Genomic DNA, 130,692 nt, shown 5'->3' on the forward strand with positions numbered 1-130,692 from the left:
AAGTAAAGAGAAGTACAATTATCTGTGACCTCCCGGTTGCATTACCCCAAGGGTTTTCCTTACAAAAAGTTATCTTCAGTCACAACAGTGCTAGACAAAAATTTCCATGCTTGTTGAGGAAACACAGGGAACCTGTAATTAGAAGATGTAAACCTTACTCAGAACTCAGAATTGCAAACCTCACACAAAATCCATGATAGATAACAGCATGAGTCAGCCATTAGGTAGTAGCCAGACACACACTGTGAGAAGACCACTGTCTAGAAAGGGCCAGGTCAGAAATTACCACTTCCCAGGATGCCAGAGGATAGTTATGGCCCATCCCCTAATCTCTAGCATTTATTTCAGGAGACACTACTAGACAGGATAACATCATGGTACAACATTGCTGCCAAGGGCATGACCCACACACATACCTACAGAGAACACTTCCCAAAACAGCTCGTGGCCAGGCCAGAGTTTACAGTCAACCCTCAGCTAGGTGCATTGAACCAGCTGCCCTCAGATACTTGCTAATGCCTCCAGGAAGAAGGCAGACTTTGCTGAGATAGGACACCAACAGCTCCCTACTCAGTAAAATCCAGCATTGATTTAACGCAGTCATGAGCATATACCTACCCCAACTCAGTCCACAGAGCATAAGCCATGCCAAGATTAGGTACTCCTCAAGACACACTACCGCTCAGGGTCACAAAGCATGGCCTCAGCTGAGTCTCTGGCCCTTATGAGTACACAGTCAAGTAGTGTCCACAAAAAGGAGCTGAGATCAAAGTGCCTTGGGCCAAGCCCTCCAGAAGAGGGCCCACTCCAATGTCACCTCTAGGAAGACCCCACCTGGACTGGGAGCAGGCTCATCCTCCCACTGCCCACATCTCAATGGGCTGCCTCTCACCTCAAGGCCTCCTGAACTTTCTCTGCTCTACAGCACAAGGGAAGGCACAGAGCCCTGCTTGGCACTCCTAAGCCCTCTGATGCCACCTCAAGTGTCCAACTGCCCTGCTGTGCCCAGGACCCTCCTGGTTTTTAAAATGGAAAGTTTGGCTTCTGGGGAAATTCTCCAGTCCCAGGAAAGCTGAGACCCCCCTGAAGTCACCCCACTTCCCTGAGATGGAATAGGCTTCAGCAAACACCATGGAGATGGCTCCAGTTCTGCCTCCAGAGAGAAGCCTGGCTCCCCTTGGTGTCCAGAAGCCATCACTTGACCCAAAACTGTAGGACCATCACTGCCAGCTCCACTGCAGCTGAGTGCTTCTCCCTGCCAGCTGCCCATGCAACATCTCTCTCTCCTGCCTGCTAAATTAGCCTTCCTAGCAGCAGGAATTCAAGGGCTCTTCATGCCTCTCATGATGGCTAAGCTGATTCAACACACATTTACTGAGCCCTTACGGGATTATTAGGGGTGGCCCTTGCTGCCACTTGCTTGCTCGGAGCAGGCCTGACTTGACAGCCCCTTCTGCCTTCTGCAACAGCTTCTCTGCAGCACTGTGCAGGCCTGGTCTCTTCTCCTGCCTGTCCACGGAGCTCAGAGATCCCACGTGAGGCTCCCTGGCTGCTCCCTGTGCTTCCCAAGATGCAGGCCTCCTGCTGGAGAGGAGCCCAGTTGTATGGAGCCCTGGCTCAGAGCCGTGTTGTGTCTTGGGATTCTGGGGTGAGCAACAGGGATTTTGCCTGCGAAAACCTAAGATCTAGAGCAGGAGAGATGGGCACTCTGGGAAACCTGGCCACACTAACTGAGAGGCAAGTCCAGTTGCCATGAGAGGGATCAACCCGGGCTTCCTGGGGGAAAAGACAGTTTAACTGGAATTCATAGGCCACCTGCAAGTTTCGTGAAGCATGGGGCTTTAGGTGCAGTTGGTCTTCTGAAGACCAAAGCATAGCATCCAGTGGGAACAGTACAGCCCAAGGGGTGTCTAGAAAGGGGGAGAAACAGGAGCCAAATTTGGGAACCTGAGAAAGGAAGGAGGGACTAATGTGTCCCATCCCCAACAAGTCAGTAATGAGGGCTTGAAAAACCACCTTTGGATCTGGCAACTGGTAATCTCATGAAAGGGATTTCATAGCTGAGATATGATGACAGAGGCCAGGGAAAAGGGGTGCATGGGTAGTGAATAGGTAGAGACAAAGATTTAAAACTACTCTTCCAAAAAATGGGCTGTGACATAAATAGAGGTAGAAATAGAAAGGGCTCACTTGGGGGTTTAAGGTGGAAGAAATGTAGTAGGTGACAGGCAGAAAGTTAGGGAAGAATGCAGTGGAAAAGGAATGAAGAATGGAGAGACAGAAAAGATGTGCTGGCCTGGGAATTTGGTTCAAGCATGCTGCATGGTGGTATGAGTAGAGGTCATGCATTGACCCAAATCCTCCTTCATCATTCCTGGGCAGCTAAGAACATGAGTGCCATGTTCTGAGGGAAAAAAAGCTGCCTATCTCAGAGGCTACTTCAGAGATGGCATATTTACAGATCCTGGTCTAAGTAAGTATTGTCCTGTCCCTTGTTGGATAGGGGCGTAGGGAAGGTGCTCTCCTGTAGAGAGATGTTTTAAATGATCCTGGGACCACTAACATGTTATGGTCTGCTGAGCAAGTAGTGCCATGGGTTATGGCTGAGGGCTGTCTCATGGTTTGCTGAGCCATGATCAATGTCAAGTCCGAGTAGGAAGGCCCTTCTCATGGTGTTCTGAGCAATGACACAGGTATGGCTCCTGTTCTGCTGCTTCCTGCCATGCTTCACAGCATTGTGCGGAATGAGCCCTGTATTCTCTGAGGTAACGTAGTCTACACCAAGTGATCCCTTGTCTAGGCTCTGTTATCTGCAACGTGATGAACCATCTCCTGCTAGAACAGAACCTAGACTTTTCCTCAGGGGGCAAATCTATGATCTAATCACTACAGCTATCAAGTGGTTTGCTGAGCAGAAATATGTTCATGAGCTCTGCTTCTGGTGAGGACCATCTGTGGGCTGCTTGAGTGATGCCAGTGCTAGTTTTATGCAGGACACTGGTAGAGAAGGAAAGAATGACCTTTCTCTGGCAGACACTGCCTATCAGAGTGCACAGTGACAGTATGAATATATATTTTTTTAAACACGGTCTTGCTCTGTGGCCCAGGCAGGCCTCAGACTCACAGTGATCAGCTCCTGCCTGAACCCTCTGAGTGATGGGTTTACAGGTGTGGACCACCACACCTGGCCTGAATACTGGCTTTTGTATGAGCAGGTGTGGACACCTTTTGAGAGAAGATGGAGGGATGTGCCCTAGATTCTGTGGTAGCTAAGATCTGGGGCTCTCCGTGTGGGCTGAATGGTGGTATAGTTTAGGTGTTCAGCTATGGGGGCTTTGTCCTGATGTGCCAGGTCTTTGTGTAACCACAGGATAATCTGAGTAGCAAATGCTTTGTGGTCTTCTAGTATATTCATGACTGTTATGAGTATAGGCTGTGATATGGGTTGGCGCTGTCTCACAGAGGGCCATGTGGTGCTATATGCTCCCACCTAAGGTGGGGTTCTTTGGTAATGTAGTGAGAATACATCTCTGTCTTAAGGCTCAGTTCTTCACAGAGGCTCACTGTTTTGTGAATACACATATGGACTCTTTGGTGGTCTATGAATCCCATCTAGTATTCTAAGTAATAAATTAGAAAGTTTCATAATCTAGGATCTATCTATATATCTAGCATATGTTCTTATCCGAGTTAGAGCTTGTTTCTGATGGACTAAGTGTGAGTATAATTACCAGTCTTGATCAATAAGGACTTTCTTTCCAATTATGGTATATACAATTTCTTTTGCATATTAGACTTTTCCCTCTTGGTTTGCTAAGATGTCACTGCTAATGTAGACCTGAGTCTGCTTAGGGAAGGTCTCCTACTGTGGTGAGAGCTGAAAGGATTCTGGATTATTGCTCTGGATGCTGGACTCCTTGTGGCTTATGGAGTGATGGCATAAATGTGTTTCTTGACCCCTGTTTTGTCCACTCTACAATTTTGAGATCTGGAAGGAGTACAGATAGGTTTTTGGCATTGTATTAACGTTCCCATGAGTTGCTGAAACAACCTCGTACACAGACTTGTTAAAGGGTGGCATGGTTCCTGTTCTTTTTTGAGTTCATATCTGCTCCCTGGAACACTAACATTTGTGTGAATATGGATTTTGGGCTGGTTACGGGCTCTTTCACAGAAAAATTAAAGATATATGGGTGGAGGCCTAAGGTAAGAGCTGTATCATGATTCACTGAAGAATCTCAGCAAAATGAAAGGATGAATATGGAGCTGCGATCTGAGCAAGGCTGTGTCAGGCTGTGTTGAAGGTTGGAATGGGTTTAGGCTCTCACAAAACACAGTTGTCTCCACGTGTGTTGAGAGCAAGATGTACACATACTGTGGTAGTGTGCATGGGCTCTCACTTAGATTTGCTGAGTGGCGGTAGGGAGACTACATGAGCTATACTGACTGCAGATGAGACATAGAGCTATGCGGGTTCCAAAAAAGTTGAATGGGGTTTTCTACGTAGGCCTTGATCTGACTGGGTGAAGGTTATCCTTGTGCTGTACTTTTGTTTTGTTTTGTTGTTTTGATATGCTAGGTATCAAACCCAAAGCTTTGGGTGTAGTGGCACACTCCTGTAATCCCGGCACTCAGGAGGCTGAGGCTGGAGGATCGTTGCAAACTTGAGACCAGCCTGGGCTACAAAGTGAGCGCATGGCCAGCCTGAACTGCATAATGAGACCCTGTCTCAAAAAAACAAAAAAACCAGCAACATTAAACCCAAGGCTTTAAACATGCTAAGCAAGCACTTACCACTGAGCTATACCCTGGTCCCAGTCTTGTGGTTTTGTTTGTTTGTTTGTTTGTTGCCAAAGGACAATTTATTGAGACCCTCAGCCCTAGTTCTCTTTCTCTGGCAATCCTGGTTGCACTGGAGCCACCAAAAGCTTCAGGCAGGAATGAGAACCATTTTGTACTGGGCAAGGGCATCTCCACAGATGGTGAAGGGTGTGTGGCTGTGCTGCTGGTTACCATCTCCAAAGAGATGCTCCATGGAGCCACACCCTCTACCTGTGGCTGGCAGTTCCTCTTTGCTTTATGCTTATAGTGGGTACAGCCAGGTTTCAAGGCAAGTTTGCCAATTCTACCATTTATAGCTACCACACTGACAACTGCTTTGTTGGTTGAGGAGATGACCTTCTTGGACCCTGAGGACAGCTTCACACAGTCTTCTTGGTTTGAGGAACTAGGAAAATGACCATTGAGGGACTAGGAGTCCCAGGCCAGCTCACCCCCGTTCCCAGGTTTCTTCTCCAGGTAGCATACGGTTGTTCACTGAGTCATGGTGCCCACAGGGAGAACATTGCCACTATCGACCCAGGCCTTTCTGCTGCAGTCCTTTTTGAATGAATAGGGATTCCAGAAGACCACTGCAGTGAGGAGCTCACAGTAGCTGCATTGTGAATGATGCCCTTCATGATGCCCTCGACGTAGCCATGTTGCTCAGCGAACTCCACTGCATGCAGGTGAGCAGTGTCCTTACGGTGCCTCATGTGTGACCACAGCACCCAGCCAGAGCCCTTCTCTGCCCACAGATTTTGCAGCCCACAGTGGTGGATCTGCTCCTGAGCATGGCAAAAAGAGAGGCTGGTGTTTTTTTCAGCAGTAAAGTAGCTGTAGATCAAGCTCCAGTAAAGTGCCCCATGCTATTCTACTAAATGATGGCAGGATTCACATCCCTTTCCATTTAGGTGCTATATTTCCCACCAGAGGTACAACTGAGCTGTTCTCTTCAGCACCTTCATTTTCCACTGGGGCAGCATAACCCACTCCTCCATGGAGCGGGTCCATCCTGAAGCAACTATGGTTTCCACATATTGTACGATACTCTGCGCACATCAGTCACATCAGTAGCTTCAACTCACAGACCACAGTCCTCCCAAACATTAATCCTACCGGAGGCTAAGAAATCTGGATAGCAAACAAGTAGAGGACATTCCCTTTCCTGGTTCCTCTCTTCTAGTTTCCTTACCAGCCACTCCCTGCTGCCTGCAGACGTAGTCTCAGAAGCTTTGAGTTCACTTACTGTTCTCAAAACGGTGCATCTCCGCTGGGCACTGTGTTGGACAGAGCCCCCTAAAATTCACGGCTAACTGAGTTTATGAATGTGATTTTATCTGGAAGTAGGATCTTTGCAGGTAATTAAGGCAAGATTGTGTGGTGTTAGAGTAAGCCCTCAATCCCGTATGATTAGTGTCTCTATGAGAAGAGGGAAATTTGGACACACGAAAAGAAGAATTCCCTGTGAAGGCAGACAGCTATTAGAGGGATGCATATATAAGCCAGTAACTAGAGATGTGAGAGAAATGTGGATGGTTTCAAGCCACCTTGTTATGACTAATTTGTTATGGCAACTCTAGGAAACTAATACACTTTGTTTCTATTTTTTTTCTTTCTGGTTAGAGCTTGCCTGGATACCAAGGAGTTATTTTCATTTCTCTAATGTGTTCCTCTTTGCACAAGTGAGTATAGTTTAGCCAAAGGGATTTCACCAAACATCTACCTCTGCTGAGCAACTGTGGCTTTTGGAACAGCACTAGCACCTGTTAGTAAAGTGATACCTATTTAAAATAGGACTGACATTTTTTTTTTTTACTGGTTTGTATTGTTTGTGGGTTTTTGTTTTTGTTTTTGGTACTAGGGCCAGGGCCTTGGTGCACAGCTACATCCCCAGCCCTTTTTATTTTTCATTTCTTTGAGTCATAGTTTTCCTAAATGGTCAGTCTGAGCTCGAACTTGGGACCTACCTGTCTCAGTCCTCTACAGTACTGGAACTGATAGTTTGGTAGCATAGTAAGGAAAGGTTTAAATTTCCCACTGATTTAAAGTAACTTTTGGGCTGGGGATTTAGCTCAGCAGCATAAGCGCCTGTCTTGCATGTGTGTGGTTGTGAGTTTGATCCCTGGTACTGATATAAATCAATAAATAAAGTAACTTTTATTTTTCAATGCTGGGTATCAAACCAAGGGCCTCACTCCTATTAGGCAACTAATCTAATGAGCTGTACCCCCAGTCCCACGAATGTCTTTTATTCTGAAAAAGAACTTGTAAAATTCCTGAGAGCCAGGGATATAGCTCAGTGGCAGAGCACCTACCTACCATGTGTCAGGCCCTGGGTTTCAACCCCAGCACCCCCATTAATGAATTAATTAGTTTAGTCAGTTAAATTAATTAATCCATCTTGCTTTCTCTGGTTTGTTTTTCATCTTATTGAGTCTGATAGGATAGTTTGAATCTACTTGTAATAAATAAATCCAGTTCATATGTTACAGATGTATAGTGCTTTTATTCAGAACTAAATTGATAAGAAATACATATTTGAGTTCCAGATACTATATTTGATGGAGAGGGACCAAACATAGTGCCTTATTTTGTCTCTCCTTTTCTTCTTTTTTTTTTTTTTTGTTTGTTTGTTTGTCTTTTTTGAGACAGCGTCTCGACATGCAGTTCAGGCTGCCTTGAGCTCACTTTGTAGCCCAGGCTGGTCTCGAACTCACAACGATCCTCCTGCCTCAGCCTCCCGAGTGCTGGGATTACAGGCATGAGCCACCACGCCACAAGCATGAGCCATTACAGCCACACCACCAAGGCTCTCTCCTTTCCACAAAACCACTTTTCCTCATTTTGCTTTATCCCAAAAACTCTAAAACTATGCCTACTACTACCCTAAATTCCTTTCCTCACTTTTCCGCCAGCCCTTACCTTCTATTTTTCCCTTCCCTCTTCCTACCTACTCAGTGTTATTAAAGAAAACTAAATCATGCTGTCTGGATTCAGTACAAAATCAGGCTTCCCACACTTCTAACAGAGCATAATGCATGACCCTCACATCCACCTCAGGAAAGGACTAACCTGTGGGACGAGGCACCTCCTAGCTAGCGAACAGTTTGCCTCACTTAAAACCCAGTACTTAAAACTATACACATGATGGAATCCAAATGCATTCTTTGAGCTTTTGCAGCTTAATTGGCCACTCCTTCCTCATATCCCACGTCCTCTCTGTTCACTCACACCTTGCTGAGTGCCGCCCCATCCCACAGCACCTACTCCACCCTACACCACTTTTCTAGATGTTGGCTTTGCTACTCCTTGTCAGTTGCCCTGACTACAGCCACACCTCGCCAGGCCTTTGGCTTCAGTGGGTGCATTTTGAAACTCCGCCTTGCTTAGCCACACACTCTGCTAACTGCTTCACATCCACTGTCTCATCTAAGGTTCACAGCAAGCCATGAGAGATCAGTTGGCCCACTCGCCTCACCCAATGACCGTGCCTTTCATTATACAGGCAAAAAATGAGGCCATCCAACACAAGCTGCCCTAAGTTTCCTCTTATTCACCTCAAATCTCTCTGGACTTTCAACAGCTTCATTTCCTTTACTGCAACTATGTCAATGGGCAGAGGAAAGTGAAGGGGCAGCTGAGAGACAGGCTTTGTTAGTTCACGGTCTTGAGGAGCACAGAGCTTAATGGAACCCATGAAGATTAAAAGCGATGTCTAAAGGGCCGGGGGAGTAGCTGTTGCCTAGCTCATGCAAGGCCCTAGGTTTCCTCTCCATCATCCACACAGACAAAAGAAAGATACTTACAGGAAACATCAAGAACCTTCCAAGAAAGTCAGGAAGCTGTCATCCAAAGAGACACTGAAACCAGAGCCAAGGGGCCTGCAAAGGTTTTGTTCTTGCTTCTTTGTTTGTTTAGCACATGTTTAGAGCATAATGATTACATGTATTGTGGGGAGTGGCTACATGGATATAAATATCTTAATTCTTTTTGATCACCTTTCCTTCCCATCCCTCCCTATTCCCACAAACTCTTGATCCCCTTCTCATTTGTGAAAGCTATATTTCCATTTTTATTCAATTATATTGCTTTGTGTTCCTTTAGCTTCTCCTCCCTCCCCACAACCATCTCCTATTCTCGTCATTTAACAAAGACCACCTGACTCCCTATGATCTGTCTCTTGTTTTGTCTTTCATTTATATTTGGGGATCTCTTATTAAAGGAAGCATTCAACATTTAAACTTATGTGTCTGATTTATTTCACTTAACATTATGGTCTCAAGGTGCATCTATTTACCTACAAATGCCTCAAATTTATCCTTCTTTATAACACAGTACTACTCCTTTAGGTATAAACACAATTTCTTGGGGTCGGGGTTTACCTCAGCAGAGTAAGTGCCTGCTTGGCAAACATGAGGTCATGAGTTTGATCCCTAGAACATAAAAACAATACAATTACTTTATCCATGCATTTGTAGATGTGCATATATCTGCTTTCAATATTTAGCTATTTTATAAATCGTACTATTATAAACATGATTATGCATGGAGCACTGTAATATGATGACTTTAACTCTTTCAGAAAGATACCTAAAAGGAGAATAGCTGGGTCAAATTGATTTTCTATTTTCAGTTTTTGAGGACTCTCCATAGTGATCTCCATAGTGGTTGTACTAGTTTACATTCCCGCCAACAATGTGGAAGACCTCACCAGCCCCACCAATATTTATTGTTTGATTTCTTTATGATGGCTGTTCTTCTGGAGTAAGATGGAAACTCAGAGTTGATTAATTTACATTTCTCTAATGGCTAGTGATGTTGAACATTGTTTTCCTATATTTTTATTGGCCATATATACTTCTGAAAAGTGTATATTCATTTTGGTTGCCCATTTTTTAATTGGGTCTTTTATTCTGGGGGAGTCTAATTTTTGATTCCTTTATATATTCTAGATTTTGGGGTTAAAAGCTTAGCTTTTCATAAGAAAGCTTACTGATTTCTGGAAACACTCTTTTTTCTCACATAGCATCCACCAATGTGTAAAATACTTCTACTCTTCAGCAGTTTAAAGGTACTCTCTCTCTCTCTCTTTATCTCTGTTTTTTCTACCTGCTTAGGTTAATTATTTAAGGTAGTTTGGAGTTTTTCTCCGCTACCAACACTTTTGTTACCCTGATGATGCCAGACCCCACGCAATGTGTCAAAACAATGACTCCAAATGGCCCATCCTCCACCATAGCCAGGGGCCTCAAGCACACTTTTGGCCCCCTTGCAAGATGACACCTCTCTGGTCTACTATCTGCTCTCACCCTTTTATCCCCACACTGCTCTTTGCTTCCTCCCCACCCAAACTTCCACTGGATCTTGCCCTCCCAAATCTTTTTCCTGGGCCCTAGGGAATTCTTGCAAATATAAACTCCTTTCCCTGTCCCCCCAAACACTACTTCCTTTGTCTCTCTCTCAATAACTGTGTTGCCATCCGAGTCACACTCTCATTCCCCTCCACCATTCGTCTCTACTACGTTGGCCCTCACCTGGGGACTTTCTTTCTTTTTCTTTTTGATATAGGTTTTTCACTATGAAGCTCAGTCTGGCCTTGAACTCACTTTGTAGCCCAGGCTGGCCTTGAACTCACAGCGATCCTCCTGGCTCAGCCTCCTGCACACTGGGATTACAGGCGTGCAGCGCTGTGCCTGGCTCAGGTGAGACTTTCTAAAATGGCTGCATCTGAACAGCCTTAGCTCGCCTAATCTTCTGGTTTCCCATTATAGAATAACTTCATTTTATATTGAAAGGCAGAAACTGCATTTTATATTGAAAGGCAGCCATTTGTAGTTAGAGAATCTGCGACCATCATAGACAAGTTGAGTTTTCATATATTTGAATTTTCTCAGCAGAAGAGTTGGTCTCCAAGTTTCCTTGATAGAGAGGTGTTTAAACAAGAATTGCAGCAGACTGTCTAGGCTTCTTTGGTTGGCAACAATGCGCTCGAATCAACTCTATTACAAAGGGATGACAGGCAATTATCCTTTGAATTAAACTTCTATAATGTTGATAAGTAAAAAAGTATTTCAACAAATATTTCCTGAGAACCAACTATGTACTAAAACAAAAAACAAAAAACAACAACAACAAAAAAAGAAAATCCTTTACCACATGACCTAAATTATTCAATTACTATTTAACATAAATCATTTCAAGGTCAAGTTGAATTAATGATACCCACGTTATGGGGCTGTTGCGAGTTTTAAACGAGATAAAGCTTGTAGAGTAAGTAGCTCAATAAACTGTCAGTACATGGTAAAGGCGTGGAGCCACTGTGAACTCTTCTGCACCTCCGCATTCTGACCACCAGGTGTCAGGCTCCCCTCAGCTAAACCCTACTAGGCCAAAGGTGTCCGGTCAGGTCGTCTATCCTCTTCAACACCAGAGAAGGGGCAGAAATGACTTCCAGTAATTCTCTAACTCTCACCCTCTCCTGATCGGAATTACTATGTGCAGAAATTTAGCAGGGCCGATTTTAGGTGAGAACTTGCTTGCCACAGCATAAGCCCAAATTGAAGCGTTCTTCCCTGGGCATCACAGTTGGGAAACAACCTAGATGAGGTCAAGAAGCAGAAAAGTGACATTCAAGGCAAAGAGGGGAAAGCCAAGCAGATTTAGGAAAAGACTGTGGAGAGTATAAAATAGGAAGAGAAAGCAAGAGGCCGAGAGAGGGGGAAAGATACAACTTTTTACTGTCACCTCTCACACCCAAAGCTTTACCAAAGCCCCCTTACCTGAAAACCCCAGCTCCCAGGCTCCTGCCACATGCCAAATCCCTTTTTAATCCTTGTAATCCCACTCATTCTCTAGCTGGCTTTCTCTCAGATATATTTCAGAGAGGAGCTTTAGAGTCCCTGGCAAAGAATTCTTCATTCTTTTTCAGCCCATATAATTTCTCTTTTGTATCTGAGTTGCCATATTTTCCAGACTTCCTTGTTAGAACTATATTTCCATTTTTTGAAAGACACTTTTTTCTTCCTTACAATAGCTTCTTTGACTTTGCCAATTAACCAGGCTGCATCATGTATTTCCCAGGTCTCTAGTATTTTTGATCATTGGCATATATATTTTCAGGTTTCCAATAAGATATTTTTAAAATAGTTTACAGGCTTCCTGTGTGTCATTGACTCTTTGGATATTGGTCTTATTTTTTCCTAGTATTTTGTAGTATGCAGCATACACAAACAGGATAGGCCTTATTCTGACACTATCCTAAAGCAGAACTGTTGATTTATTTTGCTCTCTGGGCAGAAACCTGGCTCCAGCTATTACAGTAGTTAGGCCCAACCACCAGTTAAGAGCTCTTTTCCTTAACACAGAAAAGATCTTTACTCAACGATTTTTTATGTGCTAGGGATGTAACCCACAATTTAGGCATGCCAATCATGCATTCCACTGCCGGGACATGCCCCTAATCTCAAAATTTCTAAAGAAGCCAGGCGTGATGGTGCACACCTGTAATCTCAGCACTAGGAAGGCTGAGACAGGAGGATCACTGCAAGTTTGAGACCAGCCTAGGCTACACAATGAGTTCAAGGCTGGCCTGAACTGCACAGTGAGACCCTGTCTCAACTCACCCAAAAAGAATTTCTAAAGAAAAACCAAAGAATTAATTGAGAAAGGTGAAAACTCTAGAAAGGTGTAAACTCTAGAAAGTATAATACAACAAAAATTAAAGCATATTGTGATTCATATAAAGGGAAAACTGGTAAAGTACAACTCATTTCTCCTCTTTTGGCAAGATGTAACTAAAGGAAGTGAATCATTTTTTAGGACAACATAAGGATTCTAAGAACTAACAGCTAGTTATCTGAAAATTCAGATCTTGTATTTCCTTCAAATCATGCTCAATTCAGGTCATTGTTATATCAATCAAGATAGGCCTGGGTCCCTCCACCCCCTGAAGGTTGCTGCTGTTGCTGTTACTATTGTTATCCACAGTCCATAAAGAAATAGGCTTATAAGGAATTGGTTCCACCATGGCGCCCTCACCAACTTGCACACAGCTACATAGGCAAAGCTGTGAAGCATAGACTCTCTGAGTCTTGGCAGAGTGCCTTCTCCCCCTCCTGGAACACAGGGGACAGAAAGCCTGTAGGGAGCTGCCAAGAGGCCCTCTCCCACTTGCCACCACATATCCTGTCACGAGATAGTGTCTCATCTGATTCTCTTTGCCTCCCACGTTCTGATGAGAAGTGGAGCTCTCTGCCCTGCTCCTAGAGTACCAAACTGCTGTTGTGTATAGCATATAAATATAAAATTATTAACTTTTATATAAATATGAAATGTAACTTAGAAAAGTAATTTTATGGAAATATATATTCTTCAGAAACTAAAATTACAAGCCGGGTGTGGTGGTGCACACCTATAATCCCAGCATTCTGCAGACTGAGGCAGGAGAATTTCCGTAAATTCAAGGCCAGCCTACACTACATAGTGAGAACCTGTCTCAAAACAACAATAACAAAGAAAAGAAAGCTGCAGAACTTAAAGCCCCTTAGAGACAGTCTAGAACAAGCTCCTTTGAAAGAGGGTGTCCTACAACTCACACTGCAATCATCCAGGGTAGTCCTTCCTTCCGTGCAGTCCTTTCCAGTATGGGGGACAAGGATCACAGGGAGATGCACTTCAGGTTTATTCTTCTTTTTTTCTACCCATATTATAAAATTTCTAGCTCTAAAAGTGAATCATTGTATCTTTATCAACTGTTACGGCTTATATCGAGATGTTCCACAAAGCCTTATGCACTCATAGTGGGGGCTTTCAGAAGATGCCTGGATCATGAATGCCTGATACCGACCTACAGTGTGAGGACTACATTAGTCCACTGCTTTGTTTAGCACAATTCCAAGTGCATGGGAAGGACACCCTGAGAATGGGTGGCACCAACATTAGGTTTCTAGTCTAGATGGAATAAAAAGAAAAATGGAGGGTCACTGCTTGCTGCTTTCTGGCTGCCCTGTCATGAGCCGTGTCTCCTCCACCATGCTGCCCTACCTTGGGGCCAGCCGACTATGAACTAAAACCTCTACAGACTTTAAATCTCCTGCTTTAACTTGTGGGTAATCAGGTGTTTGTCCCAGCAATAAGAACAGTAACTAAGTAACTAAGACTTGACCAATATAATAAAAGTCTTGTCCCTGCATTATCTTATGAGTTTCGCAAGTCTTAACCCAGTCCACACAACCAAGCTGTGACTGCATTCAAAGCATGATTAACGGAGGCCACAGCTGATTCCACTTACAAGGTCTCAGTCCTCTGACTGCTGGAGGAAGTTGCTGTTTGTAACGCTCTTTGTGGTGAATATTCTGTGGGTTTGCAAAAATGTCTAGCAACCAGTATCATAAAATAATTTCACTGCCCTAAAAATACCCTGCGATCTGCCAGTTCATCCATCTCTCCCTCCCCCTGACTTCTAGCAAGTACTGATTATTTTACTGTCGTCACACTGTGGCCCTTTCCAGAATGTCATATGGTTGGAATCACATAGCATATAGCCTCTTCAGACTGGCTTCTTTCACCTAGCAATGCTCATTTAAAGTTCCTCCATGGTTTGATACTCCATGGTTTGATAGTTCATTTTGTATTAGCCCTGAATAATATTCCATTGTCTAGATGTACTGAAAGGGTTTTGGCCCAGACAGCACACTAGCTGGTGAAGCCTTAGAGGCGGACCCAAGGAGCTCCTATCTTCCCCACCCCTAGGAATTTATCTGTGACTCCATCTTCCTCGCCCCTGGGAATTTACCCCCTGATGCCCATTTAGGTTCCACCCAAACCGAGGCTACTTACATACCCCCCACGCACGTGTCCTCCAGAGAGAAAGCCGGACTCCAGCTCCAGCGGTGGGAGGTTTTGGCTTTCTCTCTCCGTGTTCTCAGAATAAAGGCCTCTTTTGTTTTATACTTCTCATCTTTTGGATATAATCTTATCATGTACCATACTTTTTTATTCATTTACCTACCAAAGAACATTTTGGTGGCTTTGTGTTTTGTCAATTAAAACGATGGCTATAAATATACATGTAAAGATTTTTGTGTGGACATAAATTTTTAGTTCATTTAGGTAAATACAAAGGAATGTGATTGATCAGTAGTTGCTAGAGGTCAGAGGCAGCATATCATGGTGGGTAGCACATAGTAGGGAAAAGCTTCTCACAAAGGGCAGCTGGGAAACAAAGACAGAGAAAGAAAGAAGAGGGATTAGAGCCTTAATATCCCTTTCAAGGCCACACGCCTATGACCTAATTTCCTCCCATGAGGCCTCACCTCCTAAAGGTTTCACAGCCTCCCAATAAGGCCACAGGATTTGGGGGACATTTAAGAGTGTGAGAATCATTTTTATACATAACAATAGTTACATAAACGATAATGTAGCATACACTTCATGCTTTTTTATAATTCTTTTTTTTTGGTAATGGGGATAGAACTCATGTCCACGCACTTGCAAGGCAGGTGCTTATGCCACTGAGCTAAATCCCCAGCCCCTGCTTCATGCTTTTTTATAAATGATGACGGGGCTTGGGGTTTAGCTTAGCAGCACCAGCACCTGCCTGGAAAGTGTGAGGATGAGAGTTCGCTCCCCAAGACCAAATAAATAAATAAATGATGTCTATATTATGCAACTTGCTTTTTTGTCCCAATATGTTCTTGAGATTTATTTCCAATGATACATGGAACTCTATAATCCATTCTTTTTAAAAATCATGCAAATATTCTGCTGTATAAATGTACTACCATGATTTTTAGTCTTATATTGTCAGATACTTACATAATTTTTAATATTCCACTATTAAAAACAATATTGCACCAAAAAATATTGCACCAATAGGGTATGTAAATTAAAACAACAACAATGAGCCTGGCATGGTGGCACATGCCTGAAATCCCATCTACTCAGGTAGCTGGGGCAGGTGGGTCACAAGTTTGGTTTTTTTTTTTGGACCAGGGATCGAACTCACAACCTCACACTTGCCAGGCAGGTGCTTATGCCACTGAGCTAAATCCCCGGCCTGGGTCACAAGTTTGAAGCCATGCTCAAAATAAAGAAGTCTGGGGGTGTGATTCAGTGGTACAGTGCTTGTCTAGCATGCATGAAGCCCTGAGTTATATTAGATAGATAAATAAATAGATAAAACTACCTATATAATGGAATAGTTAAAATCTACTATACTGGCAATACCAATTACTTGTAAGAATATATAAGTGCTCTCATTCTTTGTTGTTGAGAATGCAGAATGGTACATACATTTTGGGACAGAGTTTGACAGTTTCTTATTAATATAAACATATCTCTTTTTCTGGATTTTGGCCATATTAATAGGCTCATGATTACATTTTATTGTTGTTTTCATTTGCATTTCCCTAATGATACATGATGTGGAATAATGTTTGAATCCCCCTAGGGCGGAGGACTGAACCCAAGGCTTTACACATTTCACAGAGTTAAGCAAGCACTCTGCCACTGAGCTACAGCACCAGTCTTAAACACGTTCTTATAAAACTCAGGAATCATGCTTCTAGATATTTATCCAACTGATTTGAAAATTTATACTCAAACAAAAACCTTCAAATGAACTTCTATAGCAGCTTTTTTCATGATTTCCAACAACTGGAAGCAATCAAAATATCCTTCAATATGTGAACGGGGAAAACAAACTGTGTTACACCCCAGCAAGATAATACTGTTTTGAAATAAAAAAGAAATGTGCTTAAATTGCATGCAATAATATGGGTGAAATTTAAATGCATATTCCTAAATGAAAGAAACTCATATAAGAAGGCTGTTTCCTATGTAAATCCATTTATGTATTTTTCTTGAAAACCAAGAGACAGAAAAATTATCAGTGATCTCAGGACGGAGAACCGGTGAAGCAAAAGAGTTTTAGGATAGTGAGAATATTCTGTATGATAGTATAATGGTGGGTACATGACACTTAGAGTGTTTTGAAACTCTTAGAATCATGTGCGTGTGTGTGTGTGTGTGTGCACACGCGTGCGTGTGCATATGTAGTGCTGGAAGTGAAACCCAGGGTTTTACAGATGCTAAGCAAATGTGTCTATCGATCTACATTCCTCAGCTCAAAACATATAGGATCTTACAGCACAAAGAATGAACCTTAATATATGCAGACTAAGAAAAATATTTGGGAGATCCAGGAAATCCCAGGATGGAATGAAGTCTGCAACAAAAGTATCTAAGTGTAACACAAATGTATGCTATAACCTCAAAGGAGAGGAAGGAAGAAAAATGCTAACTTAAATAGCTTTGGAAGTGGGCGGGCGGTGTTGTAAGATTAAAGGCAAAATAAACTGTACATAAGCAGTGTATTCCACCTAACAAAGTTGTTTCCCATAATGATAAAGCTTGATGACTCTGAAAATAGGATTAAACTGTAAATGGACAATGTATGGTTGGTATGTTGGTCAGTTTTCCATTTCTATGGCAAAATATCTGAGAAAATCAACTTGAAAGGAGGAATGATTTACGCTGGCTCATAGTTTCAGAGGTTTCAGTCCATGGTCACTGGGCTTCATTGTTTCTGAGCCTGTGGTGAGGTGGAGCATAGGGTGGAGCAAAACTTCTCACTTAAGGACAGCCAGGAATCAAGGACAAAGTGAGAGGAAGAAAGGAGTAACAAAATATATCCTTAAAGGACATACACCCAATGACTCACTTATTCCAAATAAGCCCCATTTCCCAGTGTTGCCACTGCTTCCCAAGATCCCTCTAAATTATGAATCCAACAATGGATTAAAACCATGGATGAGCCAGGTATAGTAGTCCACTTCTATAATTCCAGCACTCAGAAGGCTGAGGCAGAAGGGTCAGAGTTTGAGACCATTTTGCTTACATAGTGAGTTCAAGGCCAGCCTAAACTACATAGCAAGACACTGTCTCCAAAAATCAAACAAATAAGAATAAAATATAAAACCATGGATGAGGTCAGAGCTTTCATGATCCAATCAGCTTCCAAAGGCCAACCTCCAAATGTTGTTGCACTGGGGCTCAAGCTTTTAATACCTGACCTTTTGAGACATCCAGTATCCAAACTATAATAGTGTGAGTCATGTTTCTCACTTGGCTTGGGAGACCACAGACAAACAAGAGGACTCTAGAATGCTTCATGTGACTGACAATGGACTGAAGTGAAGACATCAGTATGAAATCACACTTAATATAAATATAATATAAATGCTAATGCTATAATATAAATGCTAATGTTACAAATAAAATATTTATGAATATGTGTATGTATATTGGTTAGTATACACATATATGTGTCTCCTAGCCCTGTCAGCTGAAAGAATTTGGAAGCAATTATACCCCAGTAGTAACAAGCACACCTAGCATCCAGAACTTTCTAGTCCCATTCTCCAATAAATGCAACCATGGCTCCTTGGAAAAAACAAATAATTCTAGAAACAGGGCAGGATACAAGATGAGTCTCACCAATTGTGTAATGCCAGAAAATAAGGAGGCTAAAAAAGAAAGCACATGATGATGGCACATTAGTGATGTTACTCGGATAGCATGTGCCCTCCATTAGTGTGGTGAGAATGGCACCTTCATCTCTGCCATCTTCCTCATCAGAATTTATAATCCAATAGCTACTGCCTTTGCAGTTTCTCTCTAAATCTAAAACTATTCTAGAACAAAGTGTTATTTTTTTAAAATGCTGCAAGTCCCAAAAATGAAGTTTTCTACAAATACGACTTGCCTATAGTCTTCAAATTTTAATGTCATGAAAAGGTTTATGGAACTTTACGTTCAATACTAAATGAAATGAGAACTAAATGCAATGAGTAGATTCTGGGTGGGGTTTTTAAAATTTTTGTGTTTGTTTTCCTGTGGTTCTGAGGATGGTACCTAGAGTCTGTTATACTAAGATGCTGAAAAATTAAAATAATTGATTGAAAGATAATTAGCAAAAATAGTTAAAAGGATAGTTATTAACAGTATTGTCATTCTGGGGCTGGGGATTTAGCTCAGCGGCATAAGCACCTGCCTTGCAAGCAGGCAGTCCTGAGTTCGATCCCCGGTACCGATAAAAATGAAAAAGACAAACAAACAAACAAACAAACAAAAACAGTATTGTCATTCTGCACTGAGCTCATTACCCTAGTAGCCAAGCACCAACCACATAGTTATAGATTAACTGACCACATCGTTATGCTGTTCTGTACTGTGTCACCCTCCCAAGTAACCTGTGTGCTGTCAACTTTTGTTCCCCTTGTAAGAGACAAATGATGCTGTGTCAACCATTGTTCCCTTTATGAGAGACAAATGTTCCTGGAATTGGCAGACCAAGGGCTATGAATTGGCTAACCACCCACTGTGAAATGCCTCTGACCTCAAGCAAAGGGGAACAAAGGCCCACCTTGTTTCTGTTTCTCATCGCTATGTACTTAATGATCAATGAGCTAATCATAAATGAACTATAAAAATCAGTCAAAATTCTAACTCAGTTACACAGCTTTGCAAATTCCATCTGCATTGTGTCGCTGGGCCAGCTAAAATACAAACGCTTCTTTTAAAACGACGTCTTGCCCCGTTTATCATCTCGGGGGGGCTTGCCCCGTTTTTCATCATGGGGCCTTTGTTTTGGGTGGGTTACAACAGAGTCTCCTGCACATCAGGCCAGTACTGTACCACTGAACTACACACTCAGTTGAATGCAGTTTAAAACAGCTCTACAGATATTATTTCTACTATAGTTGGAGAAATTTAAACTGGACTGTAGTCAGGTGATAATAATACAATAAACCATGTTAAAATATCTTGAATTTGATCATTGTATCGTGATTATGTAGATCACTTTAGCTTTGGGAAATACATGCTGACATAAAGGTTGAATACAATTTACTCCCGAAGTGATTCAGGAAAAAATAATTTGCACTTACACATAGATAAATCAAGCATAGCAACCTGTAACAATTAGTAAATGGTGCTGTCTGTGAGTATTTATTGTGTTGTTCTTAGAACATAACATTTGACGTTAAAAAAATAAACAAAAACCTCTCAGTGCAAGGAAAACCATGTTACGATGAACATTCCTGTGCATATCTTTGAGCACACGAAACTCTAGGTTACATATTTACACTTATGGCCTGAACCATCAATATGAGTATGTTTAGCTGTATTAGAGTTTGCTAAGCTACTCTGCACAGCACTTTGCTGCTTTGCATTTCTACTACATTTCCCAGAGCTTCAGCACTTGGTACTATTGGTTCTCATTTCTGCCACTCTGATGCAAGGTGGTACCCATTATTGCTATCTCCTAATGTTTTAGTCTAATAATACTTAAACATGCACAAAGTTTGAACTCAAGTGGTGGCTATATGAGCATTTTGTCATACTTGCATTAGCTATCTATCTCACTACTCATAATTCAATCTATCACAATTGTTTTGTATTCTTTTTTTGAGATAGGGTCTCAGTGTGTAGTTTAGGCTGGCCTTGAACTCATGGAATCCTGCCTCCGCCTCCTGCGTGCTGACATTACAGGTTTGCTCCCTCACACCCAACATTTGTTTTGTATTTCAAAGTAAATATTCAAGTGAAAAGCCAGCTGTGGTGGGGCATGCTTGCAATCCCAGCACTCAAGAGGCTGAGGTAAGAGGAATGCTGTGAGTTTGAGGCCAACCTGAGTTACACCCTAAGCTTAAGGCCAGCCTGAACTATATAGTGAAACCCTGACTCAAAAAGACAAAAAAAGTAAATTGTAAACATCAGTATAATTATCATTAACTAGAGTTAGCCATTTTCTTGTGAATTTGTAAGGTAAAAATTTTTTTATTTAAGGAGAAAAAGAAAAAAACAGAAAAAGGGTACAAGTAATACAAAATTTAAAAAATAAACAGTAAGAAATCACTAGTTCATAGATTACATACTCTCATCTTAGAAATAGTTGTTCAAGTTCCAAAATTGAAGCATATAAAGCAGACTTTCAAACAGTGAGAGTGCAAACAGTTTTGTTCAATGATTCAAAAAAACTCAGTAATATGGTTATCTATCTTATACACTTAAACATATATGCAGTTATAACCTTTAGAGCACTTTCCTTTGTACAATGACAATTACACATTTTGGGTTTTATTACTCCCATAGTTCTTACTACTTTTTTTGAAGAGAGTAAAACCAAATGCAACATATCAGAACAGAGTCAGTCAAATCAAAAGGATGGACATAATAGATAACGTAAAAACAAAATACAAGGTGACCAACAATGATTACCATACTGCCTCTTGCTATTTTAAGAAGAATTGCCAGTTATAATAAAATTGAACAAAACAGTAAAGAATAAAACCAAAGCATTGGAGACATTACAGGACTTTAAAAGAAGATAATAGTCAACCGGAATGGGCGTCATAATGATTCTTATTGTCTTCACAGTTTTGCCTATACTTTCGAACTTGGTACTATCAAGCAAAGCAGAATAGGGGAAAATCAGTCAAAGCAAGATGGTGAGGGCTATACAGGATTTCAAATCAAGTTAATAGAAAATCAAAGTAGGTTACTATAATGTATCCTGCTATTTTTATTTATTTTTCCCTTAATTAAAAAGATAAAAAGAAAAAAGTAAATAATTTTTAAAAAGGGGATTGAGATAAAAGAGGGCATAACAACAGAACAGCACAGGTCAAAATATAACCATTTAAGCAAAATAGTGTTTTACCACAAGATATCCTGACAAAAAAATAGTTACCATAGTGTCTTTCCTTGAAATCTTTGAGCATAACTTCGTATACTGCAGCACCAAACATACCAAACACTATAAAACCATTCAAGAGAATGACATTATTACAGGGTATTTATAATTAATTAACAGAAAATGAACAATGGTTTCTGTATAATCTCCTTGTCTATAAAAGTTTTTACTTATATTATCATATATAATAAAATCCAATAAGATACAACCTTTTAAGACCGATGGAGACAGAAGCATACAGGTTTGATGGGACTTCAAAACAAGATGATACTAAATCAGCACTAGCTATTATGATGTCTTGTTTTCTCCAAAATAGCGGTTCCTACCATCCAACCTTCTCTGCCTCATTTCTGTTGAACTCTTTTTCTGTCGTTTGTTGTCAAGTTTGTCTTCTTCATTTTGATTTCTGCTCCATTCATTGTGGCCTCTCTGCCACTATTTCTGGAATCTTGGTATTTTCCTTTTTTTAGAATATCCTGAAGTATTCTCTGTAGAGTTAAATTGGTGGTTGCAAATTCCCCTAGTTCCTCTTTATCCTGGAAGCACCTTGTTTTTCCATCAATTTCTAGGGACAGTTGTGCAGGATATATCAATCTTGGATGGAGGTTATTATCTTTCAAAGCTTGAATTATTTCCCCCCATGCTCTTCGTGATTTGATGGTTTGTGGAGAGAAGTCTGCTGTAATTCTGATGGGTGTTCCCTTGTAAGTGATCTGTTTCTTTTCTCTGACAACTTTTAATATTCTGTTCTTACACTGGATTTCTGGAATTTTGATTATTATATGCCTGGGTGTAGCTCTGTTTGGGTTGTAGGTGGCTGGGGTCCTGTATGCCTTATACATCTGAGTACCTTTACCATTTGCTAAATTAGGGAAATTCTCTTGGATTATTTCTGTGAATAGCTTTTTTAGTCCATTTGTTTGTGCCCCTACTTTTTATGTTCTTAATTCTTAAGTTATAGATACTCTTATTATCTTCTAGCCTTTGTATTGTTGCTGTTTGTTTTTTTGTTATTTTTAAGAAGTTTTTCATTTCATGCTCCCATATTACAAATCTGCCCTCCAGTTCAAATGATCTATCCTTAGTTTCTTTCAAGCTGTTATGTCAATTTTCAATAGAGTTTTTAGTTTCCTGGTAATCTCTTTAAAGCTGCTTCACATATTCTATGTTTTCTATATTTTCTCCATCAAACAATTCTCCCCTTTTTTTTTGTTCTTCCATTCTACCATCTGTTTTTTCTTGGGCAGTGCTTAGCATTTCTCCAACTATTCTACTTATATCTTGCTTCAGGTCATTAATAACTTCATTCCTGAACTTGTCTATGAGGCTCTGGAGATAGTGCTTTATGTCTATTGGTGCCGTGTCTGATATTGCATGTTTCTCAGGATTGGGGGCTGAGGACCCTTTCTTATTGCTCCCTCTTCCCATATTTTTGTTGCTTTTATACAAGCATATATAGGAGGCCCAGTTTCTTTCTTTGTTGTTACAGTTTGTTTGAATTGGGCTGGCTAGGTGTTCCTGCCCACTGCAGTGTACCAGGGAGACACAGACCTGGGCAGCCTATGCTGGGCCTGCCCCTCGGTCAACGTACTGAAGGCTTCACCACTAGGGTGCACCTCCAGGTGCTGGGACCTGGTTTGGGCTAGCCTACTGGGTCTTAGTCAGTGGTGTCACGTAGACCAGGCACTCCCCACCAATCCCACTTGAGAGGGGAATATGTGACTGAAGTCACTGCAGTATCCTGTTCTGGGTAGTCTGCCTGTTCCCAGTATGTCCTTTGCTGAAGCCTCCTACTCTATGGAAGGGTCCCCATTCCACTCATCACCGCAGGTCAATGCAGGGCTCCTGGCCAGTCCCACTCTCAACTACATTCACCACTTCGCACTCTCAGAGCTTTTGCGCCCTCTCTCCTTGCTGTGCCGATTGGGACACAGCCGCGGCTGCAGGCAATTCAAATCACAGCTTCCATGGCTCAGGGTCGGGCTCCCACGCTGAGACCTTATCTGTTCCTCTTATATTACTGGGATTGCGTTTCCAGTTGGTTTCTCTTAGTTTAGTTCATTCCTGTGTCGGCAAAGTGTATCTTCCCCTTGCTTAGGATTTCTCACCCGGCAGCATTCTTGGATTTTAAGTGCTGTTTCTCAGAGAGCCTCTGAAGCTGCTGCTATCTATCCGCTATGTTCTCCCGGAAGTTGTAAGGTAAAATTTATATACAATGGAATTTTCAAGTCACAAACATATATTCTCTGAGTTGTAACAAATGTATATCTCTATAACCCAACTCTTCATCAAAATATAGAATATTATTATTGTTTCCAGAATTTTCTCTAATTTTTGTACCCTAAGCCAACCTCTGTGCAAGCAGTTTTTTGGGGGAGGGGGACATATAGCGGATGTTTGTTTGTTTTTGCATGCTGGGAATTAAGCTCAGGGTCTTTGCACTAAGTTATAGTATCCTTAGCCCCCTTCCCATCTGTTTTTTTTTTTTTTTTTTTTGTCTTTTTCTTTTTTATGGGTACCAGGGATCGAACTCATGACCACATACTTGCAAGGTAGGTGCTTATGCGGCTGAGCTAAATCCCCAGGCCCAGAGTCTCACTAAGTCACTGAATGGGACAGCCTGTACTCAAACTTGTGACCTGCTTACCTCAGGTTCTCAGAGTACTGAGATTATAGGTGTGCATCACAATGCTTAGTTTTGAGTTTTTTAAATTTTTGTTTTTTCATGATATACTAGTTTTGTCTGTTCTGGATATAATATGTACTCTTGTGAATTATTTCTTTCACTCACAGTAGAACGTTTTTGAGAGATTTGTCTAGATTGGATCTATCAGTAGCTTGTTCCTTTTTAGTGTTCATAGAATTGCATCCTATAAACCAGCTTAGCTATTTTCCCAGTGATGGACAATTGCTCTGTTTTCAGTTTGGAGCTAATGTGAATGAAGCCACTATGAATATTCTTCTGGGCTGACTATGGTAGCAACTGCCTGTAATCCCAGCACTCAGGAGGCTGAGGCAGGAGGCTTACCATGAGTTCAAGGCCAGCATGGACTACAAAGTGAGTTCAAGGCCACAATGAACTCCACAGTGAGACCCTTTCTCAAAAACAACAACAAAAAATTCTTTTGAAGTCTTTCATGTAGATATATGCTTTTTATTTCCTTTGGTTTATTGTTTTAATATGCATTTCTGGACTCATTATTAAAATTGAACATATTTACAATGTTAGTTGTATTTCATTTTGTTATTTTCTATTTACATACTTTGTCTTTTATTGCATTGTTTGTCTTTAATTCTTTGTTTGTTTTTTGTACCAGGGATTGAACTCAAGCCCTTGCCTTTGCCAAGCAGGTGCTTACACCACTGAGCTAACTCCCTGGCCCTCTTTGTTTGTTTTTAATGTCCTTATTTTGGATGCTAATCATATATCTCTTACACATCGCTAATATCTTGGTGTTTTCACTTAGTTTATGCTGTTTGTTCTTCTGTAGAAGTTAATTTTAGAAGCTTTATACATTAATGTAATCAAATTTATTAAGTTTCTTCCCATAGTTTATACTTTTTACATCTTATTTAAGACACTAATCTTTAGTCTCAGCTACATATTCCCTAGAGGTATATGAAGGCTTTCTAAGGTGCTCAAGAGTATGGGTGACTTTGGGGAACTTAATTTTTATATCCTCAATTTTCATATCTACTCATTTGTAAAAGTAAAATTCCTCAGAATTCCTGTGTGGTGGGTTCACTATTGATCTCCTTTTCCACTTTTCCTTTCAAAGCACCTGTATTGCTTTTCTCCAACTTGAATGTCAGTATCGCCCATTGCCCCAAGTACAAAACCTCTGGTGAGCCAAACACAGAGACAAATGAAAATACTGCTTTTAAAAAGTGTATACAGTAAGCCAAGCATGGTGGCACACATCTGTAATCTTGGCACTCTGGTAGCCTGAGGCACAAAGATCACAAATTTGAGCCCACCCTGGGCAACTTAGTGACTTAGTGAGATCCTGTTTCAAAATAAAAAATAAGGCTCTGGTACAGTACAACAGATGATAAATAAGATTAGATAGATTACATATGAAATTATGGATCAGAAAAAAACTAATTTTAGTAAAAAAACTAATTTTAGTGAAAAATCAGTTGTTACATGGCATAGGAATGATAGTTAACTACTTCAAAAAAGGTGGGGAAGAACAAAGTAAATAGTACAAATCTTAAAGTATTCAGATGGGTGCTAACATCTGAAATTTATACTGCACCACATAAAAATTTAAAATGAGCTGTTTAGCTGCCGCGCCTGGCCACAGGTCTGCAGAGGAGGAGCTGGGCAGATCTGGGGTGCCCTCACTGGCCTCTCTGCGTGTCTGGAGGACTCTGGATTTCTGCGCCCAGACTGCTGGAGTTCCCTCAGGCTTCCAGGTGCAGTGAAGGAGAGAGGTGGGTTTAAGGCTTCCACATCAGCCTCCCCATTCCAGGCTTCATTTGGAGACCTGCTGAGCTCCCAATAGGTGGGCTGGCCCACACTACCAGCCTAGCCCAGCCTGTTTAGCTGCCGCGCCTGGCCACAGGTCTGCAGAGGAGGAGCTGGGCAGATCTGGGGTGCCCTCACTGGCCTCTCTGCGTGTCTGGAGGACTGTGGATATCTCTGCAACCAGGGAGGGTCCACAGGTTCCTGAAGCACTGCGGCCTGTGGTGAGTACCCTAACCCGGCTGCGATTGAAGAACTGTGGAGCTTCCAAGGGGCAGGTGGGCGCACAGTGTCCCTGAGGCCCAGCTTGTCTGGAACTGCGGAGTTCTGAGCAGGCAGAGGAGGGCCATTGGTTCTGTAGGCCTAATGGCTTGGAGTAGCGCGGCGCCAGAGTCCCAGTAGCTCCAAACATAGAAGGGGATTTTCAACAGATCCTGAGGAAGCTTTCAAGTAACACTTGAAACACAGAAATATAGGAAAATGACAAAACGAAAGACCAAATTACAACCTCAAACCTCCAGCCCATCTCAAGAAACCCTAGGAGCGATGTATATAGAAGAAAATATATCCCATCCACCTCATATATCGGACACAATAGCCACTGAAATTGACAAGCAACTCCAGGAAGCTTTAAAGAAATTCAAACTCGAAATAATCTCCCAGATAAAAGAAGAAATGATAAAAGAAATGAAAGAGATTCTAAATATATCTAAAGAAAACACAGATAAAAAATTGGAGGAACTAAACAAAAAGATAGAATCCCTAGACGAGCAATATAAGAAACAAACAGAATACATAATGCAGATGCACAGAGATATACAGGAAATAAAAAACTCCACTGAAAGTTGTAAAAACCGCCTTAATGAAAGTGAAGATAGAATTTCAGACCTTGAAGACAGGATTGCAGCTAGTGAACAGGAAAGGAAAGATCTTTTGAAAATAACAAGGAACCAGGAAACAACAATTCAACAACTGCAAGACGATGCAAAGAAGAATAACATAAGAATGATAGGGATTAATGAAAGAGAGGGAGACAACATGAAGGATGTCAGGAGGATATTTAGAGAAGTAATAGCTGAAAATTTCCCAAGCATGAGATCAGAAACTGACATCAGGATCAGTGAAGCATATAGAACTCCAAACAGTCATAACCAAAATAAAACTACACCCAGACATATAATAGTCACCATCCCAGAAATCCAACACAAGAATAGATTATTAAAAGCTGTCAGAGAGAAAAGACAAATCACTTATAAAGGAAAACCTATCAGAATCACAGCAGACTTCTCAGCACAAACGATAAAGTCAAGAAGAGCATGGAGTGAAGTATTCCAGATCCTAAAGCAAAATGATTTCCAACCAAGACTGATATATCCTGCAAAACTATCATTCAAAATAGATGGTGCAATACGATACTTCCATGGACAAAGAACAGCTGAAGAACTTCATGAACACCAAACCAACCCTGCAAAAAATATTGAAAGACAGTTTAGATACACAAAGGAAAAAACCACTAAGCAAAGCAAATAATTAAACAGAACAGAAAGATAAAGATGCAACAGCAGAGAGATAACATTCCTACAATTAACCAGCATTTAACAGTAATAACCATTAATGTAAATGGTCTCAATGCACCAATCAAAAGAAACAGACTAGCAGAATGGATCAAGAAACAAAATCCAACCATATGCTGTTTACAGGAAACCCATCTAACCCAGAAAGATACTCACAGACTGAAAGTCAAAGGATGGAAAACAATTCTTCATGCAGCAGGAATCCAAAAAAAGGCAGGAGTAGCCATTCTGTTTGCAGACAACGTGAACTTTAAACCAACAATGACCATAAAGGACAAAGAAGGTCACTACATACTCGTAAGAGGAAAACTCCAAGAGGAAGAGATAACTATCTTAAATATATACGCACCAAACTCCAGAGCACCCAGTTATATAAAACAATTATTAACAGAAATGAAAACTCAAATTATCAGTAACACAATTGTAACAGGAGACCTTAATACACCACTGACACCAAGGGACAGATCAACCAGACAGAAAATGAGCAAAGAAATAACAGAACTGAATCAAACCTGTGAACAAATGGGTTTGATAGACATATACAGAATGTTCCACCCAACAACATCAGAATACACATTCTTCTCAGCAGTACATGGATCATTTTCTAAAATAGACCATATATTAGCTCACAGAACATATTTAAGCAAATGCAAAAGAGTTGAAATCATCCCTTGCATATTATCGGATCATAGCGCTCTGAAATTAGAAATTAATGACAAAGGATACTGCAAAAATTCCGCAAACACATGGAAACTAAATAACACACTCTTGAGTAATCAGTGGGTCACAGAAGAAATTAAAGAAGAAATTAAACAATACCTAAAAGAAAATGAAAATGCAGATACAACTTACCGGAATCTGTGGGATGCAATGAAAGCCGTTCTGAGAGGAAAATTTATTGCACTGAGTTCCCACATCAGGAAAACAGAACGAATACAAGTAAATAACTTGATGCTACACCTCAAACAGCTAGAAAAAGAAGAGCAAGTCAAGCCCAAAGCCAAAAGAAGAGAGGAAATTATAAGAATCAGAGCAGAAATCAATGCAATAGAGACTAAGAAAACAATCCAAAGAATCAACGAATCAAAGAGTTGGTTCTTTGAAAGAATAAATAAAATCGATAAGCCCCTAGCCAACCTTATTTAAAAAAGGAAAGAAAAAGCTCAAATTCATGCAATAAGAAATGAAAAAGGAGAAATCACTACAGACCCAATAGAAATACAGAGGATCATCAACACCTATTTCGAAAACCTCTACTCTCAAAAGTTTGATAACACAGAAGAAATAGACAGATTCTTAGAAGCATATGAAGTACCAAAGCTAGATCAAGAGGATATAAAACTGTTGAATAACCCAATCTCTGCTAATGAAATTGAGAATGTAATTGGGTCCTTGCCCACCAAGAAGAGCCCAGGCCCAGATGGATTCACTGCAGAATTCTACAAGAAATATAAAGAAGACCTAATGCCGACACTCCTCAAACTATTCAATGAAATTGAAAGGGAAGCAATCCTTCCTAAGTCATTCCTGGAAGCAAATATTACTCTAGTACCAAAACCTGAGAAAGACCCAACTATAAAAGAGAACTATAGACCGATCTCCCTAATGAACACAGATGCAAAAATCCTCAATAAAATATTGGCAAATAGGATCCAGCAAATCATCAAGAAGATTATATACCATGACCAGGTGGGATTCATCCCAGGAATGCAAGGATGGTTCAACATACACAAATCAATAAATGTAATCCACCATATCAATAAAGCCAAAAATAAGAATCACATGATCATCTCTATAGATGCAGAAAAAGCCTTCGATAAGGTCCAACACTTATTCATGATAAGAACTTTACAGAAAATTGGAATAAATGGTCTCTACCTCAATATAATAAAGGCCATTTATGACAAACCAACAGCCAGCATCATACTAAATGGCCAAAAATTGAAAGCCTTTACTTTAAAATCGGGTACAAGACAAGGATGTCCTTTATCACCACTCCTATTTAATATAGTACTGGAAGTACTAGCCAGAGCAATTAGGCAAGAAAGAGAAATAAAAGGGGTAAAGATAGGAAAAGAAGAAGTTAAATTATCATTGTTTGCAGATGACATGATACTCTACATAGAAGACCCCCTAAACTCCATTGAAATACTCTTAGATACAATAAATAAATTCAGTAATGTGGCTGGATACAAAATCAATACTCAGAAATCAATAGCATTCCTATACACGAACAACAAAATTACAGAGAGGGAAATAAGAGAAACTGGACTATTCACATTAGCAAGCAAAAAAATGAAATATTTAGGAATTACTCTTACGAAAGAAGTGAAAGACTTATACAGTGAAAATTATAATACACTGAAAAAGGAAATTGAAGATGATCTCAGAAAATGGAAAGACATCCCTTGCTCATGGATAGGAAGAACAAACATTGTGAAAATGGCCATTCTCCCAAAACTGTTATACAGATTCAATGCAATCCCAATAGAAATACCATCAACATACCTTATAGATCTAGAGAAATCACTCCTAAATTTCATCTGGAACCAGAAGAGACCTAGAATCGCAAAGGCAATTCTAAGCAGCAAAGACAAAGCAGGAGGCATCACAATCCCTGACTTGAAGTTATACTACAAAGCAACAGTAGTAAAATCAACATGGTATTGGAATCAAAACAGAGCTGAAGATCAGTGGAATAGATTAGAAGATACAACCACAACTACGAACACACTCAACCACCTTATTTTTGATAAAGGAGCCAAGCAGGTTCACTGGAAGAACGACAGTCTCTTTAATAAATGGTGCTGGAAAAACTGGCTCTCCATTTGCCGAAAACTAAAGCTAGACCCATGTCTATCACCATGTACTAAATTAAAATGTAAATGGGTCAAAGATCTGAATATTAAAACAGAAACACTAAATCTATTGGAAGACAAAATAGGTAGAAACCTTGGAGACATAGGAGTAGGTAAAGAATTCATGAACAGGACTCAAACCGCACGGGAAATACTTCCCAGAATCAATAACTGGGACCACTTCTTATTAAAAAGTTTCTGCATGTCAAAAGAAATCTCCAGCATAGTGAAAAGAAAACCCACAAACTGGGAAAAGATTTTAGTGAACTCTCTCTCAGACAAGGGCCTCTTGTCTAAAACATACAAAGAATTAAAGAAACTCAGACCTCCGAAATTCAAAGATCCAATCCAAAAATGGGCATCTGAGATGAATATGCAATTCTCAGATGAAGAAATGCAAATGGCAAATAAATACATGAAAAAATGCTCATCATCATTGGTCATTAGAGAAATGCAAATTAAAACCACACTGAGATACCATCTCACTCCTGAAAGAATGGCCAGGATCAAGAAAACCGACAACAAATGCTGGAGAGGCTGTGGGGAAAAAGGAACTCTCCTGCACTGCTGGTGGGAGTGTAGACTGGTACAGCCTTTGTGGAGATCTGTCTGGAGATTTCTCAAAAAGTTGGGACTGGAAATCCCATTTATTCCAGCTATTCCACTTCTAGGCATATTCCCAGAAGAACTGAAAGCATCATACCACAGTGATATATGTGCACCTATGTTTATAGCAGCACAATTTGTAATCGCCAGATCTTGGAAACAACCCAAGTGCCCATCAACTGAGGAATGGATAAAAAAGTTGTGGTATTTCTATACAATGGAGTATTATTCAGCTATAAAGAAGGATCACATTGAGATATTTATCAATAAATGGGCACAGCTTGAGACCATACTCATAAGTGAAATAAATCAATCTCGCATGTGTGAATACCGAATAGTTTCCCTAATGTAAGTAATGATTCAAATATATAAAAATATGTGGTAATCATGATTCCCCATTAGGTGGCCTTGAAGCCTTATAAAGTTTTCACTCATTAATTAGAAAGGCTTTATTCTGGGCTTCTTGATATGAAAATATTTGAAGCTAGAGTATATGAAGTTTTACCCAAATATTTCAAGGAAAAAGACACTATGGTAACTACTATTAAGTCAGGTTATAAGGTGGTGAAGTACTAGGTTATTGAAACAGTCATGCTGTGACCTCTATTGTTATGTTGTTATGTCCTGTTTTATCTCAATCTCCCCCTTATTGTTTCAAAAAAATTATTTAGTCATTTCTTATGTTTGTCTTAATTAAAGAAAAAATTCAAAAAAAATTAGGATATATAAATAGTAACTCTTTTCGATTTCCTATTAACTTGTTTTGAAGTCCTGTAGTACTCCCACGATCTTGTTTTGACTGATTAGACTCTGTTCCATTCTATATGATAGTATCAAGTTTGAAGACATAGGCAACTACTTTGAAGACAATAAGATTCACTAAGATACCCATTCTGGTTTGACTATTGTCTTCTTTGGAAGTCCTGTAATGTTTACAATGCCTAAGTTTTATTGGTCTTGTTCTCTACTGTTTTGTCCAACTTTATAATATCTAATAAGATAGACAATTCTTTTTAAGGAAACAAGGGACAACGTTGATAACCATTGTTGATAAACTTGTACTCTGTTCTACACCATGTGCTACGTCTATCCTTGGTATTGACTGACAGCTTTGTTTTGCCATATTTGACTGTATTCTTCCCCCCCCCCCAAAGAAAGTAATAAGTACTAAGGAGTAATAAAATACAAGATGTGTAAATTTTGTTGTAAAAAAGAGAGGGAAAAAAAAAAAAGAAAAGGAGCTCTAACGGATATAACAGCAAGTGTGTTTGGGGGTGTTAAATAGCTGACTTTATCAATGTTTTTGGAACATTGAACACAGCTGTTTGCAGTCTCCCTGTTTGAATGTCCACCTTGTGTTCTTTGATACTGTGATTTGAGGAACTATTTTCAAGAAAATAGTGTGTAATCTACTAGCAGGTAATTTCTTACTGTTATGGTTTTTTGTTTAGTTTAGTTTTGTTTTGTTTTGTAGTTCTGTATTGCGTGTACCCTTACGCCGCTTTGGTTTGTTTTGTGTTTTTCTCTTTTTCCTCTTAAATTAAAAAAAAAATTTAAAATGATTTAATAGAAGGATGAATAGATGAAAATTTGTTTTTGTCTTTTTGAAACAAGGTTTTGCTATGCAGTCCAGGCTGGCTTGAACTCCCTTTGTAGCTTCGGCTAGTCTCGAACTCACAGTGATCCTCCTGCCTCAGCCTCCCGAGTGCTGGGATTACAGGCATATGCCAGCACTCCCTGAAAGATGGAAATATTGGTAATAAAGCAAACAGAAAAATGTTAATTAAAGAATCTAGTTAGGGAATATTGACATTTGTGTACAATTATGTCAACTTCTCTGTTTAAATTTATTCATAATAACATATTAGGGGGCGAATATACTGGTGTTGAGGAAGCTTCCTCTAATAAACTCTTATATTTTTCTGTGCCTGAGAGACAGGTTCATGGGGGGAAAGCAGAGAACTTCAATAAAAATACTGAAGATGGCAGTGTTTTATTTCATCCAGGCAATAAATTCATGGTAAGACTGTATACCTCAAATATGTTAGAATTCCAAAATGAGATAGTTGTTACTCAGAATGCATTAACATGTGTTATTTGAATTGAAAAAGTCAGACTTTTAAAAAAAACAATTTAAGTCTCACTTGCAGGCTTTTTTCCAAGAGTGGTGCTGACTTTGCCAAAAAGATTATATGATGAATATGCCCCATAAATTAAATGAACTTAAGTCAGCATCTCCAAGGTTTTGATAAAAATGTATATAAAACACAAAATACAAGTATTTAATGTTAAAATATTATATTGATAAAAATTCATTCAGATTAACAATTATTTTTCTAGCAATTTATGGGTGTATCATGTTAAATAACCACTAAATGAAAAGCAAGCAAATATAAATATTGGCCATTTAATATGCTAATTACTACAGTTCATAGAAAGTGAGAAAGTGAAATACTCTAATGAAGGAGTAACAGATGTTTTGCAAGTAGGGTGGTTTCCAATAATTTGCTTGTTTTTGTTAGTTAGTTTGTTTGGTTTTGTTTGGTTTTTGTCTTTTTGAGACAAGGTCTTGCTATGCAGTTCAACCTGGCCTTTAACTCACTTTGTGGCTCAGGATGGTGTCAAAGTCACAGTCATCTTACTGCCTCAGCCTCCTAAGTCCTCAATAATTTGTCTTCAACAAATATAAAGTTAAACCTAACCAAGTAGTCAGATAATAGATCTTAAAAAATACAGTTCACTATATAGTAAAAAAGAGATCACTATGTAGTTTTTGGCAAGCAACTTAGAAAGAGTTCAAATAATTAAATATTGCTTTCACAATACATTTTCTATTATCATCTTATGTAATTGAACAAGTTTCTTGATGCTTATATCTATAAAAATAAAAATGGAAATAGGATTGATGCTGAGTTGTCTTATTCTAGCACGAAGTACTAGTGCTTCATCCATATGTGAAAGAAAGAAAATCCAGCTCATTCAAGGATGTATTTTCAATAACAGTTGCTTTATAACATTTTTTAGTTACTTACCTGTTACAATTTAGATCTGAGGTATCCCAAATGCCTCATGCACTCATAGGTGGGGCTTGTGAATCACGGGAGCCATATAGCTCACTTGCTGTTAGGAGGTGGGATCCAACCAGAAGAGGCAGGCCACCACGATCATGGCTACATCTCCCTTCCCTACTTGTTTCTCTGTGCTTCCCAACCACCATGATGTGCACAGTTTTCCCTTCCCAGGGCCTTCTGCCATACTGCTTGGCCCTGGAGCCAGCCAACTACAGATTATAACCATGATCCAAGGCCAGTATAGACTCTGCTCCAAAACTCTATCTCAAAAAATAAAACAACAGATGCATATGGTGACACATGCCTATATTCCCCAAACACTGGTAAGCTTAGGCAGGAGGACTGACAACTCAAAATCAACTTGGGCAATTTAGCAATTTAGTGAGACTATGCCTCAAAACAAAATAAAATAAAATAAGAGCTAAGGATACAGCTCAGTGTGAAAGCCCTAGGTTTAATCCCCAGCACTAAGAAAAGTACATTACATTAAGATGAAATTCAGTGGAGGAGACCGAGTATGGAGAATCTTCAAAAAGCTAAAAGTAGAAATACAATATTATCCAGCAAATCCACTGCTTAGTATATATCCTAAAGAGATGAAATCTTTATACCAAAAAGATATTTACACAATTATGTTTATTGCAGCACTTGTCACAGTAGCCAAAATATGAGATCAACCCCAATACCTTCAGTGGATGAATGAATGAATAAAGAAAATGTGGTGTGTTTATATAGTGGAATACTACTTAGCCATATAAAGAATGAATCCTGTCACTTATAGCAACATGGATGGAACTGAAGAACGTTAAATTTAGTAAAACAATCCACAAACAGTATAAATAACATATGTACTGATTCATTCATTGAATCCAATATGTCAATCATGCAGAATGGAATAGTGGGTCACTAAAGATGCCAAAAGACAAGGGAGGGAAAGACAGAAATTAGAAAAGAACTTTAGGACTGAGCAAGGTATGGGGTAGAAGAAGGGTTAAGAGTAGAAAAGCAAAAAAGCAGGCATAGTGGCACACATGTGTAAACCCAGCACTTGGGAGGCTGAGGCAGGATGATTGCTGCAAGTTCAAAGCCAGCCTAGGCTACATAGTGAGTTCAAGGCCAGCCTGGGCTACCTAGTAAGTTCAAAACCAGGCTGAACTACATAGTGAAACCCTGTCTCAAAGAAACAAAGCAAAACAAAAAAGTAGAATGGTGAAATGGATTTCATTTCCCAAAGTATAATGCATGCATGTAGTTAAAAATCACAGTGATTTCCATTAATTTGTACAACTAATATGTTAGTAATTACAATAATAATAAATTAAAGACAAAAATTTAGATACTAATCCTTTGAGGATAGCTATCTAAAATTTTTCCCACTCTATGGGTTGTTTTTTCACTCTATTAATAATTTCTTTTGTTGTGCAAAAGTTTGTTAATAAGATGAGATCCCAGTTGTTGATTCTTTGTAGTATTTCCCATGCCTTCGACATTTTGTTCATGAAGATTTTGCATACATTGATGTCTTTAAGAGTTCTATATATTCTGTCTTCCAGCAGATTTAGTGTTTCTGTTTTAATATTTAGATCGCTGATCCATTTTGATTTTAGTTTAGTGCATGGTGATAGACATGGGTCTAGTTTTAGTTTTCAGCATGTGGAAAACCAGTTTCTCCAGAACCATTTATTAAAGTGGATATGTTCCTTCCACTCAAGGGGTTTGGCTACTTTGTCAAAGATAAGGTGGCTGAGTGCATTTGGATTTGCTTCTGCATCTTTAAATCTGCTCCACTGATCGTCAGGTTTGGTTTTTTTTTTTTTTCTCTGCCAGTACCATGCTGTTTTTATCACAGCTCTGCAGTATAATTTCAAGCTAGGGATTGTAATGCTCCCTGCTTTGCCTTTGTACCAGAATTGCTTTTGTTATTCTAGGTCTCTTCTGGTTCCAAATGAATTTTAGGATTATTTCCTCTAATTCTCTGAGGTATGCTATTGGTATTTTGATTAAGATTGCATTAAATCTGCATAACAATTTTGGGAGTATGCATATTTTCACCAGTTTGATTCTTTCTAACCAAGAGGAGGGGATATATTCCAGTTTCTAGTATCCAGTTTGGTATCATTTTCCAGAGTATTGTAATTTTCAATATATAGAAATTTATATCCTTTATTAGATTCACTCCTAAGTATTTCTCTCTTTTTTTTTGGATGCTATTTTGAAAGGTTGTTTCCTTCATTTCTCTCTCAGTGAATTTGTTATTTGTGAAGAGGAATGCTATTGATTTTTGAGTGCTAACTTTCTATTCAGTTAAAGAATGAATCTGGTCATTAAATTTATAAGTATTTTGCAGGAGATTTGGGGATCTTCTATGTAGAGTTATCTTATCCTCCACAAAGAATGATAATTCACTTCCTTTCTTATCTTTATTCCTTTTATTTCTTTCTCTTGTCTAATTGCTCTGGCGAATGTTTCCAAAACTATATTGAATAAGAGTAGTCACAGTGGGCATCATTGTCTTGCTCATGATTTTACACTGAACACTTTCAGTTTTTGACCATTTAGTATTTGGCTGTTGGTTTTTCATAGATGGTTTTTATCAGATTGAGATAAAGACCATTTATTCCAACTTTAAATCATGTTTTCTCATAAATGGTATTGGATTTTGTCAAATGCCTTTTCTGCATCCATTGACATGATCATGTGATTTTTGTCTTGGATCTGTTGATATGGTGTATTACATTTATTGATTTGTCTATGTTGAACTATTCCCGAATTCCTGCAATGAATCCCACTTGGTCATGGTGTATAATCATCTTATATAATCTTTTACATTCTGTTTGCCAGTATCCTTTTGTGGAATTTTGTGTGTATGTTCATTAGGGAGATTGGCATGTAGTTTTCTTTTTTGGTTGACTACTTCTTTGGTTTTGGTATCAAGGTAATAGTTGCTTTCAGGAAAGCATTCAAAGGTATTGCTTCCTTTTCAATTTCATTAAAGATTTGAGGACTAACTGTCTTAGATCTTCTCTAAACTTGTTGTGGAATTTAGCAGTGAATGCATCAAGACCTGGGGTTTTCTTTGTTGCCTAGTCTTTATACTTTCAATTTCATTGGCTAATAACTAGAACATATAAAGAACAGAAAAAAACTCAGATCATCCCAAACTTAAAGACCCAATCCAAAAATGGAGATCTGAGATGAATGCACACTTCTCAGACAAAAAAATACAAATGGCAAATAATCTATGAAAAAAATGTTCAACATTACTTATCTTTCAACAGATGCAAATTAGAACACTAAGATTACACCTTACTCCAGAAAGAATGGCTGTTACCAAGAAATCAAGCAATAGCATGTTTGGGGGCTCTGGATAAAAAGAAACTCTTTTCCACTATTAGTGGGAGTGTAGACTGGTACAACCACTGTGAAAATCAGAATGGAGACTCCTCAAAAAGCTAGAACTAGAGCTCCCATTTGACCCACCTGTTACACTTGTTGGTATCTTCTCAAAAGAATTGAAAGCATCATACTACAGTGTTATTTGCACACTCATGTTTATAGTAGCAGTTTGTAATAGTCAAATTTTGAAAGCAATTCAAATGCCGATCATGCGATGAATGGATAAAAAAGGTACAGTTTTTACAAAATCTATTGGAAGAAAAAGTTACAATTTTTTTTTATTTTTTTAAAATTTTATTTAAAGAAAGACTAAACAAAACAGAAAATGGGTAGAAATAATACATACATTCAGAGAAAAAATAAACAGTAAGAAATCACTAGTTGATGTTCACATCCTGTCCTTTTACAAATAGTTGTTCAAGATATAAAAGTGGAACATATAAAGTGGGAATTTAAACAGCAAGACTGTAACCAGTTCTGTTCAACTATCCAACAAAAACTTATAACATGGTTGTCAATCCTATACACTTAAACATGCATGCATTTATCCATATCTTCATTTATGTTGAGATTAAACAAACTAAAGCAGGCTAAAATCATTCTGAACAAAGAATAATAGTATTGCTGGATTTCGCATCATGAACTCCAGGATCAGCACTGGTTACTGTAGTGTCTTTTTTTAAAACTTTATTTAAAGAAAGACTAAACAAAACAGAAAACAGATAGAAATTTTTCCTTTAAAACAGTTTCTGCCCATTTCACAATATCTGTCGTACATCTTAGACATTATTTACTATTTCAATTTCTCACACCAGGGAAACAATATGATGTTTACACATGTGAGTCTGATTTATTTCACTTATCAGTATGGTCTAAAATTGCATCTATTTACATATAAAACTTTCTAGTTTATTCTTATTTATGGCAGAGTAGTATTCCATTGTATGAAGATACCACATTTTTTTTAATCCATTCTTCAGCTGATGGGCATTTGGGTGGTTTCCAAGATTTAGCTATTATAGATTGTGTTGCTGTAAACATGAGTACACATATATCACTATGATATGTTTTAAATTCTTCCAAGAAGATACCCAGAAGAGCAATAACTGGGTTGAATGGAATCTCTAATACTAGCTTTTTAAGGAGTCTGTATACTGATTTCTATAGTGGTCATACCAGTTTACACTCCCACCAATAGTGGAGAATGATTCCTTTTCCCCCACATCCCCTCCAGTATTTGTTATTGGTTAATTTCTTGATGATGACCATTCTTTCTGGAGTGAGATGCTATCTCAGGGTTTTTTAAATTTGCGTCTCTTGAATGACCAATGATATTGAACATTTTTTCATATATCTATTTGCCATTTGTATTTCTTCATCTGAGAAGTGTGTGTGCATCTCAGATGCCTATTTTTGATTAGATTTTTCAATTTGGGGGGCTGAATTTTTTCTAATTCTTTATCGTTTTTTTTAAAACTTTATTTTAAAGGTATTAAAACAAAAAAGTTAAAAACAAACATTAAAAAGTATATAAGATTTCAACTTTATTATACCAGAATCAAACTCAGGTTTTCTGGGCAGGTGCTGGGCTGCTGACCTGTATCCCCAGCCTTTCTTTATAAGTTTTAGATAGAAGTCCTTTTTCTGAGAGAGAGTTGGGTAAACTTTTTCCTCTCTGTGGGTTGACCTTTCACTCTGTTGGTGATTTCATGTGCAAAAGCTCTTTAATAAGATGAGATTCCAATTGTTGAGCCAGGGCAGAGCAAAGATGGCGAATAGATAACAGCTGGCTACAGAGGCTCCCTGAGGCAGTCAACTTAGAATTCAACATAATACAACAAGGGGAGCCCTGAACAGAGGAAGGTGAATTCTCTTGTCTCAAGAAGAAACTAAGGTGAGAAGAACCAATCAAATACACAGTTCCAGTGCTACTGGAACAGCTAAAGGTTCAGTGTTCCCGCTGCAGCAGGTGACGTGCCAAGCCATCTGACGTCCCGCCACTTTGACTCACTGGAGGCCCAGGCACACTGAGGTCGGGAGTCGGCCAGCTGAATGGAGAACTGAGCTGGTGGGGAGCCTGCATCGACCCGTAGTGAGTGATGGGAGTGGAGCCATTCCACAGAAAGGGGGGCTCCAGTGGATGACATTCTGGGACCAGGCAGGACTGTGATCATTTCCTAACAGCAAGAAGTTATGCAGTAGATCTCATTTGCAGAAGAAGAGAAAAAAGTCAAGGAATCCCTCATTTCAAATGAAATTAGGGAGAAACATAAAATATGGGAAAAAGAGCGAAATTTTGTAGAAAATACCACCCAATAAGGAGGTGCTACCTGCAAGTGTTGAATCTTTTTACCAATAATGCAATGACACATTTCCATGAAATCCTCAAAATGAAGCAAAAGTATCATTAGATAGGTTCCTTGTTAAAGTTGCATGAAAAAAAAAAAAGATTTCAGGACTTCTGGGAAGATGGTGGAATATTGAGCAGCAAAGAAACAGTCTCTCTGATATTTGGAATCCAGATACTGAAATATAGAAAGATGAGGAAAAAAAGGAAGAAGACTCAGCAAAAGTCCTAAGGGAAGCCTATTAGGAGAGGAAAGAGAGGGGCCACAACACAGAAGGGAGAGGGATAAGTAGCACTTTGTCCCTGAGCCCCATCTCACAGAGTGGGGAGGGTGGCTCCAACTTGCAAAGGCACAGTTAACTACTGGTGACCTCAGAGGCCGCTACAGAAAATTGCACAGTGAACCAGGGCAGTGGGTGCTGCAGACTGCAGTGGGTGGTAAGTTATTTGGGTTCAGATGCCTCCCAGGAGAGGGTGAGTGGCCAGTAGCAATTTTAAGAAGGAGACAGTGGAAGTCACAACACAGAGAAGCTGCAGGTTGGTTCCATCAGGCAGCTCCAAGTGTCAGTGTGAGGCACAAGTTAATTCAAGCTGGCAGGAGGTCAGGGAGCCAGGTTCAGGCTAGCACAAGCTACTTGGAGTGTTATGGGCTGAAAAACTCAGGTCCTCGCTTCACAGCCAGAAACCAGAAGCCAGAACTTATGTGGAACTAAAGGCCCAGGTTTACTGAAATCATCCACCACCACAGTTCTACTGCTGGCTTGTTGGGGGGTCAGTCAACATAGATCTGATATCTGTCTGATGAATCTTTCAACCAGGGATATCAGAGACACATCCCAAAGAGTACATTCTTTTTTCTGATTTAATTCCTTTCATTTTTAAAATGTTTCTATTTTTTTAATTTGATTTTTCTTTTTATATGATTTAGAACATTGCTTATAGTATTTTTATCTGTTTTGTTCTGTTCAGTTCTATTTATTCCTTGTTTCTTTCCCTCCTGTTATTTTCACCAGTTCCTAAATTTAGTAATCTTTACCAGTTCCATAATCTTCCTTTGTACTATAGCCTTGCTTCTAATCTGTTTCACTATTTTTTCCTTTAATCACTTTTAAATTTTGTTCTGTGAAGGTAAAATTGCCATATAGAGGAGATATTTACTTTACACATTTTTCTTGTTTGTTTTAGATTTGGTTATATAACGTAAGATCAGGTAGGACCTTGCAACAGACCCAAAACCCAATGTCAGCTACACATGGAAGACACGTCCGAGAAGTAGTCATTTCCTAAGCATTCTCAATACTAACAATAAAGATACATACCATAAACAATTTAAAAGTATCAACACAGGAATTTAACTTAATAAAAAGAATATGAGAAGAGATAGAAGCAAGATGTAATCCAGACTTCCAGCTCGCCAAAGGCAAACCCATACAGTAATGAGGTGGAACAATTTGAAAGACATCTACCTGGACTCTCTAAAGTGGTAACAATAAAAAAGCAAATGAATGAGGCTCTGGACAAAATCAGATCAGAAGTAATTCCTCAGATAATTTCAGAGATGACCATAATTAAGGGCATAATTAGTGAATTTAGAAAAGATACAGATAAAATAGAGGAGTTTAGGAAAATGATGGAAATCATGAATGTCTAACATAAGAAAGAAATGGAACCCATGAAAGAAAGTAATCACATCCAGGAGATTAAGAATTTCATCAAAAATATACTCAGCAGAATGAACCAATTTAAGGACGGAATATCATATCTAAAAGACAGGATTGCAGTTAGCAACCATGAAAAGAAAGATTTCTTAAAAAGAGCAAGAGTCCACAAAACATCAATCCAGCAACTGCTAGATGATCCAAAGAAGAATAGCATAAGATTATTTGGAGTCAATGAAAAAGCAGGAGATAGCACAAACAACATTTTTTAAAAACCTATTTACAGAAATAATGACAGAAATCTTGCCAATCATGGAAAAAATTTGACATCTAAATAAGTGAGGCATACTCCAACTGGTCACAATAAAAAAAAAAAAAACACTACACCAAGCAATACAATAATCAGAATTCCAGAAATTCAACACAAGAACAGAAAATTAAAAGCTGTTAGAGAAAAGAAGTCACATATAAATGAAATCCCCTCAGAATCACAGCACCACTACTGAACACAAACCCTCAGGTCAAGGAGAGCTCAACGTATTTCAAGCCCTAAAAGAAAACAACCTCCAACCTAGATTGATGTACCCTGAAGATCTATCTTTCAAAACTGATGAATAAATAAGATAATTTTGTGACAAACAACTCCTGAGAAACTAAATGGCCAACGAAGCAGAACTCCAAAACGTTTTGAAGGACATTCTATAAAGAGAAAACAAGGACTACAACTCCATCAACCCTAACAGAATAAATCCACTAGGCAAGGCAAGCAATTCAACAGAGGGGAAAAAAAAAAGTAACCAACAATAGGAAAATAACATACAAAGGGTAAGTCAATACACATCAGTTATAACCATAAATATTAATGGCCTCAATTTACCAATTGAAAGAAATAGGCTGGCAGAATGGATCAAGAAGTACAATCCAGTCAGGCATGATGGTACATGCCTGTAATCTCAGCACTTGGGAGGCTCAGGTGGGAGGATTGTGCATGCTTGAGAGCAGCCTGGAATACATATTGAGCTCAAGGCCATTCTGAACTGCATAGTGAGACTGTATCTAAAAAAGATAAGAAAAAAAGGATGGAAAACAGTACTCCATGAAGTAGGTACCTGGGAAAAAGTAGGGTAGCTATTCTATTTGTAGACAAAGTGGATTTCAAGCCAACACTGATCAAGAGAGAGAAAGTCACTTCCTATTTGTAAAGGGAACAATTCAAGAGGAGTAGATAACAATCATAAATGTGCATGCACCAAATACCAGCACACCCAGCTATATAAAATAAATGTTAATGAACATGAAAAATCAAATAAGCACTAATATAATCATAATGGAGTTCCTCAATACTCCACTGTCACAAATAGAAAGATCAACAAGATCAACATATCAACAAAAATATATCACAACTGAACCATATTTTTAAACAAATAAACTTAGTAGATATCTACAGTATTAAACTCCACATCAGAATATATATTCTTCTCAGCTGCACAATGAATGTTCTCCAAGTAAACCACATACTAGCTCATAGAACATGCTTAAGTGAATGAAAACAAATTGAAATTATCCCATGCATATTAACAGACCACAGCACAAAGAAATTCCAAATCAATCTCAATAAAAACCCACAAAAACTTCCTAAACCCATATAAGTTAAATGCAGCCTCCTGAACAACCAATGGGTCACATATGATATTTATGAAGAAATTAGACAGTTTCTCCAATTAAACAATAATGCCAGTATAACATACTAGAATTTATTAAATGCTTTGAAAGAAGAAATTAATAGTGGTAAATTCCCACATCAGAAAAACAGAGCAAGCTGAAATAAATAAACTAATATTGACCCATAAGCTTCTGGAAAAACAAGAGGAAGTCAAGCCCAAAACTCATACAAGAGAAGACATTGATCAGAGAAGAAATTAATGCAATAGATATTTAAAAATCAATACAAAGAATCAATGAATCAAAGAGTTAGTTCTTTGAAAGATTAAATAAAATGGGAAAACTGAAGGTGATCTTATTTTAAAAAAGGTAAGAAAAGACTAAAATATATGTCATTAGGAAGATAATGTGTGAAATCACAACAGATCCTGTAGAAACCCAAAAGGTCATTAATACCTGCTTTAAGAACATATACTCAAATAAGATGGAAAACACAGAATAAACAGGCAGATTCCTAACTATGAATTTCCAAAGCTGAATCAAGGAGCTATGAGATACAAAAACTAAATAATTTGAGCTGGTATTTAGCTCAGCAGCATAAGTGCCTGCCTGGCAAGCGTGAGGTTGTGAGTTCAATTACTGGTACAAAAAAAACCCCTAAATAATCCAATATCAGTCAACAAAATTGAAGAAGTAATAAAAAATACTACCTGAAAAGCAAAGCCTAGGTCCTGATGTATTCACTGCCGAATTCTACAAGAACTTTAGAGAAGACCTAATGCTGCTACTCCTCAAACTCTTTAATGAAATTGAAAGTGAAGCAATACTCTCAAATGCATTCCTGGAAGCAAGTACTACTCTGATACTAAAATCAAACAAGAATACCACTAAAAAAGAGAGATGCAGGCCAGTCTCCCCAGTAACATAAAAATCCTCAATAAGATACTGGCAAACAGAAAACAGCAAATCATCAAGATTATATAACATGAGCAAGTAGGATTCATCCCAGGAATGCAAGGATGATTCAACATTTGCAAATCAATAAATGTAATACACTTTATCACTGAGTCAAAGATGAATATCACAGGATCATCTGAACGGACACAGATGAAACATTTGACAAAGTTCAACATCCATTCATGATAAAAAAAAAAAAACTACAGAAAATTGGAATAGATGGTCCTTATCTCAACTTGACAAAGTTCTCTACGACAAATCAAGAGCCAACCTCATACTAAATGGCCAAAAACTGAAAGTGTTCACTCAAAACTCAGGAACAAAAAAAGGTGGCCACTGTCACCATTCTTATTCAATATAGTTCTGGAAACATTAGCCTAGGGCAATTAGATAAGAGAAAGAAATAAAAAGGGGCTGGGCATGGTAGCACATGCCTGTAATTCCAGCACTTGGGAGGCTGAAGCAGAAGGATCACTTGAGTTAGAGATCAGCCTGGGCTGTGTAGGTCAAGGCAAACCTAAACTAGTAGTGAGATCCTGCCTCAAAGTCAAACAAAAAAGAAATAAAAGGAGTAAAATAGGAAAGGAAGAAGTTAAATTATAATTACTTGTGGATGAAATGATACTCTGTAGAAGACTCCCAAATCTCCAGAACACTTGTAAATTTAATAACCAGATTTAGTCTTATTGCTAGATACAAAGGCAACACTCAAACATTAATAGCATTCCTTTAAATAAATAAACTCATGGAGAGAGAAATTAGGGAAACCAAACCTTATAGAATAGCATCCAAAAAATGAAATATTTAGAATCAATGTCACAAAGAAAGCAAAAAAATCACTACCCTGAAAATTATAGTACTCTGAAAAAAAGAAATTGAATAGGATATCAGAAAATGGAAAAGTATCCCTTGCCCTTGGGTAGGAAGAACTAGCATTATGAAAATGGCCATACTCCCAAAATTATCATATAGATTTAATGCAATCTCAATCAAAATAACAATAGCATACCTCACATAATTAGGGAAAACAACTCTAAATTTCATTTGGAACTAGAAGAGACTTAGGATAGCAAAAGTAATCTTGCGCAACAAAGGCAAAGCAGGGACATCACAATCCCTGATTAAAATTATACTATAAAGTCACTGTGACAAAATCAGCATGGCACTGGCAAAATAACAGACTCAAGAGTCAATAGACCACACTAAAGAGGCAGAAACAGCTCCAAACACACTCAGCCACCTTATTTTTGCCAAAGGAGCCAAATACCTTCATTGAAAGAAGATAGCTTCTTTAATAAATCGTTCTGGAAGAACTGGCTTTACACATGCTAAAGACTAAAACTAGACTCATGTCTATCAACAAGTACCACACCAAAACCAAGATGGATCAAAGATCCAAATATTAAAATGGAAACATTAAATCTGACTGAAGATAGAATATGTTACAAACACTGGCGTAGGAAAAGACTTTATGAAAAGAATCCAAATTGCACAGGAATTATCTGAAGGAATCAACAAGTGAAATCTCATCTTATTAATGAGCTGTTGCAGAGCAAGAGAAACCATTAACAGAGTGAATAGACATCCCAGAGAGTGGGAAAAAAATATGGGGTGGGGAGGATTTTTCACCAGCTGTTCCTCAGACAAAGAACTAATATGCAGAATATACAAATAATATTAAAAAAATCAGACCCTCCCAAATTTAAAGACCAAATCCCAAAATGGATATCTGAAATGAATAGATACTTCTAAAGTGAAGAAGTAGAAACAGGGCTGGGGATTTAGCTTAGTGGCATAAGCACTTTCCTGGCAAGCATCAGGTCATGAGTTTGACCCCCAGTACTAAAAAAAAAGTAGAAACAGTAAATAAATATAAGAAAAAATGTGTGTGAAAAACTGAAAGTATAAATAAGGACCAAAATGAATATTATATAATATGAAATAGGAAGAACATGTTCAAATGGGAAGGGGTGGAAAGGAGGTGGGAGATGGGAAAAGGAAGAAGACAAAAAAAGGAAAAAGAGAATAGAAGGAAATAAGGAACTAAAGTGTATAGAACGATTCTACATAATTTTGAAATTATTTGGAGGAAAAGCCATTTCAAAATTAAATTGTAATTAGGGCTCCTCTCAGGCCTAGCATATTGCCATAGGGAATACAGAAATTCTACTGCCTCTGCTCAAGGTTGAGAACTCCACAGTCTCCTGATGCTGTGACACTCCAGGGCAAGATTACATCAACTGAAGATATCCTGGTTCTCAGAGAACTCATTAGTAATAAAAAAAAGGGTTTCACCTGGGGGAAAGGACAAACTCCTTATTTATTATCTTGCTATCTCTTCCTACTTGTTATTGTAAGAATATTCTGATAGGGGCTGGGGATTTAGCTCAGCGGCATGAGCACCTGCCTTGCAAGCAGGCAGTCGTGAGTTCAATCCCCGGTACCGATAAAAAAGAAAAAGACAAAAAAAAAAAATATTCTGACATCCCACCATCCTCATCTGAAATAATCCTCATCAGTTTAAAATCCTCATTACCACGCTCTGAGTCATCCCATACTCTCTCTGATTATTGTGTGCACCCAATAAACAGTGACTAGCTTTGAATATCTTTGTCTTTCTTTGCCCATCCTGAGGTACTGACCTCCCAGCCCCTTTTGTCATGCATTAATAAATCACTCTCTGGTCCTTATTTTATCTTTTTACTGCACCCTTTATGCAGGCAGTTAGGGATCTTGGCCAGGTCCCAGATCACAAACCTTTTGTAAATAAGGATAGGGAGAGGGGTTGAAAGGAGGGTACATCAAGGGGACAAAAAGAATTAAGATATATCATATACAGACATAAATTCTCTGGTATGAATGTGATCATTATGTCTATTTAAAATGTACCAATAAGATTTAAAAAAATAGATTCCATCAAGCCAACAGGTACCAGTGATTTCATCAGTGATAGTGAAAGTCATTCATACAATAATCCTCTTTTGTCTTCCTCTAAGCAGTCATGAAGGTTTTCAAAGATAACTAGAAATTAACTCCTTTATTTGTCTTTATATTTAGTACTATCTTTATTATTTAGTACTTTATATTTAGTACTATCTTTATTATTTTGTTTTATAAGACAGTATTGTAGTCATTTTATATTAATATTTTTGAGTTGTGGAACAAATCATCTGAGTTGCTATTATTTCTTATGGAGAAATTCACTTCGATATATATGTGATTTGGATTACAAACATGCTTCTGGAATGAACTGTGCTCACAAAGCAAGGTTACACTGTATATTGAAATATTTTTAAAACAAGAATGTAATTTAAGTAATTGTAATTTTTGTCTATTTTGATCTTTATATGTACATATATGTAGTGTTTCTCATATAAGAGAAAGTTTGAGTGGTTTGTCTTATATAAGAAACTCAATATATTATATACTACAAAATAAAATAGAATAGGAAAACAGAGAAAATGTTATTTTAATGTAGCATGGACAAAGTATCTAAAATGTACCTTAATTTAGTAATTATTTTAGGTGTTTTATATATTTTTGGCCTGTTACACTATTAAACTATATGTATGACAATTAACTTTATAATAACTTATAAGATAAATGAATGAATCTGATTCTGGAAAAGCAAGCAGAGTGGAAGGGGGGAAAAAAAGAATTTAGAAGTGTTACATTATGTACATGTACCAAGTTCCAACAATAAATGTAATCATTATGTATAAACATGAATAAAAATTTTACAAAAAATGTGTATTTTTAGTGCTAATGTGTAAAACGTGTATCTGATGCTAATGAGTTTATTCCTTCAATTTTGAAATGAATGATGGTTATCAGATCATTATAGTATTTAGATGTCATTTACAATAACAATGGATTCAGGTTTCACACTGTGTTAGTGAGCTTCTTGTTGATAATACCAAATACCTGAGAAAAACAACTTAAATGGGGAACCATTTATTTGGCTCATGGTTTCAGAGGTTTTAGTTCCTGTGAAGCTGGCTCCATTGCTGTGGCCCCAAGGTACAGAAAACTTTGAGGAAGGTTGTGGTACAGCAGAGCTGCTCACTTCCTGGCAAGCTGGGAAGCAAACAGTGGGGAAAGAACCAGAGAGGAAGGGACTGGGGTCCAGATATAATTCATAAGGTCACATCCCCATGACCCACACTCCCTTCAGCTATGGCCTACCTCCTAAATTTCCATGACTTCTTACTGAATTATGATCTCATCAATGGATTAATTCCCTGATTCAGTTAGAGCCCCCATGATCCAATCAAATTCCAAAAGCTCCACCTCTAAACATACAATAATTTTGAAGGATATTTTGGATCTAAACCATAATACATGCCAACATTTGTAATAGATTGCAAATTATATGCTTTGTTCTTGCTTTTTCCTCTTGTACTGGGGATTGAAACCAAGGCACCGTGCATGCTTGCTAAAAGCTATACTTTGTAATTACTTTAATTTATAATGAAAACACTTATTTCAAATTAAATACGTGCAAGAAGATTCATGATTTTTCAAAATTCTTTGAGATACAAGAGCAAAAAGCACGAAAGCATTAGTCTAAAAGATCTTTTTTATACTATAATAAAATATATTCTTTCATATTTTCTTTAAGAATTTAAGGCAATGTATATAGCTCAGTGGTAGAACACTTGGCTCACTCAGCATGTGTGTGGCCTTAGGTTTAGCTTGGATCCCCAACACTGCCAAAGAAATATAGGAAAGTTTTGTTCTATATATTTACATGTGTAACAAAACTGCAATTGATTTTGGAATACAGTATCAACAAAAAAGTCGTTTTCTGCATAAACATTTGATAGCATTTCTTTTTTTTTTAATTTTTTTTTTATTTAAGGAGAAAAGAAAAAAAAACAGTGAAGGGGTACAAGTTATACAGATTTACAGAAGAAAAAAATGCGCAGTAGGAAATCACTAGTTAATGGATTACATATTGCCATCTTAGAAATAATTGTTCAAGTCACAAAATTAAAGCTTGTAGAGTGGACATTCCAACACTGATACTGCAAACAGTTCTGTTCAATGATCCAATAAAACTCTGTGATATCATTTTCTATCTTATACACTTAAATATACATGCAGTTATATAGTTTAGAGCACTTTCTTTTCCTCTCTTTTGTACAATGACTATTACACATTTTGGGTTTCATTGCACCCACAGTTCTTATTGCTTTTTTGGAAGAGAGTAAAACCAAATGTGACATAACAGAACAGAATCGGTCAAGTCAAAAGGGTGGACATAATAGATAATATAAAAACATAATACAAGGTGATCAACAATGGTTACCATAATGCCTCCCGCTATCTCTAATAGAATTGCCTATATCATTAGTTGTAATACAATTGAACAAAACAGTAAAGAACAAAACCGACAAAACCAAAACATTGGAGACATTGTAGGTCTTCAAAAGTAGATAAAAGTCAATGAGAATGGGCGTTATAATGAATCTCATTATCTTCTCAGCTGATGCCTAAACTTTCGAACCTGATACTATCCAGCAAAACAGAATAGAGGAACCTCAGTCAAAAACAAGATGGTGAGAGTAATACAGGGCTTCAAATCGAGATAATAGAAAGTCAAAATGGGTTACTATATTTTATCCTGCTATTTTTTTCCCTTTAATTAAACGGATAAAAATAAAAAAGTAAATAATGGAGTAGAGATTGAGAAAAAAGAGGGCATAACAGTGAAACAGGGCAGATCAAAACATAACCATTTAAGCAGAATAGTGTTTCACCACCAGATAATTCCGACCCAAAAGTAGTTACCATATAGACTCTTTCCTTGAAGTCCTTGAGTACAACTTTGTATACTGTAGCATTAAGTATATCAAAACAATGTAAAACCATTTAAGAGAATGACAGCATTATAGAGTATTTAGAATCGACTAACAGAAAATGAACAATGGTTTCTGTATAATCTCCTTGTCTTTAAAAGGTTTTTGCTTATACTATCGTACATACTAAAATCCAATAAGATACAACCTGTTTAGACCATTGGAGACAGAAGAACAAAAGTTAGATGAGACTTCAAAACAAGATGGTACTAAATCAGTATTACCTATTAAGATATCATTTTCTCCAAAATAGCTGTTCCTATCATCCAATCTTCTCTGTCTCATTTCTGTTGAGCTCTTTTTCTGTCAGTAGCTGTCAGTTTGTCTTCTTCATTTTGTTCTCTGCTCCATTAGTTGTGGCCTCCCCGAGAACAAAATGAAGAAGACAAACTGACAGCTACTGACAGAAAAAGAGCTCAACAGAAATGAGACAGAGAAGATTGGATGATAGGAACAGCTATTTTGGAGAAATGGCCTCCCCGCCACTATTTCTGGGTTCTTTGTATTTTTCTTTTTTTAGAACATCCTGCAATACTTTCTGTAGGGTTGAATTGGTGGTTGCAAATTCCCCCAGTTCCTCTTTATCCTGGAAGCACCTCGTTTTTCCATCAATTTCCAGGGACAGTTGTGCAGGATATCTCAATCTTGGCTGGAGATTATTATCTTTCAAAGCTTGAATTATTTCCCCCCATGCTCTTCGTGATTTGATGGTTTGTGCAGAGAAATCTGCTGTAATTCTGATGGGTGTTCCCTTGTAGGTGGTCTGTTTCTTGTCTCTGACAGCTTTTAATATTCTGTTCTTGTACTGAATTTCTGGAATTTTTATTATTATATGCCTGGGTGTCGCTCTGTTTGGGTTGTAGGTAGCTGGGGTCCTGTATGCCTCATACATCTGAGTATCTTTACCTTTTGCTAAATTAGGAAAATTCTCCTGGATTATTTCTGTGAGTAGCTTTTGTAGTTCACTTGTTTGTGTCCCTACTTCTTCTTTTATGTTCTTAATCCTTAAGTTGTGGCTCCTCTTATCATCTTCTTGTCTTTGTATTATTGCTATTTGTTTCTTTGTTATTTTTAAGAAGTTTTTCATTTCATTCTCCCATATTACAAGTCTGCCCTCCAGTTCAGATAGTCTGTCCTTAGTTTCTTTCAAGCTGTTATGCCAGTCTTGGATAGACTTCTTAGTATCTTGGTAGTCCCTTTGAACCTGCTTCACGTACTCTATGCTTTCTCTGTTTTCTCCATCAAACAATTCTCCCCTCTTTTTCTGTTCTTCCATTCCACCATCTGTTTTTTCCTGGGTGGTGCTTAGCATTTCTCTAACTATTCTGCATACTTCTAGCTTCAGGTCGTTGATAACTTCATTCCTGAATTGGTCTATGAGGCTCTCTATATGGTGCTTTATGTCTATTGGTGCGGTGTCCGCTATTGCCTGTTTCTCAGAATTGGGGGCCGAGGTGCCTTTCTTGTTGCTGCTTTTTCCCATATTCTCTGTTCCTTATATATGCAAGCTTACAAAGGAGGCCCAGCTTCCCTCCCTGTCAGCCAGAGCCTGATCGAATTGCGCTGGCTAGGTGTTCCCGCCCACCGGCAGCACACCAGGGAGTTGCAGAGGAGGCAGCCTACGCGGGAGTCAGTCGCTCCTCCGGGCCACCGTCAAGCTCTGGGATCTGGGTTGGGCCAGCCTACCGAGTCCGCCAGCAGCGTCACGCAGGCCAGGCACGTTTCACCAATCCCGTCCGAGAGGGGAATGTGTGGCTGGAGTCGCCACCACGCCCTGCTCTTACAGGACTGCCCAAGCCCAGAAAGTCCTCCACTGGAGTCAAACTGTGGTAGGGGGTCCGTTTCTCTCACTCACCTCGCCACCAGTCAGTTTTCGTGTACGCCTCCTTGTCCGTCCTGTTTTCGACTCCGCAGACTCCCGTTCCCAGAGCTTCTGCGCATCTCTCCTTGCCGAGCCGCTGTGGAGGCAGCCAGCCGCCAGGCGGTGGGAAACCCAAACCGCGGTTTCCAATGGCGCGGGGTCGAGCCTCCACACCGAGTCTTTTCTGTTCCTATTTTAGTGCCAGGACTGTATTCTAAGTTGGTTTCTCTCAGCCCAGTTCGTTCCTGAGTCAGCAGAGCATATCTCTACCGGTTCATGTCTCCTTAATCCGCATCATTCCTGGCCTCTGAGCCGAGCCTTTCAGAGAGCCTCCGGTAGTTACTGTTGTCTGTCCGCCATGTTCTCCCCGCTTTTCCTGATAGCATTTCTTTTAAAATTAAATGTATTTTATTAAATGACAAAAATACATTACTCAAAACTCTTCTTTCTTCTTGCTTGCATGCTTTTTTTAAGACAAGATCTTGCTCTGTAGTTCAGGCTGGCCTTGAATTCACTAGGGAGCCAGCGCTGGCCTCACACTTGCAGTGAACCTTGTGCCTCAGTATCCTGAAAGCTGGGATTAGAGGCATGCGCAAACCAAGCCGGGTTCCTTTTATTTTTCACTGATCTGCATATTTACAATGTTTTTAATTTTTATTTTGAAACAAGGTCTCACAATGTTGCCAAGGCTGAGCTGGAACCTGAACCTGAGATCTTTCTCTCTCACGTTCTCAGAGTGCTGAAATTACAGGCACAAACCACCATGCCAAGTTCTAAGTGGTTTTAATTTTTTAAATGCACATTTGTTTATCTATCTATTTATAATTATTAATTTATTTATTTTTATAATGCCCTTGCTATATACTCCAGGCTGGCCTTGAATTTATGTGTAGCCTGGCACTTGAGACCTACCTGTCTCAGTCCCCCGAGGGCACCACTATGGTCTGCTATTTTTGTATTTTTAAAGATGAGATCTCACTGTGTTGCCTGAGTTGAACTTGACTTCCTGGGCATAAGTGATCCTCCTGCTTTCATTCTCCAAGAGCCAAAATGATAAGTACATGCTACCATGCCCAGCTAAATTTATTTTTATGTGTAACTATAACCATTTATTTATCTGTACATATGATTACGTATATTTGTAAACAATTTTTAAGATAGAAAAGAACACAGTGAGAGTGAAAAAGATATATAGTATCACAACATAAATTTGTTGCAGCATAAATTTAACGCATGGTTTCCCTATAATAGCTTGGATTTATGGCATGTATTAAATAGTCCAGTCAATAATCTTTTTTGTCTTTTTCTTTTTTTATCAGTACCAGGAATCGAACTTACGACCACACACTTGCAAGGCAGGCACTTATGCCACTGAGCTAAATCCCCAGCCCTCCATCTTAAACACCTTAAACATCTTAAACACCTTAAACATCTTAAACACCTATATTTTAACACCTTAAATACCTATATAACATCTTAGACACCTTAAACACCTATATTTTTCTAGTTACATGTGGGGATTTTTGTTTAATTGTTTTTAAGATAGGGTCTCACCATAGAGGCCAGGCTAGTTTAAAATTTGTGGCATCCTGCCTCAATGTATTTAGTGCTGGAATTACAGGTGTCTTCCACCATGCCCAGCTTGTTATATTTGATTGTCTTTACTTATATTTTCTGTAGATTGTCTCTTTATTGTGTTAATTGTTTCTTTTGCTGTGCAGAAACTTCTTAGTTTATTATAATCTAATTTGCCCATTTTTGCTTTTTATTTACTGTACATTTCTTGTAAAAAAAAATCCTTGCCACTTTCAATATCCTAAGCAATTCCCCTATGCTTTGTTCTACTACTTTCATAGTCTTAGATTTTACATTGAATCTATTCAGGATTTTCACTGTTCCATATGAATTTTAGGATAATTTTTCTAGTTCTGTCATGAATATTTTTTTAAATAAGCTTTTGTTATGTATCCCAGACTAGCCTTGAACTCACTGTGTAGCTCAGGCTGGCCTTAAACGCCTGGTCCTCCTGCTCCACTCTCCTTAGTGGTCCGTGTGTTTACCACCACACCCAGATATGCCATTGGAATTTTGATAGGAATTTCATTGAATCTGTATATTGCTTGGATAGTGTGGGTATTTTAATGAGTCTGACTCTTCCAATCCATGAACATGAGCTGTCTTTCCCTTTTGTTTTATTGTATTCAATTTCTTTAATCAGCGTTTTACAGTTTTCATTGTAAAGATCTTTTACCTTTTCAGTTAAATTTATCCCTATTCTTGTAGCTCCTGACAATGGGGTAGTGTTCTTGATTTCCATTTCAGATAGTTTGCTATTTGTGTATAGCCCTGCCACTGATTTTGTATATTGATTTCAAATTCTGCAACTTTGCTGGATTTTTTTTTCTTTTTTTACTCCTTGGTGATTGAATCAGAGGTGCTCTACCACTGAGCATCCCCGCCATTCTTGCCCCTTCTTCTTCCTCTCTTCCTCCTTCCCTCCCACCCTTCTGTTTCTCTCTATATTCATCTTCTTTCTCTGTCTGTCTGTCTCTCTGTCTCTGTCTCTGTCTCTCTCTCTCTCTCTCTCTCTCTCTCTCTCTCTCGGTACTGGGGACTGAGGCCTTTGCAACAATCCACATCTCCAATCCTTTTTAGTTTTTATTTTGGGACCAATTGTCACTAACTCGCTGACTTGCCCAGGTTGGGCTCAAACTGGTGATCCTCCTGCCTCAGCCTCCCAAAGCGCTATTACAGGTGTATACCCATTCTCAGCCCTTTTCCTTTTTATTTTGAAACAGTCTTGCCAAGATGCACAAGCTGGCCTTGAACTTGTAATATTCCTGCTTTAGTTTCTCAAGTAACAGGGATTATAGATGTGTACTACTGTACCCAGCATGGTCTTTATTATTTTGAGGCTCATTTCTGTTATACCTAATTTGTAGTCTTTATTATGAAGGGATGTTGAATTTTATCAAATGCTTTTTCTGCATCTACTGAGATGATAATATAGTTTCTGTCCTTCATTCTGTTGATGTGATATATCTCATTTATTTGTTTCCATATGCTGAACCATCTTTGCATCCATTGGCCTAATCTCACCTTCTGGGTGAGGCTTGGTCTGAAGTAGTAGGTCCCTGGGGGTGTCACTTGCATTTGGTCCCCCGCTCCTACCTTTTCTCTCTACAACCTGGACCCACACGATGAACAGCTTTCCTCTGCTACCCCTTCTGCCATGGAGCCAGCCAACAGTAGACAGAATCTGTTGGAGCACTATGAAACAAAGCTGCTCTGAGAAGGATTTAAATTGTACTAATTGGATTTCTATGTTTATCTGTGAGTCTGTCCTAGGCCTAGGCCCCTTGCCTGGCGACGGGAGCTGATTCATAGTAAGTGAACCTCTATGAATCACTGGTCCTGGCTGAGGCCTGTAGTGGCCTGTGAGGCTAGAGACACCTCAAAGCACAAGAAAAGGCCACAGCTGCAGATATTTGGGTTAAATCTCAATTAACAAGATAGAAACTGCAGCTGCAAAAATTACCCCTCCAGTCTCACTTCTACCATGTCTTCATGATAAGACAGTGCTACTGAATTGACTTGATCCATGACTTGGAAACGACCTTGAAGTAACTCCCAAGGTCCTGCTCATGGTCTGCACTTTCCTCAATGTTTCTTCCCTTTGTCCTTGGTCCTAATATAAGTGGACTGATCCAGAGAATATTTTGTCTGAACCCTCAAAATCTCGAGCTTAGTTACAGCCCTAAAAATCATACAATTTGTCTCTTTTATTTAACCTCTGCCGTACACTCATTTGGGAGATCAGGGATCTAGGACAGAACCCGCTAAGAATCCATGGAAACCATGAGCCAAGTCCTTCCTTATTTTAGCCGCAAGTGTGGAGTATTTTGACCCAGCGATGAGCAAGTGACTAATACAATCTAACTGGTGTCTTTATAAGAACAGCACAGTAGGACATAAAAAGAGACACCAAGGATGCACATACACAAAAACCATGCGAGAACACAGCAAGGAGGAGGCCACTTACAAGTCAAGCAGAGGGGACTTAGAAGAAACTGAACTTTTCTGCCGTTGATCTTAAATTCTAGGCCTGCAGAACTGAATGAATGAATAACAAAATGAATTCCTGCTTTTAAGCTACTCAGTCTAGAACTTTGTCATGACAATCCAAACACAGTAAGACAGAAGAATTGCATCCTGGCGAGAAGATCTCTCTAGAGCTTTGGCTCTCTTTCCAGCCCCCCATCATCACATACCCATAACTCTACTACTTACTAGTTTTAAGACCTTGGTCAACCTAACCCCTTGATCTCTACTGTTCTTACCTGTAAAATAGGAAGTATAAATGATTTCCCTCATAGTGTTGCAAGAAGGATTAAATGTCATTGGCTATTGTTATATTTGTCTTCATGATAATTGTTAAAGAACTGACTATTTGGGACTATCCTGACAGGTATAAGGACCCCTAAATGAGAAAATTTCGCAGTAGTGAAAAGAGACTGGGTTTAACTCCAAACACAGTAAGGAAAAGTGAGAATATATACTCAGGGAACAGAAAAGGGGAAGGTCAGTGGATGAAAAATTACTAAGTATAAATATCAAAACTAGGAAAGGTTTTGGTCTGTAAGCTCAAGAGTATTCTTGCTTTTATTTATTCATTTATTGCAGTACTGCTGATCAAATCCAGGGTCTTCACAATGAGCCACATCCCCAGCATTTTTTTTTAACTGAGTCTCACTAAGTCCCTAGATTTCTCAGGCTAGTATCCTCCTGCCTCAGTCTCCCAATTGTTGGGATTACAGGCACATACCACCATGCCTGACAACAAAATTCTTGCTGGAGGTAGGCTAGAGCAATGAGTAGGAGATGAGGAATTTGATCAGATAATAGATATTGAGGGTGGTTATTTTTACTGAACAACCATGATTCTTCCTAAAACTGGGTTAAATTAAATGAGCCCTCAAAATGTCAAAATTTGCAGTCTGTCAGAAATAAGACTCAGTGGATCCTCATTTGTGTTTCAACAAGAAGTCTTTGTCACTATGGAACACAATTAACATAGTGTGAACATCATAAATATTCAGTAAATAATTGCAGCTGGAGTATAGCTATTAACAGTATAGCTGCAAGGCAGTAACTGCTATTCCTCATAGGTGTGTCATTTTGTTAATGTTTTAAAAATTTGAGATGAGGCCTTGCTATGTAATTCAGTCTGGTTTGAATGCACTATGTAGCCCAGGCTGGCCTCAAACCCATGGCAATCCTCCTGCTTCAGCCTCCTGAGCGGAGGAATTACAGCATGCACTACCATGCCCTGCTTTGTTCCACTTCTATGAACTAGCACATGATGGTTTATTGGCTTAGAATGCTTTGCTCCCACTACACTTCATCTAGCAAACTCCTGGTTGTATTTCAAGACTGAAGGGTTTTTTTGGTTGTTGCTGTTGTTGCTATAGTTCTGAGATAGGGCCCATATACCTCTAATTCCAGCTATACTCAGGAGACTGAAGCAGTAGGTTCATGAGGTTGAGGCTAGCTTGAGCTACAAAGAGACCCTTCCATCACAAAAAAAACAAAACTGACTAAAGCCTTGGTGTGCTAGCAGGGTATCTCAGTGGTATAGTACTTGCCTAGAATGCATGAGGCATCACGCACACACACACACACACACACACACACACACACACAGTCCAAGTCCTGGTGGAGACAGATCCTGCACTGCTCTTTTGGGCTCCCAGGGCATCCTGTGTTTGTCTCCAGCATGTGAGAATTCACTGCAAGGCTTTAGGTAGAAGGGTGACCTAACTTGGATTGAGTACCTAGTATATGCCAGGCACCCTTACAGGCTCTGAATCAAAACAAAAATAAAAAAGACAACTTAGGTCATAGGGCCACTGAAGGGATTATGAGACATAATCACTTGAGACTGCATGCTAACCCTTATTATCTGTATTTAGGACACTCTCTCAAATCCATTCATGCCTGTGGCCTATATAGCCTTCTTCTTTGAACAGAAATCCCACTGCCATAACAGCCTCTCTCCTAGACTTCAACTCCCATAGCTTGTACCTCCTCCTCACTCCAGACACACTGTGACAGCTCCCTAACCTTGACATTACTGCTGTTGGGTTGTTTGTTTTTTGCACACTGAGTACATTGGGTATGACCATAGGAATAGATTAGTATATACAGAAAACCTACAGAAAACTTTCCATTAGTTTCAGACAAGGGCATCTCTTCTGTCCCCACTTCATACAAGCAACATGTCTATTCTGTATGACCTTGTCCCTATAGATAAAGGTAGAAAAAAGGAGGGCTGGCTAGAGATGCTAGTTTTGTCAGTACAAGAGAAGGGCTTGCATTTTGTGACCACACAATAGAGAATATTACAGTTGCAGTCTTGCTGGCAGCACGGAGTTAGTGAGAGGGTTACTTATGCAGACACCCAATCAAAAATCAGGAGACTGAGGGGCAGATGCTGTTGATCGAAGCCTTTGGACAGGAACGATTTTTGCAAAGGTTGTTCTCTGACTTACAAGTCAAGAGTAATCCCCTGCAGGTCTGAACCTCTCCCTTCTAGAAGGCATATCAGACCCTTTGAGGACTTAGAGAGCAAAACCTGGAAGTCAGGACTAGCCTCACACCCTTCACTCAAAGCATCTCTGCATTTCATCTTCTACATTTATTTGGGCTTTAACTTGTAACTGTCTTTGCACAAGGGTTCTAGGGCTAGATGTCTGCTTTTCCTTTCAGCCGATAACTACACATCTCACATTCCATAGAACCCAGCTGCTACTGAAGAGTAGCGACCACCCTCAAAATTCTGCTCTACTTATCTACATCTTATGCCCTTTAATCCTCTGAGGATATGTTCTTTCTTCTGTCACAGCTAAAGCCTCTGATCATGCTTGATTTCATCTCTCATTTCCTCTGAATCTTTACACCATCTGTTTTCCTTTCTCTTATATGGAAGCATATTCAATTGCAGTTTGTAACATTTGATTGGCATTGGCTAGTTCAAATGCTCCAGTGTAATACCTTTCAGTCTTCTTTCTCTAACTTTTCTTTCTCTTTAGCTAAAAACAATTACAAAGTATCCATAGATTAGGTTTTTCTAAGGCCATTCCTATATGTGTCCCTGCATATATAATGTAGATAATGCTGGTTTGATAATGCATGACCATAATCTCAGCACTTCAGAGGCTGAGGCAGGAGGATTTTAAGTTTGAGCTTGGCCTCAGTTACATAGTTAGTTTGACGCCTACCTGAGCTATATAGCAAGATCCTGTATAAAAATAAATAAAAATAAAAGAAAAAATTAGAAATTAAATACAATCTAGAGGCCACACCCCAGGTACATTCATCTCTCCCAATTAACAATTCACCTGCCAAGTATTTATACAGAGTCTGGCATGGTTATGAAATGTTTACTGACTCATTCAGTAAGTATCTCCTGAGCACATATATGTTGTCCAATACTGTTTTAAGCACTTGGGAGTCATCAGTGAGCAAAACAAAGATTCTTGTAATCTTGGAGCTGATATCCTAGCAGGGGTGGAAGGAGGAAAAATATAGTAAAGAAACATAATAAATAATAGAACTACATAGTACTTTAGAAAGTTGTAGATGCCATAGTAGAGAGCAAAAACAGAGCAATAAAAGGAAAACAGGGGCTAGTAGGGGGAGGCAATGAAATTGTATTTTGATCTATTTACTTATTTGTGGTGCCGAGGATTAAACTCAGGGCCTCATGCATGCCAGGCAAGCGGACAATCACGAGCTACATCTCCAACCCCGGGAGCTGTAATTTTAAATACAATGGCTGCTGCAGGCTTTGATGGCACCTGACAAGCAAAGACCTGAAGGAAGTGAAGACAAGCTGCAGAAATATCAGGGAACAGTGAACAACAACTGCAAAGGCATTGAAGCCGGGAAGCTAAAGGAACAGTGTGAAGAGCAGTAGGAAATGAGGACAACAGGGAACGAGAATGCACAAGATTAGCTACTACAAATTGCCTTAAAATGTAGCTATTCAAAATGATAATACTCACATATTTGAGTGGCTTGGCTGGATAATTCTGGCTCTGGTTCTCAAGAGGTAGCAGTTATCTGAAACCTGGAGCTGAAAAATCCCTTTCGAGGGGGCTTACGCACGTGGATGGAACATTGATGCTGGCTGTTGAGGGAGCAGGAAGATGAGGAAGGAGGAGGACTCAGTTTCTCTGTGTGTGGGCTCTTCACATCACGTTTGAGTATCCTCTTGACATGATGCCTGGTTTCCTCTAAGCAAGCAATCCAAAGGAGAGCAAGGCAAAAACAAAAAAAAGAGCACAGTAGACATTACAATGCCTTTTATGACCCTAGTTTTGTGGGTCACACACCATCCTCTCCACCATATCCCTCCTACCCCTGACTGTTCTCAAACTCCTGGACTCAAGAGATCCTCCCACCTCAGCCTCCTGAGCAGCTAGGACTAGGCAATGTATCACCATTCTTGGCTAACTTCCACTGTGCTCTATCAGTTACACAGGTTAGCACTGATTTAATGCTGAAGAGATCCAACGGAGTGACTAGCAAAACATGAACATCAGTGGTTGCCAGCATCATAAGTTTTGTACGTTGATATAAATTTGCAGCTTTTGAACTGAGGAGAATTTAAGCTCATTGGTGGAAGGCTTGGCTAGCATATACAAGGCTCTGGGTTCAATCCTCAAGTGCTACACACAAACAAAAATCCCAAATCTGTAGCTTTTACGTTGAGCAAAATAAAGAACCAAAGAAGGGATATGAGCAGAGAAGAAGGATTAATATGGCTGCTGTGTGGATAGACTGGAGAGGGGAAAGTACATAAGTGGGGACCAGTGAGGAGACAATTACAGTCCCATTATTCTTGACAGAATAATGGTGGAGTCCATGAGAATTAGTGATATTCTGGACCCATTCTGAAGATAGCAGTGATAGTATTTACCAATGGAGGGATGTGGAATACAAGAGAGAACAGAGTCTTGGAGGAATTACAAAAATGACTAATGTAGATCTTTCCATAAATGACCTTACAATATGGGAGAGAAAAATCACGTATGCAAGTAGTCATGCCACTTAGCAGAAAGTTGCTCTGTAACAAAGGACCAAGTTTAAGTGCCAACTACTGAAAAAATTCTGAAGATGGATGCTGGCGATGGTTGCATAACAAAGTGAATGCACTCAATGCCACTGAAGTGGATACCTAAAATGGTTAAAATGGGGGCTGGGGATTTAGCTCAGCAGCACAAGCACCTGCCTGGCAAGTGCGAGGTCATGAGTTCGATCCCCGGTACCACCAAAAAAAAAAAAAAAAAAAGGTTAAAATGATCAACTTTATGTGTAGTTTGCCATAATGAAAAATAATGCTTTAAAAAATTCAAGGGCTGGATCTGGGGATGTGGCTTCGTTGGTACAGCATTTGTGCAGGTTAGACTGGGGAGACTACTCTAGGGATGGAGAATTAAGTTAATTAAAAAGTAAGTGCCAGCTGGGGACGTAGCTCAGTGACCCAAGCACCTGCCTGTCAAGCCTAAGGCCCTGAGTTCAATTCCAAGTACTAAAAAGAAAGTGCCAGGCACGGTGGTGTACACCTGTAATCTGAGCACTCAGGAGGCTGAGGCAGGAGGATCATTTCAAGTTCCAGCCAGAGCTACATAGTTCAAAGCCAACTGGTACTACACAGTGAGAGCCTTTCTCATAAAAAGAAAAAAGTAAGTAAGCAGACTGGGTCCCTGAGCTTTTGTTAAGATAGACACAGCACACAGACTAGTGGTGAGACTTTGGGCAAGTCACCTGTCTAAACCTGTTTTCCCATCTGTAACATAGAGATAAAGGTAATCCTAGCTAACCTGGGACTGAGGCAGGAATATCACCTGAGCCTAGAAGCTTGAGGGCAGCCTAGGCAACACAGCAAGACCCCATCTCTAAAAATGAGGGAAGGATAATGAGTTATATATTAAATAAGATTGCTTACAATTAAGATAAATATTTGCTTGCAATTACTTTATTGCAATGAGTCAGATGTGAGATTCGCAGAGTTGTGACAATGAAGAGGATGAGAAAAAGGAGTATCTTAACAAAAGCTCAAGGACCAAAAAGAAAAATTTTTTCCAGGTGTGGTGGCACATGCCTGTAACCCTAGTACTAAGGAGGATGAGGCAGGAGGATTCCTGTGAGTTCAAGGACAGCTGGGCCACACAGTTTCTAAAACCTAAAAAGAGGGGGCTGGGGATTTAGCTCAGCGGCATAAGCACCTGCCTTGCAAGCAGGCAGTCATGAGTTCGATCCCTAGTACCGATAAAAAGGAAAAAGACAAAAAAAAAAAAAAAAGAAAAAGAGGAGAAGGTGAAGAGGGTTAAAGGGAAGACCCAAGGGAGAAGGAGGATAAAGGGAAGAGGGGGGAGGGAGGAGGAAAATTCTTTGCTCTTTTCCCTACAAATTTTCTTTTTGTGAAGGGCAGCAGACGATAGCTGTTGATCTTACCTTGAAATGAAATATATTTAGCCAAGTTCCTAAAATAAGATTCCTGTCAGTGTGACAATCTTGAAATAAGTATGGGGTGCAGTGAGCATTTGATGTACCAAGACTTCCTGTGTTTTCTTTGTACCTGCTTGCTTTAATTTTCCCTTCTGTCAATTCCAAACTCCACCAAATCTTTAGATTTCTTGTCATTGCTTTTAATCTTTCCTGCTTGGAAACAGATCCAATTGAAATGTCACTTCCCTTATTTAACAGCTAGTGATATTGGGGATGCTTACTCTCTCTAGGCCTCAGTTTCTTCTATAAAATGAATTTAATAACAGTGCTTACTTTACAGGATTTTCGAAACTACACAAAGATCATGTGTTATGCCTAGCACAGTGCCTGATCTACAGAAACAATTCAGCATGTTTGTTCCCTTTTCTCTACCATCCTTTTACTCCTGTCCTACTCCTCAGCCTGACCCCAGCAGGTATAAGTCATGGGAAAAAACATCCTGGTGGCTCAAAAAAAGAAAAGCTTTGGGCAAGGGGCGGGGACTGCGAAATGCCCACTGCGCATGTGCGCTCGCACCTTCAGGTTCTGGTTTCCAGCTGGGGGGGAGGGTGGGGGTGGGGTGAAGGGGACTAAGGGTTTTTTTGTTTTTTCTTTTTGCCTGGCTACCCCTTCCGGCTCTGAGAAGTGGCGGGACCTTGGCGGCGCTCTGAGCGGGCGCGGCGCTGAGCTCTGGGAGCCCAGGCCTTGAGGGTAAGTTGGAAAATGGCGGAGGGGGGAAGAAGGAGGGGCCTTGCTGGGCGGGAGGCTGACCTCCCGGCGGGGAGGTGGGAAGGAGAAGGTCAGGGCCTGGTGGCGTGGCCTGTGCCGCAGAGACCGAGGGACTGCGCTGGGCGTCTCCGAGTCCTGAAGTGAGCGCACTTCGGGTTTCCCGACACCGGGGTCCCTTCGGCAGACCGGCCGGCTGGTTGAGGCGAGGGAGGGCGACGAAGGGACTTCCGTTTCCTTCGAGGCCGGGGCCCGGCGCACGGCGGAGTTGGTATCTGCAAGTTGGGGCTCGGGTCGTCCCTCCTCCGGGACCCTCCCTCGGGACCGAGCTGATCGCCCCTGGCGGCTGGGGCGGGCTCCCTAGGCTTGGTGAGTACAGCTCTGCGGCCTTTCCCTGCCTTGTCCCCCCACTTTACCCTCCCCTCTTCCCCTTTCCTCCCTCCCCCTCCCCCTCCCCTCCCTTCTCCCCGCGTCCCTTCCTTTCCCCTCCCCTTCCCTCCTTCCCTCCCCGCTCCTCCCCCTTCGCTCCCCTCCCCTCCCCTCCGCTCCCCTTCCTTATCCCCTCCCCTAGGCCGCGCGGCTGGGGAGGGCACAGGGCCGCGCCCTCCGGGGGTGGGGGCAGAGGACCACGGAGATGCTTTTTACCCGGGTTACCCCGACAGCCAAAGGAAGGCGGGGGTGGCCGGGTGATTCTGGCCCTCAACTCTGCCTCCATGAACCCCCAGTGTCACGTAAGGTAAATCGAGTCAAAAACTTTTTTTTTAAATGAGCAAAGGGACCCCTTAGCCTCAGCACGCTTTTGGTGTCTGTGGAGCAGAGTGGAATGTATCTGGCGAGGGCACGTGAAACCGAAAGAATCTGGGCTAAAGATCTTCCGGAAGAGGAAATTAGTAATTCTTTCCAACCTTTGCTACTCTAGTCAGCGGCCCTCCCCAGCATATTTCTCTTAACACAAAATGTCCATTTGACTTTCAGTTTCATTGTTGTAACCGTGTAATTACCCTAAAATTTTTTTGGAGGATGACGATTGGTTACTGTTACAACTGAGCAGTGGCCCCTCTCCACCTTCCACCTCCCCAAGCTCCCAAAACGTCAAAGCACTGTAAAAATCTATCGGGTTTTAATAATCTACTACTTCGCTTTCAAATATTATGTCACTAGTACCGTTACAGCCATACCTGGATAGTTATTGACCCACAGAAATGTGCTCTTTTTAGGACTGGAGGTTACGATAGTGTTTCTGCTCTTTTGGTGGTTGTTGTTTAATAACATTTGTTACAGCCAGTTCAAGAGAACACCGTTAGAGACGGCCATCTTTGAATTATAACATTTTAGAGTTGAAAGGATCTTAGCTGAACCCTTTTGTTTTACAAAGCAGAAACTAAGGCTCAAGATTTCATGGCTTGCCTAAGGCGACCTGAGAGGGTTAAAACCAAGGTTGTGTGGCTATTGAGCCACCACTGCTGCGCTGTTGCTTTACATAGCCTCCAAGCAGGAAAATTAAATATTAAGTTCAACATTTGTGAAAATAGACTAGTTTGTGTCAGTAACTGTTCCATTTTCCATGTATTTAACACGCATGTGAAACCAGTGCTTGAGATTTTTCTCCTACTCCCCACCATTTAAGAAATGAAAACAGTTTAGATTGAGAAAATTTATGTGCACAGACACATGCATACATGTGTTTCCTCAGATGATTTCTTGAAAGATACATAGGAAAATGTTAGCAGTGTTTACTTATGGAGAAGAGGGATGATAGACTTGACTTTACACTTAAATAGGTGACGAACTGTATGTTTGAATTTCTTACCATAAATAAGTACCGATTTTATAATTAAAAAAAAAGTTTTAAAGTTCACACACATGTGTATCAACATAAATACCATTGGCATGTACATATATTTGTAACTGGTTTGCACTGTAAAATCTAGTTGGTTGTCAGCTTGACTGAAAAAGCAGGTTCAATTATTGTGTGCTTATGTTTCTCCTTTGGATTTCTCTTCTTGGTTAGAAGATGGCAAAAATATTAGACTACATATTTTTAGAAAATACGCTGTGCTTCATGATTATCAAATAATGTATTCAAACTGTTGAGACTATCAAATTTGGCACAATGCAAGAAATCGGAATTATAGAATCTTGGTGGATAAGAATTTTTTTTTAAATGTTTGGGGATGTAGGTTAATGGTTACTTGGTTGCGAAGATCCCTAGGTTTGATCCTTATAACAGAAACAAAATTTTAAAAAGGCTAGAAAGATCCCGACTGCTTAGGAGTTCAGTTCTCTTGTTTTTACAAATACATTGAGTTAAAGGTGAAAAAATAAAATGTAGTCGGGCATGGTGGTGTGTGCCTGTAATCCCAGCACTTTGGAAGGCTGAGGCAACAGAATGGAAAGTTCTAGCACAGACTGGGCTATTTAGGGACTTCACCAGACCTGTATCAAAAAAAACAAAAAACAAAAAAAAAAAAAAACCCTGGGGATGTAGCTCAGTGATGCAGAGGTTCTGGGTTCATTCCCGATACTCCACCAAAAAAATTGTCCAAAGTTATATATCTAGTTATTAGCAGAGTTTGGACTGCCGTCCAGGTTCTAGTTTGGTGTCCTTTGTGTAATACGTGTAACCTCATTGCTTTCTAATGCATTTAATGATTCTAACCAGGGTAACAAAGTAATGACCACTAAAGGTAAGTGAGGCCTGCAGACAAGAATTACTGTAATTTATGTACCAGTTAATCTGTGAAGTTCTTGAAATATTTTAACATAAATGTAATCTTCTACTTATATATTGTTGTAAACAAAATTTTGTTGTTTAGTAAACTCTATCCGAATTAAATAGTTGGAGACTCCAATGTAAAATAATATCTCACTGCTTCTGTTGGCCTGTTTTGTTTTTGTTTTTGAGACAGAGGCTGACTGTATAGGCCAGGCTGTCCTTGTAATTTGTGATCCTCCTGTCTCTGCCTACCAAATGCTGGGATTATGGGCCTGTGACACCACACCCAGCTTCTTTGATTTAATATTTCTGGTAACTAGTGCTAGGAGTGGGGAGCTATGGTTTATCAGATGAAGATTTATTGAGAACCTACTATGTGCCAGTTGTTGTGCTTTTTTGGTAGGATTCCAAAGATGAACGTGGTAAAATAAATGTGCTTGTTATTTTGAGGATGGGAGATTATCACGATCTATCAATTCTTAAACGTTATCTCTGTGGGATAATCTAAGAATGATATTATGAAATGCAGTCTGTTCAAACCATTTAAGGTCATTGTGTGAGTAGATTTGAGGAGATAGTGGTTAAATAACAATAATTTGAATTTTAAAAATACCACAAGTTATACTGGAAAGTACTCTGGATTGAATGCCATGGGACATAGGCTTTTGTTTTGACTCTGTTTCTAGTTAGCTGTAGGTTTGATATGTGCCTTGTTGAAAATTTATGAAATTTAGAATTAGATCAAGAATTAGGATCATAGGGGGCTGGGGATTTAGCTTAGCGGCATAAGCGCCTGCCTTGCAAGCAGGCAGTCGTGAGTTCGATCCCCGGTACTGATAAAAAGGAAAAAGACAAAAAAAAGAATTAGGATCATATTATATAGATTATTTTCTTTTCCATTCAGCATTCTGTGGTGAATATTTCCTATGTCATAGAGTCTTTGAAAATATAGCTTTTAATTGTTCTACATGTTTTTCTGAGCTCCAATTTCTTCATCTTTAAAATAACAATTTTGGACTACCTGATAATAAAATTTCAATTAAAAAATTAAATTAGACTGGGGATTTAGCTCAGTGGCTCAAGTGCTTTGCCTGATAAGTGTCAGGTCATAAGTTCGATTCCCCGGTATAAAAAAAATTAATAAAAATAATTCAAAGTCTGTTATTTTTAGTTGATTATCTTAGTTTTTTTTGGTGGGGGCAGGTCTTGCTGTGTGTTTAGGCTGTCCTTGAACTAATTGTGCAGTCCTCTTCCCTCAGCCTCCAGAGTGCTGGGCTTACAAGGGTGTGCCATGATACCTGGCCTTAGTTTTGTTTTTAAATTTAATTTTCTTTTAAAACAGGGTATTACTATGATCAGGCTGGCCTTGCACTTAACTGTGTGGCTCAGGCTGTCCTCAGGCTCACAGTGATCCTTCTGCCTCAGCTTCCTGAGTGCTGGGATTACAGGGATAAGCCACCATGTTCAGCCTTAGATTTTATTTTTAAAAGTGCTTTTATATAAGCCAGGTTTGGTGGCTCACACTTGTATTCCTTTCTATTTAGGAGGCTAAGGCAGGAGAATCAAGAACTGAAGGCCAACCTAGGGAATATAGACCCCATCACTAAAAAAAGAAAACTTACTAATTTTAGTAAATACCTCTTTTTTTGAGACAAGGTCTCCCTATGTAGTTCAGACTTGCCTTGAACTTATTATGTAGCCCAGGATGACCTCCAGCTCTCTGTGATCTTCATACCCCAGTCTCTGAAGTGCTGGGAGTACAGGTGTGCACTAATGTGCCCTGCTGGAGTAAATCTGTCAAAGGAACTAGAAATTAAACAGAGGGGAGGGAACTGGGTGTCTTGGCAGATCCCTGTAATCCCAACACTCCAGACGGTGAGACAGGAGGATTAGTAGGAGTTAGAAGTCAGTTTAGGTTACCTTGTCAATTCAAGGCTAGCCTGAACTACAAAGCAGGACCCTGCCTCAAAAAGGACAACCAAAGAAAGGGAGTGGGGAGTAAAAGGGATCAAGATGTGATATGTATATGCTCCGGTTCCCCACAATGAGTATGTTTATTATATATTTACAAACATACTGATAAAAAAGAAAAAATTAAGAACAGAGATACAAACCTTAATAATTTGTGGTTTGTACTTCTATTTATTTTTAAACTTCTCATACTGAGTATTAAGTTGCAGAGGTAGGATCAAAGATCAATGTATTGATGGTGGCCATCTATAGTGTAAGTAATACATGGTTAAAAAAAATTACCAGATACCTCTGGTTGTACAAAGAAATTTACTGGGTCAGAAGGAAAAGTTAACATTTGTAAGTACTTCCAGGTGATCCAAAAGAAAGGTATTTCTAAATTCTGAGAAATTAAAGCAGTTTTTGATCCCTGTATTTAAAACCAGAACTTCAGGCCAAGTGCAGTCATTGTATTTTTTTCTGCTGCGATAAATTAGATAATAGTGGGTTGTCTGTTGTGTGATAAAAGCATGTTTGTGTCTATTTTGTTGGACTTGACATAGATTTTTATTATTTTTAAATTGACATATTGTTGTTTATCTGTATTAGATGCATTTTAGGATTTGATTAGAATTTGGTATATAATCTTTGTTTTTAGTTTTGGTTTGTTCATTTGTTTGTTGGTTTTTGAAACAGGATCTCTCTTTGTGGTTTGAGCTGGTCTTGAACTCATTTTGCAGCCCAGGCTGATCTTGAATTTTCAAGGATCCACCTTCCTCAGCCTCCCTAGTGCTGTGCCACCATGCCCAGCCTGTAATCTTTGTTAAAGATAGATGTGATCCACCTCATGATCTGCTTTTATAATGTATTTTCAAGGATATGAGTAATGATGGAAATAGTTTGAATTCAGATGGTCAGAGGTCAAACTGAATGAGTCAGGGCTGATAACATTCTTCCTTTTTTTTCTTTTTTGTGATACTCCTTCCCACCGAGCTACATTCACAGCCCTTTTTTACTTGGTTGTTTTGTTTTGTTTTTTGGCACAAAGGATGGACTCCAGAGACACTCTACCACTGAACTACATTCCCTACTCTTTTTATATTTTAAGTAGAGCCTGGGTTTTGCTGATTTGACCATGTGGTCCTCCTGCCTCAGCCTCCCCACCAGCTGGGATCACAGGCTTACAAAATCCAAACTAGCTAAGGCTGGTTTGTTTTGAATTTTGGTGTTTTTTTTTTTAAACAATCTTGTCATGTAGTGCAGGCTGGCCTTGAACTCCCTTTATATAGTCCAGGATGGCCTCATTCACAGTGCCCCTCTTGCCTCAGCCTCCTAAGTGCTTGGATTACAGGTGAATGCCATCATGCCTGGCTATGTTTTATAAGAAAAGGTATGTACCCAAAATCCTCCTGCCTCAACCTGCTAAGGTCTTTTTTTTTTTACACTAATTATAAGGCTTTTTTTAAACAGAGAAAAGCTGATGCTACTTTACAGTCTTCATTGTCTATACTTATATATGATTTGAACTTGTATGCTTATTTCTGTAGTCATTTTGTTGACGTCAAGCTACATACCTTTTACTATATATTGCTATTAGTTACCTTTTATGGATCTAGCTAGTTTTTTTAAGCCTGAAAAGGGCAGAGCGCTTAACATTTTCTGCTCCCTCACTAGACTACGCCTTCTGCCAGTATAACCCTTAGTAATTTCCTTAAAACTATGCCTGTCATAATCACTAGGCTTGATTTTTTTAACTGTCATTTACTGGCCTCATGACCTTTGATGAGTAACAACCGGTCGGAACTATAGTTTCCTCAAATTTCATATGAGGATTATGATAGGTTTTGTAGATTAAATTAGACACCACATATGAAACCATTCTGATTTATAAAACATATTACAAATTTTAGTTATTATGGAAAGTAATACGGTAAAAGAAAAAAGGATGGTTTGTAGAATCACACAAGCCTACGCTTAATATTTAAATACAGACTACACCATGGCTTTCAGATAGTTAAATATTTTTACTGAGGAAAAAGACAAGTTATAGACTCTTACTAAGAACTTGTTTTACTACTTGATTGAGATCCCAACATAATCATAAAAAAAACTTCTTTCTAGGGTAGTGGTGGTGAACCTTTGGCATGTGTACTGCAGCAGGCAGTTTGTATCATTGAAAGCTTTGTGATTGTGTTTTTCTGTTAATGTTTGAGTTGGTTTTCTCTAAACCAAAACCTCAATATTCAAGTTTAATGGCAGTGTTAGCACTTTTACTATAAGTGGGTTCTGAGTTGCAGTTTGGGTACTCCGTCTCTAAAACATTTGGTATCATTGTTCTAGGGTCTGCTGGTGTAGCTCAGTGTAGTGTTGCCTAGCATGTATGAGGTTCTGGGTTTAGCATCCAGCCCTAAAAAAAAAGTAAGAGTAGTACTTCATTCTGAGAAAGCTCTAGGGTAGATATTACCATTTACCAAGTCATCCATTAAAAGTACCTTAGCATGGCATTTCTAGAGCCATCTAAGTATAGTACTATATCCTAATCACTACATTGAGTGAGTCACTTAGTTAAATACAAGAGCAGAGTGAGTTCTACTTCTATGCCACTAATCAGCTCTGTGATCTTAGTTAAATCTGTAGCTTATTTATGCCTTAATTTCTTTCTGTACAAGAAGAGTTAATTTCTGCTATCCTGTTCAATTCATAGTTATGTTGAACAATTTTTGCTTGTATCTATAAAATGTTTTCAGTATACTTGATTTTGAGCTAGCTATCACTTGTGTAAAAATCATGTTAGAGAAATTTTTGGTCAAAGTTTGGGGAGATTCCTTTCTTATTACCAGGCCCCAAAATGACTCATTATTTTTCAAGGCAGCGAATAAGTTCAGAACTCCAGAGATAGACATCACTCAAAATTATTACCAATAAAGTCCTTTTATCAACTCAAAAAGAAGTGGCAATGATGTATTAACTGTTTCTCAGCGCTTTCTGCCACTGAGTTACTGCCACCCAATTTGTGGACCACAAAGCATTTTGGTTTTGGCCAGATATCATGGAGGTGACTTGACTGCTGCTTTCATCTCTGGAGTGTCACCCATAACCTCTCTCTTTTTAAACTTGATACTCAATAACACTGACATTGAGTTACAATTTATCCTTGCTATACATTTTGATCGTAGTGAATATTTTTTCTAAAAAATTACAGTAAAAGACACATTGCCATAATTCCTCTCAAAATACTTGCTGTCTTCTTTTAACACACTTATCCTGTGATTCTTGCACTTTCTGAAGTAGTTTTGGAAGTCCTTTTTCTTGAATGTCTTTAGTTATGATGCCATGATATTCTGAATTGATTCAAAACATTTACCTTCCATGATCATTTGACTCTGGGGAAGAGCCAGAAATCACATTGTGCCAGATTCAGTGAATAAATTTGATGAAGATGGTGTAAGTTTTTTTGTACACGAGTTTGAACCCAGGGCCTTCACACTGACTTATAGCCCTAGCCCCTTTTTCTTAGTTTTGATTTTTAGATAGGATCTTGCAAAGTGACCCAGCTAGGAAGACTCAAACTTATGATCCTCTTGCCTTAGCTTTCCAAGTGATAGGAATACAAGTGTGGCACCACCATGCCTGGTTAAGACATGGTAATGATTTTACAAGCCTGCCTTTCTACTGGATAGCACTTGACAGCAATATTCACCACATTTTTTTATATCACACCTTGAAAAGATACGCACAGGGGCTTCCCAGAACTGCTTCAGAAAATTACAGGTGTGTTTGAAATAGGGTGAACAATGGCAATATGTTGTCTTTTTTTTTTTTTTTTTTGAGACAGAGACTCCCTGTGTAATTCAGGCTGACCTTGAACTCATTTGGGTATCCCAGGCTGACCCCAAATTCACATTGATCCTCCTGCTCTAATGTTTCTATTTTAGTATTTAGATCTTTGATCCATTTTGACTTTAATGTAATGCTTGGTGATAGACATGGGTCTAGTTTTAATTTTTGGCATGTGGTAATCCCATTTTTCCAGGCCTATTTATTAAAGAGGCTTGCTTCTAGTGAACATGTTTGGCCCCTTTGCCAAAGATAAGTGGCTGCATATATTTGTAGTTGTGTCTACGTGAGTTTATAGTTTTGTCTACAGCTTCTAGTCCGTTCCACTGTTCTTCAAGTCTGTTTTTTTTTTCCAGTACCGTGCTGATTTTATCACAGTAGCTCTGTAGAGTAATTTCAATTCAGGGATTGTGATGCCTCCTGGGTTGCCTTTGTTGTCCAGAATTGCCTTTGTGCTATTCTAGGTCTCTTCTATTTCCAAATGAGTTTTAGTAATGATTTCTCTAGATCTGTGAGGTATGTTAATAGTATTTTGATAGGAATTGCATTAAATATGTAAAACAGTTTTAGGAGTATGGCCATTTTCACTGTTTGTACTTCTTATCCAAGAGCAAGGGATATCTTTCCATTTTCTGATATCCTCTTCAATATCCTTTTACAGAGTAGATATTTATATCCTTTGTTAGATTGATTCCTAAGTATTTCATTTTTGGATGCTATTGTGAAAGGTGTTAGTTCCATAGTTTCTTTCTTAGTGAGTTTGTTTATGTACAAGAATGCTATTGATTTTTGAATGTTGACTTTGTATCCAGTTATCCTGTGCTGAATTTGTTTATTAATTTTAGTAGGCTTTTTTTTAACTCTATTAGTCCTTTAGTGGAGTTTTGGGGATCTTCTGTATAGAATATCATGTTATGTGCAAATTATGATAATTTGAATTCTTCCTTTCCTTATTCTTATTTCCTCTATCCTTATTCTTTTTATTTCTCTCTCTTATCTAATTGCTCTAATAATTCCAGAACTATATTGAATAGGAGTGGTGATAGTGGACATCCTTGTCTTGTTCCTAATATTAGAGTGACAGCTTTCAGTTTTTGTCAGTTTAGTATGATATTGACTATGTTTGTTATAGATGGCTTTTATCAGATTGAGGTAGAGACCATCTATTAAATTTTCTTTCCTTTTTTTGTCTTTTTGAGACAGGGTTTCACTATGCAGTACAGGCTAGCCTTGAGCTCACTTTGTAGCCTAGGCTGGTCTTAAACTCGCAACGATCCTCCTGCCTCAGCCTCCCAAGTGTTGGGATTATAGGCGTGAGCCACCATGCCCAGTTTATTACAATTTTCTATGGAGTTTTTATCATGAATGAATGTTGGACTTTATCAAAAGCTTTCTCTGCAATTGTTGAGGTAATATGTGATTTTTGGTATTGGCCCTGTTGATATGGTGTATTACATTTATTAAGTTGCATACGTTGAACCATCCCTGCATTCCTTAGCTGAATCCCACTTGGTAATGGTGTGTAATATTCTTGATTATTTACTTCATTCTCTTTGTTACTATTTATTGAGAATTTTTCTCTTAGTTCATTAGGGAAATTAGCTTGTAGTTCTCCTTTTTGGTTGGGTCTTTCTCTGGTTTTGGTATCAGTAATACTTGCCCCCAGGAATGAGTTAGGAAGAATTACTTCCCTTTCAGTTTCACTAGATTTTGAGGAGTATTGGCATTACATCTTCTCTAAATTTCTTGTAGTATTCAACCGTGAATCCATCAGGACCTGGGCTTCTCTTTGTTGGTAAGTTTTTAATCATGTCTTTAATTTCAGGAGTTGATAATGGGTTAGTCAAAATTTTTATATCTTCTTGATTCAGCTTTGGTAATTTATATGTTTCTAGGAATCTGTCCATTTCTGTTTTCCAGCCTATGAGAGTGAAGTAGGTGTTGATGATTTTCTGATTTTCGACAGGCTCTCTAGTAACTTTACTCTTTTCATTCCTCATTGCATGGATTTGAGTTTTTCTTCCTTTTCTTGATAAGGTTATCTAGGGGTTTATCAATTTTGTTTATTTTTTCAAAGATCCAACTCATTAATTCCTTGTATTGTTTTCTTGTTCTCAATTGACTTAATTTCTGCTCTATCTTTATAATTTCCTTCCTTCTATGAGCTTTGGGCTTGACTTGCTCTTTTTCTAAAAGCTTGAGGTGCAGCATTAGGTTGTTTGTGCTCATTGTGTTTTCCTGATATGAGAATTTACTGCTGTATACTTCCCTCTTAGGACTACTTTCATTGCATCCCTCATATTGGCTATGTATTTTTTACAGTAATAATTTTTTTAAAATTAAATTCACCAAATATTTTGATCATTTCTCATATACAGAGGAGAGTTGCTTAGAGGCAATTATTTAAGTACCAAACTGGCAGAAGGATAGGCAAGAGGATGAATCAAAGAACAGCTGGAAATGGTGGTGCACGCCTATAACCCCAGTTTGTGGAAAGCAGAGGCAGGAAGATCAAAAATTTGAGGCCAGCCTAGGCAGTTTTGCAAGACTGTTTCAAAATAAATCAAAAAGGGGGAGGTTGTAGTTCAATGATAGGAACATTTGTCTATCATATGTGAAGCCCCAGTACTATAGAAAGAAACAAAAACCCATGAAAGAACAGATCCTTTCCTTTCCTGATTGTAAGTTAGGAAAATTATCTTTTGTCAGTGAAAGACTGAAAAGTTTTAGTGTGAGGCCCTGATATTCAGAGTTTACTAGACTAATAAATTTACAGGTGAATAGGAAACATTATGATATGGTATATGGTCAAATACTACCTCCAGTTTTATACATAGGACTATACAAGCATTCCTTGACTAATAAAGAATTTAGCCTCGTATTTGTTTTGATTAGAACCTAATGTATTTGCTAGACAAAGTTTTAAAAATCAAGAAAAGCACAAAGAAAAAAATAAGAATCAAGTCCCACTGCCCAGAGATAACCACAGTAAAATTTTTAATGTGTCATTTAGCCTAAGTGTCTGGTTTTTGGGGGAGTTTTTTTTTTCAGTGCTGGGAATTGTACCTGAGGTATCATACATGCTAAATAGTGCTATATCGTTTTAGAACTGATAGGGGGAACTTTAGGGGGAAGAATATGTCCCCCTGCTTTTTTTGGTCGATGCTGGAAATCTCAGGGCATTGTGCATGCTAAGCAAGTGTACTATTCACTGAGCTTTGACTCCAGCCCAGTAACTAGCATTTTTCACTTAATACAAAATCATGTACATTTGTTCATGTTTTTAATACTCTTCTACAACCTATATTTTTCTTTTTTCATGTTTGATGAATATTTTAATGTTTATATTTTTTCAAATCCATGTTATTCAAATATAAAAAGAAAGAAAAAATCTACAATAAAATTTCAAAGCACATTAGACAGGGTAGACATGGTATGTACATTATGCATTGTCATCTCCAAATCATTTACCCAGAGCACAAGACATCTGCCTTCAATTGTCCAAACAATACCAGTACAAATCTTTCTCTTCAGCAAACTCAGAGAAATCAGTAGTGTAACTTATCTTACCTATTTTTTATATACATACACATATGCATGTTTTTTCTTTCACCTTGTCACACTAATGAAACAATATATTTACACCCATGTGGATTATTTATTTCACTAATAAATATGTAATCAATGTGCATCCGTTTACTTATAGAAGTGTTCTGTTTATCATTCTTTATTACTGAGTAGTACTCCATTGTATAAAAATACCACATCTTTTTTATCCATCCCTTAGTCGATGGGCATTTAGATTGTTCCCAAGATCTGGATATTATAAACTGTGCTGCTATAAATATGGGTGCACATATATCACTGTGGCATGATGTTTTTATTTGTGTGGGAAGATAACTGAAAGGGGAATAGCTGGGTCAAATGGGACCTCAGATTCTAGTTTTTTGAGGTGTCTCCACACTGATTTCCACAGTGGTTGCACTTGTCTACATTCCCACCAACAGTGGAAAGGGGTTCCTTTTTCTCCACAGACCCTCCAGCATTTGTTACTAGTTGATTTCTTGATACTAGCCATTCTTTCTGGGGTGAAGTGCAATCTCAGTATTGTTTTAATTTGCATCTCTTGAATGACCAGTCTTACATCCTGTATTTTTAGAGGGAGAGGGATTGTTGGAGATGGAAACCAAGATCTTGTATATAAATAAACACTACCACTGAACTATATCCCAAACCTTACAACCTTAGTTTTTAATGGTATATCTCACATTGCCATAGTACTGTCTTCTGTTGTTGAGTATTAATGTTTCTCTATTTTTGTTATTTTATAGAGGGTAAAACAAAACATAGCAAAACAGAAGAAAGCAGGTCAGAACATAACAATGCAAGTGACATAGGATTTCAAAGCAAGACAACAAGACCTTAGTAGTGGCCACCATAACATCTCTTGTTTCTTTGAAAAAGTTATCCATAAATTCACACACAATGAATTCAAACAATGAATTCAAAATAGTATAAAACTGATCAAAACAGAAAAATTAGAGCATTACAGGCCTTCAAAACCAGACAATAGGAAAATCAACAATGCCTACCATAATGTCTCTTGTTCTTTTCAAAATAGCTGTCCATACCTTCATATATATTGAAATTAAATAATACAAAACAGACTAAAACCTATCTAAACAAAGAATAAAAGTATTACTGGACTTCACAACATGATAGAAAATCAGCAATGGCTACCGTAATGTTTCTTTTTTCTTCAAGGTAGCTGTTGGTATCATCATACATAATACAATCAATTCTCATAAACTCTTTATGAGAAGCTCTCGGCATATAGAAGTCTATACATGTACATCTGTCCTTTCTATATTAAGGGGGAAAACAAAACAAATTACTAGAAAAACAAATAAAAAACTAAGTAACAGTAACAAAGAACCTAAAACAATGACAAAACAAGGTGGCAGGAACATAACTAAGGTTGTTATTTTGCATAGCAATGTTCAAAAGAGTTCCTCAGATTACCAGATATAAACATGCAAAGTTGATCTAATCCTATAAATGTTAACTGTTTTGTTCCAAGAGCTAATGGAATTAGTAGCTTAATCATCTTAGCTATCTTAAGTGTGTATATACAATTTCGTATCTTTTCTTTTTTTTCTCCTTTTCCCTGAGTAATTTTTGCCCTTTGAGTCGATTCTTAGCTTTTCACAATATTTATTGAAGATTTTATATCTCTCTTACAGTTTCTTATACTAAGGAGACAATATGGTATTTGCAAATGTGAGTTTATTTCACTTAAGAGTATGGTCTCAAGGTGCATCCATTTACTTACTAAAAGCCTCAATGTGATCCTTCTTTATAGCTCACTAGTACTCCATCTTTTTTATCCATTCCTCAGTTGATGCACACTTAGGTTGTTTCCAAGATCTGCCTATTGCAAATTGTGCTGCTATAAACATGGGTGCACATACATCACTGTGGTATGAAGTTTTTAGTTCTTCTGAGAATATGTCCACAAGTGGAATAGCTGGGTCAAATGGAACTTCCAATCCCAGCTTTTTGAGGAACCTCCACACTGATTTCCACAGTGGTTGCATCAGTCTACATTCCCACCAACAGTAGAAAATAATTCCTTTTTCCTTACAGCCTCTCCAACATAATGTTGTTGGTGGTTTTCTTGATCCTGGCCATTCTTTCTGGAGTGAGATGGAATCTCAGTGTGGTTTTAATTTGCATTTCTCGAATGACCAATGATGTTGAACGTTTTTTTCATATATTTATTTGCCATTTGTATTTCTTCAGTTGAGAAGTATGTATTCATCTGAGATACCCATTTTTGGATTGTGTCTTTGAATTTTGGGGGTCAGATTTTTTTAGTTCTTTATATGTTTTAGACATCTTTTATCTATGGGATAGTTTTTTTTTCCCAATTTGTGGGTTTTCTTTTTGCTCCTTTGGAGATTTTGATTTGCAAAAACTTTTTTTTTTGTCTTTTTTGTTTTTACCGGTACCGGGGATCGAACTCATGACTGCCTGCTTGCCTGCTTGCAAGGCAGGCACTTATGCTGCTGAGCTAAATCCCCAGCCCCCTTGCAAAAACTTTTTAATAAGATGAGATTCCAGTTATTGATTCTGGGAAGTATTTCCCATGCAATTTGATTTTTGTTCATGAGTTCTCTGTCTATCCCTATGTCAAGACTTCTACCCACCTTGTTTTCCAACAGATTTAGTATTTCTGTTATATTTAGATCTTTGATCCATTTTGACTTTAATTTAGTGCATGGTGATAGACATGGGTCTAGTTTTAGTTTTTGGCACATGGAGAGCCAGCTTTTCCAGCACCACTTATTGAAGAGGCTCTCTTTCTTCCAGTGAGCAAATCTGTTCCCTTTGTCAAAGATAAGGTGGCTAAGTGTGTTTGTAGTTATAATTGTGTCTTCTAGTCTATTCCATTGATCTTCAGGTCTGTTTTAATTGCAGTACCATGCTGGTTTTATCACAGTATCTTTGTAGTATAACTTCAAGATGGGGATTGTGATGTCTCCTGCCTCACCTTTGTTGCCCAAGACTGCCTTCGCTATTCTAGGTCTCTTCTGGTTCCAGATGAATTTTAGGGATGATTTCTCTAGATCTGTGAGGTATGCTAATGGTATTTTGATTGGAATTGCATTTAATCTGTATAACAATTTTGGGATAATAGCCATCTTCACAATGTTTTTTCTTCCTATCAATGAACAAGGAATGTCTTTCCATTTGCTGAGGTGCTCTTCAATTTCTTTTTTCAGAGTATTGTAATTTTCACTGAATAGATCTTTAACTTCCTTTGTTAGATTGATTCCTAAGTATTTCACTTTTTTGGATGCTATTGTAAAGTGTGTGGCTTCTCCTATTTCTCTGTCAGTGAGTTTCTTGTTTGTGTGTAAGAGTGCTATTGATATTTGAGTGTTGACTTTGTTTCCAGATACATTACTGAATTTGGTTATTATTCCTAGAAGTCTTTCAGTGGAGTTTTGGGGGTCTTCTATGTAGAGTATCATGTCATCTGCAAATAATGATAATTTAACTTCTTCTTTTCCTGTCTTTATGCCTTTTATTTCTCTCTCTGGTCTAATTGCTCTGGCTAGTATTTCCAGTACTATATTAAATAGGAGCAGTGATAAGGCACATCCTTGTGTTGTGCCTAATTTTAAAAGTAAAGGCCTTCAATTTTTGGCCATTTAGTATGATACTGGCTGTTGGTTTGTCATAGATGACTTTTATCAGATTGAGATAAAGACCATCTATTCTGATTTTTTTGTAGGATTCTTATGAATGAGTGTTGGACCTTATCAGAAGCTCTTTCTGCAACTATTGAAAAGGTCATTTGATTCTTTCTTTGGCTCTATTGATATAGTGAATTACATTTATTGATTTGCATATGTTGAACCATCCCTGCATTCCTAGGATGAATCCCACTTGGTCGCGGTGTGTAATCTTGATTTGCTGCATTCTGTTTGCAAGTATTTTATTGAGAATTTTTTAAAAATAGAGTTTTTGTATCTATTATTTCTGCATCAGTTTTGAAGGTTAGATCTGCAGGGTACATCAATCTAGATTGGAGGTTGTTTACTTTTAAGGCTTTAAATACTTTTAAGCTCTCCTTGACTTGAGGGTGTGTGTTCAAAAGTGTGCTGTGATTCTGATGGGCTTTCATTTATAGGTGATTTCTTTAACAGGTTTTAATATTCTGTTCGTGTGTTGAATTTTGAATCTTGATTATTATGTTCCTTGGTGTAGATATTTTTATTCTTTTAGTTTTTGCTTTTGGCTCATAGCTAAGTGGAATTTTCCTGTCTTAATTGTATGTTCTTTTTCCATGGTTGAGAGATTTTCTGCCATTACTTTTGTAAACAAGTTTTTTTGTGTGTGTCATTTGTGCTATCTGCTGCCTTTTCATTGACTCTGATCAATTTTATGTTTTTTTTTAATCATCTAGTAGCTGCTGGGTTGATGTTTTGTGGTCTCTTGCTATTTTTAAGAAATCTTCCTTTTCATGATTGCTAACTATAATCCTGTCTTGTATATATGGGATTCTGTTCTTACTTTTGCTCATTTTGTTACATATACTTTAAATGAAATTTTTAATCTCTTGCACAGCTGATTCAACGTTTCACAGATTCTGTTTCTATTTTGTGTTTTGACTTCATAGTTTCTACCATTTTTTTTTTCCTTTTTATCGGTACCGGGGATCGAACCCACGACTGCCTGCTTGCAAGGCAGGCGCTTATGCCGCTGAGCTAAATCCCCAGCCCCTTCTACCATTTTTCTAAGCTTCTCTGTTTTTTATCTGTATCTGTTAGAGAGTAGTTAACCATGTCTTTATTTTAGTTATCTGAAAAATTATTTCTGATTTTATCTACAGTCTCATTCAATTCCTTATTTACTTTCACTGTTACTACTTCAGAGAGTTCAGATTGGTGGTTTTTGAATTTTTCCACCTCATTGCCCCCTGAGTGTTTGCCTTTGGCAACCTGGAAGTGTAGGTTGCATCTGGCTGCCATGTCTTCTCATTTTCTGTTTTTTTTTTTTTTTTTTTTAGTTCAGTTGCTGAATTGATGCTTGTAAATAGTTTATGGTAGCTATCTTTATTGCTAGTATTTAGAACCTTTAGTATATGACTACTTCTCAGAGATGTGTTCCAGGTGTAGCTGCTTTTTCAAAGTGTTTTTAGTCTGTTGCAACATTCTGTGTCTTCAGTTTATTGAGGATGAGAAGTTACTGCCTTTTTGGCCTAGCCTATGGTTCTTTGGCACTAGCTTATAGTATTTTTTATGAACTTTAGATAATCTCAGTCTTGGCATATCAGAAAGAGCGACTAATTAGAACATTTATGTCACCTTTGGTAAAGCGATAGTCAGCAATAACAATAGCATCATACACAACCAAGATAGTGACAAACTCTGGTAAGTATTAATTTGCCAACTTTAACCATATGAATTATATTTGTAGTTATTATAATGAAATCTAAAACAAACCAGAAAGTTTAATGCAGTAAATATGACCTTAGTATGGTGATTTTAACCCCTGGGAAGAAACTTTAAAATGGTTTAGGGGGAAAAATAGAGCAATAGCCAAGATGAAGTGATATAACCAATGCTGGAGGGCAAATGAAGATTATGTAGACTTTTGCAAACTGGTAAATACAGGAGTGAAAGAAGAAAGAAATAAGAACAGACTAAGTACTAAATCTGCAACAAAAAACTAGAAGCCCTATTCACACTCATATAAAAACAAGAATCAAGGAAAAAGAAAAAAAAAACAAAACCAACAAAAGAAAATAAGAAAAAATGTCTACCTCTAGGCATGTCTCTGCTGACACTGGTAAACAACGTAGACATATGGAGTCCAGATCTGTGTTAATTAATCCCAGAAAGCCTACATCTTTAGTGTCACTGAAGTTCCATCTGGTTTCTGGCTTTGAGGCCGAAACCATATTTGTTCAGTCTGCAACACTCCATGTACCTTCTGGCATGAACTTGACTCCCTGCTGGCTTGAACTCTGTTCCTTGACCTCCTGCCATCTTGAACTCTGTCATGCCTCACCCTGACACTGGAGCTGCTAGATGGAATGAATGGATAGCTGCTCTGGGTTCCAGGCCCAGTTGGCCCCTCTCTGAAATGGTTACTGGCTAATCGCCCTCTCCCGGGGTACCTGTGAACCTGAATGACTCACCAGTCACGGTCATCTTCTGTGTCCACTGTTCCATTCCACTATGTGTTTCTCCATGGAGGCCGGTTGATCTCCAGTAGTCACTGGGTGTCTAAAGATTCAAGCCTCCCCTCCCACACAGAGTCAGTGTTCAGGGAGAAAGTGCTGTTTGTCATCTCCGTATTCTTCTTTGAAGTCTGTCTCTTCACTCTCTTGTAGACCTCAATTTTCACTTTAGATCCTTGCTGGATCCCTAGGAACCACTTCCATCCTTCTCTTTCTCACATTGCTATAGTCCAACATCTGGACACCAAATCTTGGAGAGACTGTTTTTCTGCTGTTCACCAGGATGCCAGCTAAATTGTCTATTTTCTATCAAGGTGTTAATTTTTTCTTACAAATTGATAAGTGCATTCATGTTTCTTAAGTCTCACTGGTCAGAATCAAGACAAAAGAGTTGGCAATATAGAATACACTTTTAATTGAGACAATTTAATATTGGTGCTAAGGACAAATAATATATATACAGATTTAGATAAAAATATTGATTCTAATATTGTTCATAATAGTAAACAATCATGAGTCTTCTAAATGTATGACAATAAAAGTGCATAAGTATAAAATGTGTTAATATTTATAATTTATAAAGTGCTCATACATACTTGTATGTTTATAGAATATCTGGAATAATCCACCAGAAACTGATATGATTGCTTCAAGCAAGGATCCTGAGAGGTTGAAAGTGCAGGGTTGAAATGTATGAAAATTTGTACTTTTTGAATTATTTTATCATATATATATATTACCTTTCTTAAAAATATATACCTGAAATTAATGATCAGCAGTTTGGAATTGTGTTTGTGGTAACTTGATTCATTCAGGGCTACTCATCCATTCAAAACAATACCTACTCTAAATAAATGTTGATGTGAAAATGTGTTTATAATATTTTATGACATGAAAAAAAAAGCAAAGAGAGGGTTGTGGAGAGGGTTGGGATGTGGTTTAGTGCTAAAGCTTTTGCCTTGTATGTAGCATGGCCCTTTGTTTGAGCCCCAGCACCACAAAATAAAATTACTGTGGACAACCCAGGTGTCATACATGTAATCTCAGCTACTCAAAAGACTGAGGCAGGAGGACCATGAATTTGAGTCCAGCCTGTCACCACTTAAGAGAACCTACTCAAAATAGCATACTCAAGGCCTGAGTTCAATCCCTAGGTCCCGTCAAAAAACTGTGAACTATGAATCCCCTTTTAAGTTATGTGTAAAATATATGTGAACAAACCCATTATAAAAGTTCTGAAAGGATACTTAACTAAGAATTAAAGCCCAGGTAATAGAAGATCTCCCTTCCCCCACTGCCAAAATAGAAAAAAAAATGGTTACTTATTTTAAAACACTGTGTTTGTATCCATCTTGAGATTTTTTTCTGCCTCCACTGATTTTAGTACAGGTGTTTGCTTGGGTGCAGAATAAGCATAAGTGGTATTAATCCATGTCATGATTGTACCATTTTCACTGTAGATGGTTTGTGTTTGAATCAAAGACCTCTAGTTAATTTTTTTTTTCTATCGGTACTGGGGATCGAACTCACGACCGCCTGCTTGCAAGGCAGATGCTTATGCCACTGAGCTAAATCCCCAGCCCCAGACCTCTAGTTAATTAAGGATCACTGTATACTGTCTAAATTTGAACAGCTTTAAGTTAAATGGAATTAATATGCAACAGTAGTCAGTGAAGTCTTAAGCTGGAAATGTGTATATTATTTTTGTGAAATATTTGGTGGGGGCATTTAATTGTTAATGAAATGAGGGGGTACCTTAGTGTGTGTCCATCCTTAGGGAACTATGCCTAGGGAATTAATCATTATAAATGAATTGGCAAAGATTGGGGGAAATCTGCACAAAATTAAATATAGTATTAGTATGACTTATAGAAAGCTTAGTTGATTTTCAGTATGCCCTTTCAGGTGTTTGCAGAAATAGATTAATGATCAAACATCTCCTGTATACAGGAGTATTAACCAGTTTATGTTATTTAACTTAAGAGCTAAGTGCTTATTAAGTCATTCAGCTATTTGAATGGAACTTGTGCTTTAACCTTTGAGGCATAATAAATCTGGGTCAGCAGACCCATCCCTTACTTTTCTACTGTTAATTTTTACTTTAGTGTTATATAGCTGACTGGGCTGTGCATCTCAGTATCTTTCCCTGAAGGATACAGGAAACAATCTATGTATTTACCCAGTTGGTACGATGAACAGAAAAGAGTATGCACATAATACAAAAGTGTCAAAACAGGATTTGGACCCACCTTTATGCTTCTAACTGGCTTTGTGTATGCTTTCCTGAGCATCACAGAGAGTCAAGGAGACCCACATCAATCCAGAATTTCAAAACAAAAAGTTTTCTTTTGATTCAGTACCATGGCACTTGAAAAACCAGATTTATAGGTTTTGGAGGAGGTCAAAAGTGAATCATCAGATTACTCATACATGGATGATGAAGATGATCCATTTTAGTGAAATACATGCTTTCATAACAGAAGAGTGGTGTGGGTGTATGATGATGATGACGATGACAACTTTGATCTTGGCCATGTGAGCCAAAGATCCTGTGACAGTGAAATGAAGCAAGAATCGACTGATAGAGATATGGGGAATGCAGACCTCTTGGTTTAGATGAGGAAGAAAACAGCAATGCGAGTATATATTTTAGTAGTTGAAATGTTGCATATTTTACTAGTGAAATGTTGCAAAATGGTCACACAACCAAATAGAATGATCCAGTGTTAGAACTAGGTCTGAAAGTATAGTGAAGATCTCAGCAGTAATGAAATCTGTTGGACAGAATGCCAGAATTGCCATTCAGTGTTGGAAATTGTAAAAGACAAAATGCTACACAATGTTGTGAAATACACAAAGGCTGAAATTCAAATGAAACAGTCTATCTGCACCAGTAGCCATATTCAAAAGAGTATTATGACTCCACTAGCAGAACTGAAAGCATTCAAAGGTCTACTATAATTAGAATGGGCTTCTCGTGGTGATAGCCTGAATGTAAAAAAAGACTAATGGGAAAAGCAGTGGGTCAAAATATGGCATAGAAACATTCAGGGAAGATGGCGGATCACTAAGCAGCAAAGTAAAAAGCCTCTCCTACAGCAACAGCCCAGATGCCAGAATATCACATTCTGGAGAAGACGGGATGGAAGGAGTTGGATCCTCTTGAACCAGAAAGAAGCTAAAGTGAAAAAAGAAAAGAAAAGAAAAACTTGGACAGAAGGTGGTAGCCAGATGTGCTCTTACTGGAGCTGGTCCCACTGTGTGTGAAGCGCCACTGGAATCTGAAGTTTGGGGTTGGCAAGCCCGAGGGCTTTGGCAGGAGGACACAGTCACAGAGGGGAGCTCGCAGTGAGTGAGGAGGACTCAGTACTCCCACAGGAGTGGGCAATTGGCTAGGTGCCATTTTGGAGTGGGGCAGCAGAAACATGGAACCAGAACTGCAGCTGGCTTCATTCAGCCACTCCTAGTGCTGAACAGATTGGTGAGAATTGCTTGGGCTGAGTCCCACGCCTGTGTGGAATCCAATAGCCAAGGCCAAGGTTTCCCAAAAGCTATCCCTAACTGGCCCTGACCAAGTGGCACACACTAACATGGTTAAGACTTCCAGTGGTTGACCAGCTCAGAAGGGAAGGGCCAGTCTACACCCCCCCATCTTGCTTGTACTCCAGAGGTCACCAGCAGATTGGGGAGGGCAGCAATCCCTAGACCCAGCATGCTTCAAAGTAATTATAACCAATACAGAAATGCTGGGGACCTCACTATCCACTTGTCTGGATGTAACCAGAAATATGACGAAGAAGAAACAAAAGGCAGTCTCCAGCCCCCAACCCAAGCAGTACTGGCCCAGGTGAAGTAAACATAGAAGAGATCAGGAGTTGCACACCAGTAGTTTCTGAAGAAATGGCATCTGACATAAAGAAATATCTTTGTGACATTATAAAAGAACTTAAATATTAATACAAGTGAAGGAAGATATAAGAAAAATAATAAAACAAATGCTAAGCACCTCTCAAGACACAGATGGAAGAATAGAGGTGCATAGAAAAAGTAGGGAAACCTTCAATGAAGAATATTAAAAAATTTAGAATACATGAAACATTCAAAGAAATTACCAGGAAATTAAAAATTCCATTGAAAGCTGGCAAAACTGCTTGAAAGAAACTAAAGATACTCTATAAAACCTTGAAGACAGGTTTGCAACATGTGATTGTGAAAAGAAAGATCTCTTAAGAATTAACAAGGAATCAGGAAGTAACAATACAAAGGCTAGAAGACGACAAGAGGATCTATAAATTAAGAATAAAAAATTTGACTGAAGAAGCAGGGGTAAACACAAATGAAATAAAAAGTCTATTTACAGAAATAATTAAAGAAAACTTCCCAAGCATAGAAAAAGGAAATGATATCCAGATATGAGGCATACAGAACTCCAGCCAGCTATAACCAAAATAGACATACACCCACACGTATAATAATCAAGATTCCAGAAATTCAGCACAAGAATAGAATTTTAAAAGCTGTCAGAGAAAAGAAACAGATCACCTATAAAGGAAAACCTATCAGAATCAAGACAGACTTCTTGACACAAACCATCAAATCAAGAAGAGCTTGGAGTGAAGTAGTCCAAGCCCTGAAAGAAAATAACCTCCAACCCAGATTGATGTGCCCTGTAAAACTACCTCTCAAAATTAATGGAGAAACAAGATGCTTCCACAACAAAGAGGAACTGGAGGAGTTGGTGACCACCAATTCAACCCTACAAAAAATACTGAAGGACATTCTAGAGAGAGAGAAAAGACCATGGTTTCAGGAAGAGCAGCAGAAGGGGCTCACTGAATGGGGCAGACATTGGAATGAAGGGGAAAAGTAGACAACCAACGACAGAAAAATAGGATGGCAGAGATGAGGTGTAGAAGGTTGGCCATAATTGCTAACAAGGATAGCCTTGTACACTAATAAAAAGAAACACAAGCAGAGTGGATCGGGAGATGGGGTCCATCAAGATGCTCTATGTAAGTAATATAACCTGAAAGAGGCTTTACGGACTGGAAATCAAAGATGAGAAAATAATGCTCTAGGTGACAGGGAACCAGAAAAAGGGGAGGGGGGAGCTCGCCCTTCAGCTGCAGATTGGTTGGAAAGACATAACATTTTTTTTTTTTTTTTGAGACAGGGTCTCGCTATGCAGTTCAGGCTGGCCTTGAGCTCACTTTGTAGCCCAGGTTGGTCTCGAACTCGCAATGATCCTCCTGCCTCAGCCTCGCGAGTGCTGGGATTACAGGCGTGAGCCACCACGCCCACTTGACATAACACTTTTATACAATGGAGAACTACTCAGCTATAAGGAAGGAAATCCTTGAGGCTCTTGTAGGTAAATGGATACAACTTGAGACCAGTTCAGAACCATCTAGATAAATAGCAGGTGCCTCCTAATCTAGAAACTAAAGGAGTTAGTGGGATAAAAAATGCACAATGTACCCTGTGAAAGTGAAATCTTGTATCTTGAGATCTTGAGAATTGTATAGTACAATCTTTGAATTTCAGAAAGATGCAACATTGGCCTTTTATATGGTGAAGAAAAGCAAACTGGTACTGTTGATGTCAACATTTCACCACGATGGAAATATTGACAGGGAAAGCTTCACAGAACAGAAGCCTGAGATGGAAACTTTCTATAATAAAACTGAACATGGAGTAGATATTGTTGATGAGTTATGCAACAATTATAATATCACTTGAAACACAAAGCATTGGCTAATGGTTGTGTTTTACTTAATCCTAAACTTGTGTGGCCTAAATAGTTTGATAGTTCATAAAGAAAATAACAAGGGCAAAATATCACAGAGAAATTTCCTTAGAGGATTGGGACTAGAGCTCATAAGAAATCATTTATAGCGGAAGAAAACCAAAAAGTTTCTGCCCAGGGAACTAATGCAAAAGAAATTGTGGAGCACACTGGTGAGCTGACAGGTGAACAGGTAGGTGCAGTGTTGTAGTCAGGGTTTACAAGGGAATAGATTTAATCAAAACAGATTTTTTTCTCCAATCAGACTTTATTAGTACATTTTAGATCTACATAATGATCACATTCATCATAAAGAATTTGTACCTGTACATTATAACTTGTTTCTTTTTTTCCCCATTTCCCTATGTTTCCTTCACTTCTTTTCTCTTCCCCTTTTACAAAAGCTTTGTTTCCATTTTTTCTCTTTCTTTTCTCATTTTTTAAAAATTTCCCTTCTTGGCTGGGGATATAGCTCAGCAGCACAGTGCCTGCCTGGCAAGCACAAGGTCCTAAGTTCGATTCCTGGTACCAAAAAAAAAAAAAACATAAAAAAATTTTCCATTCTTTCCTTTCCCCTTTCCCATCCTTATTCCCTTCTCCATTTGGACATTTTCTTTCTGTTTCACAATTCCTATTAGACATTTTAGTCACTCTTTACACTTTTTTCTCATACTAGACAAAAAATTCAGTATTTTCATGTGTGCAGGACACCTAAATCATAGGATTATTCTACAGTATTCACCCAAAAAGTCAAATGTAGAAGAGTGCAAGAGATTTGTCCATACACTGGTGACCCACAGAATCCAGTTGAGGGCCTGGATCCCACGAGTCCAGGGAGACCTAGAGTCCACAACGTCATGTGCAAGTCTGCATCAAGGATCTGCACTAGGAAGGCCCAAAGGCTAGTCATGGAAGCCAAAAAGTCTTTGCCTGTGTGATGAAGGATTTGTGTCAGCAGGGTGAGCAATCTGCACTGGAGGCAGGATGCAGTGCTCAAAGCAAGGACCAAAGCTTTCCGGAAAAGAATCACAGCCATCCTCAGCGACAGTGAGGACCTGAGCTCCTCCAGTGATGAAAATGGCTGCGTTCATATCAGGAAAACCAATGTGACAAGCTTCTCCAGGAGAGACAGCAGCATACCATATTCCCCTTCAGTTTCCCTTTTATGTTACTGGCAAACATCCTCAGGTGGGCCTTCCACACCCAGAACCATGCTGACTCAGTACTGCTCGGTGTTATAAGTTGATCACTAGTTAATCCACCACATCCTGTATCACAGACTTATTACAGGAAACAGGACACCAGGAGAACAAAAAAGATATCAACTGTGCCTGTCAAGAAAGTATACCAGTGTAAGTGATACTTGTATATGAAACATGCAGGCTGTCGTTGGTGAAGAGTGCCTTGGGTATTACAGTTGAAGCAAAGCTTATTTCTGTGGTGGACTTTTGTTTTTATATTGCAGTCAGATAAGGGTTTTTTTGATGGTATTTTTTTAGGTTTTATAAGCAAGTAAACAAATGATACAAAAATGTTGATGTCTACTCTAAGCACTCATTACATATTTCATATTTTTATTTATTGACATCTTTTTTCTCTGCTCGGTACATGTTGTACAATATAATAGGAAGTTCCTGACAAAACTGGAAAAGAAGTGACAAGACTGCCACATAGGAAAGGAAAGCTCAGCATATGTGCTATCAGTGTAAGCAAGACATATGTGTCGCACATGCAGTTGTCACATGTGAAGACTGCCGTGGGTGTGACAGTTGATGGAAAGTTATTTTTGTGGTACAGTTCTATTGGTGTTTTTATTTAGGAATTTCTTTTCTTTTCTTTTTGGTTTCACTATGCAGGTCACAGTAGGCTTGAACTCACTTTATAGCCCAGGTTGACCTCAAAGTTGCAGTGACCTTCCTGCCTCAGCCTCCTGAGTGCTGGGATTACAGGTATGCACCACCATTCCCAGCAGGAATTTATTTCTGATGTTATCTTTTATGGTTTGTAAGGAAGTACACAGCAGATGTGGAAATGTTGATGTCTATTCTAAATGTACAATACGTACTTAGTTTAGCAATTTAATTTATTGATATTTTATGTTCCTGTTAACTACACACTGTATAATAAGAACCTCATGGCAAAACAGCAAGACTACTGAGATGTCAAGTATGTCCTACAAAAAGGCCAGGGAAGTAAGACATGTGCTGTCAGTGTGAGTAGTATGTGTGTATGGAATTTGCTGCTGTCGTGTATCCACACTGCCTTAGGTGTGATAATTGAAGTAAAGATTATTTTTTGTAGTGTGCTATTGGTATTTTCATTGTAGTTCATATGAAAATTTATTTCTGATGTTCTTTTTTACACTTTGTACACCAAAAACCAATTGATGATAAAAACTTTGATATTCTTTTATAAACAATCAATAAATATTAAAGAATTAATACTTTTATGATATTTTTTCCTGTTAAGTACTCATTAATACAATAAAACTCATAAAATTATAATTCATCAATAGAAATGTTCTAAAGAACGTGTCACAGACCCATGTTTGTGTACCTTGTTGACAAAATCAGTCTTATACTGATTATGAGAAAGAACTTTTTGTTTTACATATGTATATCCTTTTATTTCATATATATGCATATTTATTTTTTGTTGGTTCATGGCAGGTTTTTTTTTGTCCTAGGAATCAAACTCAGGACCTTGCACTTGCCAGGCACATACTGTGCTGCTGAGCTATATCCTCAGCCATTTTTGGTTTGTTTTGTAGTACCGAGGATTAAACCCAGGGCTTCTCATGTGTTTGGCAAAGGATCTGACAACTACAACTCCCCCCGCCCCAGCCTATTTTAAATATGTATACATTTTTTAAGAGTAAGAATACATATTGGAAAATAGGAATTGGGGTATAGGATAGCTTCTGAGAGACAGAAGGAGTCCCTAATGAGTTGCCCTATTTAAAATAATGTTTTACTTTTATTTATCTTTTTGAGACAGGTCCTTGTCATGTAGTTTAGGCTGACCTAGGACACCTTATTTGGCCTAGAGTGACCTGAAATTCATGATCCTTACACTTCAGCTTTTTAATTACTAGGATTTCAGGCATGTTTCACCTTGCTTGGCTTTTAATTTTTTTTTTATTTTATATGTTTAAGGAGTTAAACAGGATGTTTGCATATGTGTAATGAATGATTATTGTCCAATTAACATGTTACCTCACAATTACCTTTTTTGTGGTAACAACGAGTTTTTGATGTGATTGAATTTTTATTAACCTCAAAAATATTTTTATTGACCATTTAAGTTAAAAGAAAATATCCTTTATGTGAGTAAAAGTTGAGTTTTAATGTAAGTGTATCATTGTATAAAAGCTGAATTTTAAAAGATATATATGCTCTTTTGTTTATTTTTAAAAATTCATTTTTCATACTATGTTTCCAAAGGTACATTTCCTAGATAAAGAAACAAAGTATACTTTATAAATCACAATGTTATTTTTAAATAGAACTGTCTGTGACTAATACTTTAAGATCATTAAAAGAGGGATTGACCTCCACTGAGCCAGGGAATTAATGTTGTTTATTTGATAAGTAGAGAAAGACTTCTACTATTCAGCTAGTAATAAGCAAAGAAAATATAAAAATAGATTTTAAGTTATGGTGATTTTTTTTTGGTTAGCATATACGAAGTTTTCATGTTACTGTAAACATTTAAAATTCATGAAAAATTTTATGAATACTGTCATTATTTATAACAAGGTTTTTTAAAAAATATGTAACCAGTTTCTTTTTTTTTCTTTTTTGTCTTTTTTCCTTTTTATCAGTACCGGGGATCGAACTCAGGACTGCCTGCTTGCAAGGCAGGCGCTTATGCCGCTGAGCTAAATCTCCAGCCCCATTTATAACAAGGTTTAACAGATTACCTAGGCTGACCTGAAACTCTGGGGCTTAAATGATCCTCCTGCCTCAGCCCCCTAAATAGTTGGGACCATAGGTACACACTGTTGTGCCCAGCTGAATACTGTATTTGGAATGTGACTTCAATGCAGGCTTTTTTAAAATCACTAATTACATTGGCTGGTGAGCACATATTTATTCAGTCACATTTCCTAGGAACATTGGCATGTTAACAATTTAGTATTCACAGTGCTTACAAGAGTCCAGGGGAGGTGGTAGGTGGAGTATGGGATAAAAATCATTGACCTAACAGAAGTAGTTCAACATTCATTGTTTTGTCTAACAGTCATTGAGTTCTGTTATATGCTCAACATTGCAGTAGGCATTGGGATTACAAATGTAATAAGATGTAACTGTTGCCATAAGGGACCTTCATTCTGACAAAGGTATGTGCCTATACTATGTTCATAGATATGAAGATACAAACATGCCAAAATTATCCAGTGTTGAGCCATCAGAAAACTCTGTAGAGGATATATCAGGGTACAAAGAATGGTCATTTCTTCTAGAGTTTTGAGAGGCAGAATGGTAAAAATGTCAGGTTAAATTTTTAAAATATGCATTTTCTGACTTTTAAGTCAGAAATGTCTTTAATTATATATTTCTACCAGCATGGTCATAATGGAGTAAAAAGTAGAAGAGCTATATTCTTAGTATTTTAAACATCATTATATTGGTAAGTACATCACACCAATCTCTGCCTGTATCTTTATGTAGCTGTTTTTCTTGTGATCTCTGTCTCTCTTCTCTTAGAAGGATACCAGCTATATTGGATTGGGGCCCACTTTAATGGCTTTATCTTAACTTTTGATTGTATATGCAAAGGTCCCGTTTCCAAATAAGGTCACAGTTAAGTGATTTGTTTTACAGCATTATTTTAACTTTTAAAACAGAGATAGTATTCTTGTCAGTCATTTTAAATAAATTAGTATTAATCTTTAGAATAAAAATTACTGTCTTGAAGACTATGTAGGGGAATAGCTTAGTGCTAGAGTGAGTGTATGAAGCTGATGATCCGCAGCACCAAAAAAGTTACTTTCTTTAGTGCCTGCCACTAATATAAAAACTTCTTGTTTACCTTTCCTATCTGTCTTTTATTTGGTGATAAGTGAAACTCATGGTTTAAAACCAGTAATTATTGACTCACAAATACCTCATTTTTGGAATTGGAGATCAAATTGAGGTCCTCTGGCAGTTTGGGGAAGTGATCTATCACTGAGCTACCCATTCTCAGCCCTCTTCACTATTTTATTTTGAAACAGGATCTTGCTGTCTTGCCTAAGATAGCCTTGAACTCCTAGCCTTAAAGGAACCTCTTGTCTCTGCTTCCTAAGTAGCTGGGGTTATAAATGTGTGCTATTGCACGAATTTTAAATTATTTAAAACTTCATTTCAGGTAATCACACTTTAATAGGAAGTTTAGTACTGAAATACATTTCCAAGTAGTATTCTGATATTAAGTTATACATAAAGTTTCTCCACATGGACTTTTTTTCTACTTAACATTAGAAAGTTTTTAAAAATTCATTAATCCAAACTATTTGAGTCCCTTGTTTCTTCATAATTTTAATAGCATACCACTGCTATAAAAGTATTTATACTAGCTGTACCAGAAAATAATAGCTTTGGGAGCATCAGATGTAGTGATGCATGCCTATAATCCCATCACTCTGGGAGGCTGAGGCAGGAGCATGGCAAGCCTAAGCTGTGCAATTTAGAAACTGAGAACCTGTCTCTAAATAAAAAGAAAAAAGAAAAGTCAGAATGTGGCTGAGTGCAAAGCCCCTGGGTTCCCAGTGCTGCAAAACAAAAGCAAAAAACCAAAAAAATACTTTTTTTTTGCTTTACGAGGAATAACCAAGAGACCATACAGACGTATGCTTTCTAAATTTCTACATGTAAGCATACTATATTAATTCTATGTTATATAATGATAAATACCAAAGAAATCAGGCAAAGAATCAAAGTAACTTTATACATTTGAAGTAGACATATGAGAAATAAATAACATAATATAACTTTACCTATGAATGGTAAAATACTGTTTCTCCTAAAGTTTAGGCAATGTTGCTAGAATATACTATTAAAGAAAATTCAATAGGGTCAGGGGTGCAACTCTCTCTGTAGAGCACTTGCGTAACATACACAAGGCCCTGAGTTTGATTCCTAGTATTTTTTTTTCAGCTGTGACTCCAGACAGGATCCAAAGAGGAGTGTCAGTCTCTTCTCTGGGTTTTATGGAGGGTTCCTGTACCCTTCTGTGTTAGCTTCTTAAATCACTGTATCAACCTTAAAAGAGCACAGGAAAGTGTGATGATTCCTAGTATTAGTGGAGGGAAAAACCATATAATTTTGTGTAAAAAGGTTCATAAGTTTGTCATGTTTATAAAATCTTTTAATCTTGGTACAATTTATATTCAAAACATTCATACTACAGGAATACATCAAAAGACAAAGCCCACCAGCATACATACAGAATGCTTCTTGAGAGATTGAGGATAAAGGCAAACAGAAATTAGAGTATCTTATATTATCCGAGGCAGTGAAATTAACTGCTTTTTAAAATGAAAGTTGTACGTATGTGGAATTATTTTATAAATTTATAAGCGTTAGCATTGTCCTGGTTACTTTCACTATTCTCTCGTTGATTGGACAAACTACCTGATACCCAAATGAAGGAAGGAAAGGTTTGTTTATCTTGCAGTTTTTGGAGGTTTCAGTCCATAATCAATTGGTTTCAAGGCAGGGTGGCATGACGCTGGGGCAATACTTCAAGGCAGCAGCCAGAGAAAAGGGAAGAAAAACAAGGCTGCCTTATATTGTATGCAGGCTACTCCTCCTCCCAGGGCAGGTGTAACACTCAAAAACATCTTGCCTTCCTTGCACAGGATGAGGATATTTAAAAAATAAGAACCCTGGCTCCCTGCTGAGTCTCTCAGTTAAATTTGTAAACTGCTCAAGTTGACACAGTGTATCGACCATAACAAGCATAAACACCAATGTTCAGTATTTCATAAAATAGCCAATTTGGGCTGTGTGTGGCAGTGTACACCTGAAATCTCAACACGTGGGAGACTGAGGCAGGAGTATTGCCATGCGTATGAGGCCAGACTGGGCTACTTAATAAATTCAAGGCCTGGTTGAACCACATGCCTTAAAGAGAACAAATAACAACAAAGAAACCCTAGGCAATCGGTTTGGTTTTCGTAACATTAGAAAAATGCATTTCAGAAGGTGATTTGTACAATGAGCAATGGAAGAACTACGTTAAGAAATATATTGGGAAGAGAAGAGCTAAGGTTTTCAGTATCAAAAGTGATAAAACTTTTTCACATTAGAATTTAAAGAATGTAGTTAAAAATTAACTTGATTCTGTGAAACAGGTTAAATATATAACTACTTCAAACAGAAACGACTTAGTTTTTTCACCTAATTCTGAAAATGTGCTGTATGTTATATTTTCCAAACCAAAAGCACGTAATTTCACTAGCAAAGGCCTTTTGTTTTAGACTTCAAACCACTATTTTAATATTTTGGCAGTTTTATTGAAATGTATCTCAAAACATCATAAAAATCATTTAAAACAATGCATACAGAGGTCGGGATGTGACTGTGTGCTACACATATGTTTAGTATGGATAAACCCTTAGGTTTGAGCCTCAACACCACAAAAGTAAAACATTTAAAATTAAAACATGGGCTGGCAATCTAGCTTAGCTTTCACAAGCACCCGCCTGGCAAGCACAAGGTCATGAGATCAGTCCCCACTACCAAAAAAAAAAAATATTAAAAAGATAAAATTAAAACATACATACAAGTCAGTGATTTTTAATGCAAGATATTCAGAATTGTGCAACCATCACCACAGTCTAACTTTAAGGCATTTTTGTTACTCTCAAAAAAACCCAATAACCATTGGCTGTCATTCCCTAGTCCTCCCTCTCCACCCAAAGCAATCACTAATCTACTTTCTGTTTCAATTTATTTTAATAACATTTTAAGGCTGCAATATTATTCTTAAGCTTATGCTAGGTTATTGACCAGAGGTTTAAAAACTTCTTTTTAAAAATTTTATTTTTATTAATATATGTCTGTAGTGTATAATGATTTCATTTCTCATCAGGAGTTGGTACACGTGCATAATATATCTTAATTCTTTTTACATCTTTCCCTCTCCTAAAAGCTCTTAAAAAGTAGCCAAATTTGCAAGTCCGTATTATACCCTTGCTCTGAAGACACTCAGCCATAGTTTATGTTATGACTGTTTCGTCTTCTGAAAGTATTTGATCTAGAGAATGTATTTAAAGTTACATGTTTTGCACCATTTGCTAAGTAAGCTGTCTTAATTAGAAGGAATGAGACTGTTCTTTCTAAACTCAACTGAGTTTGTTCTGTGTTGAGGAATTCAGGCTTTCAGTTGTAAGAACGGCTTTAGCAGTGGTACAGTCTTCAATAGTAATGTCATCTTCATCGCTGTCTTCTTTTGGCTCAGTTTGGTTCAGTTTGCTGTAAGTAGCCAAAGAGGCTGTTATCTGTACATTGGCTGGAGCTACTAGAAACTGTTCCCAGCAATTTTTCTCCCTGATTTGCTGGTCTCATAGATAATGGCAAGGTTGTTGCTGTTTGTGATCAGTTACTTGACAGAGATGCTTTAACTTCTGTGCCATTAACTTTTAAAATCTTACAAACATTTAATAATCACAGGTTCCAATTAATTAAATATTACCTTCCAGATCTTGTCCAGAAGTGTGTTTTTAATGGGGTAGCGTCTTGCATATGCCCAACTTTATATCCTTTTTCCCCATTCAGATAACCTTTATTTTACATGTTTGAGAAACTTAATAATGAAAAACTGAGAGAAATGAAAACTTTTGTATTGTCTGCACATATGAAGTCGGTGGATTTTCTTTCTTTTTTTTTTTTGTCTTTTTCCTTTTTATCGGTACCGGGGATCGAACTCACGACTGCCTGCTTGCAAGGCAGGCACTTATGCTGCTGAGCTAAATCCCCAGCCCCTAAGCTGGTGGATTTTCTATGTACTTGTCTCTACCTGCTCCCCACTTCTCACTTTTTCCCTAGATTAGTAGTCAGCTCCTTCTCCTAGGCATTTGCCCTTGATTTTCTTCACACAGCTGACTAGATTAACGTGCGTGTGTGTATACATATTTTTAAACCCTTCTAACATGTTGCCATCTTAAACTCTTCTAAACCCCTCATACAAACATGACTGTTGCTTACTGATCTTTTTGATGCTACCATTGTTGGCTTCCCTAGTGCTGTTTTTCCTGAACATTGTTCCCCTCAAGATTCCAGACAGGTGTCTACCCTCATGGCAAGTCTTTCTTTGACATCTTTGTTTATTCCTGCCTTCCCGCCTTACATCTTATCTTGTAGAAATCCTGAATATGCTTTCATAGAGAAGCCTTACATTAGCTCAGCATACTTTATTGCACTTCGATCTCTTCACATTCCAAAGCCTTTTTATCACCTTCCTCAATGACCACACCACATCTTTGTCTGTATTCACAATTCAATGCTCTATCTATACTTATTCTTTACAATATCTTCTCTCTACCTTTATTTCACTTGAATTGTTATATTTTTGAGTCATCTTTCTCCATTTGATTTTTTTTCTTAGTACAGGGGCTTAAACCCAGAGCCTTGTACATAGTAGGTAAATATTCTACCACTAGACTACACATCTAGCCCTTTTTATTTTATCTTTCACAAAGTTGCCCAGGCTTCTCTTGAACTCTTGATCTTCCTACATCCAGTTGCTAGGATTAACAGATGTATGCCACTATGTTTGTCTGTCTTTGACTTTTTAACTCTGTGGTAATTCTGCTTTCCCATGTTTTTCCAAAACCTCAAATTCTGATAATGTATATATGATGTTCACTTTTATACTTCTGGAAAAATAAACTACTTTGCAAAAACAGTGGAATCTAAACTATTAGCATTAAAATAACTGTTGTAGTCAGGGTTTGCTAGGGAATAGATTTAATGCAGGGTACATAATTTATAAGATTTTGTAATATTCATCCAAAAATTCAAATGCAGCAAAGTATAAGAGATCTGTCTACATAATGGAGACCCAAAGAATGCAGCCAAGGGCCTTGATTCCATGGCAGTGTTTTACATGAGTCTGACTAAAGACCTAGAGACCATGGCAATGTCTTCTTCCATAAGTCTAGCTGAAAGCCTAGAGCCCACTGAAATGTCTCATGCAAGTCTATATCAAGGATCTGCACTGGGAAGGCCCAAAGGTCAGTGGTAGAAGTTAGAAAATCTGTGTCAATGGGGTGAAGGGTCTATGCCAGCAGGCTGAGGAATCTGTACTGGAGCCAGGAAACAATGCTCAAAGTAAGGACCAGAGCTTCCCTAAAAAGAACCGCAGCTATCCTCAGTGACAGTGAGGACCTGTGCTCCTCCAACAATGAGAACAGCTGAGATCATATCAGGAAAGCTTGCGCGATACACTTCTCTAGGTAAATCAACAGTATACTATCTTCCCCTCCAGTTCTTTTTTTATGCTGCCAGTCACAATTCTCAGGTGGGCCTTCCATACCCAACGTCACACTCACTTAGTTCAGCTGGATGTTACAAAGTGACTATTAGTTAATCTACCACAGTAGCCCTAACTCCTGAGCAGATGAGGTCTTTTCTTGAAAGCCTCAAATACAGATTCTTCTAGTACTGCTATTGAATGGACGTTAGTATCCTCTTAAATGGATGACTGTTTGGAGTTCACAAAATATCCATTGAAATTAAAATGGATGTTTGACTTGCACATCTATTTTGATTGGTCCAAGAAATAAAACGACTTCAAAGAGCATAATTTCCATGTGTTTTTGATTATGTTGAGCATTGATTCTTCAGGATAATTATAGACTTAAAAATGTTTAGTACTTGCAGGCTACTGTCTGATAACTGCGCAGGCGTAAGAAGGGCCATCTTTTCCAAAGACCTGGCAAGATGGCAGAAGAAGCAAACCCTCTGCAAGTTTACTACTGCAGAGTAGACCTCAGCCAGCTTCTGGACATTTGCTTGGAACAACTGATGCAGCTATGCAGCACATACCATCCGTGGTGGCTGAACCATGGCCTGCAGCAGAAGCAGCACTTGCTGCTGAAGTGCCAACACCAAGGCTAAGAAGGGGGCACTGCCCATGGAGAAGCTGAGGTGGTGAAGACACACTTTCAGGACCTAATCATCCTGTTGGAGATGGTGGGCAGGCATCTACAATGGCAAGACCTTCAACCATGTGTAGATCAAGACTGAAATGATCAGCCACTATTTAGGTGAGTTCATCACCTATGATCCTGTGAAACATCGCTGACCTAGCATCTGGGCCATCCATTCTAAATGCTTCATCCCCCTCAAGTACCCTCCTGGCCAGTAAAGGTACCAATAAAGGCCCCCCTCCAGAGAAAAAATTTAGCCATCTAGTCCATGTTGAAGTCTGTTAGTAATAGGAGAAACTCAACTTGCAAGGCAGCATGTGATAGTTAACTGGTTGTGTCAACTTCAGTAAGAAATGCTCAACTAAATTAATTGGATCAGCATAGTTCTGAGTGTAAGATAGAGATTTACTGAAGACAGAAGACCCATCCTGGCTGTAAGTGGCAACATCTGATAGACTTACTACTTAAATGGAATAAAAGGGAAACAAAAAAGAAGGCTCATTTCCGTTTCTTCGAAGGAGCTCCAGTCTTCATCTTCACCTTGAGCGTCATTTCTTGGGTTCCAGTACAGACTTTTCAGCTTTCTGGTACAGATCCTTCAGCCTTCCATTGCAAACCCTTTGGCTTCCTGATGTGTACTCACACGGAACATAAAGTGACCTTAGAAAACCAGTCAAATAGATAGGATGACCTGTTTTGTAGACTGCAGTCAGTCTCTTTTCTTCAGCCACCCCAGTCATTGCTCAATGGGCTGATGAACAGAGTGTCCATCATGGCGGAGATGGAGGTTATGCGTGGACTCAGCAACACAGAGTCCACTTACCAAGGCTGATCTGGCTACAGCCACTGATGAATGCCAGATATCCCAGCAGAGAAGACCAATACTAAGTCTCCAATATGGCATCATTCCTTGGAGTGATCAGTCTGCAACCTGGAGGCAGATTGATTATATTGGACCACTTCCACCATGGAAAAGAGAGCATTTTATCCTTACTGGCATAGACACTTATTCTGGATATGAATTTGCCTCCCCTGTATGTAATGCTCCTGCCAAAACTACCTTCTGAGTGCTGTATCCACCATTATGGAATTCCACATAGCATTGTCTCTAACAAAGCAGCACATTTTACAGCCAAAGAAGTGAGGCACAGTGGTCTCATGCTTATGGAATTCAGTCATCTTACCATATTCCTCACTATAGAGGAGTGGCTGGATTGATAGAAAGGTGGAATAGTCTTTCAAAGACACAGTTACAGTGCCAGCTAGGTGGCAATAGCTTGCAGGGGTGGGGCAAGGTTCTTCAAAAGGCTGTATATGCTTTGAATAAGCATCTACTATATGGTACTGTGTCTCCTATATCTAGGATTTACGGGTCCAGGAATCAAGGGGTAGAGTTGGGAATGGTACCCTCATGATCCACTAACAAAATTTCTGCTTCCTGTCCTTATGACCTTATACTGTGCTGACTTAGAAATCTTAGTACCAGAGGGGAAAAGACTTACACCAGGAAGCACGACAATAATACCATGGAACTGGAAGCTAAGACTTCTTCCAGGTCATTTTGATATCCCAGTACCTCTGAAGAAGCAAGGTAAAAAGGAAGTTACAGTGTTGGCAAGGCTGATTGACACAGCCTATCAAGGGGAAATTGGGCTATTACTCCACAATGGAGGAAATGAAGAATGTACTTGTAGTGCAGGTGATCCCTTAGTGAACCTCTTCCTCGTGTTAACTATGCTCTGTTATTAAAATCAGTGGAAAAGTACAACAGGCAGGGTGACAAATGGTCCAGACCTTCAGGAATGAAGATTGAGGTGATTGCACCAAGACCTGCTAAAGGCCAAGGGAATATAAAATGGCTATTGGAAAAAAAGTAGGTCTAAATACCAGCTATGACCCTGCAATCAGTTATAGAAATGAGGACGGTAGTAATTCTCTCCTAATATGCTTCTTGTAGTATGTTGATAAAGACAATATTGGTTAAGTATTGCTAAACCTGTGTTACAGTGTTCAAGTTATGAAATGTTAGGAGTAAGCATCATCCAAAGAAAACTGCTGGGGTGGGGAGGATTCATATGCTTCTGTTTGTATGCAAGATATTTGTCACTTTTGTATTTGGAGACTGGTTTAAGGAAATGTGTCTGGTGGTCAAGTTGATAAAGGGTGGGTTATAATGGTTAACTAATTGTGTCAATTTGAGTAAGAAATGCCCAGCTAAATTCATTGTTATCAGCATAGTTCTGGGTGTGGCTGATGGGATTTTCTAGAGAGAAGACCCACCCGGTGTCAGCAACCAATAAGCTTGCCACCTGAATGAAATAAAAAGGAAACAAGGTAGGCTCACTTTTGTTTTTCAGAGGAGCTCCACCTTCACTTTGGGTGTCATCTTCAGCCTCCAGCGCAAACCCTTCAGCCTTCCATTGTAGACATTTGGCCCATTGATGCAGACTCACATGGGATCTTAGTGAGTTCCAGGCCTTCGACTAGATCCTTGGAATCTCTAGTCCACAGCCCTTTTGCACTTCTCTGTATTCGACTCTGTGGGTAGCCATTGTAAATCAGTTTTGTAAGTTCTTATACACTGTGTTTGTGTATCTTGCATGAAATCTGTTTTTGTAGTAAGCACTGACTGATACACAACCCAGTGCATTTTATACTGCCACTTACTATTGTAAAGTTTATCCTTGTATTGGGTTAAAGTGTACTTGGTATAATTATACTTGCTGGCCTTAATTCTTCCTTCATGTTACATAGAATTTGGCTCCCTTTTCCCCAGAGTAGCCTTTTAGATATCTTACTAATATTTATTCTATCCCTTCTACCTTTTGCCTCACAAATTTTTCTCCCTTTGAGATAAGCATCCTCACCTCTTCTGACTCTTCCTGTGATATCATTTTCATTATCCTGATTGCTAAAAACGTTAAATTTTGTTGTCTCTTCTAAAATGTCTTTGGAACTAAAAATAATATTCAGGATGTATCTGAATTGGATCTGGATGTTGCACATCTGATCACTAATGTAGTCTGAATTTGCTATACATTTTTTTGATGTGGTGTGTGTTTTTAAGATAAGATTTTGTTTTGTAGTCCAGGCTGGCCTTGAACTTGCTGTGTTGCCCAGAATGACCAACTCAGCCTCCCAAGTTCTAGTATTACAGGCATGCACCACCATACCCTAGCAATTGCTATAAAGTTGTGTTTTTGTTGTTTTGTTTTTTGGCAGCAATGTAATGTTGGCTCATAATAAATTAATAGTTAACTAAAATTCCAAGGTTTTTAGTCTGGAAGTTTGCCTTTACATGATTTTATTACAGACCAAATCTCCTAGTTCCTTAGTAATAGTTTTTTAAAAACCACAATATAAAACTTTACATTTGCTCCTATTAAATTTTATCTCACTATAAGTGTATGGTGGCCCATGCCTATAATCCCAGCATTCAGGAGGGTATGGCAGGAGGATCACCCATTACAAGTTCAAGGCCAGCCTGAACTGCATTGCAAAACCCTGTCAAAAAACAAAAAAAAAATTTATTCTTGTAGCCTGTAAGCCAGCCTTGGTTTGTTTGAATCTTGGTTTTTGTTCTCCAGTTCAACAAAGGGCTTTGAAGTTAATGTCAGAATGTTTTGACATCTGGCAAATGATAATCAAAAGTCATAGAGAGACTATTTTTTAAAAATTTAATATATATATATGTATAACTCAGTTATTATGGTATTTATATGAATTATTACCACTGTAAATTGACAAACCAAGAAATTCTGAAGTTCATTGCCAGCTTACAAGAGAGAAGCCTTGTGATGATTGTTACGCAAAGAGAGGTGATGTTCTATAGGTATTTTGCCAACATAATGTTGAAAGATCTGGATCATTCCTTAAGAAATCAATGACCATATGGAGCAGAGACAAAGTCACTGTGATCATTCTTTTTTTAAAAATATATTTTTACGGGGGCTGGAGGTTTAGCTCAGCGGCATAAGCGCCTGCCTTGGAAGCAGGCAGTCGTGAGTTCGATTCCCGGTACCGATAAAAACGAAAAAGACAAAAAAAATACATTTTTACTTTTAGTTGACATAGAATAATATGTAATATTTATAGGGTACAGTGTCATATTTCATTGCATGTATACAATCCATTATATCAGATCAAAATTATTGACATATCAGACCTCAGATACTTGTTTTTCTTTGTATTAGGAACATTCAAAATCTTATCTAGTAGCCATTTTGAAATACTTAGCTAGTGGTTTTCAATCATATTCATTCCCCTATGTAGTAGAACATTCAAAGTTACTCCTGGCAAAATGTACATCTATGCCCATTGACCATCTTATCATCATCTCCCGACACACACAAACCACTATTTGGTGCTGTACTCATGATATTGATGTTTTAGCTTTTACCCATGAGAAAATACAGTATTTGCCTTTCTGTGCCTGACTTATTACACTTTATGTAATGTCTTCCAGTTCTATCCATATTGCTGCAAATGACAGAATTTCTTTTTATGTCTGAAAGATATTTCATTTTGTATATATACCACGTTTTCTTTATTCCTTCATCCAGCAATGGATAGGTTGATTCTATATTTTGGCTGTTGTGAACAGTGCTATAGTAAAATGTGCAAATGTAGATATCTCTTCAACGTACTGACTTTAGTTCCTTTGGTTATAACTCAGGATTGTTAAATCCTATTCCCAGGGGTTTTTTTGGTTGTTGTTGTTTTTGTTTTTGGTACTAGGGATTGAACTCATGACCTCATGCTTGCCAGGCAGGTGCTTACATTGCTAAGCTAAAATCCTGGCTCCCTGTTTGCCAGTGTTTAGAGGAACCTCCATGCTATTTTCCATGTCTGTACTTTTTACAGTTCCATCAGTAGTGTATCAGAGTTTCCCTTTCTTTACATCTTCACCAGAATTTGTTGGTTTTTGTAGCAATAAAATAGCTATCCTAACAAGCGTGAGATGGTATCTCATTGTGGTTTTGATTTGCATTCCCTAATGATTAGTGATGTTGAACATTTTTTAATAATGCTTGTTGTTTGTTGGGGACCTGGTCAGATCTCCGATTGCCTGTATCAAGAGTACAATGAGAGGAATAAAATAAGAAAGAAGGGCTCGAGATTTAGCTCAGCGGCATAAGCACCTGCCTGGCAAGCACAAGGTTGTGAGTTCATCCCTGGTATCCAAAAAAAAAAAAAAAAAAACCAACAACAACAGAGACAAATTTGATAATGCACGATGAGTAACTGAGAAGTTGATGCCTCCAGATGGACCAAGAGAGCAACACCCCAAGACAGCCACTATTTATTTGGTATATACAGTGATAGGCACGACTGACAGAAGACTCAGAGGTCTATGACTCAATTTGGGTATAATCTTGTAATAACTCAAGAGGGCAGAGATGATCTTATGCCAAGAAGGATCTTGCCCTGGAGTATTTTTTACATTTAGTGGGTTTAGTTTGTTTTAGTGGTTGGGAGAGGTTGGCCCATCCCTAAAGAGTTAGTGGGATATCTCAAATGGGTGTCAGCCATTTGAAATTTCCCATCCTCCATTTATCCTTTCCCAAACCTCCATTTATCCGTTAAGTAAGTGTGCAAAATTAGCCATTGTGAATTTGTGGTTATCACCATGTTGCCTATTTGAGTATCCTCTTTCAAGAAATATCTATTCAGTTGATTCACATTTTTAAGTTGGATTCTATGTGTATATGTGAGCCATCTGCTTGTGTATGTGGTGCGGGTTAGGCTGTGGGTTTAGCATTCTTTTATTTTACATTTGCATGACATTGCACACCATGGGAGATTCTGGAGAACCAGGTTTGCCTCATAGTTAGGGCAACCATACAGTCTGGTGTGCCTGGGGCAGCCCTGAGCTATGCATATTGTCCCTGAGCAATTATTCATTTTATTCATTATTTTTTTGCTTTCAGAAGCATCTAGGTTTAGAGGATAAATTGTCTTGCCACCATTCTAAATCCAACTGGCTCCTTTTAGTATGTTATCTGAGTTAAATATTACATAGCTATAATTTGGCAGCTCTAATTATGCTGCCAAATTCTCTTCCGTTAGAACAGATCATTCCTGGGCTGGGGATTTAGCTCAGCAGCATAAGCGCCTGCCTTGCAAGCAGGCAGTCGTGAGTTCGATCCCCAGTACCGATAAAAAAAGAAAAAGACAAAAAAAAAAAAAAAAAGAACAGATCGTTCCTTGACCAAGAAAAATTGATAGCAAAAGTAACTGCAATTAAGATCTACAAATACTTAGGGTTTTCCTCAGCCACCCTGTAGAGGGCAGTATTTAATATGTTTATTTATACTCATAGATTTCCGACCCACTTCTATCAAAAATGAACTCATTTATTCAGGAAAATCAGAAGCATTTTATTCTCCTAAATGTGTAGGAACATGAATAAATATTTAAAATTAATTCATTAACATTCCAAACATTTATTTTTTTAAATTTTGAAAACCGAACTCTTCCTTGACTACACAACAATTCATTATAACAATTATGCATAGACTTTAAATATCTGCATATTTTGTGCTTTGTTAATGTTTTTCCTAATTAATGATGTACATGTTTAATTATATTATACATCACCGTTTCCATATTCATATAAAATAAGCACTTAAAAATAGTTTTCATCTACTTGTTTAAATATTACTTTCCCCCAAAAGGAAACAGAGCTAGGGGTATAGCTCAGTGGTGCTTACTATCTCACATGTATGAAGTCCTGGGTTCAGTCTCCAGCACCATAAGAGAGAGAGTAGCAGACAAAACAAAAATATCAGATTTTACTGTATGACTTGAATGGTGTGGTGAAATAAGAGTTCTAGTATTTAGAATTTGAACGTTTTGGTGATTGTATAGTTATTTTTATGTCATCGGTGGATAATTTTTAGCTTCTAATACCAAACACATATGGCTTTGTTTCGCATTTTGGCTTTCCTAATACAATGTTCTCTTTTTTAGAAAAGTGGACGAGTCTTCTTTTCAAGAGAAGATGACGTTTAACAGTTTTGAAGGATCTAACACTTACGTGCCTGCAGACATCAATCAGAATGGAGAATTTGTAGAAGAGTTTAATAGGTTAAAAACTTTTGCTAATTTTCCAAGTAGTAGTCCTGTTTCAGCATCAACACTGGCACGAGCGGGTTTTCTTTACACTGGTGAAGGAGACACTGTGCGCTGCTTTAGTTGTCATGCGGCAGTAGATAGATGGCAATATGGAGACTCCGCAGTTGGGAGACACAGAAAAGTGTCCCCAAATTGCAGATTTATCAAAGGATTTTATTTTGAAAATAGTACTGCACAGCCTACAAATCCTGGTGTCCAAAATGGTCAGTGCAAAGCTGAAAACTGTCTGGGAAGCAGAAATCATTTTGCTGTAGACAAATCACCTGAGACTCATGCAGACTATCTTCTAAGAACTGGACAGGTTGTAGATATATCAGATACTATATACCCAAGGAATCCTGCCATGTGTAGTGAAGAAGCTAGATTAAAATCATTTCATAACTGGCCAGACTATGCCCACTTAACTCCCAGAGAGTTAGCTAGTGCTGGACTCTACTACACAGGTATTGATGATCAAGTGCAGTGCTTTTGTTGTGGTGGAAAACTGAAAAATTGGGAACCTTGTGATCGTGCCTGGTCAGAACACAGACGACATTTCCCAAAGTGCTTCTTTGTTTTGGGTCGGAACATTAATGTTCGAAGTGAATCCGATGTGAGTTCTAATAGGAATTTCCCAAATTCAACAATTCCTCCAAGAAATCCAGCCATGGCAGAGTATGAAGCCCGGATCATTACTTTTGGGACATGGACGTATTCAGTTAATAAGGAGCAGCTTGCAAGAGCTGGATTTTATGCTTTAGGTAAATAAACTTTCAAACTATCCTGGGGTTTTTAAACAGTAAATAGATGTCTTTAACCCCCTGAATTGGTAAATATTTAAATATAAGCTGGCATGATTATTTATATCAGTATTATTCTCTAAACATATATAATTATGGAATTTATGTAAAAAAGACATGAGTTAAGTTTAAACTTATGTAATCTTAAGAGGGACAATAGAAACATGAGTCTAATAGTAATACTGGCTATCATCTAATACATGTGCTCAGTATATATATTACATGTATTTCCTCTAAGCCTCATAAAAACTCTTAAAATGAGTTAATATTAGAGTTTGGCTCAAACTAAAATTAATGTCTACCTTTAATATATAGTCGATATTTGAAAGTTACCTAGTATTATACTTACTACTACAAATGAGTGTTTCTGAAATGAATGCTCTAGTTGTATCCAGAAAGGCAATTAGCGTGATGGCTTCCAAGAGTATTTTTAAGAAGTATTACATGTCTGACCCATTTATTTTAGGTTTAAATAATGCCAAAATACAAAATATCTACTATTTCAAAAATTGTATTTATGGGGCTCTGGATTTAGCTCAGCGGCATTAGTGCCTGCCTTGTAAGCAGGCAGTCATGAGTTTGATACCTGGTACCGATAAAAAAAATTGTATGTATGTACCAACATATACTAATCAAAGTTTTGTTTAGTATTGTTGAGCTATAACCTTAGAACATCTTATCTTGTAACTTCATTATGCTGAAATTTATTGTTTTGATACTCGGAGTTTAACTTGTTTTAAAGTTCAGTTTGACAAAGTAAATGCAATATTGGTGACTCAAATAACAAAAATTAAAAAGAATGTAACAATTGTAGTTCTTAGTAGAAAAATTGGTTATGTTTATTTTTAGTTGTCTTCCATAAAATACTTCAGATTGGGTCAGTGAATTTAATGTGTATTTTCTCAAATGATAAAGATCATACATTTATATATGAATGTCTTAAACTGTATGATTTTTATGGAAGTTAGATGTGCTTAATTTTTAGATGTTAGAATGAGTATTTGTGTATAAGATATCTAGTTGTACAAATGCATATGTTGTTACTTGTATATTTTTTTAGGTGAAGGTGATAAGGTAAAGTGCTTTCACTGTGGAGGAGGACTAACTGATTGGAAGCCAAGTGAAGACCCTTGGGAACAACATGCTAAGTGGTATCCAGGGTAAGATGTTTAATGGTTCATTCAGTAACAGGCAAGTTGGACACTTTGCAGTGGGAGGGTTTGAATTACTTTTCACCTCAATTATTTTTGCCTTCAATATGTCTTGAAATTTGTACCAGGTTTGTAAAAACAGGGTCACCTACTTTATAAGGTGAAAAAACACTTAAGCCTTCTCTAGTGACCACTCATTGCTTATATATCATATCTATGATATTAAGATAATTTCATTCCAAAATACCAAATTAGGAAATATGTACTTATTGTTGAAAGTAGACTCTTCAGTGATGAATTTGGGAGAGCCCATGTTGCCAAGGAGAGTCCTGAAGAAGCCATCATATATCCTAGGAAATTCTAATGAATCTGATTGATTCTCAGACATAGAGTTGTTTACATTTTAAGATCTCTGAAATCAGGCCACGTCTGATAACAGATCGTAATTTAATTGGCAGAAGTCTTATGTCATAAAATAAACATGCTACTTCTTACAATGAGAGACATCTTAGGTTGATGACATATTCTAAATGTCTCTTTGCCATCCTGTCTTTTTAAAACAAAGTACTCAGGTATATAAGTGATATAAATTTCTGGCCTACAAAATAGTACAATTTAAAACTTCAGAGAAATCATTTGTAAAGACATGTTAGCCTTAAGTAACCTTAAAAAGAAAGGTTGAAAATGAAGATTTTTAAATGCATAATTGTTTAATCATCTAAAAAGTAGAACCTGTTAAGAAAATTAGCTACCTTAAACTTCTGGAAAAATGTCAAGGTACCAATTTAATAACATACTTAAAAGTTTTCAAGTTGGTATTTTTGCCCTACTGACACAGCATAAGAAGAGGAACATTTTTTAAACTTAAAATGATGATTAGATATGGAATTGGTAATATTCTTCATGGCTCCTTAGAAACAATGAAAAACAAGTTAATGAAATAAATATGGAGATAATGTCTTTACTAATACTTTATTAAATTATCAGCTTCTGAAGTTTAATCTCTCCTTATTTAGGTGTAAATATCTTTTGGAAGAGAAGGGACAAGAATATATAAACAATATTCATTTAACCCATTCACTTGAGGAGTCTTTGGTAAGTCTCATATTGTGTAAAACATTTTTCAAATATTGTATAATTTGTTTTATAACTTTTTTATGTAAAATTCACAGTACAATAGTGTGAATTAATATTGGGTAGTGAGCTTTAAAGGAGAGAATTTAAAGAAAATTTCTTATCCTTAGCCTGAAGTAAATTTATGAAAAGGGGATTAGAATGAACTAATTTAAGTATCATTGTAATAAAGAATGATGTTGAAAGACTACTGAAGTCCCTTACCCTTCTGAAATTAGACCTTTGTGTGGATGTGTTTTGCACTCATAAATAGTTTTAACCTTTGTGTAGACAACATACAAGATCTGTAAAATGTATGTAAATTAATAAGAACTGGGGTGGCCAAGGAGTTAGTAATATGCTAAAAAAAATCCAGACTAGAATGGGAGACCAGAGTTACCACGACAGATCTGCCATTAGTTGTTATTTGCCTCTATGAAGTCATGTAATTTCCCTGGGTCTCAGCTTGTTATCTGTAAAGTGAAGGGATTGGATTAGATAATTTTTTTTAACTTCCTTCTGTTCCATCAGGCTGTAAATTTTGTGGATGTTCATATTTTGAATTAGAGTCCATCCAATTTTTTAAGTTTATGATTAATGTAACATTTTAAATTGCCTTCTATTGGGCTGGGGGTTTACCTCAGTGGCATAAGCACGTGCCTGGCAAGCAGGAGGTCATGAGTTTGATTTCAGGTACCAAAAAATAAATAAAAATAAAAAATAAATTGCCTTCTATCAAAAAGAATTCTTATTCACAATTCACATTTTTATTTTAGGTAAGAACTGCGGAAAAAACACCATCACTAATGAAAAGAAATGGTAAATATGCTATTAAAATGAATGTGCTTTTAATATTGCTCCCAGTTATCTATGTATAGGGTTAAAAGATAAGCATATAGTTTCAAAGTCATGAGAGTATGTTTATTAGGATGAGATTGCTATATATTTAAAAATTTACAGAAGGGTTTATGAATAAAGGTCAGATATTTCTGAGTATTAAGAGTGTTAGTACAAACTGGGTATCATGGTGTATACTTGTAATCCTGGCTACTCAGAGGCTAAGATAAGAGGATGGTTTAAACTCAGAAATTTGAGGCCACCCTGGGCAACAGAGTGAGACTCTGTCTCTAAAAAATTAAAATAATTTTTTCAAGAAGGTGGCACATGCCTGTAATCATAACTGTTTGTGAGACTGAGGCAGGAGAATCAGTTTGAGGCCAAGTAGAGCAAAAGGGGCTGGAGATATAGCTCAGTGGCGGTACTGTTGACGGGTATGGGCAGTACCCTGGGTTTCATCTCCAGCACTAGAAGACAAAAAAAAACCCAGCAAGTGGATAGAAAAAGATAATTCTTAAAGAAAAAAGGTATTGTTATCCCCACTTTTCAGATGAGGAAACAGAGAATTTACATGATCTACCCAGTCACATTATAAATCATTAGTGGGACTAGAACTATGAACGAGGTCTTCTGAATTCTATGTCACACACAGATCTCATTTTCATTTTAGGCAGCAGGTTTCATAAATAGAAAGTTTAATTTAGAACATGTCTGGTGATTCCCCACTGTATGCTTGTAGCATCGTCTGTTTAGTATCTTTAGGATTGCAAAGCAAGGAAACACTATGTATAGTCATAAATATGCTTAAAATGGAGAGCTACATTGATATTATTTGTTATGAGTTTTATAATGAGCATAAACAATACAGTTTAAGAAATCACTTAGTGTAGCTGTATTTTTAAAGTAACTTAAAAGGGGCTGGGGATTTAGCTCAGCGGCATAAGTGCCTGCCTTGCAAGCAGGCAGTCATGAGTTTGATCCCTGGTACCAATAAAAACGAAAAAGACAAAAATAAATAAATACAGTGACTTAAAAAACAGTATAACATTTCTTGATTTTTTTGATATTTAATTATCCTTGTAGTCATACTGTTCTTATGACTAATGTGACACTTGATCTGGATTAGGATTAATGTTTTTCCATTGAAATGTAATATGTATAATGTTTCATTTTTATAAATTGTACAACTCAATATTTTTTGTATATTCATCATCACTCAAATTGTATATTATAGACACCTCAGAAAGAAAACTCATACCTACCCATCAGAAGTTATGTCCATTTTTCTACCCTCAGGCCCAGATAACCACTTACCTACTTTTTATCTTTGTAGTTTTACCTATTTTGCACCTTTAATATAAGTGGAATTATGTAATATATACCTTCAAGTTTCATCTGTGTTAATTCTAGCACACAGGAGGCTGAGACAGGAGGATTGTTGTGAGTTCAAGTCCAATCTGAATTGTATAGTGAGACCTTGTCTTAAATAAAGACAAAAAAGATTTCATTTAGGTTGTAGCATATACTAGTATTTCATTATTTTTCTTTCTTGAGATAGAGTCTTGCTATGTTGTCTAGTCTCTCTCCTTTACCTCATGATTGTCCTGTCTTAGTCTCTAAAGTAGCTGGAATTAGCAGTATACACTATCATGCTCAGCCTCTTTATTTTTTATGGTAAAATAGTATTCCATAGTATGGATAATACATTTTGATTTCTAAGTTGGTAGAAATTTTTTTTCTATTTTTTGACTATTGTGAATAATACTGCTATGAAATTTTTGAACAAGTTTTTTGGGGGCTTTTTTTTTTTTTTGGTGCCAGGGATTGAACTCACAACCTTGTGCTTGCCAGGCAGGCACTTAGGCCACTGAGCTAAATCCCTAGCCCTGTACATGGTTTTTTTTTTTATTTCTGCAGACATGTTTTTAGTTCTCTTGAAAATATATGGATGGGGGCTGGGGATTTAGTTCAGCAGCATAAGCGCCTGCCTTGCAAGCAGGCAGTCCTGAGTTCGATCCCGGGTACTGGTAAAAAAATATATATATACAGATGGAACTGTTGGGTCATAAATAGATAGATACCTTTGACCATTTGAACCACCAGACAGTTCTTCAAAGTGACTACACCATTTGACATTATAGTCAGCTGTGTTTCTCTGTATCCTTCGTCACATCATTATCTCCTATCTTCGTTTTTCTTCCTTTATGTTTTCTTTTCTTTTTTTTTTTTTTTAGAAGAGTCTCACTGTGTAGTTGAGGCTGTCTTCAAACTCACTGTCCTCCTGCCTCAGACTCCAGAATACTGGGATTGTAGGAGTGGATCACCAAACCTGGCATCAGCCACTTATTTTTCATTTGGACTATTATACTACCCTAACTAGTCCTTTGTCTTCATTATAACTTCCCAATAGTGTTTGTCCTTAACAAATACAAATCTTTTTTTTTTTTTTTTTGTCTTTTTCCTTTTTATCTGTACCGGGGATCGAACTCACGACTGCCTGTTTGCAAGGCAGGCGCTTATGCCGCTGAGCTAAATCCCCAGCCCCAATAAATACAAATCTTAAAGTTACCTACCATATAATGTTCCTAATAATCATATTTCTATGTGTCTCCCTTTCCTACCTCCTCTCTTTTAAAAAAATATTTTAGTGAGGGACTGGGGATGTGGATCAAACTTATGGTCCTCCTGAGTAGCTGAAATTAGGTCTGCACCACCATGCTATTTTTGTGACAATGGTTGTGTTGTATATTTTGAAAATAACTATTGTAGTGCCTCTAGCATTGCTTTTTATGCTCTAAATTGTTTCGGCAATTTAAGGTCTTTTATATAAATCTTACACGCTTTTTTTGGCAGTATTGGAGATTGAACTCAAGGCCTTTGTGATGAGCTAAATATTCAACCATTTCTTATTTTGAAGCAGGGCTTCTCTAAATTGCCCAGACAGAGCTTGAATTTGTAAACTCTTGCCTAAGCCTCCCAGAGTGCTGAGATTATAGGCCTACACCACAATACCTGGCTCTGTCACACTCAAGCCCTAATCTTTAATGATTCATAGTGCTATAAAATACATACTCACAGCATCTATAATGAATTAAAAGATTCTGAAAGTGATTTCTCAATGACTGAATATTTTAAAAAATTCTCCCCTCCTATGTAATTTTTTCTCTCACCTTTCCCTTTGGTTTGCTGGGTTTTTGCTTGTTTTTTTAAAGCTATTTTGTTGTGGTGGTAATGAAAATATTGTTTAAACTCTGTTCTTTTTTCCTCCCCATTTTCATTTCAGATGATACAGTCTTCCAGAATCCCATGGTACAAGAAGCTATACGAATGGGATTCAGTTTCAGGGATATTAAGAAAATAATGGAGGAAAAAATTCAGACGTCTGGGAGCAATTACGTATCACTGGAGGTTCTAGTTGCAGATCTAGTGAGTGTTCAGAAAGATAATACACAAGATGAATCAAGTCAGACTTCATTGCAGAAAGGTATGCATGGCTATTTTTAAAAAGCAAGAAAAATAACAGCACTTTATTAGGAGTAATATCTACTATCATCCTGTGGCCCCATTTATTTCTCTTCTATCATATCCTCCTTTAAAATTGTTTTATTATGAGAAATTTCAAAAATACACAACAGTGTAGAGAAAAATATAACCAAACCTCAGGTACTCATCTGTCAGTTTCAATAATTATCAATACTTCAGGAAACCGAGGCAAGGAGATCCTGAGTTTAAGACCAGCCTGGGCAACATAGTGAGATCCCATCACAAAAAATAACATTATCAATAGTTCTCCAGTCTTGCTTCATAGCATTTCAACTTGTAGTTTTGCTATAGTACTTCAAAATAAATACTTGACAACTTACATATAGCCAATAGATAAGGGCATTATTAAGCCATAATATTACGTATTAGTCTGTCTGCTTGAGCTGCTATAACAAAATAACACAGCAAGAGGAGGAAGGGGCAGGGAAGTGACAGACACAGCATTTCATTTCACCAGCTTTGTAAAATGAAATCACAGTGAGAACCAGGAGCCTTAAAGATCTTATCACAATTTTCATTACTTCAGTGACAAACCTGACGTGTGTGGATGAGCTGTTACTGAAGACAACTCAGATAGCTGGGAGTAGAATTCAGTCATTTTCTGACTGATCTAATGTTCAGTAATGTTAGGTGCATTCACACTGCTGAATGACCAACCTTTAGAAATTTTTTGTTTTTGGCTTGGTACTGGAGATTGAACACAGTACCACTAAGCAACATCCCCAGCCAGAGTCTATAGCTTTTATTAACACAAAAAGTTGCTTATGTTCAATTAGTGTATTTTTGTGATATATAATAGTTACATTCATTTTGGGGAACTAGTTCATATGGATGTTATTTCTTGATCGTTTTTGTTCCTTGCACATCCCCACCCTACCCTTTTCCTACCATTTCTCTGATCCCCTTTTTTAATTTCCAAAAAGTTTGCCTCCCTGTCACCTCATAACCCTTTTTTAGGTTTCTATTATAAGACAAACTATGCAATATTTAACTTTCTGTGTGACTTATTTCACTTAATATTATGGTCTCCAGATTCATCCCTTTTCCTGCAGATAATATTATTTCATTCTTGTGACTGAATAAAATTCGATTGTGTGTATATACCACATTTTCTTCATCCATTCATGTTAATGGACATCTAGGCTGTTTGCAGAACTTAATAGTTGTGAATCACAATGCTATAAACATAGGTATGCATTTGTCACTGTAGTGTGACTTTTTTAATTCTTCTGGGAATATACCCAGGGAAGGTTTAGCTGGGTCCTGTAGAATTTCTAATAGTTTTTTTAATAGTCTCTATGTTGATTTCCATAGCCTCAGAAGGTTGCATTTTTAAGAAGAAAAAAATTACACAATCCTTTGTTTCACCCTCTAACCAGAGAAACATCTCTGAAACACAAGTGTGATAACAACTTCCATGGTCCTCAGGATCAAGTACAGACTCCTTTACATGGCTTGTCAAATCTTTCATGATCAGGCACTTCCTATCCTTTATCCCCTAAAGCTCAGTGGCCACACTTTACATGTACACTTAGGCCAGGTTCCATGTTAATTGGAGTTTGCTTCTGCCATTTCCTTTGCCTAGAAAACTTGTCTCACACTATCTAGCCTCTAATACATTTTCCCTATTCTTGTTAACTCCTGCTCATTTTTCAGGACCTAGTTTAGGCCATTTTTAGGCTTGCATGCACACGCACATACACATTACATACACCCTTCCTGTGCTCTTCATAATACATTGTAATTGCCTTTGTCATCATAGCATATTATAATTTCCTGTTTACTTGTGTTCCTAACTTTTTTTAGGAACTCTTTTTTTTTTAGTCTAGGAATTATTGGAGGCATGAATGAAGTATAATTTGTTGTATCCCTACTTCCTAGAACCTAGTTAGTGTTTAGTATTTGTTGAATATAATTAAACTATTGTTTCCCAAATACATTTTCAAAATAGTATTCCCCAGGACATTAAAAGAGATGCCTTGATAAAAGACCTTCATAGTTAAATAGAAAAATGCATTCTACATTTCCAAGATGAAGACATATACTACACCATACTGCACTGTACTGGACAGCAGTGCTTCCCAAACGCCAGTATACTTGACTCAAGAAGTTTTAGATTTAGTGAATAGGGACCTAGAAATCTATTAAAAAAGGTCTCAGTGCTGGGCATAGTGGTGAATGCCTGTAATCACAGCATTCTGAAGGCTGAGGTAAGAGGATCATTTCAAGTTAAAGGCCTGATCTGCATAGCAAGACTCTGTCTCAAAAAAAAGCCTTAGGGCTGAAAATGTGGTTCATTGGTAGAACACCTGCCTAGTATGTGTGAAGTCCTGCACCACACACACACACCATACCCTAAGTAATTTGGGAAACATTATTATACAGTGATTTACAAAGATTCTTAGAATACATAATGTGTTTGGAGTCGTGCCTAGCGCATAGTATTTATGCTCTATTATTGTTCTGTCTATTTCCTTTATATATTTCATATATATGTACAGCCACAAACATATTTTTATGGCCTGTTTGTTAGCATTTTACAGAACATATATTGGGAAAGGCTAAATTAAGCCAGTACTATGGTGTCACCTGTCTGTTGATGGCGCCCGAATCTTATCTCTAGAGAAAGACATCTGACCTCAAAATTTGACTCTCCGTATGCCCACTGGATATTTTTGTTGGGTTTCCCGCAGACACCTCAAACAATACTTACAAAATGTCCCTGACCCCTTACAAAATGTCTCCTTTTGTACTTCTGTCATCACCATCTCCTTGTCAGTCAGCTAGCAATCTTGAAGTCAACTTTAGTTCCTCTTTTTTCCTCAGCCATCCATGGAATCCTGCTTGTTGCACTGCTAAAGTATCCCTCAAATTCATCGCTTTGTAGAATGAGATATGCCCTTTCCATATGCTGCTTATACCTAACCTTACTTTTCTGCTAGCAAATTGCTACCCATGCTTAAATGTCACTTCTCCATTGTTCTCTTCCCCCATGAAGCTTTTCTTCAACTAGCCTGAAGAAGAAGGACTTGTTCATCTTGTCCCAGAGCACTTTGTACATAACTTTATTATAGCACTTATCACTATGTACTTTGTGCTCACCTCTATGGCCTGCTCTCACACCCTCTCCCACCAGCTATTTAAGAACACATTCTGTGTGAGTCACCCTTGTATCTCCCAGCACTTGAGTGTCTGGCGCACAGTAGGGGTTCAGTAAATGTTTCAGAGAATTTCAGCAACTAAGAACATCTAAATCTAGTGCATTTGTTTCCTCTTTCTGCAGATATTAGTACCGAGGAGCAGCTAAGGCGCCTACAAGAAGAGAAGCTTTGCAAAATCTGTATGGATAGAAATATTGCTGTAGTTTTTATTCCTTGTGGACATCTGGTCACTTGTAAAGAGTGTGCTGAAGCAGTTGACAAATGTCCTATGTGCTACACAATCATTACTTTCAAGCAAAAAATTTTTATGTCTTAATCACACTCCACAGTAAGCATGTTATGTTCTCCTTATTTTTTAAATGTTCTCCTTATTATCCTGATTGAATGTGTGATTTGAAGGAACTTTAAGTAATCATCATTGAATTCCATTAGCATTTGCTACCAACTAGAAAAAAAATGTAAACCTTTTAGTTGGCAGTATAAGCTTTGAATTTCTGGATTTTTTAAGTTATTAACTGATATCATTTATCCAATTTTTTATTTTATTCAATTGAAACTAGACTCAAAAGGATCATACTATAACTAATACTATGTATTTGTAGTACACTGACTTAGTTTCTAAAGTGTAAGTGAATTAATCATCTGAATGTTTCATTCTTTTCAGATAGGCTTAACAAATGGACCATTCTGCATAAACATCGGGATTATAGTTAATCTCTTCAGTCACATAATTTGTTTTGTGTGAAAAATGAATGAACTGTTCCACACTGGTGGAAAGATAGGGATTATTTTTAGATATTTGTCTTCATGTGTTAGGATTCTGTCTATTTTATTTTAAAATCACAAATGTGTAAATGATTTTAAAAGGTGATTTTGCCATTTCTGAAATGGTATTTAATGATAGAATGTCCTCTAGGCAACATGTACTGACATTGATGTTAAAAGATACGTTAAGTGTGAAATGCAAGTGGCAAAGTACTGTGTTTAATATGAGCCAAATCAAGGTACGTTATTTTGTATCTATAATAGAAAGATTTGGAAAGATATATGCACCAAATTGTTAAGTGTTGTTTTTCTTGAGGGGTTGGGGTTGGTCCCAGAGGGATCTTTGGGGGCCCTTCATTGTCTTTTTATTTTTGTTTTGTTCTGTTTGAAATTTTTATAAGTATGTGTTACTTTTGTAATCAGAATTTTTTTAGAAAGTATTTTACTGATTTAAAGGCTTAGGCATGTTCAAACGCCTGTGAAACTACTTATTGCTCAGCTTTAGTTTTTCTAATCCAAGAAGGCAGGGAAATTAAACTTTTGGTGCCAATATAAAATTTAAATGTTTGTAGGTTTTACCTGCTTTTCTGGATGAAAAATATTTCTGAGTGGTAGTTTTCTGACAGGTAGACCATGTCTTATCTTGTTTCAAAATAAATATTTCTGATTTTGTAAAATGAAATATAAAATATGTCTCAGATCTTCCAATTAATTAGTAAGGATTCATCCTTAATCCTTGCTAGTTTAAGCCTGCCTAAGTCACTTTACTAAAAGATCTTTATTAACCCAGTATTTTAAACATCTTTCAGCTTATGTAGGTAAAAGTAGAAGCGTGTTTGTACCCTGCTTGTAGTTATAGTGACAGCATTCCATGTTGAGACTTTCATGGCATCTTGTACTTTGAAGTTTCATGTGAGTTTTTAATGTTAGGATGATTAACATGTGTATAGGACAAAATGTTAAATCTTTACCTACTTTTTTTGTTTTCTTGACTAGTAATAGTAGTAGATACCTTTAAGAATGTACTCTTCAAGATGCTTAAAATCTCTTGGAAATAATAAAATAGTAACAGAAAAATAGTTGTCTTAAATATTTTTAATAACTTAAATATGAGTTAATATGAAAGTTTAACAGTGCTTCATAGAATATCTGAAATGTACATTCTCACAACAGACTTATTTAATAGCAAGTAGGGCATTTTACTGCAGAGAACTGTTTGAGAGTAAAAATGTTCAAAATTATGTTTTTGTTATCTTTTCCAAGAGAAAGAGTATTGTTGTGTTCTCCTAACCTGTTAACTGCTGTTAAATGGTACTCGTATAAAACATTGCAAATTTAAGTGAGAATTGCAAAAATTAAATAATGACTACCCTACTTTTATTGTGTAAATCTCACTCCTTTGCACTGTCTTCCATTTAGGTTTGCTTATACATTCATTAAGTTGAATTTGATCTGTATAGGCAAAGCTTTAAATTTATATTTAAAGCATTCTATAAAGGGAGAAAGGTATTAAATTTTTAAGTGTTTTCTCCAGGACAGTTCAGGTCCAAGTCAGCTAGGTAGTAGAATCGAGTTGTTAGCCAAGGGTGGAACTGAATTGTTTTCAACAAAAGGCTTTTACTGTTCTGGAAACCTCAGTTCATTAAAGCTCTTGTTTTAAAACATGTGTTTAGAGTTAAGCAAGGCCTTTTTCTTTCTCCATGAGTTGTGAAATTTAATGCATGAAGCTGATGTGGCTAACAAGTTTATTTTAAGAATTGTTTCAAAATGCTGTTGCTTCAGCAATCCAACTTCTAATCAAATTTTTTGGAGACCTACCAGAATTTGCCTGGATTCACACTACAAAAAAGCATTGGATCTTTTCCATTTAATAGTACAAAAACTGATCACTTACGAGGTCAAAAATACAGCCAAGATCCAAATCACCACCCTCCTCTCCACAATAGTTCTCAGTAGCTCCATGCAATACATTTCTTTTCTGTATAAAGTTCACTTTATGACTTTGAATTTAGCACCTATTTTACTACATTTTAGTGACGAGAAGGTTGAAGTTATTTTGTAATAAATACTTATCTTTAGATGCAATAGTGTTCTGATCAAATATTTTGCTTTTTGAGAAATGATTTTAGGATTTATAAACTAAATTTCAGTTTACTCATTAATGATTTTGTATTGCCTTTCCTGCTAGATTAGGTTTCCCCCCTCTCTTTGCTTAGGGCTGAGCTGGGGTGGGGTGAGTGTAACAGGTGTATGTAACATATTTTGGCCATGTGTATGATGATATTTGTTGCATTTGTTGTATTTAAATTTGGGTAGTTTTTCTGTTTTCATCTTAGTGGATAAAAATTTATATTTTGAACTCTGAATGAAATCTACCTGCCTAGTGTTAATTGTATATATTGTTTCCTTTAGACCCAAAGCATTGTTTTATTACTGATTACCCAAATGTTGATTGAGGAAAGAGGTGAAGGGAATGGAAAAAATGGGAAAGTTGTATGTCATTGCCATTAGAGAACTCAGAAAATGGGAAGTAATATATGATAAACATAGTCCTTTTTGGTCAAATCTGCTGTTTAAAAGAAGATAGTCGTTTTTTCATCTGTGAACTGAAAATAATACCTGTCATCCAAGGTAATGAGATTCAAGGAGATCATGCCTCTAAAGCATCTGATATAAATGTTAATTCCCCTCCTAATACTCTTTTATCTTTCCATGGGTTTGTCTTGACCCAGAAAATTAGAAACTTAGAAACAAGTGTTACCCAGTAACTCATGGTAATTATTATCATTTTGGTGTTTCTTATAGTGAAGATACAAATTACAGTAAATAGGTCAAATTCTTAAAAATATTTACATTTTTAAAAATTTTTTTCAACTCAGTTATTCTTACCAAATTCAGTGTAGCTTTTCTAAAACAAATTGACTTAGTTCTACCTAATAATCAGTTTTAATTTGTCTCATACACTTAATATAATGTGGATTTCTGTCAGCGTGATGGAATCATACATGGCAGAGCTGTGAGTGACTTTAGAGTATCTAATTCATCCCTTTCATTTTACAGGTCAAGCAACTGAGGCTCAAGGGAGAGTTAACTTACCCAAAACTATTAGCTAATTTGTGGCAGAAACCTGACTGGGACATAATTTGAAGGTGAAAATTTTCACCAACCTATCTGTCCTGGGAAGTCTCATGTTTATTTTTTTTAAGTATTATTTCCACTATATCATAACTTTCACTACATACTAAATGACACTTTATAATTGATACAGTAGGACAATCTTAAATACATATATCTTCAAATTAGATAATACTACATTAGTGTTTGGGTAGCAAGAGGCTAATTTGAAGCGTGAAGTTTGCAGAGATACATACAGATCTTTGACTATTACCACATGAATATTATGTATCATTTAATGTAACATTTAAAACTACTATGTAAAAAACAGGCATAGTGGCACACATCTGTAATGCCAGCACTGGAGAGGCTGAGGCAAGAGGTTCACAGGTTTGAGGCCAGCCTGGGCTATACAGTGAGTTCAAGGGCAGCCTGCACTACCAAGAAAGACCTTGTCTCAAAAAAATTACTATGTAAATATATTTTACCATTTTGTCCAGACTTACAAATCTGAAATTTTATGTGCTATAGCAGTCTTCAATATAATTTGTTAGATTTAACATTTTTCATTACTGTGACACAAAAAAACTTCACAGAACAACTGATTATTATGTCATTATATTAGTATTGTGAATAATTATGTGAAATGTTTTGAGACAGAGTACTATATTTGTGAATATAATTTTATGGCTTTTATTTCATTTAGTAGGAACCTTTCCATTAGTATGGAAAACTAAGAGAATTGATTTCTGCTGTATAATCTGGCATTTGTTGTAGATTAAAGCTTATTTTTCTGTGAATGAAACATACTCAATAAAGTACTATTCTTTAAAATTATATTGTATTACTTTGCATTTGTTTCACTTTTTAAATTTGGTGGTTACTAGGGGCTGGGCATTTAGCTCAGTGGCATAAGCACCTGCCTTGCAAGCAGGCAGTCGCAAGTTCGATCCCTGGTACCGATAAAAAGGAAAAAGACCAAAAAAAAATTTTTGGTGGTTACTAAAGATTGAAGCCAGGGCTTTTATACTGAGCTAAATCCCCAGACTTATTAACTTTTTACTTTGAGATAAATTCTTACTAAGTCTCTTAAATTGCCAGGCTGGGCGTGGACTTGCAATCCTTTTGCCTCAGCTTTCTAGCCTGCTAGGATCACAGTCTATTGACTCCCACACCCTGCTTGTTTTACTTTCTTAGAATATAGTAAAGTGGGCTGGGGATATAGCTCAGTGGCACAGCACCTGCCTGGCACGCGCAAGGCCTTGAGTTCAATTCCTTATGCACCAGGAAAAAATAGGAATCAGTAAAGTACCCCTCTTAAAAATACTAAAATGAGGGTTAAGAGTGTTGTCCAGAAATAAAATGTATGCTTGGCACGCATGAGCCCTGGATTTTTTTAAATTTCAAAATACGTCAATTGGGGTAACAATGGTACATACATTGTGCATCGTTGTCCCCAAAAGGCCCTGCATTTAATACTCAGCACCAAAAGAAAGGAAAAATCTTTCAAATGTATGAAAATATGAACAGTAGTTTTTCCTCGCTCCACAAATATTAACTTGGTTTCCCCAATAGGTAGTATAGTCTTTAAAGCAAAATTTGAACAAGCGCATGATAGTTCACCTAGAAAACCACTATTGCTTTGCTACTGGCAGCAAAGAAGGAGTTTTGAGTTTGAACCTGAAGCCACCCTGAAAGTTTCAGAAGCTTTGGGCAACTAGTTTGCTAAAGAGTGAGGGAGGAGCCAGGATGTGGCTCAGTAGTAAAGTCCTTTCCTAGTATGTGTGAGACCCTGGGTTTTCTCTCCAGCTCTACCAAAAAAGGGGAATAAAAGGATCCTGTGACAGAGAGACATTTAGAAGTAGATAGTTTGTGCTATCTCCCTCCCCACAATGGAAGTTACAAAATGAAGAGTTTAAATTTCAGGTATAGACTACAGAGTGGTTAGCTAATCTTTGACAGTATCACTGCTGTTGCATGAGACAAATCATAACCTTGTCATAAATGCAGTCTTTTCATCTAATATTAATCAAGATGAGGATTCTTAAAAATTCAGTTACACAAAAGTAGAAAGTGTAATAAATCCATGGTACTTGTTAGTTTCAAGTTACCAACATTTTGCCAGTCTTTTACCAGTGTCTTCCCCACCCACCCACAAATACTCTACATCCCAGGAATAATATTTGTTTCTCCTGTAACTGCTTCCTTGTGTTTTATTTTGTTTTGAGACAGGGTCTAACTATATAGTTGAAGCTAGCTTTGAACTCACTGTGTAGCCAGGCCAACCTAGAATGTGCAGTGATTCTCCTGCCTCAGCTACCTGTGTGTGCTGGGATTACAGATATGTGCCACCACTCTCAGCTTCTTCTTAACTATTTTTAACAGTAAGAAAAAATTTTATGTAAATGTGCATAGTTTTACTGCTTGGCATGGTAATATATGTGTAATCACAGCACTCTTGGGAGGCTGAAGCAGGAAGATCCCAGTTCAAGCCCAGCCTGGGTTGCATTGTGACACCTTGTCTCAAACAAAACAAGGGCGAATTTTTAACTCACCAGTGCTGTTGCTGAACTTTAATAGACATTTAAACAATCAAAAGTCAACTCCAAGCCAGGTATGGTGGCAAATAACTGCTGTCTATAGTCTAGTAAACTGAGGCATGAAGATCAAAAACCTCAGCCCAGCCTTGGCAACTTACCGGCTTAGCAATACCATACATATGAAAACAATAAACAAGGGCTAGAGATGTAACTGTGGGACTGATTTCAGTCCCCAGTACCACAAAGAAAAACTTCATTTCTTTTTCCCTTATTTGAAAAGTAAGGGAAACAAAATCCTCAAAACAGGACATCATTTTTTAAAAAAATACTTTAGCTGAGGGTGTAGCTCAGTGATAAAGCACTTGCCTACCATGGGTGAAGCCCTGAGTTCCTGAGTTCAGTCCTCAAAACTAAAAAGTTTAAAAACCAGTGCAGTGTGTTTTAAAGTGTGAAGCAAGAACAGACTAAAAACTAAATCAAATCAGTGTATCAACCTCGCCTCCTTTCCCAGTAACTCATTGTTGAACTGATTGTGTATTTTCTCTTTGAAAGAGAAAACAATGCCTTCTCATGGAGGTATAAAATACATCTTGTAAAGTTCCTTCTAATTCTACTTTTTGAAGATACTTTCTTATATGTAATTGAAAACTATAATAAAGCCTGAGGCAGAAGGATTACTGTAAGTTTGAGGCCAGCCTGGCCTATATAAAGAGATTCTGTCTCAAAAGAAAAGAAAGAGGGAAGAAAGAAAAGCAAGCAAGCTACGGTGAATGTTTAAACTTTTAGAATATGTTATGTTAGAGGACATATTGCCATTAGTCTCCCTTAAAATCTCCCCCTCACTCTCAACACATCCCATAAATTTTGCCACTATTTGAAGCAGTTCTATAAGTCTTTGATATGTTCAGTTGCATTGTTGTGGCTGAATCGATGCAAGATATATACCTGTCATGGTCATTTCAAATCTGGAGAAGAACCAGAAGTTGCATGATGCCACATCTCGTGAAGAAGGTAGATGAGGACACATCCTAATATTTGTACAAGCCTGCCCTTCCATTGGATGGCACACAGCAGCAGCACTTACCATATTTTTTAAAATCACACCTCAAAAGACACAAAAGAAGACTCCAGGACTGCTTCAGAAAGAGGCAAGAAAGATGGCATAGTATGGGGCTGGAAATTTAGCTCAGTGGCATAAGCGCCTGCCTTGTAAGCTGACAGTTGTGAGTTGATCCCGGTACCGATAAAAAGGAAAAACACACAAAAGATGGCATAGTGTGTTCAAAGCAAAGGGAAGTACTTGAAAAGGTTGTTGGAGATGTGTATTTTACTGTAATTTTTTTTTAAATTTAAAAATTCACTGTATATGTTGATCACATTTCATGCATTAAGCTTTGTAATGAGAATGTCTTCCACCCTACCACTGTTGAGTTCAGAATAGCCCAACATTGCTCATTGCCACTAAACTATCCTTCTTGCAAGCAATGAAAGAGTTAAGTATTTGACGGCTCATAAGTGCTAGTACAACAGCCACCAGCTGAGATGGTACAGAACAGATCTACACTTCTAGAGAGAGCCAACACTTCAGTGAAATGTGAGCCGTTAATTTGAAAAGAGAATTTCAGAGTTGAAAAGAGTCAGCCTTTCTAATTCATAGTAATTAACAATTCTGAATACTTTTTTAGTTCTGAATTTTTTAAAGTGTGGCAAACAAGACAAGGTAGAAGGCTTAGGCCTCTAAACATCTTCAGAGTTGCACAAATTCACATTCATACATCTACATTACTCTCTACTATGACCAAAATAAAAATCTTAAGACGGGTGACACTAGATGACAGCTAGTGTATTTAGTTTTCTTTTCTTTTTCTCCAAAGCATCGATTTATTTATAACACATACTTGCATAACTGATCCATTTTAGCTTTGTAATAGATTTGGTATGCTTAGAGATTTTTTTCAAAAGTATTGGGCTGGGGATTTAGCTCAGCGGCATAAGTGCCTGCCTTGTAGGCAGGCAGTTGTGAGTTCGATCCCTGGTACCGATAAAAATGAAAAAGACAAAAAAAAAGTATTATCCTAGTTAGTTTGATCTTTCCAAGACTCAATATGGACCACAACTAATGACCACCACCTGTAATCGTTAACTTTAAGTTTATGAATAGATATTGGAAGAATAATGGTTAAAAACAAGAAATAGCTCAAGAGGAATAAAGCATTGATAGTTTATTTTCCTTTTAATTTCCCAGAAGGATTTAAATTTGCAAATAAAAACTAGGATATAGTTAATTGAGATAATATGTGTTGAGTCAGTGCTCTCGCTTCAGAGTCTAGTTCTCATTTCAGTAATCTTTTCTGCCCCAAAAGTTTGACAGTACTGGGGATCAAATCCAGGACTCATGCATGCTAGACTACCCCTGAGCTGTATTTCTAGCCCCTACAACATTTATTTTACATGCAAAATTACAGATGTTCATTTGTTATGTAAACCTTTATTTTGGTAGTCATTTTTATTTAAGGGTGTGTTGTGTTTCATTAGGTTTATTCTGTTACTAGGTACTAAGGATTTCTTTTTAATTCCATTCACTTATACAGGGGGCTTTGCATTTTTGGCTAAGACATCAGAAATGTATTTTCTCATTAAATACTGGAATTTTGTTTGGTAGAGATTAGGCTGTGCTTTCTGCCAGATTATTGACAATTGTATTTGTGGAATAAAGAAAAAGAAAACATGAGTATGTTCACGAATACTTAACTCATGGCTCAGAGGACCTAGTATTAGAAATGACTCTAAATCTCCCAGCATAGAATTTATCTTTTGAAGTGGAGAAGAACTTGATAAAATATTTTTTTCATTAAGCAAGCATTAAAGATGGATTTCTTAGTAAAACATTAACAAAGGCTCATGTTAATCATTAAGAGAATGACCTAACTCATCAGGAAAACCTGTTTTTCTTCCAAATAGATTCTGTTGTTAAGTTATTCTCACTATCTTTATTATTTCTTAGCTTTCTATAATACATGTCATAAATTATATTTCATGTGATCTATGTAAGTTAGCTGGAAAGATTTACTAAATATGAATTTAAATCAATATTCAGCTATCTGAAATGAAATGATGAAAATATTAATACATAGGGGTAATAATTTCTGGTTCCATCTACCTTAGAGATCAGTTGTGAGGATCATACGAGAAAATGTACATGAAAGAGATTGAAGATGTGTAAACCTTATACATAAGCCCAAGGAATCATTCATATAATTAGATTTTAGTGAACTATGGGCTAGTTTCACGAAAAATGAAACAGTTTGGAGCAGTGTCTGGTTAGTGAGGAATGTAGGGGATGAAATTCATTTATCCAATTTCTTGGCCATTTCCTTAGCTCTCAAAACCCTTCATGTTCCTTGTGTCTTTGCCTTCCACTCTGCATGGTTACTCTTTGTGTTTAAATTAGAAGTATTTGGGGATAATTGGAGAAATTTTGTTTTGTACAGTTGTGGAAATTACGCAGGATTTTTTTGTTTGTTTGTGTGTGTGCAGTACCAAGGAGTGAATCCAGGATTACATCCCCAACCCTTTTTATTTATTATTTTGAAGCAGGGTCTCACTAAGTTGCTAAACTGCCCAGGCTGCCCTCGCACTTGTAATCCTTCTGCTTCAACTTCCTAGAGTGCTGAGATTACAGACATCCACCACCACAACTAGCTGAAAATTATGTTCTTAAACCCTGTTGTACAAGTGGCCCTAAAATAGAGGCTAGAGGTATGGCTTAATGGTATTTATCTAACATGTGCAAGGTCCTGGGTTTGGTCCCCAGCCGTGAAAAACAAACAAGTGATCTTCAAATAAATTGACTTGGGCAGTCAAATCAGCTCTGTTTTCACTTAACATTCTTTTTTTTTTTTTTTTTTTTTTTGGTACCAGGGATCAAACTCAAGACCTCCCACTTGCCAGGTGAGTGCTTATGCCCCCAGCCTTTTTTTTTTTTTTTGTGCCAGGGCTAGAACTCATGGCCTCCCACTTGCCAAGCAGGCACTTAGGCCACTGAGCTAAAATCTCTGGCCCAGTTGTGTTTTCTTTTTCTTTTCTTTTCTTTTTCTTTTTCTTTTTTTCTTTTTTTTTTTTTTGTCTTTTTCCTTTTTATTGGTACCGGGGATCGAACTCACGACTGCCTGCTTGCAAGGCAGGCACTTATGCCGCTGAGCTAAATCCCCAGCCCCTTCAGCTGTGTTTTCTAACATGTAAAAATAAGAATATGTAACATAATTTTAAGGATGACAATTTGTACTTTCAAAGGATCTCTTTATACACGATAGTGATGCCAACCTAACAACATTTCTAAAACTAATTTTTGAAGCACTACATAAATTTCATAACTTTTGTCTGAAATGGGTAGATTGTTACATTTCTACAGCTGAGATATAGTCACAAAGATGATTTCCCCAAGATCATACAGATAGGTAGAGACAAATCCCCTCACTTCTGGTCTTGCAGTAAGCCATTGGGTCTCTCATTCATTATGGTCTTACCATCTCTATAATTTACAGCTGAGGAACTCCAGACATAGAGGTTATGTGACTCACCTAAATCATATGGTGAATCACCAGTCAAGCTGTTCTTATAGGCAATGAAGCTGTTTCTAGCTAATTTTTGGCATGAATTAGCTAAATTGGCTGCATCACTCTCTGACGTATATGTGTTCAAATCCAGGCTCTTTTTTGTATGGCAAGACCGGGCTGGCCATATGATATTAAAATAGGTATACGTTGTCTTTAACCTGCCTAATCAACTATAATAAATGTAGAAAACCAAAACTACATTTCTGGTCTCAAGAATTTGGAAATGGGGCTGGGGGCGTAGCTCATTGGCAGAGTGCTTGCTTGCCATGTGGGAGGCCCTGGATTCCATCTCCAGCACTGGGGTAAAAACAGAATTTGGAAATGGAAATGAGAACTTTTCACTGCAGTGCAAAGGCAAACCTTGACAGTCTGGAACCATGTCTTTCTTAGTCACTGTGTTCCCAGTGACTAGCATACTACTTAGTCTTTTAGTTGGCATCAAGTTAATTTTTGTACAGCATACACATGTATGAGTGAAGTAGTGAATAAATAAATGAACCAAGTGGGACAACCTCTCCATCTAAAAGCCGTGAATTGACAAATATGCCATTCAGAATTAATACTGATTTCCCACAAATTTAATTCTTTTGAACAAACACCAAACATCTACCTATGTGCTGTCAGGCTCTGTCATAGAGTGTTGACCAATAAACTAAACTGCTAAGGGGAGGGTCTCAGGGAAGTTTCCTGGAGGAGGGAGCCCTTGAAGAAATGAGAAGATAGAGGAAGCCAATTCTGGCTGGGAAAGGTACGATGCAGAAGTCAGAATCATGAAAGTCTAGAATGTGTGAAGAACCTAAAATAAAGGTACTTGTTTGTCTTATGTTTGACACAGTCTCACTATGTTCCCCGGTGGATTCTCCTGCCATTCCTCCTGAGTAACTGGAACTAGAAGACCACACCACTTTGTGGTCTTAAAAATGAAGGTTTTATATTTTTGTATTTTTACCGGTACCAAGGATCAAACTCACGACCACACACTTGCAAGGCAAGTGCTTATGCCGCTGAGCTAAATCCCCAGCCCAAAAATGAAGGTTTTAAAGCAGAAGTTTGAAAATATTTATTGAGACTTCTCAAAGGCGTTTTATGCACACTAAGTCTCCTTAGATATACATTTGGGATAAATTTGATCTCTTTCCCCCATAGATTAGACATTTCAACTTCACATGATGGGTTTTGAATTTCTGAGGAGGAAACTCATATGTTACGGTGTAGTGAGGGAAAAAAAATATTTGCCAGGCAACCATTGTCTCTTCTAAGTCTTTGCTGGTGCTAGGTAGATTATGTGGGTCTGTTATAAATTCCCTTGTATTTGAAACATATACTCAAACCACCTCGTTTAATGAATTTAATGAAACCTTGTTTCATTTCGTTAGACTATACCACTGTTAGTCTCTTAATTCCATTAAATCAAACTGTATTAAATGCTTGTTAGGTGCTCTTTTTCTGGGAGGTAGGATACAAGTAAGACTCAGGCCTGGAAAGTATAGCTCAGAAGTAAAGGGCTTGCTTAGCACGTACAAGGCCTTAGATTCACTTCCCAGCACATTGGGGAAAAATTAAAAGTGCAAGTATGTATAAAACACTGTGTGACACAGTGTTATGTTAAAGTGGGCGGTATAGATAATTACTACGAGAACACAGACAAAGATGCAGCCCAAGGACTGGAAGAAGTTTCATGAAAGTAGTGCCACCAGAGCTCAATGGTTCTGGGCTTATAGATGATACATTTGCCATTTTATTTTGTTTTTTTATGCAAAATTAATGACCAAGGAAAGAAGGATTCACTTGGCCTATTGTGCTGTGGATTTGCATGCATGTGCTATCCTGTGTCTTGAGTATTCTCATGTTTCCATATACATTCCATTGAATAATAACTCTTGGTAGTACCTGCTTGTAATTTCAGCACTCAGAAGTCTGAAGCAGGAGAATTGAGAGTTAGGGGCCAACCCACAGTGGAGGGAGACTCCAAACAGCATTCCATCCCCAAATGAATGAAGTGTCTGGTGGTTCCAAACAAACAAAACATAGAAGCCAAAATTCACTCAAAGCACTGCTCAGGCGCTCTCTCACCGGAAATGGTTGTTTAATTCAGATGACAACTCAGGAATACAAAGAACTGAGCAGGTGGTTCATGGTGGTTGCAGGTTCCTGGCAACCTTTGTGTCTCAGTTTCTTCAGCTGTCTGTAGGTCATAACAGTCTTACAAAGGTGTTATGAAAAATAATTAGGCCTGGGGATATAGCTCAGCAGCACAGTGTCTGCCTGGCAAGTGTGAGGTCCTGAGTTTGATTCTCTGTACCAAAAAAATAAGAGAAAAAAGAAAAGAAAGAAAGAAAGAAAGAAAGAAAGAAAGAAAGAAAGAAAGAAAGAAAGAAAGAAAAAAAGAAAGAAATGCACTTTTAAATCCACAGATGAATCTTGCTTTCAAAGTGCATAATTACATACTTTACTGAGTCTCTAAGATTTGTTTCCTCTACTCACATGCTAGTAGGTATTCAAAATATTATGTCTGATTAGAAAATCTAGATACAAAAGTGATCGCACAAACAATGACAGCACAACCTGTTCTTTTTGATGAACTAAGAAAGATTAGTAGTATAGTTATCTAACATACATATACATGCATAAATTTGTATGTTGACCAACATACATATAATCTTTTCCTCTCTTTCTTTCCCCTATCTTAGTAGTTCTGTCCTTTTGATCATTTTCTTTCCATTTCATTATATTAACTAGTGTTCTCCACATGTTTTTCTTTTTTGAAATTCTGTATCATTTCTATCCTTTTTTTCTGTTTTGATTTTTTTTCAATGTTATGGCTGAGATAGGTCTTATTTGTTACTATGATATTTAGCCACTGATACAACCTATCTTTAAAATAGGACACAGATAACAGTGGTAGTGAGGATCACTAATTTGGGGTTTTGAGGATTCTTAGTCTTTCCTTTCGGGGAGGCTAGCCATCCAGAGAGCACCCTCCCTTCTTTTTTCAACTTTATGCTTTAGGTGACTCACTTATCTTGTCTCTGACAACAATACATAAAGATTGTTTAAAAAAACAGTATAATGGCTCCATCAAAACCTTAAAGAAGGTCCTTTCTCTTTTTTAAAATTAATTTGTTATATTTTACAGTGTCAAATATAGAATGTAGGGCTTCACAGATGCTAAGGATGTCTTTTTATTTTCAGGACTGAGGATTAAACCCAAGGCTTTTGCATTGGGCTAGCTCCCTAGTCTTTTATTTATTTATTTTTATTTTGAGACAGTCTTACTAAGTTTCCCAGACTGGGCACTAGGTTTTCCATCCTCCTGCCTCAGCCTCCTGGAGTGCTGGAGTTACAGGCGTGAGCCACGGTGCCAGGCTTGAAATTCTTTAGATGACTCCACAGTGGGAAAAGAAAGATGCTGAAATCAAAACATGTGACTTGTTTGGTTGGGAAAAGAGGGGAGATACAGCAAGATGTGACAATATCCACATCTCTCTGAAGGGGAAAAACTAGAGAAATAAATCCAAGTGAGGAAAGCTCCATCAGCTCCTAATCCTTAACCCCTAATCTGGGCAGCCTTCCCACAC

At 37.9% G+C, this 130,692-nt stretch overlaps 1 protein-coding gene and 1 non-coding gene across 6 annotated transcripts; one reads left to right on the forward strand and one right to left on the reverse strand.

Moving 5' to 3' along the window:
- The first annotated feature begins 63,021 nt into the window (after window positions 1–63,021).
- On the forward strand, window positions 63,022–120,795 carry Xiap (X-linked inhibitor of apoptosis). 5 transcript variants are annotated; one of them, XM_063246364.1, is made up of 8 exons: window positions 63,026–63,161; window positions 89,075–89,167; window positions 105,331–106,235; window positions 107,335–107,434; window positions 108,442–108,520; window positions 109,315–109,357; window positions 112,659–112,859; window positions 116,202–120,795. In XM_063246364.1, exons 3-8 carry the CDS (start codon window positions 105,362–105,364, stop codon window positions 116,393–116,395), a joined length of 1,491 nt encoding a protein of 496 aa, XP_063102434.1. In that variant the 5' UTR covers window positions 63,026–63,161; window positions 89,075–89,167; window positions 105,331–105,361; the 3' UTR covers window positions 116,396–120,795. The 5 variants fall into 5 exon arrangements, with proteins under 5 accessions (XP_063102435.1, XP_063102434.1, XP_063102433.1 ...); XM_063246363.1 differs by lacking the exon at window positions 63,026–63,161 and adding an exon at window positions 63,366–63,545; XM_063246362.1 differs by lacking the exons at window positions 63,026–63,161; window positions 89,075–89,167 and adding an exon at window positions 63,707–63,912 and having other exon boundaries at window positions 116,202–116,407; window positions 116,744–120,795.
- LOC111755583 (small nucleolar RNA SNORA26) lies at window positions 93,357–93,476 on the reverse strand. Its single transcript, XR_002790135.1, has one exon. It is a non-coding gene; the product is annotated as a small nucleolar RNA SNORA26 (small nucleolar RNA).
- Window positions 120,796–130,692: the final 9,897 nt, after the last annotated feature.

Source organism: Cavia porcellus, unplaced genomic scaffold, assembly GCF_034190915.1.
Source record: "Cavia porcellus strain 051 isolate PalLab524CR breed Dunkin Hartley unplaced genomic scaffold, mCavPor4.1 scaffold_3, whole genome shotgun sequence".
NCBI classification, from domain to species: Eukaryota; Metazoa; Chordata; class Mammalia; order Rodentia; family Caviidae; genus Cavia; species Cavia porcellus.

Coding starts and splice junctions, on each gene's coding strand:
- Xiap (XM_063246362.1), top strand. CDS start 63,890: ATGAACCCCCAGTGTCACGTAAG. Junction 107,435..108,441: donor CATGCTAAGTGGTATCCAGG/GTAAGATGTTTA, acceptor CTCCTTATTTAG/GTGTAAATATCTTTTGGAAG. Junction 112,860..116,201: donor TCAGACTTCATTGCAGAAAG/GTATGCATGGCT, acceptor CTCTTTCTGCAG/ATATTAGTACCGAGGAGCAG.